The sequence below is a fragment of the Saccopteryx leptura genome, chromosome 3 (genome assembly GCF_036850995.1).
Source record: "Saccopteryx leptura isolate mSacLep1 chromosome 3, mSacLep1_pri_phased_curated, whole genome shotgun sequence".
Classification (NCBI taxonomy): domain Eukaryota; kingdom Metazoa; phylum Chordata; class Mammalia; order Chiroptera; family Emballonuridae; genus Saccopteryx; species Saccopteryx leptura.
In genome coordinates, this window is record NC_089505.1 from 117,699,389 (window position 1) to 117,832,406 (window position 133,018).

General features: G+C 52.3%; 1 protein-coding gene across 2 annotated transcripts; it reads left to right on the forward strand.

The window, feature by feature from the left end:
- The first annotated feature begins 24,201 nt into the window (after positions 1–24,201).
- Positions 24,202–112,523, forward strand: PTPRF (protein tyrosine phosphatase receptor type F). Of its 2 annotated transcripts, XM_066376071.1 has the most exons (34): positions 24,202–24,425; positions 31,477–31,552; positions 38,224–38,358; positions 47,787–47,932; positions 48,095–48,236; positions 60,364–60,552; positions 69,445–69,555; positions 79,395–79,664; positions 81,518–82,099; positions 82,352–82,488; positions 82,919–83,063; positions 87,496–87,801; positions 88,435–88,628; positions 91,810–91,836; positions 93,155–93,272; positions 93,351–93,929; positions 94,593–94,690; positions 94,875–95,128; positions 95,212–95,305; positions 95,900–96,115; positions 96,456–96,610; positions 99,199–99,314; positions 104,099–104,196; positions 106,837–106,960; positions 107,126–107,301; positions 107,978–108,097; positions 108,314–108,468; positions 108,548–108,833; positions 108,918–109,096; positions 109,307–109,433; positions 109,644–109,769; positions 110,021–110,175; positions 110,267–110,402; positions 110,806–112,523. In XM_066376071.1, the coding sequence occupies exons 3-34, from the start codon at positions 38,268–38,270 to the stop codon at positions 110,872–110,874; spliced, it is 5,721 nt and encodes a 1,906-aa protein (XP_066232168.1). In that variant the 5' UTR covers positions 24,202–24,425; positions 31,477–31,552; positions 38,224–38,267; the 3' UTR covers positions 110,875–112,523. The 2 variants fall into 2 exon arrangements, with proteins under 2 accessions (XP_066232168.1, XP_066232169.1); XM_066376072.1 differs by lacking the exon at positions 91,810–91,836.
- Positions 112,524–133,018: the final 20,495 nt, after the last annotated feature.

The following is a 133,018-nucleotide window of genomic DNA, read 5'->3' on the forward strand; positions in this document are numbered from 1 at the left end:
TGACAAGAATCTCAGGAAGATAAGTTTGGCTCAATCCCATAGCAGGGCTTTGAGGCCACTCCTCAGGATCATCTGGCCCAGGGAGCAGGGGAGCCCCTGGGTCACTAGTAAAGGCTGCCGCTGCCCGGTGTCAATTCCCAGGCCCTTGCCTGAGCTCAATCTCTGACAAAGATGGAGTGCAGGCTGTTGGGGTGAAAGCACTCAAGGAGCTGGTGTGCAAAAATGACCCAGGGGAACATGGCAGGGCACCGACAACACTGGCTACAGCCTCTCTATAATTACTTCCTAATTCAGAGTCCTAATATCTGAGACCTCCCATGCCGTCACACTTCTCTGACATGTCCTAGCCACCACTCTAAGCCATCTTGCATTCTGGGAGCAGAGAGCCTCGTTGCTCCATCACCTGTCCCCTGGTTTCTGCTCAACCAGCAGGTGAAACAATACTGGAAACCAAAATTTGGATTTGGTGAAACCAAATCATTCCAGGCATCTCTCTCAACTCCTCTCCCCTCCAGGAAAAGGTTCATCCCCCTAAGGAATTGTAAGTCTGTTGCAGCTGGAGTTTCCTTTTTTTTCCCAGAGGGGTTACAAATCCCTTCTATGTAAAGTGTAGCAAGGGCCTGGGCATACCACATGCCCCACGGAGCAGGCAGCTTCTAGATAGGCGGGGGTGTCTGTCTTGGGCAAAACCATTCTCTAATTCATCAGTGAAGTGACCGGTGGATTTCTTTGAGCCCCCTGAAACTTGCCCCTTTGCTCTAGTACCCAAGCTCTGCACCACCACCCTTCCCTTCCTGATACTCTCCTTCTCCCTTATCCTCTGCTGTCTGCAGATGACGTGTTGTGGAGAGGGCTCCCCGTATCCCCATGGAGAAAGGTGGAGTCTCACCCCCACCTGCAATCAAGGCACCAGTAGGCTCCTACTCCCAAGGTTTACCAGGTACGCCCCACCCCCATTCACCATCCTTCTTCTCACCGTCCATCTCCCACCAAGCCCTCACTAACAGAGTGCTGGCTTCTCCTTGGCCTCATTAGGAGCATTTCCTTTCAGCCAGTCATGGGGACCAGGGTCAAAGTCCTTAGACAGGTGTGTCCCCACCCCTCCACATCTATCTCCCTTGGGTGGAAGGTTGTTTGGCTTCTGGCTGCATGTTATAAACTGTCAGGTATCCTGACCAGTCCCCTATCAGATAGAAGGTTTCCTTCAGTGCTAAGTTGTCTCCTGCCTCTCCGGGGCCACCAAATCCATTGTGAAGCCTCATCTCCCACCTGCAAACCTGGCTCTGGACCTGGGTGAATCCATAAGAAACTTCTTCACTGTGTTAACAGAAACACCCACTCAAATTGCTTTAAGTAAAAGGGGAATGCACTAGTTTATTAATAAAAAAGGCACGAGGGCAGTTAGCTCAGGCTCAGACGAAAGTTCTTAAACAAAGGGCTGGTAGACTACAGTCTGTAAGCCACGCCCAGCTCACCGCCTGTTTTACTACTATTTATTGGATCACAGCCCTGCTTATTACTTGCATGTTGTCTATGGCTGCTGTCACTCTGCTGCTGCAGTGGAGTAGTAGCAACGGAGACTGTATGGCCCACAAAGCTGAGATTACTTACTCCTGACCCTTCATAGAAAAGCTTTGCCACCCCCACTATCATCAGAGATCTAACTTGATCTCATGCCTGAAGGTGGTCAGTTCCCGTCACCCCTGGTCCCTAAACTCCACAGACTGAGAGTGGCTGAGATATGGTTCCCCAAGTGAAAATTAGGGTGTGGTCACCAGAGGAAGGCGAACTGGCTTCCAAGGAGGCCCAGGAAGCAGCTGTCTGCTCGCGGGGCTCTGGTCTTGTTTTCTGTCCAGTGTTACACAGAGCCACTATGGCGTGTGTCCTTCCACTCGGTGGCATACTCAGTGAGACTGAATCTGTGAGTTCTCGTTGCCAAGCCCCAAACCAGACGAATAAGTGGCCGTGGCTCTAGTGCAGTCAACCATCACGGGAGAGAGAACACAGTCAGCAGCAGAGTTCCCGGGGTGCTGTAGGGATTAGAGCAGGGGTCCCCAAACTTTTTACACAGGGGGCCAGTTCACTGTCCCTCAGACCGTTGGAGGGCCAGACTATAAAAAAAACTATGAACAAATCCCTATGCACACTACACATATCTTATTTTAAAGTAAAAAAACAAAATGGGAACAAATACAATATTTACAATAAAGAAAAGTAAATTTTTTTTTTCATTTTACAGAGACAGAGAGTGAGTCAGAGAGAGGGATAGACAGGGACAGACAGACAGGAATGGAGAGAGATGAGAAGCATCAATCATTAGTTTTTCATTGCGCGTGCAACACCTTAGTTGTTCATTGATTGCTCTCTCATATGTGCCTTGACCGCGGGCCCTCAGCAGACTGAGTAACCCCTTGCTGGAGCCAGCGACCTTGGATTCAAGCTGATGGGCTTTTTGCTCAACCAGATGAGCCCGCGATCAAGCTGGCGACCTTGGGGTCTCGAACCTGGGCCCTCTGCATCCCAGTCCGGCGCTCTATCCACTGCGCCACTGCCTGGTCAGGCTAAAGAAAAGTAAATTTAAATCATCAAACTGACCAGTATTTCAATGGGAACTATGCTCCTCTCACTGACCACCAATGAAAGAGGTGCTCCTTCTGGAAGTGCGGCAGGGGCCAGATAAATGGCCTCAGGGGGCCGCATGTGGCCCATGGGCCATAGTTTGGGGACCCCTGGATTAGAGCATCCGCATACCGGCCAGTCCCTCGTTTTGATCCGGCTAGAGCGTTCCACGCCGGTTCACTAAAATTCTGTGAAATCCTTCAGGAAGCAGTCCTAGCCTTGCTAATTACAATTCTGCTGGTAAAACGACTCTCGAAAATCTCACAATTTCTAGATGAGCATGTGTAAAAACAGGAAACCCATAAACTGAGAACTTTTCCCACTTAACACTCCTGACACATGATGCTTCTTGATCCCTGGTGGGCTTGGTCTCAGGCCCAGGAGGAGCTGTGCCACCCATTTCTGACTGTCCAGTTTCAGAAAACAACAATTAAAACACGCCATTTCTAAGAGTGTGCCGCTCTGAGCCATCTCCAAATGGGCTGGTGGGTGAGCAGTGTTGTCCACATAGTGCAGTGGGTACAGGTGTCCCGTTTTATTTGGATGTCATCTGTTTTGGGCCAGAGGAACGATGCCCTAATTAGCCCCAGCATCTGTTCCCTCCCCAAAGCCCAAAATCATCGTGCATGGACCTCAGTGCCATGGGGCAACTTTTCTGAAACAGTACCAACTGCTTCCACAATTCGCTTTTGAAGCACACAGTCCTGGGCAATGCCCAATAATCAGTGTGATCGCTGTCGTTCACAGAGTGGGACATTTAGGCCATAAAAGGCACTGTGTGCCCTCCCTGCCGACAGGACCCCCTTCTTCCCCTTCACTAATCAACCACTGCCCACTTCCCAGAAAAGCTCTTGGCTGATTCTCCACCCCCATCTGGGGCCGGGAGGTAGATTGGGGTTATGTAATTCAAGGTTGGAAGTACAGCTTCTGAGGGTTGCCCGAGGCTGTCAGCCAAACCTCTCTTCCAGACCAATTTGCCATTGCATCCCTCATTAAAAAATGGTCTCAGTGACCTGAGGATGTGACCTTCCTAACACAGCAGCTGCACCTCAGAACAGATGATAACAATGCTGGAATTCCAGGCCACTGGCGCTTCCGTCCAGCACGTCTCCTAATAACCAATTCGGTGCTGGCCAGAGAGGCAAGTAGCAGCCCACACCTGGAAGGGTGATCCACACTTGTATTCCTTAAATACGTATTTTTTTATTTTGTTAAATTTATTGGGGTGACCTTGATGAATAAAATTATATAGGTTTCAGGTGTACAATTCTAGTATACATCATCTGTATATGGTATTCAGATGATGTATACCTTAAATGTACTCTTGATAATCTACTTCAGCCTCCTAAACTCTAGTCTGTGGATGGGGTATTAGGCTTCACTGCCAGATGGGCTTTGATGAGCATAGTCACAATTTTATTATCTCCATTGACTTAATATAAGACCACCTTCCATCCTTTGTCTTAAACTGAGGTTGTCTGTCTGGCATCTTTTCCTTTGGGGAAAGACCCTCCCTAATTCCATGTGGTTTAAGTGGCACTGATCTCCACTCGGCCCCTATTCTCCAGAGCCCGAGTGAGGGTGGGAAACAGGCTTATTAGTCCATTTTTCTAGCCATAGGGATTAATTCAGCAATGGGGACATGACCAACCTGGGCCAACCTGACTCTTCCCTGGGAGTTTTCTGTCAGACCTACCAAGAGAATGCTATCTTATTCTCTGGGATTATAAACTGGGGCTCCCTGTGGCTACTTCACTGTCCCCACAGAGGGAAAACCCGACATTAGAAGAGCAGGAGGCCAACAAGCCAACTGAATCAGAGACTGAGCAGAGATGAGAGGTGGAAAAAGAGAGAAAGACAAAGAGATAACTTCGATCACCATTGGAGCCCCTGGACTCAGCCGTTTTTCAGGAAATAAAATATTATAAGCCCCTCGATATTTTATTTCATCTGTGTTTAAATTGTAGCTGAAACTGAAGGTTTTAATAACAATAAATAAGGAAGGTTGAGAGAATGAGAAGTTATTGGCATGAAGGCTTTTGAGATGGAAAGGCATTCGGTTGGATATAATCTTTTGTGTGGCAAAGACTAGGAGTAATTTGAAAGGTACAAGAAAGAGAGAGAGAGAGTTAAAATATAGAGTTAAGATCTTATTTCAGATTTGTTCCTTTGTTTCTTATGATGATGGTATTGAGTAGTTTGTATGCAAGAAGCTCTCCTATAATATTTTACTCTAAGTACAATGGTTTATTGTTTTATAACCCTTAACCTTGAAACTGTGATGCTTGTTTAGTGTAGAAAATTGTATTTACTTATTGTAAGTTTGTTATAGGAAATTGAACTTTCCACCTAATGTTTAACCTAATGAGTATGACGTCAGTGCTCTTGTTTTATTGAAACCAACTGGCAGAATAAGAGTGGTAGAGTTTCTTGGCATTTTGAAAAAAGTATTTTAAAGATTTTCTCCTTCACAGAAGTTGCACAAGAAAATACACTTATTATAGCAGAAAACATTTAAAAACACAATGGAGAATTTAAACTTTTTCTTCTACGCCCTGACTTTTACACTTTCTCTGCCACGTGCAATGAAAAAACTCTTGACTAATAATACACCTACCGAGGTGAAGCGCTAAGAGAGGCCAAGGCCAGGTGGATCAGCCGAATCAGTACAGGAGCACGGACAGGCTCATCCCTGGGGTTCTGGATACCCTACCCTCTTTCAGAGCTTGTGGCTACCCCCCAGGCATTTTAGAGGTCCCTGGACACTGGCACTGGCCCTACATTGATTCCTAGAGCTCCAGGATGCCATTGAGACCCACTACTTAGAATGCGAGTATATGGAGTTGGGAGCGAATAGAGAGCTGAACCTGAGCCTACCTCACAGAAGGCCCAGTGGAGCCCCAGCCTTGTCCGGCGATCATTCTCCTAGTTCTGGAAGGTGTAGTGAGAACTCACAGCAGCAGCAAGCTCCTAGTCTGTCTCCCCCCCACCCCAAAGACCTAGTGTGAACTCCTGGACCCTCTCTCTCTATCTAAACAAAATAAAAAGTATACTACATCCCTGGGATACTTATATTAGTAAAAAAACAAGCATCTTGAAATATACACAATTAGTGATTCTCATCACATAGCAACTATTTCTCTAATTCTTTTGGTCATCGCCAAAGAAGGACAGGCCTGGAGAATGGTGGTGGAGCTTCCTATGTTTCTCTAGTGAAGACTGCTGGCCGCTGTTGTTCCAAATTTGGTCGGATCATGTGTCCACACAGCTCTCTGCACAAGCTGCCTCCCCTGCATGTTGCCTGTGGTGGCCTGGTTTCACCATGCGTTCTCAACAACTGCACCCTCCAGCAGCTCCAGAGCCAGATATGACAGTAGTCTTGCCCTCGTCTCCGATCTCATTCTTTCTCCTGCCGGATGCCCTTTGCTCCTCAGTGTACTTGGTTTTTTTTTAGGTTTTTTTTTTTAATTTTTAATTTTATTTATTCATTTTTAGAGAGGAGAGAGAGACAGAGAGTGAGAAGGGGGGAGGAGCTGAAAGCATCAACTCCCATATGTGCCTTGGCCAGGCAAGCCCAGGGTTTCTAACTGGCGACCTCAGCATTTCCAGGTCGACGCTTTATCCACTGCGCCACCACAGGTCAGACCCTCAGTGTACTTTTACTGCTCCTTGGATGCCACAGTGGAGCACACTGGCTCAGATCAATGGGATGGTGTGGTCTGGTCACAGCTGGCACTGGCCTTGGTCTATACTTCTGTGTGGTTTTCACTCCAATGCCACAGTCTAAACATGAAAGGAAGGGAGAAGCACAATTTACTCAAAGCAACTATATTATTAGCCAGAAAGACACACACCTAAAAGCACAGGAAAATAAACAAAGTCAACGTTGACTCCTGGCTTGAGTTTGCTTCCAACCAGTACAGAGAGTGTGCAAAGAACTGTTATTAGGGACGGCTGGACGCTAGCAGAGCCTCGGGAAGCAAGGGCCTTTCTATACAGGATTTCACTGCCTCCAGAATGACCACCCTCTGGACACTGGGAGGAAACTAACCCTCCCGAGCCTTCTCACTTTCTTTGACTTCACCCTATATTCCCTTTTCTTCCCTTCTGTGGAAGCCTGCTTCCTTGGACTCTGGTACAAGCTGCCAGCTGCTAGTTCTGTCTGATTTCACTCCAGATGAGAAGGGGTGGGAGTGGGGGTCGGGGGCACTGGTTGGTAGAATATCTACAGGAAGGACAGACTTCCGAACTGCTAATATGAACCTCCTCTGGGCATCTGGCCTGTGTGTTATTATGCAGAAAGAGCTGTTGTCTCCTCCCTTAGGTGTCACATGGCCACATGCCCCTTTTGTCATTCTGGTCTTTGTATGTCCCATGCTTCAGAAGGCATATACGGGCCCAGAGGGGACCTTGTACCACCACGGTTATCACTTCTGTCTCAGAGTGGTTTCCACAATTTTCCCCTGACTTTGAGATGGGATTCTAAATTTCATTATAGCTCAGGCCTGATCAATCTTCATTTCTTTGTGCTGTAAATTTGCACGCTAGGCAATCATAGTGAGGTTGTGCTCTGGAGTTTAAGATGAACGATTTAATCCAAGAGGCAGCCGAGTATCTCCCCTTAAGTGAAACATCCCAGACAAGATTCAGCCTTTAACCCCCACATGACGGGAAGCCACTGCTTCCGCCATCCTCTGCGAGACTGGAAGTCAGTCTCTACACATCATGAAATCCCCCCGACTTCCATCTGGCCAGAAGTTTTTTGGAGAGCTGGAAGAGAAGGTTGCACGATCTTCCGCAAGGCGGAATCCCGTCAGATCCATGCTCCTTCAGCATCTCTCTCCCGGACGGAACCCACGCCCTCCCTTTCCTCCCCCCACTCACCACACTGCAGCCTCACCTTGCCAGGCTGGCTGGGGCCCTTTCCTATTTTGTGTATCAAAATCCTGCCAGCTTGAATATACCAATCAGCAGAAGAAAAGCCAGCCAAAGGGTGCTTAAAAAAAACAACACCCAGTAATTAGCTAAGCAGCTAACTAACCAAATGTTGTACCTCAAGTGGCCCCTGGTGGACTTCAGTTTATCCCACCAGTCCATGTGCAAATGTTAGAAAAAGCCAAAACATCGTTATGTCAAACCTTATCCTTTTTTTTTTTTTTTTTTTTTTCTGAAGCTGGAAACGGGGAGAGACAGTCAGACAGACTCCCGCATGCGCCCGACCGGGATCCACCCAGCACGCCCACCATGGGGCGACGCTCTGCCCATCCTGGGCGTCGCCATATTGCGACCAGAGCCACTCTAGTGCCTGAGGCAGAGGCCACAGAGCCATCCCCAGCGCCCGGGCCATCTTTGCTCCAATGGAGCCTTGGCTGCGGGAGGGGAAGAGAGAGACAGAGAGGAAAGTGCAGCGGAGGGGTGGAGAAGCAAATGGGCGCTTCTCCTGTGTGCCCTGGCCGGGAATCGAACCCGGGTCCTCCGCACGCTAGGCCGACGCTCTACCGCTGAGCCAACCGGCCAGGGCAAACCTTATCCTTTTTTAAAAAAATTTTTGAATAAGCTTTATTTTTGCTGTATCACTTCTATTTTTTTTTAATGAAATTTCCACTCCTATCCCCAACGCTTCTTTCTGCCCTGTATTAAATGTGCAGTTATGAGAGTAGATTGAAAGTTCTGTCCTCGCCAAGGTTGGGACAGAATTACTCTTACATCAACATTCCAAACTCCAAACTTTTATTTGTTCCCACTAGACCATCCTCTAGCTTAGCATTACCCGAAAGGACTTCCTGGGAAGGGCAGTGTTCTGCCGATGCACTGTGCAATGTGGCGGCCGCTGGTCCGCGTGGCTACTGAGCACTTGGAATGTGGCTAGGGTAACTGAGGAACTAAATTTCTAAAATGATTTAATTTTAATTATTTTATTGGGTATATATATTGGACAGCACAACTCTAGCCTAATTCCACCAATGACAATGAAGAACATTATATGAAACTGTCAAAAAAAACAACCCTGGACCGTACGTAGGATTGTAAGCAGAGTGTTGACTCATTCATACGTTGTCCTCTCACTAGGAAAATTTTTTCTCAGGTCTAATGACTGAAAAAAGCAAAGTTGCTCTTAAACATGTAGTTAGTAGGAGTTGTGTACTCAATTATGTTTCTGTTTTTCCTTTGGCTACCAGGAAGCTCAGCCAAATTCAGAGCCTACTGCTCCCATGTGTACCATTGAATATCTCCTATCCTGTTGCCTTTTTTTTTTCTTTTTTTTTTTTACAGAGAGAGAGAGGGATAAATAGGGACAGACAGACAGGAACGGAGAGAAATGAGAAGCATCAATCAGTTTTTCGTTGCAACACCTTAGTTGTTCATTGATTGCTTTCTCATATGTGCCTTGACCAGGGGGCTACAGCAGACCGAGTAACCCCGTGCTCAAGCCAGCGACCTTGGGTCCAAGCTGGTGAGCTTTGCTCACACCAGATGAGCCCGCACTCAAGCTGGCAACCTCGGGGTCTCAAACCTGGGTCCTCTGCATCCCAGTTTGATGCTTTATCCACTGCACCACCGCCTGGTCAGGCTCCTGTTGCCTTTTAAAATATATATATATTGCTCAACGATTTTTAATAAATTTACAACATTGTGTGACTATCACCATAAAACATTTCCATCGGCCCAAAAAGAATCCTTGTGCTCCTTTCTAGTCACACCGCATTCCACAGGCAGCCACTACAATCTACTTTCTATTTCCGCAGATTTGCTTTTCCTGGACATTTTATATAAGTGCAATCATACAAATATGTGACCTGTGTTTGATTTCTTCACCAATTATAATGTTTTTGGAAGTTCATCTGCAGACTTTGGGTAGTTTATTACTTTTTTACTGCCAAGTAGTATTCTACTATATGAATATGCTACATTTTATTTATCTATTCACCAGGTGATAAACATTAGCGTTGTTTCTATATTTTTGGCTATTATCAAAACTTGCCATGAACTTTTACAAATAATTCCTTCTGTAGACATATGTTTTCATTTCTCTTGGGACGATACTTAGAAGTGAAATTGCTGGGTCACGTGGTAGGTTTATGCTAAGGATCTGCCAAACTGCTCTCCCAAGTGCTGCACCATTTCCCATTCCTACAAGCAATGTGTGAAGGCTCCAGTTCCTCCACATTCTCATCAACACTTGTTATTGCCTGTCTTTTTTATTACAGCCATTTCAGTGGGCGTGTAGTGGTTTTCATTAGCATTTCCCTACAGACTAATGATGAGCATCTTTCCCTGTGCTTGTTGGACATTCATATATGCCTTTGGTGAAATGTCTTTTTAATTCTTTTGCCCGTTTTTATTTTATTTTATTAGAGAGAAAGGGACAGATAGGGACAAACAGACAGAAAGAGAGAGAGATGAGAGGCATCAATTCTTTGTTGCGGCATATTAGTTAATCATTGATTGCTTTCTTATATGTGCCTTGACTAGGGGGCTCCAGCTGAGCCACTGACCCCTTGCTCAAGCCAGCAACGTTAGGTCCAGTGACCTTTGGGCTCAAGCCAGAGACCATGGGGTCATGTCTATGATCCTGTGCTCAAGCCAGCGAGCCCACGTTCAAACTGGTATTCCTGCTCTCAAACTGGATGAGCCCATGCTCAAGCCAGCAACCTTGGGGTCTTGAACATGGGCCTTCTGTATCCCAGGCCCATGATCTGTCCACTGTGCCACCACCTGGTCAGGCCTTTGCCCATCTTTAAATTGAGTTATTTATCTTACTATTGAGTTATAAGAGTTCTTTATTTATTCTGGATGCAGACAGATCCTGTTATCAAACATAAGATTTACAAATAATTTTCTCCTCATCTGTGATTTTATTTTCACTTTCTTTCTTTTTTTTTTTTTTTCTGAAGCTGGAAACGGGGAGAGACAGTCAGACAGACTCCCGCATGCACCCGACCGGGATCCACCCGGCACGCCCACCAGGGGGCGACGCTCTGCCCACCAGGGGGCGATGCTCTGCCCTTCCGGGGCGTCGCTCTGTTGCGACCAGAGCCACTCTAGCACCTGGGGCAGAGGCCAAGGAGCCATCCCCAGGTCCTGGGTCATCTCTGCTCCAATGGAGCCTCGCTGCGGGAGGGGAAGAGAGAGACAGAGAGGAAGGAGAGGGGGAGGGGTGGAGAAGCAGATGGGCGCTTCTCCTGTGTGCCCTGGCTGGGAATCGAACTCGGGACTTCTGCACGCCAGGCCGACGCTCTACCACCGAGCCAACCGGCCAGGGCCTATTTTCACTTTCTTAGTGGTGTTTGATTGAAAAGGTTTTTATTTTTTATGAAGTCCAATTTATCATTTTTCTCATACTACTTGCACTTTTGGTGTCATAGCTAAGAACTTGTCCTAACCCAGGTCATGAAGATTTACTCCTATGTTACATTTTGAGTTGGTTTTTGACTATGGCATGGAGTAAGAATCCAAATTATTATTTTTTGCATGTGGATATCCAGTTGTACCAGAACCATTTGTTGAAAAAAAACAACTATCTTTACCCCATTGAGTTGCTGTGGTACCTTTGTCAAAAATCAACTGATCATAAATGTAAGGGTTTATTTTTGGACTCTCAGTTCTGTTTCATTGATTTGTATGCCTGTCCTTATGCCATTGTCCTTGTTTTTGCTTTTTTCTCAGTTTCTTTATACACTTACCTTAAGTTTATTTAACTAGAAGAATAGGTTATCTCCTTTCTCTCTCCCAAAACTGATATTAGCTCTTGGCAAGAACGTAATTGAGGCTGCCTAAAATCAAGTCATCAAAACCTCTCTTGTGAGAATCATTGAGAAGTCATTAAAGGGACTATGACCATATTCTTATTCAAACACTTCCCAAAGGGGATCAAGGAAGAAACAGACATTCTACCCTTGCCACCATAATCGGATTTACTAATTCCCAGGGAAAAGGGAAGAATCACCACTAATTATAAGACAGTTAAGGAATTATTTCCTTTCTCAATATGGCTTTAGAATATACTAGACCTGAGAAGTAACATCTGTCTTTGAGCTATGGGTATTTGCTTAGCAGGTTCAATATATAAGGGAACCAGTGTAGATATTGAATATAGAAAAGAAAGCTCTTTTTTAATGTTTATTTTATTGATTTTAGAGAGAGAGAAAGAGAAACAGGAACATCTATCTCTTCCTGTATGTCTGACTGGGGATTGAACTAGCAACCTTTGCCCTTTGGGACAATGCTCTAACTAACCAAACGAGCAATCCAGCCAGGGTAAGAAAGCTCTTGAAGAAAAGAAACCCACCTTAAAGGATGGGTATAGAATTCCAACACCCTTTCCCACAAGAATAACCTTTGGGAGGAGATGCCAATTCAAACATTACTGATCAACCTGATGAGCCCTACATACGTGACTCATGAGATATCTTCACTGGAGGAACTGAATGGGATCCAGGGAGATACACCCCATCCTAGTGAGGAGGAAGACATTTTCTGAAACTGGGATGCCAGGGGGCATGGATAACAAACTATAGAAATGATCCCTGAAAGTATAGTCTTGGGGGGCATGGATAAAGGATGCAGTCTAGAGAGAAGCTGTATATTGGAAGATAGAAGAGTGAATTTAGCATTTGACTTGAAATACTTTTCTCCTTGGTCCCTAGGAAAACCCTAGTTATCACCCAGCTGTATTTCCTTTCTGCCTTGTAATTTCTTTTTTTAGCTGCCCTACTCTTTATTAAAGCAATTCACATATGGCAGCTCAGCCTCATAAGATGGTCTTGGGGAAGATAAAAAGGTGACATGGAGAAGGGGCAGGAGCCCTGCTCCATCCCCTACCTCTTTTCTGGTGTTCATGGGAAGAAAACCAAGTTTTCTTAAGGTATCTACATCCCCAACTCCAGGTGGAAACCAACATTATGAGATGTGATCCCCTGTAAATATTAGAACATTTAAAATAATCAACCAGCTCCCAGCTGAACAACTCGGAACTGAACCGTCTACTTCTCTGTTTATGTTCGGTGAAACCTACCTCTGAAGGGGGAATTGGAGAGAGGTGAACATCTGTGTAATATTTTTAAATGCATTCATGTATTCAAAGATACAGAGAGAATCCTACTATGTGCCAGGCATCTCACATTGCATGTTTTTTGAGTCACCTAAATCTTTTCTGAAAGTAAAGTAGAGAAAGAGAGGGAAAAGTACTCAATAAATCTTGATTGAATGAATGAATTGCAAGAGCCAGATGGTGTGAGCCTTAAATGAGCAGGATTTTTTCCATGAGGCTGAAGGAATAATGATCTGGGAGTGGTTTTTGAGAGCACAGAAGGCTCTGCCCCTCCTCCTTACTCTGTGGTTGGGAGAATGGCAGCTGCTCTGGAGACAGTTACTGGGTCCTGGGTTAGGCAGGAATTGGAGGAAGGACCTGTGAAAGGGCTGAAGGCTCCTGGAGGGCAACAGCGGCAGGCTGGGGAGGGAGCGGTGGAAAGTTGGATCAGGGGAGAGGAAGTACTGAATGTTGATAGATGGTGAGTCTGGCTCTCATTCAGACACTAGTTGAGGATTACCAGGATATGGGGCCCAGTGGGATTAGCTTTTAAATGGTCCTCTAAGCCTATTCTATTAGAAGCTTAATTATGCTAATTCTAATAATCATCAAATAGCTTCTATTTTCAAGAACCTGTGATGTGAAGCTCTGGTAAAGCTCTTTATGAACACAATTTCTTGTCATTCTTACAATGCTGCAGTAAGCAGTATCCCCTTTTTACAGAAGAGGAAACTGAGGCTTAGAGAGAGAAGTAATTTTTCCAAGAACAAACAGCTAGTAAGTGCCATGGGACTGGGGCTGTATGTCTCCAAATGCCAGGCTGCCCCACAGCTGGTCTGTCCTGACTGGGCGGTGACTTTTGTAGTATTGACAGCATAAAGGGAATCCTTGGAAACCTGGAGGTATCCATGATATATTCCCAAACAGCTCCAAGCCTTCGGCCAGAGCCTTCACAACAATGAATTCCATTGCTCACTTTGCCTGGAAGCCCCATGGACTCCACCCACCTTTTACTCAAGGCTGGGGTCCCAGAGAGATATGTGTGCATAATTACCATATATGTGGAGGAAACAGGACCCTGTGAAAATGTCTACCAAACAACCTTGATCTAGACTATAGGGAAGGCTACCCCCAAAGAAGTGACGCTGGAGCCAAAAGTGAATAATGAGCTACAAGGTGAAGTGAGTAGGGTGTGAAAGTCCTCTACAAAGAGTGTGTCCAGGCCTGGTGGTTGGTATGGGGGTGGGGCACATGTGTGTTTGAGGAATTGAAAGGAAGCTGGAGACTCATCTGGTTTGAGTAAGGCTCACCAGCTTGAGCCCAAGGTCGCTGGCTTGAGCAAGGGGTTACTTGGTCTGTTGAAGGCCCACGGTCAAGGCACATATGAGAAAGCAATCAGTGAACAACTAAGGAGCCACAATGAAGAATTGATATTTCTCATCTCTCTCCCTTCCTGTCTGTCTGTCCCTATCTGTCTCTGTCACACACCAAAAAAAAGGAAGCTGGAGAGAACTTGGGAAGGGGAGCATCACGTGATGCTAAATGATGATGGAAGGTAGGCAAGGGGAAGGCGTCTAAGGAGTTAAGGAGTTGGCCCTTTATCCCAGCAGCAATGGGAAGCCATTAGAGGTTTTAAAAAAGGGAGTGACATGATAAGACTGGAGAAGGGCAGTTAGGAGGCACTGCAGGCTTCAGATAAGAGGTAATAATAGGGGTTTGAAACATGGTGGACGGTGTGGACCAGCAACACACTACTAACGTGGCAGCAGAGCCCTGGGTCTTATCAGGTTCAGTCTAGACAAGAGAATTTCTGTGAAAATGAGAAGTGGCAGAAAGCTTTGAGGGAGATTACATGCTTATGATCAACATTTAAATATGATATTGGGAGGTGTGCAAGAAACTGTGACTAACAGAAATTGATAAAGAAACATATGAAGTGGCCCTGGCTGGTTAGCTCAGCAGTAGAGCGTCGGCCTAGCGTGCGGAGGACCCGGGTTCGATTCCGGCCAGGGCACACAGGAGAAGCACCCATTTGCTTCTCCACCCCTCCGCCGCGCTTTCCTCTCTGTCTCTCTCTTCCCCTCCCGCAGCCAAGGCTCCATTGGAGCAAAGACAGCCCGGGCGCTGGGGATGGCTCTGTGGCCTCTGCCTCAGGCGCTAGAGTGGCTCTGGTCGCAACATGACGACGCCCAGGATGGGCAGAGCATCGCCCCCTGGTGGGCAGAGCGTCGCCCCGGTGGGCGTGCCGGGTGGATCCCGGCAGGGCGCATGCGGGAGTCTGTCTGACTGTCTCTCCCTGTTTCCAGCTTCAGAAAAATGAAAAAAAAAAAAAAAAGAAAAAGAAAGAAACATATGAAGAGATATATAAATCAACAAAATAAAATATTTTGATACTCTATGTCCAGGAAGATGGTGTTGTACAATACAAATTGTCCCTTCATTGAGAGTTGGCTGAAACAAAGAATTTATTCTGCATGGAAGTTAAGAGACTTTGTATGATTGCTTACTTAAATGTAGAAGATATTCAAAAGAGAAACCTGCATAAATTTTGATACTAAGAAATGACCAAGAGCCTGACTGGTGGTAGCTCAGTAGATAGAGCACCTAGGTTTGAAATCCTGAGGTCACTGGTTTGAGCACGGGCTTGCCAGCTTGAATGCAGAATTGCCACCTTGAGCATGGGATCATTGACATGATTCCATGGTCACTGTCTTGAGCCCAAAGGTTGCTGGCTTGAGCAAACAGTCACTGACTCAGCTCGACACTCCCCCACCACGTCAAGGCACATATTAGAAACAATCAATGAACAGTGATGCAACTACAAGTTGATGTTTCTCATCTCTTTCCTTTTTTCTCTCTCTTGCTCTCTCCCTCTTCCTCACTGAGAAAAAAAAAAAAAAGAAAAAAGAAAGAAAAAGAAATTACCAAGGATTCTTTTGCTCCTGAAATGAATTGATTTGTAGATAGCTCACAAATTTTTTCTTTAAATTTTTTTTATGTATTGAATTTTAGAGAGGAAGGGAGACTGAGAGAGAGAGACAGGAACATTTATCTGTTCCTGTATGGGTCCTGACAAGGATCGAACCTGCAACCTTTATGAATCGGGATGATGCTCTAACCCAGGGGTCCCCAAACTTTTTACAGAGGAGGCCAGTTCACTGTCCCTCAGACTGTTGGAGGGCCAGACTATAAAAAAAAAATGAACAAATCCCTATGCACACTACACATATCTTATTTTAAAGTAAAAAAACAAAACGGGAACAAATACAATATTTAAAAGAAAGAACAAGTAAATTTAAATCAACAAACTGACCAGTATTTCAATGGGAACTATGCTCCTCTCACTGACCACCAATGAAAGAGGTGCCCCTTCCGGAAGTGCGGCGGGGGCCAGATAAATGACCTTAGGGGGCCGCATGTGGCCCACAGGCTGTAGTTTGGGGACCCCTGCTCTAACCAACCAAGCTACTCATCAGAGCGCAAACTTTTAAATTCAGTAGCATTTTAATTTTTCTCCAACCCTTCCAGTAATTGTGATCACCAAGATGCAGCTCTCTATTTTAGAAGTTAACTTGCTCCACTGATTTTTCTCAGACTATTTCCAACTTTTCTTTAAATTAAAGTTGATGTTTCCTTTAAATTTTTTTAAATGCCCGCCTCCCAAGGAGGTAATAATAGTTTGGACAGGCAAGGTATCAGTAGAGATGAAGAGAAGGGGTAGATTAATAAAACACTTTAGAGGTGAGATTAACAGGATTTGGTGATGGTTCCTAGGATTCTGGCTTGCCTGTTAGATGGCAAATTCACTAAGACAAAGAACACTGGAAAGGTGTCACAGAATGAGGCTGGTGAGTTAGGTCTTAGACATATTAGGGTTAAGATGCTTTTGAGACACTGAGGTAAAGATGTTTACTGGATAGTGGGCTTGGCTTCCATTGGTCAGAAGCTTAGACAGGAAGTTCTCTGGGCTGGAGACACAAAGATGTGAATCATCAGCAAATGGATTGCAATCGAAGCTATAGGCATGGATGAGATCACCAGGGAGAAAGTCTACAGTGACAGAGGGCAAAGGCCTAGGAATGTGCCTTGAGGAACCCAAGTGTTTAATGGCTGAATGGAGAAGGGTGAGCCTGCAAAGGACACTGAGAAGGAAACCAGGAATATAAGAGACCAACCAGAAGAGTATGGTGCCAAGGAGGTTAAAGAAGCTAGTGTTTTAAGAATGCAGTCATCGCCCTGGCCGGTTGGCTCAGCGGTAGAGTGTCGGCCTGGAGTGTGGAAGTCCCGGGTTTGATTCCCGGTCACGGCACACAGGAGAAGCGCCCATCTGCCTCTCTACTCTTCCCCCTTCTCCTTCCTCTCTGTCTCTCTCTTCCCCTCCTGCAGCTAAGGCTCCATTGGAGTAAAGTTGGCCCAGGTGCTGTGGACGGCTCTCTGGCCTCCACCTCAGGAGATAGAATGGCTCCAGCAGCAACGGAGCAATGCCCTAGATGGGCAAAGCATCACCCCCTGGTGGGCATGCCAGGTAGATCCATAAGGGAGTCTGTCTTCTGACTGCCTCCCGCTTCTAACTTCGAAAAAAAAAAAAAGTGCAGTAATCAAACCTAACCTGTGGTGGTGCAGTGAATAAAGTGTTGACCTGGAACACTGAAGTGCCAGTTTAAAACCCTGGGCTTGTCTGGTCAAGGCACATATGTGAGTTGATGCTTCCTGCTCCCCCCTCCCTTCTTTCTTTCTCTTTCCTCTCGCTTGAAAAATGAATAAAATCTAAAAAAAAAGAAAAGAATGCAATTATCAAATGGTCTTAAAGGTGAACACTGAAAATAAATGCCCAACCAATTTTGAGACATGGAGGTCATAGCTCTAACATCGTGTTTCAGGGGAGCTATGAAAGAGGGAGCCAAATCTGACTGAATGTTGGAGTGAACAGGGTTGTCATATGGCCAAGAGCGGAAAAGAAAGCTGGTATTAATGTTGCAGGGAGCAGGAGGATGTGAAAAATCCAATAGAGAGGGTGGGATCAAGTGTTCAGAGATGGAGGGGTTTATGGGTAGAATGAGGTGCATGAGAAGCAAGAGGAACTAGGAATTACAGATAGGCAGGAACACTGGCCTGAGATGGGGGAGGGGTGCTTTCTTTAATGCATCAGAAGATGTGTGAATGTGCTTGTGGGTAACTGAGGGAGTTCTTGGTCTGGTGGCTTTAATTGTCTCTACAAAGGAGGAGGCAAGCCTGACCAGTGGTTGCACAGTGGATAGAGCTTCGACCTGGGACACTGAAGACCCAGATTCGAAACCCAGAGATCACTGGTTTGAGCTCAGGCTTGCCAGCTTGAGTGTGAGGTTGCTGGTTTGAGTATGGGATTATAGACATGATCTCATAGTCACTGGCATAAAGCCCAAGGTCGCTGACTTGAGCAAGGGGTCACTGATTTAGCTGGAGCCACCTGGTCAAGGCACGCATGAGAAGCAATCAATGAACAACTAAAGTGACACAGCTATGAGTTAATGCTTCTCAGCTCTCTCCCTTTCTGTTTCTCCCTTCTCTTTCACAAAAAGAAAACTTTAAAATAAATAAATAAAAGACTCAAGGTCACATCTGCCAGTGAAGAAATGGTGGTTTAAAGAAAATGGGGAAGGTTGGAAATAGCCATTGCAGAGAGTGGGGCTCCAAGCTGACTGGAGAAATGTATCTGGGGCCCAACTGCAGTCAATGGCTATAATTTATGGGACTATCAATCTGACCTGTGGTGTCATTTGGCTGCTTGAGCATGGCACAAGAAGGCAGATAGGAGGGCTCATCTGGAGCTGGGGATTTGCCAGACAGATACGATCAAAAGGCAGTGAGGCAAAAGGGCTTGGGGTATTGACAAGCAAATTATTAAAATGCTGGGCTTTGGCATCTAAGCTGGACAAGAAGAAAGAGAGAAAAGGAGAGAGCTGCTACATTAGGACAACACAAAGAGGTTAATAGGGAAGAAGTCTGATGAGACCGAACTGTTGTTTTGAGGTTGAATGAGCAAGGTGGGAGCAACAAAGGTGTGGTTAGGCCTGGGGACAAGACCCAGGGTATGATGGTAAGAGTGGCCTGTAGGAAATGGCCATCGTGATGAGGAGCTCAAGGAGCTCGTCTGCCTTCTCTGGCACTGAAGTAACCCACGCAAATGACAGGAAGTAGCAGACCACTGAGAAGTTCACTAAGCTGAAAACAGAGGCACAGCCATTAGATTTGGCAGAACAAAGGTGAGTAGTCATTATGTCAAGAGCAATTTCAGTGGAGTGCTGGCCCCAAAAGCCAGCTGTAGTGGGCTGAGTGTGAGGGGAGACGGAAGAGTGGAGGCTTCATGGATAAACAGCTCTTGGATTTGTTGTAGGAAGTGGTCAGTCTCTCCCACTCGGGGTTGGGGGGAAGGGGGTCGAGAAAGCAGATTCTTTTTTAGGATAGTAAAGCATTAATAACTATGAGCATATGGGAATGATATAGCGAGGAGGATGGGAGGGGCAGGGGGAGAGAAGTGAGGTCCTGGAGGAGCTGAAGCATCCCGGGGACCAGCCCCACTACGGCAGGGAACGTCCTTCCGGGAACCAGGAGGGAGACAGAAAGGAAGGCATAGACATGGGTGGGTTTGGTATTGGAGGGATGAGAAGTCCTCCTCTGGTGGCTTCTGTTTTCACAGAGAAGACTGAGCTGAAGTCATCAGCAGAGTGTTCTACTGAAAAATTAACTCTCGTCTTGTCCCCCGACCCCCAGTGACTCATCAGGAAGGAATGAAAGGTCTTAGCTGGGCTTTCATGTTCAAAGGCTCAGGCCTTTTTTCCTCCCACCCCACACCTGAGAAAGTAAACACACCGTTTGCCTTTCTGGTGGCAGAACACCTTCTGACTGGCTTAGAGGGAGAACACCACTGTGTCTTAGGGAGTTGACCCTCTGGCATGGACATGAGGGGCAAAACAGGCACCCCTATCCCACCCTGACATTGCCCCCAGGAGATTTAGCTCTGTGTCACTACAGAAGCCAAGGACTAAGGGATGCAACCTTGCAGGTCTACAGAATCTCCCTTGAAAGAGTCTGGAATGCCTGACCTATGGTAGCGCAGTGGATAAAGCATCTACCTGGAATGCTGAGGTCGCTGGTTCGAAACCCCTGGCTTGCCTGGTCAAGGCACATATGGAAGTATATGCTTCCTGCTCCTCACCCTCCTTCCTTCTCTCCCCTCTCTAAAATGAATAAATAAAATCTTGAGGAGAAAAAAAAAAAGAAGGAAGAAAGAGCCTGGAATGAAGAGAGTGGGGAGTCCCTTCCCAAGGACCAGGCTAGACAAGTGAGATCCTACAGATGGAAGGCTCACGGCAGTGACAACTAATGTCTGCAGCAGCAGTGGTGGTCTGGAAAAGACCTCAGCCTTCGCTTACAAGGCTGTGGAGCACAGACTGACCACCTTTGGGGCTGTGTGAGCTGCTGGAGTTCTTGGACAATTGGGAAGAGGTGAAGGAAGGCTGTGAGTGAGTGATATGGAATTCTTGCTGATCCAGTTAGGATAGGGACTCCAGCTGAATTTAATTTAATTTAGACCAACTAAGAGATGTATTTGCATCATGAGTTTGAGCAGAGTGTCCAGTGGGCCCAGGACCTGGACAAAGGGTGAACAGTGACAGGGAGCTGACATCTGGCTCTCCCTTCACCCCCTGTACCCTGGGGCCGGAACACGGCAGACACAGACTACCACGTGGTACCACTCGGCCTTCACAGATGAGCACAAGGACATCCCTCCCCACCAGGCACCAGAGCAGGGCAGCGGGGCAGACCCGCATGGACCCTGTGCTCAGAGCTTGGCAGTCTGGGCAGAACCTGACCCCTCTCCTTCCATGGCTGTCATGCACTCACAGGCCCAGCCACCTGAGGTTCTTGTCTGTGTGGCCTCGAGGCCCGGACTTCTGATTTTTTACCTCAGCCTTGTGTCCAGGTCTAGGTGTTGGGCACGCTGAGACCTAGGCAGCCTGCTCGCAGGCATTCGTACACCCTGCCTCAGTGAACACCTGACCACAGGCGGTACCAAAAGATGGGTGGGTAGGGGCTAGAAACCCACGGGTTGAGATTCTGAGACCACTGTGTCCCCATAAGGGTTGAAACAAGATCCGTTCAGCACAACAGTGAGTGGGTCTGCCGACTTCGGTCACAAGAGTGTAAGGTCCCTTGCCCACTGACCTTCTAAGTATTATGTTCACAGACCAGCAGTGCTGGGCAGAGGGACCTGGGCTGCCAGAGCTGCAGACTGCTGAGAGCCCGGGCTAGCAGGCACAGAGGCAGCAAACCCAGAGCCCTCTGCAGCTCACGCCAAGCCTACAGAAACCCCAGGTGTGGGCAAGCTCTGAGGCTTGGACAGGGAGCTTTTGCCTCACCTAGATACTTCTGTCTGACCATCCCTGAGCATAGAAGGTGAGAATCTACCTGTTTATTTCTTTAGTAAGTATGTATCGAGCTGCTCTGGCTGAATAGCCCAGTTGATTAGAATGTTGTCCTGATGCACAAGGGTTGCTGGTTCAATCCTTGGTGAGGGCATAATCAGGAACAGATTGGTTTGCCAGAAAAGGTTTGCCTCTCTCTCCTTCCCTCTCTCTCTAAAATCAATCAATAAATTAAAAAGTATATATGTATTGAGCACCTATTGTGTGTCAGTTCCCCATGCTGGCCACTGGGATATGTCAGTGGACAAGGCAGCCTCGTCCCTCCTGCCCACAAGGAACCCACAGTCTGTGGGTTGGGGGACAGACACAGGTGCAGGTGGTGGTGATACCTAATGCTTAAAGCTTCAGCAGGTAAGCCCCCAACCTAGTCAGGGGTTAGGGGTGGCTTCCGGGAAGAAGTGATAGTTCTAAACAGGTACCATTGGTTCCAAGGTACTGAAATCCACCCAAGATAGAGCAAGTTTTAAGAGGTGGTTTTCTATGACTATGTGTAAGAGATTTTATGACCAACTAGTTTTTGTGTGGTCTAAAACCCAAAAGTCAGAAACTCTTTGTTTCTGTCTCTCTCTCCCCCCCTTCCCCCTCCCCTCCTCTTCCTCCTTCCCTCCTGTCCTTCCTCTGTCTTATGTGTTCCTCACAGAGCCACTCAGTCTCTAGTCTCTTTCTGACTCTGAAGGTTTACAGGACTGGTGACTGATTGGATAGGGATGCAGGAGAGAAGGTATTTCTGGCCCAGCAACTGAGAGAAAGAGGATGCCCTGTCTGAGATGGGGACTATTGAAGACCAGCAGATCTGGGTGGGAGAGTGAGAATTCAGTTCACCTGAAGGACACGCAGAGAGTAGTAGAAAGAAGGTTCTTGGTTTCATGGGTCCTGAGCTCAGAATGGAGGCCCAGGCTGAAGATAGAGATTTGGAAGTCATCAGTATATGGTTGGCGGTGGTTGACATGGTCCAGGGGAAAGGGACAGAGTGGGAGAATGGGCAGGCTAGGATAGACCCCAGGGGGAGCAGGAGATGGTATAGGAAATTGAGAAAGAGTGGCTAGTGAGAAGAGTCCAGGCCATTGAAGCCAAGGGGAAGGACTGTTTTCACAAGTCAGCAATGAATAGGAATACTTGGCTAAAAGGTATACTTCTCTAAATGGGGGGGGGGGGGGGCAAAATTAAAACCTAAACCTGGCCTAAATTCTGAAACACTGGCAAAAATGTATAAAGCTGAATAAAAATTTCAATATCTCCCCCACAGTACACCAAAATGTACTGCCCAGTGGGTAAAAAAAAAAAAAAAAGTCACTGACTGCGAATATTCATTTTTGATCTGTTTGTCATCAGGATCTAATCGTTTTCCCAGAGTCACTGGAGCCAGGTCCATTCCTTTCTCACACACCAGGGGGCGCACACGCACTGTTTCTGAATCTAAGTCCTGCGCAAAAGCAGGCAAGAATTAGGTGATAACCAGAACCTGACCCCTCAGCCTGGATTCTTAGACACCCCCTCCACCCCTGCCCTGTACAGTACACTGTGCTCTCTGAATCCAGGTGCTTCAACGATCCCAAAACTTTGCTTATTCCTCAAATAAACCCCAAACTCACAGAGGTATCAGGCCCCATAGAAAAACGGTTACTCCACAAGGGTCCTCACCTGATGTAGGGCTGTAGGGAGGGGTAGGTTCTCCATCTTTCATGAGGCGGGTGGGTTTTGAGTCACTGGTATGCCTTTGGTTTATGGTGTCATGGACTGGGAAGGTAGGTCTGAGGCTGGGGGCTTTGGTGCCAAGGTGTGACTAGCTTTGGAGCTCACCAACTCCCTGAGTTGGCACTCGGGATAAATCTTCATGTAAGTTATTGGTTTAGCCCAGAAATGTGTAGGGTCAGCATATGAGTTTGGTATCAGGAATCAAAAAGTCAGTTTATAACAAAGTTTATATCAGGTTTGGGGGGCATTCAAAACTTGATTCAGGCCTGACCTGTGGTGGCGCAGTGGATAATGCGTCGACCTGGAAATGCTGAGGTCGCCGGTTCGAAACCCTGGGCTTGCCTGGTCAAGGCACATATGGGAGTTGATGCTTCCAGCTCCTCCCCCCTTCTCTCTCTCTGTCTCTCTCTCTCTCCCTCTCTCTCTCTCCTCTCTAAAAATGAATAAAGAGGAAAAACAAAAACAAAAAAAAACCTTGATTCAGGTTCGCAGTTGAAATTTATTTAAATATTGGGGTGTTATTCAGCCTCTAGTTGAGACTGACATGGGGTCAGAGAAGTAGAGGGTATGAGGATTTGCATGGGGTTCCTGCAAAGCCAGTCTCATTAATCTCGGGTTCCAAGATTATTATTAAAGTTGGGTCAAGTTAGAGTCCTAAATGGCCCCATGGGTGGGTGGGGTTAGAGGTCAGTATTTGTGTTAGGTCCTTTTCTGGCAAACCAATCTCCACTCAGGAATTGGACATCCCAATTTAGAAAGTGTGTTGGTGTTGATCTGGGAGTGGGATTGGAGTTTTTAATGTAAGGTTTGGGGTTCATAAGAGAGAGAATATTGGTGTCCATAAAAAGTAGCTATTGGACGTTACGGTTCACATAGGGGTGGGGCTCAGTATTGATACAGGGGCCCATTTAAGAACTAGTTGGTGCTACTGTCACTATCAAGTTTAGGTAGTTAAGAGGTGATAAGGGGATTTAGAGTCAGAACTGGTATTTGGGCTCAATATGGGGCTTCAGATTTAAGTCACTACTTGAGCCAATTTCGGGGCAGATTCAAAGGTTTGAACTCAATATTGAGTTTGGGGCTCAGTCAGGGCTCAATTTTAGGTTCAGATCTGTATGGGAAGGAGATGGGGTAGCATTGGGTTCACATGAGGATTGGGAGCTACTAACAGAATCTGGACTTCTTCGTATGGGAGTTTGGGTCTGTACATGCTCATTATTGGGGTTCTGGTTTAATATTGGGAGTTCAGTCGGTTTACATTCGGGGTTGGGCTGTGGCCTCGCTGAGCCTACATGGTTCCGCGGTTCTAGGAGCGAGAGTGCACGAGGGGAGGGGCGGCGCCGGGGACGAGCACGGCAGGGGCAGGGGCGCGGGCGCGGGCGCGAACGCGAGCGGGGGCGCGCGGCTGGAGCTGGCGCGGGAGCGGCGGGAGCTGTAGCAGTGGCGGCGGCGGCAGAGGCGGCGGCTCCAGCTCCGGCTCCAGCTTTAGCTCGGGTGGCGGTGGCGGGACCTGGGGTCGTCGTCGGCGGCGGCGGCGGCGGTAGAAGAGGAGAGGGAGCAGCGGCCCCAGTGGCTTGGGGGGGGGGACATGCGGACCGACGGCCCCTGGAAAGGCGGTGAGTGACCCCCGGGTCCCCCTCCAGTCCCCTCCGCATCCGTTCCTTCCCCATTCCCCCAGCCTCCTTCCCGCGTCCACCCTGCGGAGCTGGGGGCGGTCCCGGGGGACTGGGGGCGCCTCTGAGGCCGGGCCGCGCCCCCACCTGCCGCGCCCGCAACCTCGGCTCAGCCCCCCCCCCCAAACCCGGCGGCTCCTCCCCGCGCTCACCCCACAGCAGACGCGCCCCCCACCGCCGCCGGCTGGTCGGCTCCTCACCGCCCTCCCTCGCCTCGCCCGGCCTCCCCGCCGCACCTGAGCCGCAGCCCCCCCCCCCCCCCGCAAAGTTTCCCTTTTGCATTTGTGCTCCCCCTCCTCGGCCCCGCCCCGTCCCCGCTCCACCGGCGCGGACGCACTCCGGGGGCGGTCCTCCACCTCCCACGACCACCCTAGCTTCGGGCGGGTCCAGGCCGCGCCCCCGCCCCCGCTGCACCGGCGCCCCCTCCCAGCCGGCAGCGGATCCGCATCCAGCGCGCCCGGGTCTCGCTCGCGGCTCCGGCGCACGTGCGGTCCCGGGGTGCGCTGGGCGCGAGTTTGGAACCCTCACCCCCCTCAATCATCAGTGCGGCTGGGGAGGGGCCAGGGCGGGCTGTACCCACCCCAACCCCGGTGCAAAGACCTGAAGGCCCTGGAGCGACCTGTCCCGAGAGGACGCGTCCACTCGGACCCGCTCCGGAAAGTTCACTCAGTCGCCGCCCCGCGTCCCGTCCCGTCTTGATGTGCCCCGGTCCTCATCGCGGTGCCCGTGTTTCTGTCTCAGCTTCTTATTCTCTTTCCCACTGTGTCACGGATTCTATCTATGTCCTTCAACGTCTCTGAATATGCTTCTCCCTGTGTCACTGCCTCCCAAACACCCCCGCCCCCTGCAATCTCAGGGTCTCTCTCTGCTTTCCCTCCCCGGCTCTATGTTCTTTCGCCCAGGGGTCTCTGTGCAGTTTCCCGGGTTCCTCTGTGCTCCCTCCTCAGAGCTCTTTGTGGCCCCCAGCCCCCATCTCTGGTCTCCCTTCCCGGGTCTCTCTGTCGTGTTTCTCACTGGTCTCTTGGTGTCTCTTGTCTCCCACTGACCCGAGTCTCCGCACCCCTCTGCTAGGCCCCCTCCCCATTTCTCTGGAATGCTGCCCCTCTGGTTCTTCCACCCCAGGGTGGGGGAGGGGCTGGCCTTTCTCCCCATTTCAACACCACCCCCCCAGTGCAGGGCCCCCGAGTGGGAAAATGTTGGGGGTGGGAGCCCTGTGCCTATGTGAGCTGTGAAATGGGAGGGAGGCTGCCAGTGTGAAGGGATCCTCTGGATTCCCCTGGGGCAGCGAGGCAGAGCCTGGGAGGCTGGACTGCTAAGTGTTGCTGATAAAGCCTCCACTTTGGCTCCTGAACAGACAAGGGCAGGGATCCAGAGTGACCTGGTGCGGGATCTGGCCAGAGAATCCAGGAAGTGCATTGGGGTGAGAGGCCTGTGAAAGGAGCCTGGGTGGTGCTTCTAGTGGAGTCTTTGTTGGTGAGGGATCCCCTGAGAAGGGGAAGGATCTGCTGAGAGGTCCTTTGGGAGGCTGCAGGGATCGGATGTGATCCAGAGGAGGGTTCTGACAGGAAGTCTCAGGAAATTCTATGCTTGGCTTCTTATTAACGCTTGCTTCAGGGAGCAAGAAAATCCCGTTTTTTCACTGGTTATATGAATGAGCCTAGGGCTTCAAGAAGGAGCAGGTGTAACTCCCCAAGCACAGCTTCCCCCATCCACAGCCCCAGGCACAGGGCACACACTCTCACTTCCTTCTTTCATTTCCATACTCAGCTCACCCCCTCCCCCATACATCCACTGGCCTTCCTGCGCTCACACCTGGGCCTGCATGGCAGCCAGGGATCAGAAATCTGCTGTGTTTGCTTGCCGTGCACCACTATGCACATCTAAGGAGGAGTGTGCACACTTGCAGTCTTGTGCATTCTCATGCACACTTTCTTGCACACTTTGCTTCCTCAGTGTCCCCGTGCCATTTGAAATGTTTCTGTAGTTGTGTTTTCTTTTCCACCGCTCTTTCTCTTCCCTCTTTTATTTAACAGGGGAGTTGTTTTAATATTTCTTCCCACTGTCTTTCTCCCCTCTGTAGCTCCTGACCTCCTCTCTGTGCAGCTCTGTGCACCCTGAGAGGGTGGTTGTGGTATCGGGACTTCTATGAGGGCTGGTGAAGCAGTTTGGGTGGGTGGGTGGGCTACAGTAAGAGGAGACTAGCTAAAGTTTTTCTTCAAAATTATATTGGAAATTGTATTGGTATGCAAGGAAGTGCTGGCCCTGGCAATCTGTGCTCCCCACTCTCTCCTGTCACACAGACTGGGAGTTCATTGTTGAGGGGTGGGGTCAGGGAGAGGTGGGACCCAGACCTCCTCCACAGATGCTGTGACACATAGTCTAGCCCTCCCACTGTCCAGCTTGAGACCTTGAGGAGGTCCCTTTCTCCCTGAGGCTCAGTTTTGCCCCCGGTAAACTGCGGCAGCTAATTCAACCCTGGTCAGGTACCAAGGCTGTTGTGAGAATCCAAGGGAACTGTGTGGAGGTACATCAGCAGCAGAGTCATTTGCCTCCCGTGTGACTGACGCTGCTGCGTGCTTGGATCAAGCTTGCAGCCAGGGTCTTGCCCTTGAGAAGCTCATGGTCCCTGGGGAACAGGTTGCATCATGGGAATGCAGAGCAATTCAGTAACCTCTTATTGATTGTCAACTGTGTGCCAAACTCTGGGCTAGGCACTTTCAGCCAGGCTGCCTTGCTCTCTGTGGGACTAACGGTTGTGTAAAAGAGGCAGTCCACCACCGCTCAGTAGCTACAGCTCAGCAGCTGTAATTCTGAGCTTAGGTTAGAAGGTTGGGGGTGTCCAACATGATAAGTCAAGGGGGGAGTCCAGAGGTCAAAGTGAGAGAAGTCCCAGAGGAGACCAAGAAGGGACTATCTGAACCGAGTTTTGAGAGATGAGTAGGAGTTTTCCAGTTGAAAAAAGGGTGCTCCAGGCAGAAAAAAAACAAAAACAAAAAACAAGACTCAGAGATCTTGTCACTTGTGTGGTGTATTCAGAGATACAGTAGATCATGAGAGCCTTGAATACCCTCCTACGTGGCTCTGACTACTCTGAGAACACACAAGGGAGACCCAAAAGATTAAAGTTTGGGGTGGGAGGTGTAGAGTGATGTGTTATCAGCTTTGTTTCTGGAAGAGGATTCTGTAGCTGTGGGAATTGGATGGAGGCAGGATGCTCAGTGAGGAGGAGGGTTCAGGGTCAGGTGAGAGGTGATGGTGGCTTGGACATGGCAGTAGCATGGAGCCATTTAGAAGGCACATTTATAAGGATGGGATGATTTGTTGGATATGGGGCAAGGAAGAGGAAGGGGTCTAAGTTCCTGGAAGTGACAGAGGGGGGCCTTCACAGAGCTAGGGACTTGGGAGCAGAGGTAGATTGGGGGGCAGATAGTGAGCTCATGTTTGACTTACTGCTTTTGAGATGCATTGTTTGAGGTTGGGGTGGAGGGGAGGGGGACATCCAGGAGGGGGTTGGGTGTGAGCCTCTGGAGTTGGAGAGAGAAGTCTGGGCCATAGGAAGGACAGAGAGTTATATGAGTGTGGAGCTGTGCTTATAAAAAGACAGCCTCAGTGGTTAAGGGAACAGACTCTGGTTTCTAACTGCTGGGGTTCAACTCCACTTAATGGCGGTATGACTTTGAGCAGGTTGCTTAACGTCTCTGAGTCAGTTTTCTTATTTGTCAAATGTGTGTAATAAAATTCTGTGCCTTATAGGGTAGTTGTGAGGATTAAGGTTAATATGCTTGGGACAGGGCCTGGCATCTAGTAAGCACTGTCTCAGTATTAGCAATTGTTACTGTAGTCATCCTTAACATGGGTGGAGCAAACCCACCCCCATCAGAATGGGGTGGGCTTTTAACCTTACCTTGTTAAGGTTAGGGCAGTGGTCGGCAAACTCATTAGTCAACAGAGCCAAATATCAACAGTACAACGATTGAAATTTCTTTTTTTTTTTTTTAATTTTATTTATTCATTTTAGAGAGGAGAGAGAAAGGGAAAGAGGGAGAGAGAGAGGGAGAGAGGTGAGAGAGAGAGAGAGAGAAGGGGGAGGAGTAGGAAGCATCAACTCCCATATGTGCCTTGACCAGGCAAGCCCAGGGTTTCGAACCAGCGACCTCAGCATTTCCAGGTTGAAATTTCTTTTAAGAGCCAAATTTTGTAAACTTAAACTATATAGGTAGGTACGTTCCTTATCGAGGTAGCGCCCGCATGTGGTATTTTGTGCAAGAGCCACACTCAAGGGGCCAAAGAGCCACGTGTGGCTCATGAGCCGCAGTTTGCCGACCAGGGGTTAGGGCTCATCTAAAGTAACTGCAGTTCTGAGCTTAGACTAGCAAGTTGGGGAGCTCAACAACGAGAGCACCTGACCTTCTTCCTCATCATACTTATGGATTGTGTGTGTTGCTCGGGTATTTTTGACCTTCAGGTTGGCTGGTACCAGAAGACTAGAGGAAGAAGCCCTGGGGAAGAGATCCCGTGGTTGGGGTGGGTGGACAGCATTCCGAGAAGGGGCGGACTCAGCCTGGACCCTGTTTCCCCCACCCTGCCTGGACCCTGGGTGTCTAGAGAGGTTCTTGACTCCTCTTCTGCCTCTGAGGTTCAGATGCACCAGCACTTGGTGTGTTCCCAACCTCCAGGTCTGAGAGCAATGGGCAGTGTTTTAGCAGCTGCATCTGGGGACTGTTCCCGGTGCAGCCACAGGGGCTGCCTGAGGGCTGTCCGTGCTCCTCCAGATTTCAGCTGTTCCTGGTCCCCCTGCCAGGCCAGGCTCTAGGCCTGGCAGATGACAGAGAGCCCTGCTGGGGACTGGCCCAGGGCTGGCGCCAAGGCCTTCTTACCTGATCTTAGTCCTGGCTGCCAGCCTCACCCCTTCTGAGGCCTTTCTGGGGGCCAACCAAAGATTTCTGTTTCCAGGACCGGTCAGGTCCTTTCTGAGTAGCTTTCTAGTGGGTCTTCTGGGTGTATCCAGCAGTTATGATTGTTCTGGACTTGTCCTAGGGTGAGTCCCAATGGTTCTGGTGAAGCTGCAGGGTGAGTCTGATTGCCTCTCTCGGTGTTTTGGGGGCCGGTTTGATCCTGGACTGGTGTGGTTCCAGGTGCTGTCCTAGAAGCCTGCCCTCATGCTATTCTGTGTTCTCTGGGTCTTTCCAAGTGCCTGTGTTATTTGCTCTCTGACTGCCTCCAGGCCATTTGGGGCACCGACCTCTTCTCATTTATGGCTCCTGCTCAGTTTAGGTATGGTCTCCAGACACCGAGCCCAGTGCTTCTGGTGTGGCCATGATCACAGCATTATTGCCTGCTGGCTTGGGGTACCCTCCCTGTCCTCCTTCTGGGTCGCTACCCCTCTGCCCCAGGGTCCCTGAGCAGTGGTAGAGCCAGTAGCCTCACATCTGGCATGGTGAGGCCCCGCGGGCGTCCCCAGACAAATGGGCCTTTGAGTTGGGGACATGCAAGCTGGTTTGTCTGGCCAGACCCGCCTGGCAGCCTGTGTGCTAGAAGCAGCGGCTGCAGGGAACTTTGTGAAGAAACTCAACGGACTGGGGGAGGGAAGCCATTCTGAGTGAGTCCCAGGGCTGTTGGTTCTTGGGGGGCCAGGGGATGATGGAGGCAGGAGAGGGTGAGAGCCGCAGGGTCAGTGCGGATGGTACTGGGCTGGTGAGTCTTCAGTCAGTGAGGACATTTCCCATGTTGGCACAGGTGGTCAGGCTCAAGTGAGGACGATGCCCAGGTCCAGGAGGCCGGCCTGGGCTGGTGAGGACACTCCCTGTGCCCTGCTCTGTGTGTCTGCTTGGGAGGACCTAAAGTGGCGTTGCTGCGTGGGGCAGGGGTTGGTGTGCCTGTGGGGGCGGGAGGCAGAGGAGAAGCCTGCTGGGAGGTGTCACCTATGTGTAGTGGGCACCGGTGGTGCCAAATCGCTGAGCTGTGGGGAGGTGGTGATGAGACGGAGTGTGTGTGTGTGACCCCTCCTCCCACCCAGGATGGTGCCCACACTGGTGGAGGCTCAGTAATGGTCCTAAAATGAAGGGGTCAGGCTCTGTCACTGTATGTGTGCCCGCAGAGGAGGCACCCAGGGCACACCTTCGTTTTTAAAAATTATAGAGGAGGAGAAAGTCAAAAATAAATATTCTCTGAAGCTTCTTTGAAGGCTGCCTGTGTTCTGGTGTGTTTCTTCAAAGCTGGTCTGTTTTCTGTGAACTCATTCTTGCAGTCACCCACTCATTCAGCAGACTTTGACAGAATACCTACTATGTGCCAGCTCTCTGCAGGGTGCTGGGGATACGGAGCTGAGCTGGGCATATACCCAGCTACGGGTGTGACTCAGCGACCACTCAGCAAATGTGTAAATCAGTCAGTCAGCACATTTGTGGTCACTGCTCCAAGTCCAGGTCCAGCGTGTAGTCTGGGACATCATGTAAGAAAGTACTGTTGGCTCTGAGATCTCAGGGGTAACTGGCTAGGAAAATGTGGCTAGCGCGTTCCAGGCTGTGGCATAGGCTGGAAGGCTGGAAGAAGTGGAGCACATTTGAGGATCAGAAGAGGAAGCTCTTGTAATTGGTTGGTCGGAGGGAGGGGAGCAAGGGGGGGGGGTGCTGAAGAGGTGGGCAGCGCCGACTGCTCCACAGGCTGGAGGTGAGGCTGAGTTTGGACACCGTCATTCTGCTCAGGCCAGGGACTCGTTCTGTGTGGTTCACAGCTGTGTGCTGGGTGGTTGGAAGAAAGCCTGGCACGTAGTTGGCGCTCAGGAGCACCGAATGAGTGAGTGAGTGAGTTAGTGAGTTAGTGAAAGGAAGTGAAGAAATGGGCATTTCCACTAAATGGGACTCAGCCTTCCCGAACAGTTCCATAACCTGTTTTTTATTTCCTGCATAAACAGCAAATTTTGGATGTCTTTCTGTGTCAGTACATAGTCTACTGTGATGAAGTTCCTGACGTCCTCATCTTTTCCTCTCTCCAGGAAGGAGCGGAGGCCCCGGTGCCCTCCCCTCAGTGCTGGTTGTCCAAGAGTGACTGGAGTGAGCAACAAAGACCTGGTGAGTGCCCAAAGTGTGCGGGAACAGGGGCTCAGAGGGCTCCTGTGGGCCAGGCTGAGCTGCTTGGATTTTGACACAAGCTGGTGAAGGCCATGGAAGGGGGTGTCACTAGGGGAATGACATGATCCAGTGTGCGTATGGCTGCGAGATAACAGAGGGCCGGGCCGGGGAGGCAGTGATGGAGGGGCAGAGAAGGGATTTGAGTGCTGGTTAAGGAGGGAATAGACAGGACATGGCCAAGAATTGAACGTGGGGCGTGAGGGAGGGGATGCGTCAGGGATGCTACCCAGGTTTCTGACCAGAATGGATGATGGAGGTGGGTGGGGACTGGTACACAGCTTGTCAGCTGCTGTGAGTGTGAAATAGGCTTCCGGTAACATTCTGGGATCTGTCTGCTTTTCCATTCACTGAGTTTCTATAGAGAAGACTGTTCTCATCAACTGTCGGTTATAGTGGGAGGAGTAGAGTACCCACAAGATCCGGGGCACGTCCTTCTTTGTCTCCTTGAGGTCCACTTCTCCTCTTCTCTCTGGTAGAAGCGCAAGTGGGTGGGTTGGAGTTGCAGGGAGTGAAGTTGGAGAATTAGGTGGGAGTCAGAACATCATGGGCCTTGGATGTCAGGCTAAAGACTGGACTTTTTCCTGAGGAGGCATTGAAGGCTCTTCAGCACAGAAGCAGCATCCATGCATTCCTCTATCCATTTCCCCATCCTTTTGTCTACTTAGGAAACATCATTTATGTGTCTACTGTGGAATAAAGCAGCAAACAAGGCATGCTTGAGGGACGCGATCAGATTGACATTTTTGTGAGCTAAAGAAAGGGGGCGTTGGTTTGTGTGCAGGATGGATTGAGAGTGACCAGAAGCATGAGGCCCACTTAAGAGGGAGGGCAATGACAGGGTCTTAACTAACATGGTGCTTGGCATGGGTGCAGAGCAGCTTCAAACTTACTGAGCAGCTGGGTGTGTGGGAGGAGGAAAAGGGAGAATTTGAGGAGGACTGGCTGGTTTGGGTGACCAGGTCATGTTGATGCTAACACTGAGATGGGGACCAGGAGGAGGAGCAGGGTCAGGGACGATGAGTTCTTGTTGGGCCACCCTCTGTGAGCTCCTTGAAGGCATAGTTCAGTACTCTTGTTCATCACCCTGCCTCCTCGCTCAGGGCCCAGCAGGGCTCACTGAACAGTTCTGCACAGACAGCTGAATGAGAAGGGCATGGTAGAGAAGAGTCTGGCCTGGGTGGGGGAGGGAAATGAGCAGGTATTAGGTGTCTGCTGGGGGCCCGGCCCTCTGTGTGCTGAGATGGACATTGAGGTTATTTCGAAGCTGCAGCAGGAGGGGACTTGTCACAGGTTAGAAAGGTCAGATGACGAGGGTAGGTATGGGAATACTTTGTGTCCCTTTACCTGTCCCATCTGTGATGATGGGTCTTACCTAGCTGGGAGCCCAATCGTACCAGAAAAGGAGAGCCACTTGCTGCTGGTATGTGTGAAGGGCTGGAGTGTGCTGTCAGCTTGGCTTCTAGGGGCAAGGCTGACCTGGGAGGGGGAATGCTTTGAGACTGAGGCGTGGGAACAGCAAATACAAGAGTTAAGTCAGGCTGAGGCCTTGTTGAGTATGGGCCCCAGGGTGCTCATAAAGGACTGAGGTCTGGGGCAAGGGCCGGGGCAGGCCCTGGGCTATGTTAGCAAAAGATCTTGCTGTCTGCATCAGGATTTCTCAACCCCAGTACTGTTGACATTGACCAGATAATCCTGTGTTGTGGGGGGCAGGCCTCTTGTTAAAGAGTGTCTAAAGGACGTCTGGCAGCAGTCCTTGTTTTTCCCACTAGATGCTGATAGCACCTGCCCCCACCCCTGTCCTCAGTGCTGACAAATTTCTCCAGACATTATGTAATGTCCTACCGGGATGGGGACAGAATCACCCTGGATTGATAACCACTGGGCTATATCACCTCTTGCTGCCTTTACTAATGTGTATAAATCTGGAGAACTGCGGAGGGCCAGTCAGGGAAGATTTTCAGGGATTGGCCACTTGAGCTGAGTTCCGAAGGATGAGTAGGTGGCTGGGGGCAGGAGAAGGGCATTCTTCGCAACAGAGGGTGCAGTGAGTGTGGAAGCCCAGAAGCAGCCACGTTGGTGAGCATTGCCCAAAGGGAGGCTCCACTGCCCTGGGAAAGGAGGCTGAGGGCTGGTGGCCTAGGGCTCATAGCTGTAGGAAGGCGCCCCTGCTGCTCCCCTTGGTCTGCCCCCAGAGCGAAGCTTCTGCTGGAGTTGTGCCCCCCTCCCCTCAGAGACTCTGGGACACTGTTTCTCATCGCCCTTCTGCTCTCGCTCTCGGGACGCTGAGAAGCTGAGGGCTGCGGACGGTAGAGGGCCCAGCGGTGGGAGGGCAGGCGGCTGTTCCTGGCCGCGCTCGCAGACTCTGGCCACTGGCTGAAGGGGAAGGCAGCCTGCTGTTGGCCGCCTCTCTCCCCAGGGCCGGGGTCCGGCTGAGCCAGTGATTTATTCCCATCTTAATCCGGCGGTTGGTTTGGTGAGAGTTGGAAACATGTTGGTTTTTCCCTTCCCAAGTATAACGAGCCTGTTTCCGCCTCCGTGGCTACTGCTGCAGTGCCACGTGGTGAACTGTCCAGGACGTGACAAAAGGGCTCAGTTAGCTGCCCACTGATTAGAGGAGGAAGAGCTTCCAGCTCTCCCTGCCCTCAGGCTCCTCTTGCTCAAACGCCAGCTTCTCCCCTCGGCCAGTGCTCCCCAGCGCCGTGGACACCCCGCCTTCTGCTGATGTCTATTTTGGGGCCCCAGCTTCCTGAGAACCAGGGTCCTGGCCTGGGGAGGAGGCTGGAGGAACAGGTGGTATTTGGAGATTAATTAATATTTGTGAATAATAACACGTGCCCAAGGGAAACAAATCAATCTGTGTTTGCATATTCATGAAGAGGTCGGAATGATCCCAGCTGTTCTCCATCCAGGGAAACACCCCCCCATCTCCAGTGTCACATGGTCTGTGGGGGGGCCTCTAAGGCTGACAGGGGTGTCTTAGGTTGGGCTGCATGGACATGACACAACCTCTGTGTAACATGCATTTCCATGACGATTATATTTGAATCCTGCGGCTTGGTGTAGTGCCTGCTTCTCCTCCTTTTTCCCTCAGAGCAGTGATTCCCAGGGTCTCAATTTCACAAACCAGTCCAGTTCCCAAAAGTACTTAGGGGCCAGACTTGTGGTTGGCAGGTTTTTATTTTGCCAACTAAGGACATTATTAAAAAAAAATAATAACTGCTATCTGCTATCACCATCATTTTATACAAGAAAGGACATTTTAACACCAAGGACAGATTTGAAAATAAAGGACAGTTCTTCCCAAGAAAGGGCATTTGGCAGCTTTACACTGACCTAGCAGAGGAAAAGGGTGCAGTAAAGCCGTTCTGAATGTAGGGAAATGACATTTAATTGTATTCTACAGTGTAGTACAGTATGGAGTTGTTTTTCTGCTCAAGTATGCCAGTTTGTTAGACCTCACGGTCCATAGTGCAGTTCAGAGACGTGCCCGAGAATGCAAGTGTTCAGGCCCAGTTCTCATCTCAGGCGTTAAAAGCCCAGACTCACTCAGCCATGCAGGCGGAAGTGGACGCTCTGCTCTTCACACTGTCGCGCCAGATTCAGTAGGCTCTTTGCAACCTGCTTCACTGCTCCTGTCTCACCTTTTTCCCACAGGTGACCCTGAGCACTCTGGAGTGGGGGGGGGGGGCAGTCTCTGGTATCCGGTACTCTTGAAGAGGGGGCCCAAGAGCTGGGAGCGGCCTGCACCGCCTGACACAGGACAGGCTCTGTGCCCAGAGTTTGGGGTGGGAGGGCAGCTTGCTCATACCAGGCGCTGGTGAGGGAGAGGCCCTGGCTTGGACAGCTCTGTGGTTGCCTGAGTGGTTCCCTGAGAATGTGTCCATGTTTGTGTGTTCCTGTGTTTCCCCTTCTCTCTGGGCAGCCATGTCCCTGTGTCCCTGGCCTGCTGGGAGACCTCTCTGGGGAGCAAATGTCTTTTCAGCTTCTCTATTTTTGTTTGTTCTGCTTTCTGGATCTGAACAGTGTCATGAACACTCCAGGCTCAGATACACAGGGGGTCCCTGGAGTCCCCAAGTAAGAGCCACTTGTCTTTGTCACATTGGGGTGGAGTTACCAGAGGCCCAGCTTCTCTGATACTCAATGGTCAGAATCTCATCCTAGATTGTCCCACATGATGTCTGCTCTGGAGCTGTAACCCCACGATGGCTGTATTGGGGACAAATAACCCTTTCATATCGGTCTCAGGTACTGACACTTCTCTGTCTGTATAGAGGGGGTTACACCTTTATGATAAAGTCATACACCTATGATGCCTGTCAGGCAGCTACACTCCCATGATAGGATCCGCAGTGTACACTATGTTGCTGTCTGGACCAGACAGCCACAGCTCTGTGATGTCTGCCCCTGGGTGTCACACTGCTGTATGCACCGAGGCAGCTACAGGGGATTAAATCTCTGTGATGATTGTATTGGGGAGTTCCATTCCAGGGTGACTGTGCTGTGCAGCGGTGCCTCCATAACGTCTGTTCTTTGTAGCTTCATCCCCTTTGTGCCCATACCAGGGAGATTTGCCCCCACGATGCATGTTCCTGAGGGTTAAGTCCTTGCAATGCCCACAGTGAGGGGGTTTACACCAGCTACTTACACCTGAGGTTAAACCTCTGAGTACTGTGTTGTTACTCCATGATGCCTGTCCCAGGCCCCTCTCTGCCCCTGTCCTTTGGTGCAGCACGCCACTGAGCTCTGAGCCACGGTATCTGTCCCTGGGGCCGAGGATGGTTGTGTCAGTGGACCATATCCTCACGACAGCCTGGCTGGGCATTTCGCCACCTGATGTCTGCTGGGACATTGAATTCTATTGTTGTCTTCACTGCTGCACCACAGTGCCGTGGTGTCCAGGCCCAGACAGGGCTTTGTGAGATGTGACCTCCATCCCAAACTGGCCATGCAGAGCATCACTGTGGGCTCCCTCTCCCCTGGCCTTGGCCGCCCGAGCAGAACCCCAGGTGTAATGCAGGTGGGGCTGGATGCCAAGCCCCTTCAACTTGATTGCTTTTGCTGTTCAGCTCCTGTCTCAGATTTTGGCAAGACCTGGGACAAGGGACATCTCCCACTCTTACTTCCTTTGTGTTTAGCCCCTGTTCCACTTCACGGTCCTGCCTGCTTTGTCCCAGCACCTTTGCTCACCTCCTGTCTTCTGATCTGACGACCTTTGACTGTCTTAGTTGCACCCAGGGTTCAAGTTCTAGGAAGGAGCAGAGCAGTCTTTGAACCCTGCCCCTTCCTGTTCATCAGTCCTGTCACCTCCTTGCAAATTTTCTTACTATTGTCGGTTAGCTAGGCCCTGGCTCTGCTCACAGCTCTCTCAGCAGAGGCAGTGGGCGCCACTGCAAGGCCCAAAGATATATTCACTGTCACTCCCTCTCCCTCTATGTCTTGTGGCAGTTTTAGAGCATCAATGAGGGACTTATGTGCCAGCTTCTGCTCAGAGGAAGGTATGAGCAAGCTGGTGGGTACTGGTATGAATTCATACTGGTATGAATCCCCTGAAGCCCCCTATGTAGGGGACATGGGAGGGAGACCCTCAGGGGTTCCCGTTGGGGATGGGGCCTGAAAGCAGTCAATTTGTACTGCATGGTGGCTTCAGTCAGGTTCCTGGCAGGGTGGGGAGGGAACCCCCAGAAGGAACCCAGTGAGCAAAGTCCTGGAGATGCTCAGTCCCGAATTCGGTCTTGCCCACGCAGAAGTTCCTGTCTCATCATGAGCGGTGCTTCTGAGCATGTGGCTCTGTGAAGTTCGCCCATGCCCCTGTTGGGACAAGGGCAGGGAGGTGTGGGGTTGACTCTAGGATTTAACACCCCTCACTCCTGGCCGGCAGGGCCTCCCTGTAGTTTCCCTGCGGAGTAGGAAGGTGCCGTGGAAATGGGGTAGGATGAGGGTGGCCAGGTGGGCAGCTGCAGCTTGTCAAGAACGTGTCCTGGTGAGCCTGGACTGGTTGTGGCTTTGACTTCAAGCCTGATACCTGGATCCTGTCTGCCACTGCCAAGTTTGTGCTCAGGTCTGCACTGAGCATGTGGGGTCTGGCCACCTGCCTGTTCCCTCCCTGCTGGGAAGAAGAGGGGGACAGGGTACCCTAGGGGCTCTGGAGTCCCTAGCCTGTATGGATCAGCTAACTTCTCCCTGACCTCTGTCTCTGTCTTGTTTTGTCTGGTCTCTGTGTATCTCTGATTCCTAAGGAGGTGAGCTGGAAACTCAGGATCTGGATGGAGCATCCCTGCACACCATCTGGTTGTAGTAGCCCACTGTTCCCCCTTCCCCATTCAGGTTTAGGGAATGATCTGAAGGCCTCTTGTACTCTCTCCCTGTAGTGTGACTATTGGACTATTTTGTGGGGGTCACTGGGTGATCAGTGAGGAGCCTCGGTGGTCACAGGTATGGGTGATCATTGAACAGTGCAGGGGGTCGGGGTCTGCTGAACTGGGCTCTGGATGGTCAGTGAGGATGAGCAAGAGTCTGGGTGGTGAGGAAGTCCAAGAGGTGGCATTGGGTGTTCTATAGAGACACTGGTGGATAGATACCAGCTAACCAGCTTGCCCTTCTCTCCATCACAGGTAGATTGTCTGGGCTGTGGCCGGCTGTGGTGCTAGAGCCCTGGATGGCCCCTGAACCAGCCCCAGGGAGGACGATGGTGCCCCTTGTGCCCGCACTTGTGATGCTTGGTTTGGTGGCGGGCGCCCATGGCGACAGTAAGTCTGACCCCTTACACTGTGGGATCTAACAGGTCAAAAGGTGGCATCCCTCCTAGCAGAACTCTGGGATGGAGGGCAGGACCAGCTACTAGGAAAGACAGGATGGCTGGGTACTCCTCCAGACCTTCTGCTGTCCTGGAGAGAGCCCACCACATGGAGAGCCCCCATCCAATTCGTATCCCGCCCCCATGCTGCCTGGTTGCATTCTGTGGAATGCCCGCATGTCCCTTATGGCATGGCAGGGTTAGGCATGTCTAAGCATGACCCTGTTTTATGGGCTGGGGGTGAGACATGTCTGGGATTCATGTGGTCATTGGGTGACGTGCTCAGGCATGAGCTGTGTTTGCCACTGCAGATCTGTACAGAAGGCACAGCGTGAGCCATGTCGGGGTTGGCGTGGGAATGCGGGTGGGGGTGATGCACAGGAAATGTGTATGGACATGGGAATGAAATGCCACAGGTGTCCACAGATCCAGGGAGGCTCAGAAGGTGGAGCCATTACAACTTTTCCCCTGGGCTAGAACCCGGGATCCAGATGTGGAAGCACTGAGCCCCTCCTTTCCCTCTCCTGGATCTTCAAGGAAAGGGGCGGCCGCTCTCCCAGCTGGGGGAGTCTGGGGAAGATTACACTCCACCAGACGACAGCTGAACTCCAGCACCCCTGTGTGTGTGTTGAGGGAGGTGGGATTGTCCCCTGCCCAGATCCAACTCCGAACTTTGGTCCTTTTCCTGCTGCCCTTCCCCCTGCCTGGCACTATGAGACTGGCCGCAGCCCGCCCAGTCGCCATGGTTACCACTGCTTGGTTACTGGTGGGAGGCGGGGCACAGGGCTGATTTAGCCAATCTGCGCACTGAGGGGGAGGGGTGAGGTCGGAACCAAGGTCCCTGGGGGAAGGGGCTGTTCCCAGTCTATCTAGAGCCCAGAGGTGGCCAATGGCCAACCCAGGGGTCACCCTGGGGGTCAGCAGGCCATAGGGTTTTACCACCCCCCCCCTCCAAGTCTCTAGGCAAAGCTCTCTCTCCTTGCCCCACCCAGGCCCTTTCTCCTAATGGCTCATTAATTATTCAGGACCAGATCTGGAGAGGGGTTGGACTGGAGCTCCTGCCCTTTGTCCTCCCTGGCTGGGCCCTGGTGGGGCTGGAAGGGCAAGAGGGAGGGGAGGGTATTCCTCCCAGGGTGTGGGGTGAGGGGTAACAGGAGCGGGGAGGTGCTGACAATGAGAGAGCTGGACAAGCCGCAGTAGGGCGGGGTTAGGGAGAGGGGTGGTCTCCAGGCCTGGTTAGATAGAGCTTGAGCCTGTAAGGGCAGGTTGAGGTAGAAGTTACCTGCGCTTCCCACATTGGTAGGGAGGTGAAGGCTTGTCAAGAGTCAGGTGTGATCAGTAGCCCTTGGACATTGCAGTACCATCCTGTTCCCCGAGCCCACCCCCACCCCCACCCCCACCTGCACCCCGAGGCGCCCTGGGCCTTCAGACCCAGAGCTTGAATTGAAGGCAGAGTGTGGACTGCCTCGTTGGCCTTACAGAGTCAACACATCTGGGAGAATAGTTATTCTCCTTTCCTTCCTGCTTCAGACCCGACGTGTCCCAACCTGTACCCCTCACTCTTATCCCCCCAAACCTGCTTGTCTTCCTGTGTTTTCTCTCCTGGCGAATGGCATTACCACCCACCCAGCCACCCAAGTCAGAAACATGGGCCTCCTCCCTGCCTCCTCCCTCTCATACCCCACATCTAATCCATCACCAGGTTCTGTTGCTTTTACCTTCTAAATATCTTTGGAATGTATCCACTTCTGTCTCTGCTGCCTTCACCCAAGCCACCCTCAGCTCTGGTTTGGGCTTTTATATGCAATAGCCTCCTTTATAGCCTCCTTGTCTCCAGCTTCTTTTCTCATAATCTCGTCTTCATTCCAAAGTAAGAGTCATGTTGCAAAATGAAAGCCTGATCATGTCCCCCTCAGTTTAAAACCCCTCACTCTCCTCCCTGTTGCCTCGATCAAACCTAGGAGCCTCAGCCCTTCTGCAGACCCTGTGTTGTCAACGTCTGCCAACTCCATCCTGCACTCTGACCCTCACCCCACACCCCGCCATGCTGACTTCTCTCAGTTGTTCATGGTCCCCCCAGGCCTCTGTTCTTCTTGTTTGCTCTGCTTGGAACACTCTTCCCCAACCCCTTCACCTGGCCAGTTCCCGCTCACCGGGAGCCATCACTTCCTCCAGGTCACGTGCTTCTCCTCTGCGCTCCCATCGGATTGCCTGAGTGTGACTGTCTGCTTTGGGTCTGCCTGTTCCATTGGACTTTGAGTTCTGGGGGGTCAGGCCATTGTCCAGCTCAGGTCCTGGAATGTAGTGGGTGAGTGACTGAAAGGGTGGGGTCGGGTCTGGACCCTCAGTAGGAATTGGGGCAGAGCAGAACAGTTTTTAGAGTAGAGTCCTAAAGGACTTAAGGACCAGAGCCCAAAGGCCAGGGTCTTGAATGTAGGAACCAGCTGGAGACCCTGAAATAGGTGAGTTGGCTTTGCTCCCAGGCAGAGAGCCATGGGATGGGGGCCTGGGCTGTGGTGACCTGGACCAGGAGGCAGGGTCTGCCTTCCAGGCCTGCCTTACACTTATACTGCCCACACTTCTGGATCTGTTCCCCTGCCGTGGCCAGGCTTGAGCTGGGCTTGGAAGACTGCAGGCCAGGGGCAAGCAGCAAGTGTGACAGAGCTGCCGCAAAAGGTAGGGCAGGCACCCCAGAGAATTGACGACCGGAGCAGTGAAGCGCGGAGCGGACAAATGTGTTTCTATAGGCCTCTTAACGAGACAAATGAATGGGGGCCCTGGCCTCTGAGGGGAGCAGAGGGAAGGGGGTGGAGAAGCAGCTGCCAGAGGCCCAGCATCAATGCCCAGTCAGCCCTGATGGAGACCTGGGCGCGCGGGCTCGGGCAGCTCCCCCAGCCTGGGGCTTTGTGACTTCTCACAAAGGGGAAGGCTTATGGGACCGAAGGCGGTCCTGAGCAGGAAGAGATTTCTGCTGATCTGCTGTGCTTGTCAGGTGCTAGGCGGGAAAAATCCACACAGGCCTGCCTTCAGAACTTGCAGTGTGGGGTGCTACTGAGGGTGCTGTGTTGGGACTGCACTGGCACAGGGACACTGAGCTCAGCATCTTGGGAAGAAGGTTGGGAGACTTCCTGGGGTGGGGCCGAAGGATGAGTGGGCATTTGCTAATACGGGGTATTCATGAAGAAACAGGGATGGGCCTGGGCTCCTTCATGGAGCCCATGGGAGAACCACAGTGAGAACCATTCCCCCTTTGTCCTCAGACTGTGTGGGACAGGCAGTGGTGCAGAACCAGATGACCAGGTATGAATGAGGACCCTGGTTATGGCCGAGTTACTTAGAATCTTAGGAGCTGAGAGCAGGATGCTTAATGGCTAGAGGGGTAAGTGGTGGGTGGAGATAAGGGCTCCAGTAGCTGAGGATGTGTCTGTCATACCATTCATTCCCTCTCTCTCTAGACTCTAGAGCCTGTGGAGCTGGAACATGGCAGGGCCCACGGTTCTACAGTGCCGTCCCACTTGTCCTTATGGACAGGGAAGACTTGGAGTCCCATCTAGACTGTCCTCTGTGGACCTTCCAGCAGGTTGCTCTCTCAGCCTGCTTTCTTATTGCACAATGAGGGTAATCACTTCTGCCTACAGAGGTTAACTGAGGTCACCTGTTCAAAGCATCTGGCATCTAGTATGTGCTCCCCCCATCAGAGGCCGTGACCTAGGGTTCCTTGTGTAGGGCTTCTTGGGTGTCCTGGGGAACCCAGGGTTGTCTCTGAGTGGGCTCCCTGGGGGAGAGGGGTGGAACAGTCACTGGAGCCAGCTCTAATGAGTCCCCAGCTCATTAGGTGGTTCAGGGACTGGGAGATCACCCCTCCAGGGGCTCCCTCCCCCGCCTGGTGGTCCCTTGCTATTGGGTGTCTGCGCTCTGCTTCCGGGTGCTGTTTGTGTAGTGCAGGGGTCGGGAACCTATGGTTTGTGAGCCAGATATGGCTATTTTGATGGCTGCATCTGTCTCGCAGGCAAATCTTTAATAAAAAAAAATAATAACATTAAAAATATAAAACATTCCCATGTATTACAATCCATTCATTTCCTACTGCTCATGTTCATGGTTGCGGGTGGCTGGAGCCAATCACGGCTGTCCTCTGGGACAACATCAAATTTTTGTTGGATAATGAGTAAGGTACACGGGTCGTTGTATGGCTCTCACGGAATTACATTTTAAAATATGTGGCGTTCATGGCTCTCTCTACCCCTGGTGTAGTGTGTATGGGTACTCTGTAGGGAAGACAAAATAGCAGTCTCCAGAGGAGGAGCCTTAAAAGTGGCCCAGTTTGGCTGTCCCCAGTGCTGGACCCTGTGGGGTGTGCCCACTCAGTGCCAGGCCAGCCCTCTTTTTTTTTTCTTTTTTTTTTTTCAGAGTCCATTTCCTCCTACCTTTAATGGTCACAGCAGCCTGTGCCGCCTGAGAGTGCCCCAGGGCATGCTCCTGGAAGCTTCTGCCCAAAGGGCTGGACTTCCCCTGTGGTAGGGGAGGGAGTCACATTCTGGTAGAGCAGAAAGCCCCTCCTGGCATACGGTGGGTCTCAGAAGTTACGTTCAGACCCTCTGGGTCAGCACTGGGAGCGGTCAGGTCACCTAGTTGTGTCCACCCATCTGGGAATCTGACCAGTCACCAGGACGTGTGATGACCAGGACTGAGATGGGAAGCCCATGGGCTTTGGGATGCAGAGCAGGCTCCCACAGGCTTGGGGCCGGGGGCGCCCTAGGGGCAGGGCACACACAAAGGCAAGAAGGTGCCCACGGGCCTGTCTTGGTGAGTCCACCGGGGCTGAGCTATGTTCCAGAACTGTGTGTGGCCCTTTGCAGGTGCTGTTTTTTGAAAGAGTTCAGATAGGTGAACCTGGAGAGGTTAGCAGGAGCAAGAGTGGCAAGGGGAGTGGGGAGACAAGCACAGGGTTTGGAGCTGAGGGGAGACATGGTCCGACTTCTGCTACCCAAAGGTCCGAGGGCTTGGCAGAGCTTGGGGAGGAGGATGAGCTGGAGTTTGGTTTGGTTGCTGTGCTGTGTGAGGTGCCCTCGGGTGGTGAGGGGATATGGGAGGCTTGAGGAAAGGCAGGGTGAGGCCGGACTGAGGGGAGGGACCTGCCCCTGGGCGGCACTGAGTTGGAGCTGCACTGCTAGTCTTGCCAGACTCTGGTGGGTGGGTGGCCGGGCAGGCACTGGCCCCACTCCAGACTCCAAGGGGTGTTCTGCCTCCCCCGTGGCCCCGGGCCTTGGGCCCAGTCCAGCCTCCGCAGATACTGAGGCCTTTCCCCTTCTCTCACTCTCTCCTGACCCACACCTGGCGGGGAGCCACTCCCCAGTTTCTGGTTCTTTGTTTGTTGTGGAGGCCCCGCCCCACCCCGCCCCCAGGCACACTTGCCCGGCCATTCCGGTTTAGCAGGTTCCAGCCTCTAGTTTCTGTGCAGACACGTTAAGGCAGGAGCCTAGGAGGGTTTCTACCATGGGGTTCTCTCCTTGACACAGGGGCTCCCCCCCCCCCCCCCCCGGTGTGTGAGGGGCTGCAGATTCTGTCCTCCTCAGGCCTTCTCTTGTCCCACACACCTGCATGCCAGGAACTGGGTCAGACACTGCAAGAGGGCAGAAGGCAAGGCAGGCATGGTGTTGGCCCTGCCTGGGGCTATTGTTCTAGGTGGGGAAGCAGCTATGACTCAGATACTTCCCAAAGTGTGGAAAAAGTGATCACCTCACACACGCACAGCACATAATACACCGTGAACAGATGGAGTTACCAGAGAGCTTTAAACCAGGAACTGAGCTAATGGAGGTGGGGATGACAACAGGGGGACTGAGGGATATTTCCTAAGGGATTTTTTTTTTTGCATTTTTACATTTTTGCCCTGGCTGGTGGCTCAGTAGGTAAAGCGTTGGCCCGGCGTGCGGACATCCCTGGTTCAATTCCCAGTCAGGGCACACAGGAGAAGTGACTATCTGTTTCTGTCCCTCTCCTTCTCCCCCTTCTCTCCCTCTTTCCCTCCTGCAGCCAGTGGCTCAATTGGTTCGAACATTGGCCCCAGGCGCTGAGGATAGCTCAGTTGGTCCCAGTGTCAACCTCAGGTGCTAAAAATAGTTCAGTACTCAAGCATCAGCCCCTGATGGGGTTGCCAGGAGGACATCCTGGTCAGGGTGCATTTGGGGCTCTGTCTCACTATCTCCCTTCCTCTCAAATAAATAAATATTTTTTTTATTTTTCTGAGAAATTACTTTTAAATTGAGCTAAGGAAAGTAAATAGGAGTTAGTGGATAAAGAAATAGTCTTAAGAGGGAGGTTTGTGGCAAAGGAACAGCCTAAGCAAAGGCCCTGAGGTGGCAGGCTCATTGCTTATCCAGGGGATGGGAAGCCAGGGCTCTGGGGCCAGGTAGAGTGGCTAGGGTTAGACCTGTCAGGCCTCTGTCTGTCATGATAGTTTAAGTTTTTTTGAGAGCAGCGGGAGCCTTTTGGAGAGTTTTGATCACAGGAGAGAGGCTGTTAATTCACCCTGGCTGTAGCATAAAGCATATACTGGAGGGGACAAGCCTAGAGGCTGGGAAACTACTTGTTACTTTGGTGGAAGGTCCAGTTATGGGAAGGTGGTATCTGGGCCAAGTTGGTGGCAGTGCAGCGGAGAGCAGGGGTTGCTGTCTGAAGGTCCTCAAGTGTGGGGGAGGGGTGTGCAGTGTCTAGAGATGGACAGGAGATGCTCTCTGCCCCGGTGGAGCCTGAGGAAGCAGAATCTCATTGGAGAGGACCTATCCAAAAGGGACAGGCTGTGCAGACAGCTGCGGACTGTGGGAATCCAAAACCTTCAGAGGACAGTCAGGAGAGGGGTGGGACACACAGGCTTCCTGAACCTGTGTGTTGTCTCCATGTGACTCTGATCCCCACCAGGCTTGTTTCCCGACCAAGGGCCCCTGATAACTCCTCTGAGCCAGCTGCCCTCGCCCCTGATAACTCCTTCAAGAGCAGTCAAGAGAGTCCCCGACTTTAGGATTTGGAACACCAGATCAAACCCTGGGTCTACCCCAAATCACTCTGATATGTCCATTTTTAACCTCTTGAGCCTCCACTTTAGAAATGGGGATGATAATAGACCTACCTCATGGGATTGTTTTAAAACTGATAATGCTAGTGAGAGTGATGGCTGCCCTCGCGCAAGGTCTGCCTTGTGTCGAGCCTCTGCAAGCAGTCTGCAAACATCACATTTCGTCAGTACAGACCCGTGTCACCAGCACCACTTGCAGATGAGAAAATGGAGGCTCAGAGGTGTCAAGTGATTTGCTTAATAATTACATAAAACCCCCAGAGCCCACTGGGCCTTGGGGTGCTCAGTAAGATGGGTTCCTCACTGCTCCCTACAAGGCTAAGCCCTCCCTACTGTCTGTACCCGCAGGTATCACTCTTGATCCTGGTGGTCCCCCTGAACCCTTCCCTCCTTGGAGACCCTGACCGTCTGCTGTCCCTCCTCTCTCCGCTGGATTGACACCTTCTTCTCTGCTGGCTTCTTCCCTTCAGCATTTAAACATTGTCTTTCACATTTTGGGGGGAAAAAAGAAACAGCAATGTAAAACCCTCCTCCAACACTCATCTTCTGCAGGTGCTATATTTTTTCTTTCCATCACAGCCAATCTTGTTTATTTACTTATTTGTTAGCTTATTTGTTTATTTATTTTGAGAGAGACAGACAAGACAGTCGGGAAGGGGAGAGATGAGAAGCATCAACTTGTAGTTGCAGCACTTTAGTTGTTCGTTGATTGCTTTTTCATATGTGCCTTGACGGGGTGCTCCAGCCTCGCCAGTGACCCCTTGCTCAAGCCAGTGAGTGATCTTGGGCTCAAGCCAGCGACCATGAGGTCATGTCGACGATCCCACACTCAAGCTGGCGACCCTGACCCTGCACTCAATCTGGTGAGCCTGCGCTCAAGCCAGGTGAGCTCGCGCTCAAGCCAGGAACCTCAGGGTTTTGAACCTGGGACCTCAGCATCCCAGGTCGACACTCTGTCCACTGTGCCACCACCAGTCAGACCAATCTTGTTTAGTCACTTAACTCTTCTGTTCACTTCCTCACCTCGTACTCCTAGGCCTTCTTTGGTCTTTCTCTGGCCCCCCACCACGCCACTGACTCTGCTCTTGACAAGGCCTCCAACAATACCATATGAAGTCTTGTGCCTTGTGTTTTGGAATCAAACAGGCTTGAATTCCAGTCTCTGTTGTGCTACTCATTGACTCTGTGACCTTGGACAAATGACTTGACCTCTCTGAGCCTCTAAACTGGGGATGATAATGATAAAGGACTAAGTGAGATAAAGTACCCGGTGCAGAGTGGGTGTTTAGTGAACTGTTGTCGTCATTGCACACACATGTTTCTGTGCCAGGGTCCAGGCCAAGCCTGGATGCATCAGCACTGAGCAGGTGGACTGAAAGGTCATTTCTCATGGCATTAGCTTTCCAGGAGCTGTTCATTGGCCTGATTAATAGGAAATGGATCTGCTGTCAGGATTAACGAGGTGTTGTTATGTCTTAGTGAAGGCTGGGTTTCTCTGGTCTTGTGACCCTGGGTGGTGGGATTCATAGGGACAGGTGCTCTCTAGGTGGGCTCCCGGTGATGTGAGCATGGCAGTGTGGTGTCTAAGCCCCCGCCTTTTTCCCCTCCCCCTCCCTCTGTGTGGACACTTTGGGAGACATCCAGGCCGTCAGAAGGCAATAGTGGGGGCAGGGTGGAGGGGCAGATTTACAGGCAAGCACTCACCTGGGAAAATGCCCAGAGATACTTAGGAGGTGGACTGTCTAGGCCTTTGGGACTGCTGGTGTGTGGGGTCGGAGGAGAGGCAGAGTCACGGTCTCTGGCTTGAGCCCTGGGGTCGATGATGGTACCCTCACCCAGGTGGATAGCAGGGGGGGAGTAACAAGTCTGGGGGAGATTCTGGGGCTGTTCCCAGCAGCGCTCAGCTTACCTTTGTCTTAGAGCTTGGAATTGATGGGGGGATGGGAGACAAAGATGGTAGCAGTTAAAGAATGGACTCCAGACCTAGAATGCCTGACTTCAAATCTCAGCTCTGGCACTAACCAGCTGTGTCACATTGGGCAAATCCCTTAATCTCTCTGTGCCTCAGTTTTCTTCTCTATAAGCAGAGGTAATTAGAGCACCCACCTCATAGGTCTACAGTTTTTTAAAGAGTGCCTGGCACATAGTAAGAACTGTATAAGGGTTAGTTATCTGTCACTAAGGTTAGTTACCATTATTTCTTCTATATATCTTTCTTGCCACGACCCCATCCCTGTGACTGCCACATAGTGTTGGCCATGTCTGTAGTGACTGAGCTATGTGACTTGGTGTCTCCATCTCTCCAGGCAAACCTGCATTCATTAAGGTCCCTGAGGACCAGACTGGGCTGTCAGGAGGGGTGGCCTCCTTCGTATGCCAAGCCACAGGGGAACCCAAGCCGCGTATCACATGGATGAAGAAGGGGAAGAAAGTCAGCTCCCAGCGCTTCGAGGTACGTCCTCTGTTGGGAAGGGGCAGACAGGGCTCAGGGTCTGTCTCCTCCAGAGTCTGGTCCTACATCTGCTTCCCTTGGTCTTTCTCCCCGGGGGTGTTTTGGAGATAGGAGGATGGCGGACCCAGAGCAAGTTGTAATCAATTGTCTGTCCTCTGGCAGGTAATTGAGTTTGATGATGGGGCAGGGTCCGTGCTGCGGATCCAGCCATTGCGGGTGCAGCGAGATGAAGCCATCTATGAGTGCACGGCCACCAATAGTCTGGGAGAGATCAACACTAGTGCCAAGCTCTCCGTTCTGGAAGGTACGTGCTGGGAGCGATGTGGCATGGCAGGTGGGGAGACTGATGTCTGGGGAGAACCAGCCAACCCGCCCCTGTCCCTGCCGTGGGCTGGTGTGTGTTTGGCAGAAGGGAGAACTGGCCGTTCTGGGGTTGACGAAGATCAGCAATGGACAGGATGGTCACTGGATCTGGCCTGGATTGCTTGGCTTGTGCTGAAACCAGCTCTGTGCCTGGGGTCTTTGTATTCTGCTGAGATGAGACATTGTGCTGGTGGAGTCTGGGGTCTGACTTGAGGTGTGGGCTGCAGCTGTGTACCGCTTGGGTTACACGGCTTGTGGCAGTGGATTGCATTTTCATGTGGAGCTTGCTGGTGGGCTTCAGAGAGCTGTGTTCCTATTGTAAAAAGCCTAGATCAGGGGCTAGGGCTCTGAGTGTGGGTTTTAGTGTCTTCTCTCTCTTGATGGCTCCTTCATTCACTTGCAAACACTCCTTAATGCTGCTTTGTGTCCAGAGAGGTTATCTGACCAGGCCCTTGAGACTTCAGTCTCCAATAAGTGCTGTGGCACAGCCCAGGGGGCTGGGGGAGCACAGGGGAGAAGGGAGCTGTTGTCTAAGCTGATCCTAAGGATAAGTGGGAGAAGGAACAGCATCAGCCTGTGCCAAGGTCCAGAGGCAGGAGAGATCGGGGCTTTTTTGGATGCTGTGTAGAGCTGGAAGGCCCAGAGAGAAGAGAGGAAGAACAATTCAACACTTTCCTGGGGATATAGGAAGCCATGAACAGGGTGGGGAGTGACATGATTAGACCCAGCCACAATGAATACATCAGTCTGAATATGTTTGCATGTATTTTCAAAATACAGTATTGATTATTGCTTTTTAAAGAATTGCAACAACAGTACCTGTTCACTATTGGAAGTTTGCTAACTATGAAATCGCACATAGGAAAAATAAAAATCCCCTGTTATCTTACCTCTACTATTAACATTTGATTAGTTGCTTATAGTCCCACTCCACGTTGGGTGGAATCACATTCTGCCCAATGATTTTGTAGACTGGTTTTTAAAAAAAACATATCATGAACATCTTCCTCCTCATTAAGTATTCTTCTGCATCATTATTTTTAATGGCTGTGGGTAAGTGTCACATAGAAGTACCCTAATTTAGCCATTCCCTTATTGTTGAACAGATACTTGTTCCTAGTTTTTTGCTTTTATAAATTAGGCCTTATACATGTCCTTGCAGATAAGATGTGTTCCCCTTCCTATTTCCTTACTCTAGATTCATGGAAGTGGAATTGCTGGATCAGAACAGCACATGCATTTTTAAGGTTTTCAATATATCCAGAAGATTGTGTCCGTTTACACTCCCACCAAGCAGGTCATAAGAGGGCCTCTTTTCTGCACATCCTTAGCAGAAGTAGGAATTATCATTTAAAAAAAATATCTTTGCTAAGTTAATAGACAAAAAATGGCATCTCGATTTAATTTGCATTTCTTTGATTACAAGAACAGTTGAGCATCTTTTCACATTGGCCATTTTCATGCTCTGGCTTTATGGGTCCACACACGCATCCATTCAGTAATTCCTCTGGGCTGCGTGTCTCTTAGAGACAGGGTGGGGCCATTTAGCTTCAAGGGGCAGGGGAGGACAATGGTTAAGAGTCGGGGCTCTGACCACTTACTCTGTCTGCTCGTGACCTTGGGCAAGTAACTATGCCTGGGAGCCTCATTTGCTCCATCTGTGAACAGAGATAGAATACCTACTGCCCAAGCTGGTTTGGAAGATTAAATGTGAGGTAGTTAGGCACCTCACAGGATTCCATCACGAATGATAGCTGCTGGAATGTTGGGCTAGAAGCTGCACATCCTGAGGCCCAGGCATCGGAGTGGGAGTTCCTGGCTTCTGCGCTGTCTGGCACTGTATGGTGTAGCCCTACCTTCTGCTCCCATGGGGGTACTTACCTGTGGGGTGGGGACCCAGGGGGCGGGCCCTGGGCCAGGATTACTGATTGCTGAGTGTTCTGACCTGCCGCCACTCTGACCTCAGTTTCCCCATTAGTGACTGACCTGAGGACAAGTATTTCAACCATGCCCTCCCTCCTGTTGGTATCTGCCCCAGTAGTGAGCTGTCTTCCCTGCCTTGGCATTTGGAAAGCAGAGGAAGGGCCAAACTGTGGCTTCTGCCCCAGAGGGCATCTTCTCTGGCTCTCATACAAGGGAAAGGGCTCCTTGTTAGTGTTGAAAGAGACGTCCCGTCAAAGCCCGTCGGTCCTCTGTGGACACTGCCCTGAGCAGCTTTAACTTTTAAACGATTAAAGGGGACAAAGATGGTCTTCCAGGGCCTGAGGTGAGGGGACTCAGACTTACAGGGGCTCTTTCCATCCCGAAGGGCCTTCTTGAATCACAGTTTCTTTAGCAGGGCCTGGGGTATGTTTGTGCTTCTAAGGCATGGGAGGTGTCCGATGAGTTTGAGGAGAGTGAGGGGCAGGTCCCTGTCCTACCCATGCTCCCTGTTTGGGTGGGAGTGGAGCTGTGGGTCTGAAGGAGCCCCTCCTGCTCCTGAATGAAACACGGCACTCAGAAGACAAAACGCTGACTTCCCATATTGGTTTTTATAACCTTGACCAACTCTGGCCTTGGCAGAAAGAAGTGGAGTGGGAGGCCTCAAAGGTGCCAGGGGGCGGGGCCAGAGGAAAGCATCCCAGACTGTGACTGCCCCGCTGCCCCACCCGGCCCTGGCTCTCTGAGCCTCCTGTGCTGGCCACGGATGCCTGGTGTGTGTATGTAGGAACGACCCGCTGGCACTTTGAGCTGGGGCACTCACCACAAGGTGGGCTCCTCAGGGGAGTGGCCGAGGACTTCCTAAGGCGACCTGGCTCAGGTGAGGGGTTGGTGCACCCCTAAAAGGGAGTCTAGGCTTGCACGTTTGTCCTGTGCCCCTGCCTCATACTCAGCTCCACTGGCGCCCTGGGAGTCCCCTGACCATGGCCTTGGTGCCCAGCTCTGCAGGCGGAGCCCCCCTGCCCTGTGGTGCCCAGGCGCTGCTCAGCAGCACGAGCTGGCAGGGGGTGAGCCTGTCCTGGGCTGTGAGGGACGCATTGCCTGCCGCCCAGCGTTCCTGTCTGAGTGGTAATTGAAGCCATTAGCGAGCCAGCCTCTCCCTCACTGGGTAATGGCAGGAAAAGCTCTTCTCACTCCGCACTCTTGAGGCGGCTGAATCACTCCCCCTCCAACCCGCCCGCTGCCACCACTGAGACAGGGAATCTGACATTTTCCCTCTCGAGGGAGGGGGAGCCAAGGGGGAGGGGAGGAAGGCCTTGCTTCTCGGCCTTTCCCTCCAGGAGTGGGGGGGGGGGTCTTGGAACTCAGTGTGGAGCTCACGGATTCATCTGGGCCAGTGGGCTCCAGGCCCGGCAGGACAGTGGTCAGGAAAACCCCAGAGGAGGCCAGACCGCAGAGGTGTGGCAGGGCCCTGGTAACTCAGGTAGGTTCTGGAAGGGCCAAGAAGGAGGAGGAGGAGATGGAGGGGGAAAGGCTGAGGTACAGGGATGAGCTGTTTCTCCCTCTGTCCTGGGGGGCCTGGCTCCGGGGGCTCTGGGTACAGATGACAGCGTTTGCCTTGTGGGCATGGGTACAGCAGATGATTGTGCACCCTGTGTGTGATGTGGGTGCCCTGTGTGCCGTGGGCAAGGCAGTGTGTATAAGGTGTGTGGTGCAGTGTGTATAGCACGCGTGTGCTCACAGTCTGTATATATAGCAGGGGATGTGCTGCAGACTGTGTGTGAGTGCGCATCAAGCATTATGTCGGGGGGGGGTATATACAGCAGGTGGTGCACATCATGCAGCAGGTGGTGTGCATCATGCAGTGTGTGTGCACATCAGACAGTGTGTGGGGGTGTGTGTACAGCAGATGGTATACATCATGCAGGGTATGTGTGTGCCTGCACATCAGACAATGTGTATGTGGGGTATGTATATACAGAAGGTAGTCTGCACCTTACAGACTGTGTGGATAGCAAGGGGGTTATGTAGCACGCAGTCTGAGCTGAATATGTTGTCTATCTGGTGCTGGAGGAGATCAGAGATACTGGGTCTGGGCTCATCGTTGCTGGGACCCTACGGGATTCCTGCTCAGAGATGTTCGTCAGCTGGGACAGCTGGACAGAGATGAACGGGGGACAGAGTGGTTGGTCTGACCTCTTCTCAGTGCCTGTGATGGCACCTAGCATTCTTTTGCAACCAGGCCAGGAGGGAGGGTGCACCAGACAGGAATCCTGCCCAGACCTTGGGATTCTCCTCTTCCTCTCTCTCTCCCCTCTTTTCCACCAAGCCCAGGCATCCTTTACCTGTTCCTGCCCGACCTTGGTGTCTGCCGACTGACCAAAAGCATACTGCTCATGCCACGTGGGCCCAGGCATCCAGGTGCCTGCATGGAGTACCTGGTCTTTCCGACCTCGGGGCAGGCTCTTGGGGGCCAACTTTCAAACCTCTGGGTACTGCCCTGGCCCTGACCCTGGCTGGCTTTGGGACCTGTGGGGTGATGAAGGATCTCTTGAATGCCCTTCTACCCACCTTCACACACAATCCTTTGGCAACAGCCCTTGGCGACATGAGGACTGATGAGCATCATATGCCCTTGTTTTAACCTGTCCTGGCTGTTCTGGACCCGGACCCGAGCTGGTAAGGGAGCTTTTGTTTTCCCAAGGAGCCCGCTATCCTGCCCCGGCCCAGGCCTGACTTAGGGTGAAGGGCTACCATGGGCAGAGGATGACTTCCTTTGTGGCAGAATGTGCTCCCTTCCTGTTGCCTGCCTTTGTGTCTTGGGAATGGGCTAGTTTTATAGAAACAGGACCTGTCACCTCCCAGTGTGTAGCTACAGAAGACCTAGGACCTAGGCCAGCTTTTGCCCCTCCCCTTGCAACTGAGGCGTGACATACATGCTTCTGGGTCCAGTAACTGTGGTCTCTGTGACTTGTCCTCCCCTCCCCCCCATGACCACAGTAGCATTCTTGACCCTTGCAGATGAGACTGTATCCATACATCCATTTCCTGGAGAGTTCTGTGCCCGGGGCATAGGGGTGGGAAAGATGTCAGATAGGGGCACTGCCAGGAGGCCCTTGAAAGCAGACTCTGGGTTTCTTGGTATCTGGAATCTCCCATTTTTTCTCGTGATCTGCCTTCAGGGCCCAAGTGGACTTCCTTCTTTTTTTTTTTTTTTTTTTTTAATTTATTTTTTTTTCTGAAGCTGGAAACTGGGAGAAACAGTCAGACAGACTCCCACATGCGCCCGACCGGGATCCACCCGGCACGCCCACCAGGGGCGCTGCTCTGCCCACCAGGGGGTGATGCTCTGCCCCTCCGGGGCGTCGCTCCCTGCAACCAGAGCCACTCTAGCGCCTGGGGCAGAGGCCAAGGAGCCATCCCCAGTGCCCGGGCCATCTTTGCTCCAATGGAGCCTTGGCTGCGGGAGGTGAAGAGACAGAGAGGAAAGAGGGGGGGTGGAGAAGCAAATGGGCGCTTCTCCTGTGTGCCCTGGCTGGGAATCGAACCTGGGTCCCCCGCACGCCAGGCCGACGTTCTACCGCTGAGCCAACCGGCCAGGGCCTGGACTTCCTTCTGAATGGGTTCTCCCATGGAATGGGCAGTACACCTGCCTCTATTAGCCACAGACACACCAGGCGCCTCCCCTCTGCCCAGCCGGGCCCCCCACCCCTCTAGTCAGAGGGGCTTACAAAGCCCTGCTGTGTGCATGGCCCCCATGCTTCCTCTCCTCTCCCTCAGCCTCAGGACCACAGTGGAGTGGCAGCTTTGGGAACAGGTAGCCAAGTTGGAGGTTTTAAATGAATGTGTGTGCACATTCCCCATCCTGGGGGAGGTGTCCTGTCTCTCTGGTTGCCAGGAGAAGAAGGATTTAATCAGGGGAATGACATGGTCAAATGTATGCTTCAGATTGGGGTGAAGGGAGATCAGTGAGAGGTTAGGACAGCCCTGCAGCCCAGGTGACAGGTGGCAGTGGGGCCAAACCAAGAGTGGGTAGGAGAGAAGGGGAGAGACTGGGTTACAAACAGTTTAGAAAGAGTGGGGACCTGCCTGGCTACCTGTGGGAGTGGAGAGGTGGGAGCCTCTGGGTAACTGGCTCTGCAGCCCACTAGATGGAAGTCTGTTTTCCAAGATTCAGGAATGGGCAGGTTGATGAGCCCTAGGAATCTGTTGTATGAGGCATGGGCAGACATCTAGGGGAGGTGTCAAGGAGGTCTTGTTCACATTCATCTGGCAGTCCAAGGGACAGCTGGAGATGGAGTATTGAAGGCCAAGAGATGGCAACTCTTAGGGAGTGAGAGCCAAGAGGGGAGAAAGGGGTCCTGGGTGGAGCTCCAGAAGCTAACTCTTTGTTTTGGGAGGAGAGTTGGCATAGGAATCTGGCGAGGAGGAGCCTGAGAGGCAGGAGGGAAAACGGAGCAGTGCATGGAAGTCAGAGAGGAAAGAGGACACGAAGGAGGAGGGAGTGGTTAGCAGGGCAGGCTGCTGACCAGAGGTCAGGCAAGATGACGCGGAAAGAAGTCTCCTTTGGGTTTATCTCCATGGAGTCATGGTTGACCTTGGAGAGCATGCTGGCAGGAAAGCAGTGGGGGTGGCAGCTAGGCTGCAGGGGCCTGAGGCATGAGTGGGAGGCTGTCACTGGTCTGGAGGACTGAGCCTGAAACTGATGGGGTGTGTGTGTGTAAATGAATCAAAAGAATCTTCCTGAAGTAGTATGGAGGTGGGGAACCCCAAGAGGAGAATCTAACATGGGCCAGGGCCCAGAAGCCAAAGTGTAGGAAGGGTATGTGCCAAGGGGATGGCCCCTGGGGCCACCTAGATGTGTGTGGTGGGGAAGCCTCACTAACCAGGTTGAGTAGGGCTGTGTGAGGTGCCAGGGAAACCCAAGGTTGAGAATGGGGACTGGGAGGGGGAGGCCACTGCTGCCGATGGGCCCCAAACAGCTCAGATTTGAAAACAAAACAGGCTTTTAAGATGCCAAGTTTGATGAAATCTGAGTGCTGGGAGAGGTGGGAGTTTTCTCTTGGAAAAAGCTGCAAATCGAGACTGAAAGCTGCGAAAGGAGATGGGCCCCAGGCTCGCCAGGCCCCCCTCACTTCCTGGAAGCCTGGGCGTGGGGCTGAGCTCTGGGAGAGAGCGGGAGCCTGCAGGCCTGGGGAAGCCTTTCCACTTGCTGGGGGATGTCTTGTCCTGCCCCTGCTGAGGATGGAGCTGCCTCAGAGACAGGGCCTGAGGTGGCCTGGTCCTCCTCAGAGTGTGTGAGGGCTGGGGGAGTTCCCTTCATTTGTCTCTGCACATCTTTGCATTGCTTACATCTCTGACCTTGTGTGTGTCTTCAGGTCATGTGTCTCAGTGCACATGTATCTCTGGCTCCACATGTGTGTTTGCCTGTCTGCATGCACTGCCTCGGTCTGCTTACACGAGTCAGTTGCCACAGGTGCTTGTTACTGCAGGTGCCCTCTACACGCACATGTAGTTTTCTGTTTTTGCACCTGTCTTTGTCATCGCGTATATCTCTGGCTCTGCATGTTCCTAGGCGTCTGTGTTCTGACAGTGAGGCTGGGCCCAACATTCGCACACAGGCAGGGGGTCAGGCTTACCCACAGTGCCATCCCAGGGAGCCTGTGTATGTGTGTGCCACTGCTATGCCTGCGTGTGCATGGAGACACCAAGCTGGGTACAAACAAGTGTGAGAAGGTCAAGCTGATAGAGGGTGCTGCCCACCCTGAGACCCTGCAAAGTATCTCCATCTGTTGCTTCCCTGCTGCAGCCCCTCCCTCTGGCCCAGACTCCGCCTCAGACAACTCAGGCTCAGCTCACAAAGAGACTTGTGTGTGTTTTGTAGGGGGCCTCAGCAGCCTTCTTCCCCTGGTCCTTGTAGCCAAGCCAAAGCGGATCCCCTGTCCACCCCCACTCGTCTCATCTGTCAGGACCCCAGCATTCTCCTTAGCGTTAACCAGACTCACCTGTCCCTCTCTTCCTCCCCCCCAGAAAGCTCTCCCTTGCCTCCCATGCTCAAGTGTTTCCTATTCTTACATCTCCCTCCTCCAGGAAACCACCAACAGAGCAGGTGAGCTGTGGAGTTGAACTGATCACTCCACAGTTGCTGTGGGACCTCAGCCCAGCCTCCTGCCTCTTTCTGACCCTTAGGCTCCCAACACCCCAGTGCACACACATATGCACCCTGCATCTTCCTCTGCCCAGCGGAGATAGCAGGAGAGGGGTCGGGTCTTCTCTGCAATCTCTAAAAACCAGCCCACTTAAGAGCAGGAGCCATTCATACACATGCGCACCTACCACAGAGACACACACTGTGTCTGTGTGCACCTATATGTGCATCCACAAACAGCTGTAGACTTGGGCTCCTGGTACTTCTGAAGTCCCCAAGGGCTTCTCTCTCCATCCCTTCTCGGAGGATGGAGGGACCTCGGCCCCATAGGGACAGACACTGCAGATGCCTGGCGTGGAGGCTGCAGGTGTATTGAGGACCTCCTCCGAGCTGTGCTAGGGCGGAGGCAGCCATCATATCGGTTAAGGTTGAGCAGGAAGGACGCCTAGGAGGGTGTTCCCTGGAGTTGGAAAGTGGGGGTCCTGAGAGAGGGCTCGGCGGCTCCACCCAGGTGGTGAGGGAGGGGCTGCAATTGCGCGCAGCTTGGACACAGGGCACGCGCACAGCCCTTCTACAGCGGCGCCGCGCCGTTGCTATGGTTACCGGTGGCCTGGAAGGGGGAGGGGCCCTTCCCCTCCTGCTCCGGAGGGCAGATTTTGAACGGACTCGGTGTGAAGGGTACATTCAGAGGGTGGAGCCTGAGTGCGTGGCCACTGCCCGTGGGTAGCCACATGTGGGGACAGTCGGGTTTGTTTTGCAGTACATGAAAACGCCAGGGCTTGTGTGCAGGGGGTCTGCTGTGGAGTAGCTGAGCCCTGGAAGACGGAAGAGGGCGTGGTTTGGGGGGGGGGCTGAGCCAACCTTGGGGAAGTGAGCCAGGATGATGATGGGGTGTTCACTGGGGGGCCCTCACTTCCACTGGCCCTGCCCTGGCCCAGCTCTGCCTGGCACTTAGTCACACCACCTGGTCTCATCCCAGCCCCACCTCCCATCAAACTGTGTGACCTTGGGCAGGTTTCTAGATCTAAGTCTCCGTTGTTTATATATCTCAGGGTTTTGGAAAAGATCAAATCGTTTTGTAAAGCATTTTAATTCAGTACTTGTAAGGTAGTAAATGCTTCAGTAACACGACCCTTTCTCTCTCATGTCTGGGCCTCAGTTTTCCCAGTCATTGATGGGTTTAGTGTGATCATGTAGCATCTGCAGCGGGAATTTGCCCTAGTCGTTAGCCTGAGTGGTTCTCCTGCCTGCCCCTCACCATAGGACCCAGCTCCTGTGGGCACCTGGAGGGGTAAGGTGTAGGGGATAAATGTGCCAGTTGGTAGCTGGGTCAGTTTGTAGCAGCATGCATGCCCAGTATTCAGCTTGTCCAGGCGCACAACGGGCACCAGTAACTGGCTGCTGTCCTTGGCTACATATGAATATGCTGGAGGCGCCCCAGTGAGCAAAGAAGGGAGAGACAGCAGCGGTCACTCCTGAGGGGCTGGAGCCCTCCTGTGAGGCACACTTCTCCATCCTGAGATGCAGAACTGCAGCCTTGTGAGTTCTGCCTGGAAGCCTCCTTGGCACAAGGGAACGGCTTTTGGGTCCTACTGTTTTATGAGCAGCTCTTCACACACGCCGGTTTTAGGCTCTGGCAGCAGTGCCTGAGGGATGATCTGAGCCAAGGATGGAGCCATTGAGGGCGCAATAATTGAGGGAGGAAAATTAATTGTCCTTAATTTGCCGTAAATCCCGAAGACCTTCCTTCCCTGTGTTAGGAATTCAGAGTAGATTCCCAGGACACAGGACTGCAGATGTTTGTAATACTTCTTCCCTTCTCCTTGACTAGTACCTGGCTGGTAGAGTTGGGGTCAGCTGGCTCCTGAACCCTCACTCCGGCAGGCCCTGTTCCCTCTGTCCACCTCGATTGCTCATGCGGGCTTAGGAGGCAGGATTGAGGTCTGGGAAGAACTAGAGCGGCGTCCTAGGGGGCTAGTGTGGCTCTGGCAGTCCTGAGTGCCCCCCAGTTGCTGGGGAGAGCGGGCCGTGAGGAGCCCTGGGTCTCGGGCCCTGCCTGGGCCTTCCTGGGAAAGCAAGTGGCCGCAGAACCAGAGGAAGCTGTTCGCCTCCTTGGTGCACCCCAAGGCCTGCCTCATTTCCATCCTCTCTTTTCTTGCCACTGTTTAACATTTCCCTTTTAAAAATCAGCTGAAAGTTAGGACTCTTTGGGATCAAATTTACAGCCAAAGAGACGCTTGGGTCACGCCTGGAAGTTATAGGGCTGCAGGTGGGGAGGCGTGCTATCAGCAATCTGGAGAGGCTGGGGAGATGAGGACATGCTGGGGGTCCTGCTGCTCCCCACCCTCAGACCACATCCCCTGATGGGACCCAGCCCCTTTGGGATGCCTCTGGCAGCTGCAGTGTGGCAGAGAACCCCCGGGGTCGGGCACCAGGTGGAGGGGTGTCTTGCCTCTGCCTACTGGGGCTCCTCCAGCTTCCTCTCTTGCCTGCCCCTCCCCCATCAACTTCCCTGGGTCTCAGAGTTTTCAGGCAGGACATCCCTGCCATCCTTTACTTTCTTCCCTTCTGAGCATGCCATGTGCCTGACCTCAGCAAATGTCCCCACACATCCATCCTGTGCTGGGCCTGCTAGGAGGTGCTGGGAGGGAGGCTCAGAGCCTTGCTAGTCTCCTGCTCTCCCCCACCATGGAGCCCTACTCCCCCACCAGGAGACTGACAGTGGACATGTTCCCCTTCCCACATTGGGCATGCCGGCATCCGTACTGGTGGAGAGGCTCTGGTGAGCTCACACACAGTCTGGTTTCCTCCTGGGGGAAGGACCTCTCGCCAGCCCAGGACGGGACAGGTTTCCCGGGCCCTCGTCTTGGTATCTACCCCGGTGGCTCATCTTTGCCTGTTACAGTAACGGCAGCTAATATTCACTGGGTACAGATTCCTTGTCAGACGCTCTCTAGCACCTTATCAGACGCATATTATCAGATGTCCTCACGATGGCTTTATAAGGTGGGCACTTGAATGCTGTTTTCAGATAAAGACAGAGACTTGGAAAGGGTTTATACCACACCCAGGTTATAGCAGGTTAGTGGTGAAGGTGGGAGCCCTGCTTAGTCTGCCCTACTCTGGACCCTGTGCTTCCAAGGGTGGGGCGTGGTCAGCCTTGTTCCCCTGACCCTCAGGCCTGGTGCAGGAGTCTATGAGCAGGGGTGGGGGTGTGCTCCTGAAGTTTGTTCCTGTTGGATTCATAGAAGTGATTCTATGAGCTGGAAAACAGCAGCTAGGGAGTTTTGCCTCGGCCCTCCCCTGACCCCCATCAACTTTTAGTGTCCTCAGAGCTTTTAAATTTCCTTAGCCTCCACGTGCTCAGACATGGTCCCAGGCCTGGCTCTGGCCTCAGCTCAGGGCTAAGTGAGGGAGGAGGGTCCAGGTCAAGGGTGCAATAAAGGATGGGTCAGAGTCAGGATCGGAGGGCGGGGGTGGTGGCTCAGGGGCAGGGCAGGAGGTGTTCAGAGTCAGGGCCAGAGCCCAGGCTGTGACGTGGGGCGGAGCTGAAGGCTGGGTGCAGGCAGTGGTGGCAACAAAGTGGGGTGGGAGCTGGGCAACACAGGGCGCCTTTGGGCCGAGTGTGGCTGTTGATTCCACCGAGTCAGCTGTGAGCCCCATATAGCCCAGCGTTCACGTAGCACTTTCTGCTATGGCCAGGGGGACATCAATCCTTCTTTTTCCCAGGACCCAAAGAGATAAGTACTAATGTTGTAAGTCTGAGGCTTTGCTTCTCGGACCTGGAAACCAACTCCCTGACAGGGCAGTGTGGACCCCACTGCATCCCTGGCCCTGCGAAGGGCAGCCCTGGGCGGTGGGACTCAGACTCTGCTTAGAAGTCAGGCATTGGGGAGAGAAGAATGTTGAGGATTCCAGCCAACCAGGGAGTTGGAGAAGCTCTCCATGGGGGGGTGGGGGGGTCCTAATCCTAACACACACATCTGCTCTTTGTCTGCAGAGAACCAGCTGCCCCCTGGCTTCCCCTCCATCGACATGGGTCCTCAGCTGAAGGTGGTGGAGAAAGCACGCACAGCCACCATGTTGTGTGCGGCAGGCGGAAATCCAGACCCTGAGATCTCTTGGTTCAAGGACTTCCTCCCTGTGGATCCCGCCACAAGCAACGGTCGCATCAAACAGTTGCGTTCAGGTGAGCACAGACGTGAGGAAAGATATGGGGCCAGAACCCAGCACAGCCTTCCCTCTTGGACCTGGGTGCCTGGGAGCCACAGGAGACCTCAGCCCAGGCCCGACCCTCCAGGGACTGAGCAGAGGGCACCTGGGGGGCGGGCTAGACCTTACTATAAGCCCACCTGGCCTAGGAAGAGAGCTCGGCAGTTAGGGCTAGGCATCAGCGATTCTTCACCGTCCTGGTAGTGTAGGACTCCAGACCTCGGGCCAGCTCTGCTCCTCACGGCATGCGAGCCGTGCCCCATGGGCGTTGGTCTCTGCAGAGTTGCCCTGTGGGAGTTCCTCGTCCACCTTCCCTGCAGCCCAGATGAGGGGGCCTGGATGGTGCTTCTCTTTGCCCCTCCAGACGGCAGGGAAAGAGGCCAAAGATGCCTGGTGAATCAGGCTTCAAAAGGCTGGATCTCAGCGCCTGGAGCCAGGGGCAGTTGCTGCTGTCCTCCAGCCACCAGGGCCACCTATCTTCTCTGGATGTCTCAGTGGAGCCAGCGTGGAGCCCAGGGAACAGGGATACCATCTTGACCAAGTGGGAGGTGTCGCCTCATTGATCGATCTGCCTGCGAGGCTCCCGCCTGGATAATTGATTCAGTTTTTGTGGGAACGGAGCAGACGGGAAGGGAGGCTCAGGATCAGTTTAGCTGCATTCTGCATCTGCCGCCAGCATGGCTGGACCAATAGGCCTTGGTCCAAAGTCCTTCTGCTGGCTGCGGGATGGGGGCTCCGTCAGGTGCCCAGTGCCGGCCAGAACCCCTGCTTCCCCTCAGCTGTGATGTCAGCTCTGTAAAGCATAAGACTCTACTCCTTTCAGGCTTTGCTGGCTTCAGAGGCAGTCCTGCCACTCCCTGGGGTGCCAGCCCCTCCCCACTAGCTCCTACCCGGTGGACACCACTGTGGTGCCCAGGAAGAAGCGAGAGGTGATTTGCCCAGTAGGGGCAGGATTCTGGCCCCAGCCATGGCCGCAGGAGACAGCCTACGAAGTGTTAGCTCATTTAATTTAATTAAAACTCAACAAGATGGAGGCAGCTGTAGCGCAGTTAATTAAAACAGCCATAATCAAGGCAGGAAACAGTCCGGCAGCACTTGCAGCCGCTGCCCAGCGCTGCCCAGCGGCCGGCGTGGTTCGGCTCCTCTGCCTTTCCCCGCAGTGCCCCCGGCAGGCTCCCCGAGCAGCCAGATGGCCCTCCCCGCCGGCCTGGCCTCCACCTCCACCTCCAGCGGCACGGGCTGTCCGTGGCGGCAGTTCTGGGAAGGCACGCTGTCTCGCGTGTTCATTCATCGAGTGTTCATGTAGTGCTTGCTGTGTGCCGGGCCCTGTGCCGCCCGTTCACTGCCCTGGGAGCTGGCTCCCGCCCACTGCTCCACCCTGTGCTGCTCAGGCGCAGCCTCCACGTCCTCTCAGCAGCAGTCCACATACCCCACCTTCCCAACAGGCCCCTTCCAGGTTCCCCTGGCTTTTCTCTATCTTCCCTGCAGCCCCCTCTTTCTCTGCTTGTTCCTCTAGCCGGGGAGCTCGCGAGCCCTGCCCTCGCCCCGTGGACAAAGCCTTTCCCTGAGCCTGCTCACCCATTCCAGCAGCTTCCAGATTTGTCTCTCCAACCCAAACGTCTTGCCTGTGCTCTAGACCAAAAAATGTTTATCTGTCTTCTGGGTGTCACCCTGACCATGATGAGTGATGACCTCCTTCCCAAACAGCTGCCCCCTCCACCCACTGACCTTCTCTCTGAGTGGCAGCCTCCCAACCTGAAACCCGGACTCCTCCTCCAATAAGGAACCACCAAGTCCTCTTGATTTGTCACCATCATGACTCTCAAGTTGGTTTCCTTTTCTCCTTTCGCTGGCTGCCTTGGCTGTGTCCCAGGTCCCCAAACACTGCTCTCCCTGCCTCCGGGGTCTCCCCCTCACATCACCCTCCAGCAGCCGTGAGAGCGTGCTGCTCATGTCCCTTTGTGCTTTGACACCCTCATTGCCTGCGTGGTCGGGTGCCTGCCCCTGAACAAGGCACGCAGAACCCTTCTCTCTGCCCCTGCTCACATCTCAGCTTTATCTCCTAGGGCCCCAGCTGCACCAGTTACTGGCTCTGTGGCCTCAGTTATTTAACTTTGAGTTTCAGTTTTTTCATCTAAAAAGGAGCTGCAATAAACAGAGACAGTGGCAGTCAGAGCCACTGTTTACTACTGGGCATATGGTGAGGGCTCTGGGAACGGGGTTCTTCTTACTTCTGGCCGCTCCCCACTTGTACTGAGCCACCCTGACCCCATCCTGGCCCTCTGCTTACATTCACCAGAATGTGAAGCCCTGCCTTCCTCTGCCTAAAACCTAACCCCTTGGGACTCATTCCACTTGACATTTTTACCATCCGGCTCCAGCTCTGCTCACTTGGGCTGGGCACTCCTTATAAGGAGGGCTTGGGCCTGGTTCTCCTCTGCGAGGTTCTCCCCAGTGCCTTGCACGAGCCCAGCTATAGGACGGGGATCTCTGAACCCTTGTTGATGAATTATTGTGTGAACGTGACCTTTGGACTCTGTCCGTGCAGACTGATGTCTACTCCTGCTTCCCAGGTCCACGAAAGACCTCTTTGTTAGACCTTTTCTGCCCCCTGGCAGCTGTAGCCTGATGGTTATAGGCCTAAAATCCAGCTACTGGGAGGGAACCAGGTGGTACCTGAGGGAACTCAATCATCTCACCTCCGGGTGGAGGTAACGGACAGAACTCTTCCCCCATCGCTGCCTAATCCTGTTCCCAGACCCTGGTCCCAGTAACTGCTGCCCCTGTCCTCTTACCACCTCAGAATGTGCTGGGCTGTTCCATGCACGTTTTCAGGAGCATCCCTTCATAGAGTGGAATCAGGCCCCCGAGCAGTCGGCTGTTCACACGGACTGTCACGGTTTACGCATCACCGACAGTTTACAAAGCACTTTCCTGCCTTTGGTTGCACTGGATTCTCCTACAACCCTGAGAAGTAGGACAGGCTGTGATTATCATGTCCACTTTACAGCTGATTTAAGAGAGTCACCTGGGGTCACACGTGGAGGTGCAGGGCCGGGGAGCTCCCCTGTGAGGTCCCCCAGGAGCCTTCTAATATCACATCCAGAACTTGGGGTATGGGATATGGCTGGACCCTGCTAGGGCTGCAGAGTGCCACAGTCCCATTCTGTCCAGATCTCAGACCTAACCCCCGACTGGTGCCCAGAACTTGGTCATCTTCAGGCCGAGCCACATCACATGTCACCAGGGTATTGCACTAGAGCAGTGCTGGTAGGAGGGCAGCAGGTGGCATTGCCCAGGTGTGAGCTCTGCTGTACAGGTGCAGTGCTCACTGAAGTGGTGGGAACTGCTGCACCAACACGAGCCTCTTGGAGAATTTGAACTTGAGAGCCATGTGGGCCCATGAGGAATGGGACAGGCTCAGGTAGAGTGGAAATTGAGTCAGGAGCAGACTATATCACTAGAGTGAATGGTGGCTCACTTCCCAAATGGGGCTCTGAGCCACTGCGGGGTGCTGAGAGGAACTGTTGGCCGCATGCTCTGCCAAGCCTGGACAGAGCCCCAAGGAAACCTCTCATGCTCCACTCATCCCCGTAGCCTGAGTATGTACACCACCGTCCCCATTACAGTTTACACATTGAGGACAATGTGATGCACGCATCCACCTGCTCACACACAGGGTGGTCTCCCTCCATGTGCCCTGACACCGGAGCAGAGATTACAGGGCCTCAAGCAGAGATGCCAGCATCTGGCCACCAGAGGAAGCCCGCTGACCCCAGCAGATGGGACCCAGAGGGAAGTGCAGGGCCGTCCCTAGAGTGGGTGTGAGGCCTGCAGCCCCCACTCCGCCAGGAAGAGCCTGTCCCCCCACTCTGCCCCGCCGTCCTCCAGGTCTGCCAGGAGGGCACGCTGTCGGGGCGTGGTCGTGGTGTCCCTCTGGTCGGGGCGTGGTCGCAGTGTCCCTCTGGCCTGAGCGCACTGGTGCCTCTCGCAGGCAGTGCTGACTCCCAGGCTCCCTCCAGTCTCTCGCAGCCTCCTTGGGAAATGGAAAAGCAAGTTCTTGCTTCAGTGTGATAGAGACATGGCTGTTCTGAGCTGTCCAGGCTCCTCACACAGCAGATTAGGTTTTAGAAGAGCTGAGGCTAGAAGCTCGGGGTCCTAGACCTGGACCCTTGGCACTGCCCACCCCCTGCCATGTCAAGCCCGACTGTAGGAGTAGATCAGCCGTTGTCACCTTTTTGGTTTCAGGACCTGTGATTGTAAATATCGGAGGACCTCAAAGAGCTTTTATTCATGTGGATTTTATCTGTCAATATTTACCATAGCAGATACTGAGACTGATAAGATCTTAAATATTTATTAATCTACTTTAAAATAACTTAAAATGGCCCTGGCCAGTTGGTTCAGTGGATAGAGCATCAGCCCAGCATGCAGACATCCTGGGTTTGATCCCCAGTCAGGGAACACGTGAGAAGCAACCATCTGCTTCTCTTCCCCCCTTCTTTCTTTCCTTCCCACAGCCAGTGGCCTGGTTAGTCCGACTGTTGGCCTCAGGCACTAAAAAGAGCTCAATTGATGCGAGCATGTCCACAGACGGGGGTTGCCAGGTGGATCCCAGTCAGGGCTCATGCATGAGTTTGTCTCTCTTTCTCCCCTCCTCTCACTTAAAAAAAAACAAAAAAAAAACTCCATTATGGGTTAACATAAATAACATTTTTAATGAAAAATAATCCTATTTTTATAAAACAAAACGGTTAGTGAGAAAAGAGCAGCATTGTTTCACACTTTTACAAAGCTGTTTCAATTTTGGGCTTAATAGAAGACGGCTGGACTCACTTCTGTCTCTGCATTCAGTCTGTCGTGTTAGCACACATGATGGAGGCTCTGGAGACTCCACTGCTGTGTGTTTCTGAGAGAACAAGAGTGAAAAAGATAAACAATTTCTTAGTATTACGAAAATTGTTTTGACCTTGTGAACCCTCTGGAAGGGTCTTACGGACACTAAAGGTCCCTAGACTGAGTTTAGAGGATCACTGTGTTGATGGTTCTTTCTAGGCAATTTCTCTGCACCCCTCACACACACACACACACACACCCCAGGTCCTGACAAGCTGCCTTTGCCCTCTCCAGCCTCTGTGACTGCAGGAGGCAGCCTAGTCCAGTCGGAAGGCCATGAGCCAGGTCCACTGGGTCAGTTCCCTGCCACTTCACTCAGGAGCTGCGTGACCTTGGGTTTTGGGCAGGTCACTTAGTGTTAATCAGCCTTTGTTTTCTCATTCCTACACAGAGATTAAGACTTCCTCCGGGCGGGTGATGGATGATGATTCCTCCTGGGGCAGGTGTCGTTAGGTTCGATGGAATAGTGATCAGTGTGTGTCTCTCAGCACACTCCCTCCCCTGCAAGTGGATGGAGAGGAGCAGGGCAGACACCCACGGGTCGGCCCGAGCAGCCTCGGAGGAAGCCCCGTTGAGAAGCGAGCCTGCTCACACCTCACACTCACCCTGCACCAGCACATGGCCCTCTCCGCTGCCGATGCTCAGGACAGCAGAACACTGAGCAGACCAAGGAGGGCACTGGCCTCTGGCTCTCGCCAGTCAGGCTGGGGAGAAGCTCAGTGGTCGCTCAGTTTTTAGCAGGGTTGAGGGGGTTTAAGAGGGAGACTGGCACTGGGTTGTGAGTTCAGCCTGTCTCGCAGCAGGGTGGACTGATGTGCTTGTTCAGGGAAACCTGGTCTGGTGCTCACCTCTGGTGAGCCCTCCTTTTTGCCCTTCTGTCTGCTTAAATGCCCCGATTTGTTTTGGTAAGTCCTTTGTTTTGAAATCTGCCCACCTGTGAATTTGGGTGGCCCTGCGGAGTGGGGTTGCTACCTCTTCTTCACTTCCTGCCTCCACTGGCCTCAGCCACTGGGGTTTGCAGGAGCCCCGACTCACTGTCCTGATGCCGATCACCCCCAGCCCTAACCCCTGTCCCACTCTCCCCCTCCTCAGTAGTGCCAGGGACCTGGAGGACACAGCTTCGCCCGCACTGAGCCTGGTGCTTGTGCACACATTACCTGCGTCGGCCGAACTCAGGCCTCGATTTCTCCGTGTATTTAAGGCCCTTTCTCGTGTTTTATTTTATCTGATTTGGCTTTTTGTGGCTTTCCTTCCTTTTGTACTAATGCTTCTCTCTGATCTTATTTGCATTCAAATTACCTCGCCAGGTGGTTCACCAATTAGAGGTAAGAATGCTGTCCGTGCATCTCGCCACGCCACGCCACTGCCGTCACCACCACTCCATCCCGTCCAGTCCGTCACCTCCCCCATCCCCATCCTGACCTCTCCAGCCTCATCTCCAGCTCTGGCCCCCTCAACACCACCGGCCACCACACACATCCACTCTCAGTCATTTCCTCCTGTGGACTCATCCATTGCAAGTCTGGATTGTGAAGAGACTCAGCCAAGCCCCGCCTTGGGGACGGCCAGTCCCGTTGCCCAGGCCTTCTAGGCCAGCCCCACAGAAGGAACCTGTTGGCTCCTGCAGTGAAGCCAGGCCCCGGTCCCCAAGGCTGGCCAGAGAGGGAAAGTCTTCCTATGAGGTGGGGAGCATGACTAAGCCTTGCTTTTCCTCTCAAGAACCTTCTTTGTCTTAGGGCCCTCGGTTATTACTTAACTCCCCTTTAACATCCTGGCCTTATAGTAAAATGAGGACCATTCCGTGAAATACAGTGTCCTGTGTGACTAGATCCTCTGACCTATTAACCCCTGGCTGCTTCTGTGCAGAGGCCCTGCAGCCTGAGGGTTCAAAGCCCAGACTCTGGACTCCAAGATCCAGGTTCTTCAGCCTATGACTCACCACCTGTGTCACCTTCAGAAGATCAATTTGTCTCTCAGCAGTCTGTTTCCTCCTCTGATTGGGGCCAAAGCCCCCTCACGTGGCTGAGGATTAAAGGAGAGGAGGACTGGGTGGTGGTTGGCATGGAGCAGGCACCCTGTAAAATGCTTGCTTCTGTACTGTATTTACGTCATTTCCTCTCACCTCTCAAGTGGCCTTGGGCACATCTAGACCCACAGAGTTCAGGGCCAGGGTGGTCTCCGGACAGAATTTGGGGCTGAGAAGAGCAGCTGCCACCTTACGGAGGTTGGTTCCAGATTTGGGAGTTTCTGTGTACAAATAGGCCCAGGGTCTATGTTGGGTCCCTGGCCAGCCCTGGCTCTCGGCGCTGGGAGCTCCTCTCCCAGCAGGGATCTCATCCAGGCACTACTTCCTGTTCCTGTCTGTGGCACCATCCCCCAGCTGAGCTGAGCTTAGGCAGGCTCCCAGCCAGATGTGTGACCCCACCTGTTGGAATGAACATTTTCTGTAACTGGGTCCATCCATCCCATGAACATGACCAATTGGCTGCCCGTTGGGATGCTCTCGCAGAAGAAGTGTAGTGGGCATATACCCTGGGCCCTCACACTCCCTGATGCCCTGTGAAGCGAGGACCACAGAGCAGACCGGCCCTTGTGCCTGCCTCAGGGCTGAGCCCTGAAAGCCTCTTCCTCCATCTCCCATCTCCCAAGCCCCTGGGTGTTCACAGCCCCCTCTTGTCCTGGGTCTGGGCAAAGGGATGTCAGACAGTGAAGAGGCTGCAGCTCGGACCATGGTGGTCCTCCCCTGGGGCCTGGACCGTGAGCGCATGGCTCGGAAGGCTTCCTGTGACTCCTGTCCAGACCAGTCAGGTGGGGTCCGGCAGGTTCTATCTGTATCCTTTGTAGTTATGACTGTCAGCCAGCCTGGGCCTGGGGAGGAGTGGGCTGTTAGGATCACTCTGGCTTTTCTGTGCAGGCGGTGGCTTTCTGTCAGGCTGTGTCCTGTGGGGTTATTAACTGTCCATTGGACTGTCCTGTGTGGGTGTGATCGTCTGTCAGCTTGTTCCAGGGAAGCGGTGCTACCTGTGCCTCAGGGTGTTACTGTCGCAGACAGCTTGCCCAGTGTGCTCTCACAAGCAGTTTTTCCAAGTGTTTATTGCTGGGAATGGGGGAGTGGCTAGTCATGTGGTTTCACTCCCCCCCTCCCCACCACCACCTCAACTTGTGCTCCCCCCCCCCCCCGCCTGGACCTCCCAGAACTGGCCCCAAGCCCAAGTTTCCTCCACTCTCTGTGAGGGCCCTTTTCAGTTACCCCCTAGCCCCCAATCCTGGCTCCTGTCTGTCCGTCTGTGGCCAGAGCAGCCCCTCAGGGCGCCAGCCCGCGTGGGAGCTACAGTCTCCATTAGCTTCCTGAATTATGCAGGAGACATGGTGGGTCGAAGCACTTTAGCAGGACCAAGCTGAGAAGAGCAACCGGAATGGGTGGGGCTGGCGGGATGGGGGTGGGAGGGGAGGGGATGATAGGTGCTGTGAACCGAGGCTGCTGGGCACCAGGCCCCCAGGGCAAGCCGCTTTCTTCCTGTGGGGTTCTGGTGGGTGGCAGATTCCCAGGCTTTTGCCCGATGAGGGCATTGCATGCTTACACATCCCAGGCCAGCAGGTCTACAGGCTGCTCCCACCCATGCCTGGCTCTCACGGCCTGGCACAGCCAGGGGCATTAATGGGGATGCTTGCTGGCAGACAGGCTCCAGTATTGGCTGGAGGATGGTGGACACTTAGTGGAGTTGGGGGCTGGGGTAGAGCTCCTGGCAGAGGCAACAGGCCCAACTGCATTTCGGCAGAGCAGGGCAGGGTTGTGCTCCAGATTGCAACCCTGGGTTCCAACCAAGAAGCCACTGGGCTAGTCAGGGAGGGCTTCCTGGAAGCAGTACTGACACTGGGTGTGACACCAATGTCTGCTGCACTGGTCAACACAAATACTGTCAAGATTCCTCCCTGTGTTCCAGGCCTGAACTTTGTCTTTATGTCTCTGCAGGTGCCTTGCAGATTGAGAGCAGTGAGGAGTCGGACCAAGGCAAGTACGAGTGTGTGGCGACCAACTCTGCAGGCACACGCTACTCGGCCCCCGCCAACCTGTATGTGCGAGGTAAGGACTCTGGCAGTGAGTGCAGTACCTGGCCCTGTCTCCACGGAGCTGAGCTGCCCCTGCTGGGAACGAACACATGGGGAGCTGCCATGGGCCCAGTCTCTCCTTCCCGCCTCTTTCTGCAGCGTCATAGCAGCAGCAGCTCGCACTGGGCAAGCTCCTGATGTCCACCACTGCTCTGCCTTCCTTTCCTGCAGGCCCTTTGGGAAGCATCCACTCTTGGGAGTATTTGTATCTCTCATAGGTCCTGCTGTATGGGCCCAGAGCCCCATGGAAGTCCACAGAGCCTTCTGAGTGGGTGTGTGGGTTTGTGTGTGTGAGCAGGCACTTACATTTGTGTATAAAGATGTGGATACCTGCCTTGTCTTCCTTGAATCTGTCCTGTCCTTCCCACCCCCAGCAGGGCGGGCTTTAGGCCAGGTGTGCCTGCCTTCTGCCCAGGTCTGCCTGGGGCCTTCCTGAAGGAAAAGCCAAATATATTCTGTCCAGCCAGGACCCTTTTGTAGGGAGTCGGGCTGAGGCAACGCTGCAGTGAGCATCTATTGTGTTCCAGGTGTTCCTTGCTGGGACTAAGTGGGTTGTGCATTTTCACAAGTCCAGATACCCAGCAGAGAGGTCCTAGAGGCTGGTTTGGAGTGTCCAGTCTCTGCTGTATTCACCGCCCAAGGCGCCCCAAACTGGCTGCTTTCTATGAGCATGCTGAGTCTGCTGTGTATGGTGCCCAGGAGGGGCCCTGGGAGCCCCTCCTGTCCCCTCAGCCCTCCTGCACAGATGGGCGTCATTAAGAGGGAAACCGTCTCCCTCTGGATTTGTAAAGGAAAGTGGATGCTGCTTCCATATGGTGATGCTCTCATCACACTAAGTGCTTCGTGCTGCTTCTTGAGGGGTGTCCACCTGTCCACCCAGGGCGAGGCACAGGATGGGGCGATGGCAGTGGCGTGTTCCACTCTTTGGGGTGTTTTGGTCAGATAGGGCAAAGAGAATGAGGCCATCAACTATGTACTTGAAGGGCTGCCCTTGGTCAGGGCACATGTTCCTGAGAGACTGCAGGCTGTCAGCTCACTTGGTAATGGGCGTGCCCTTGTTCAGAGACAATGGGCGATGCCTCATTGGAGTTGGGGCATGGAATGGGAGGTCCACACTATTCCCCTTGTTAGGTGTTCTGTTGCTGAAGCTCACCTGAGCTGCCCCAGGGCCCGTGGTAAGAAACAGCATCAGGGCAGGGGGCCAGGAACACGATAGCTATCTAAAAGGTCGAGGTGAGCCTGACTAGGTGGTGGCGCAGTGGATAGAGCCTCAGACTGGGATGCGGAAGGACCCAGGTTCGAGACCCCAAGGTCGCCAGCTTGAGCGCAGGCTCATCTGGTTTGAGCAAAAGCTTACCGGATTGGACCCAAGGTCACTGGCTCGAGCAAGGGGTTACTCGTTCTGCTGAAGGCCTGCGGTCAAGGCACATATGAGAAAGCAATCAATGAACAACTAAGGTGTCGCAAAGCACAACGAAAAACTAATGATTGATGCTTCTCATCTCTCCGTTCCTGTCTGTCTGTCCCTGTCTATCCCTCTCTCTGACTCTCTCTGTCTCTGTTAAAAAAATAAAAAAATAAATAAAAACCATGATCTTTAAAAAAAAAAGAATGTTTTTTAAAAAATAATAAATAAAAATAAAAGGTCGAGGTGAGTGTTGTAAATTGCACAGCCTTTCCCCCCCTCAACCCTCACTGCTCCAGGCAGAGCTTCTGACAAGCACACAGGAGCCTGACAAGTCCCCTCTGAGAGACAAGCAGCTGGAAAGACCCTTCTTTGTCAAAGGCCTGCCTTCTCCTACCCAGACCATTCCAAAGCACTTCTCCCAAAAGGCCAGAGGGATGGGAGAGTGGAGGTCCTGGACCTCAGCAAGAAAGCTCTAGTGGTACATTTCTTGGGGCAAAGCGGCAGGAGGCCTTAAAGGGGCAGGAGAAGGCCCAGACCTGAGGTTTATGGACCCTGCACTGTCATCTTTTTATATTTTTTTAAAGGTGAGAGGAGGATAGACAGTGAGGCAGACTTCCACATGCGCTCTGACTGGGATCCACCCAGCAACCCCATCTGGGGCTGATGCTCGAATGTGGAGTTATTTTTAGCACCTAAGGCTGTCACTTGGACAAACCAAGCTATCCTCAGCAACTAGAGCCATGCTTGACCCAATCGAGCCACTGGCTACAGGAAGGGAAGAGGTAGAGAAGGCAGAGCAGGAGGGGGAGAGAAGCAGATGGTCGCTTCTCCTGTGTGCCCTGACCAGGAATCAAACCTGGGATATCCATATACCAGGCCAATGCTCTATCTACTGAGCCACTGACCAGGGCCCTGCATTGTCATCTTAGCTGGGCAACTTTCTCTGAAGTCCCCATCACACTAGCCTGACAGTGGGTCTCTTTGGAGTTGACCTGACTTTGACTCCTATACCTGGCAGTTTGAGCGCTGACCAAGGAGCTCTGACTCTCCACCCCTTGAAGCCTCCCTGTCTCTGGGGCGCCCGCTATTCATACCTGATGTCTGCCATGGTCTATCCCTCACCCCCACCAGGTTTTCCTGAATTGCCTTCTTGGCCCATGCCCACAGGCCTTTGGGGCAGAGAATGTGGGAGTTTCTTTAGTTCTGGCCCCACCTGGCCTGGGACTCTAAAACAGGTTGTTTCAGTCTAGTTTCAGTTGTCTCTGCCTCTATCACACACACATTCCTGTGGGCCCTGGTATCTCAGGTCCAGTCCCAAGTCATGTCCCTAGGCCCTCCCTGAACCTGCACCACCTGCCCTGCTTTACTGGGAGTGACCTCTGCCCTCTAGCCGTAGGACAGGTCCTACCATCTGATTGTAGTAGACACCTGGAAAGCCCTGCTCCTAGGATCCTTTTCTCTGATCTCTCTCCCACCCTCATCTCAGTCCTGGCACAGCCCCTGCTTTCTGCCTCCCGCACTGCTGGGGGCCCCTCAGCCCCAGCTCCTCTAGGACAGCCTCTGCTGGGCTAGCCACCAGCTCTGTGTCCTGAACCCTGCTTGTGAGCGGGCTGCCCATAGAGAACTCCCCCAACAAGCCCCACCTTCCAGTGATGCCCTGCCTGCTGGCTGTGCCCACCGACCTCCCAGCAGAGCAGCTCCTTGTTACCCTCCCAGCTGGAAAGAGGTCCCTGCTGAGTACCAGCTCTCAGGACCTAGGCCTCAGCACCTGGATCAGTGTGGACTCTAGCCCAGGGTTTCTCAACTTCTGCACTATTGACATTTCCGTCTGGATAACTCAATTGTATGAGCCTGTTCTGTGGGTTTTAGTAGAGTGGTTAGCAGCATCCCTGGCACAGTAGATACCAGCAATACTCCCTGGTCATGACAACCCAGAATGTCTCCAGACCTTGCCCAGTATCGCCTGGGGGAATCGAGTTGAGAACTGCCCAAATAGACAGCCTCCCATGGGGAGTCATCTCCATCCATCTCTCACTCGCTTGTCCACTGAGCTCGAGGCTTGTGTCTCCTTCTCACATTTGGCTTCAGTGTCTACCTCGCATCTTGCCCCTTGTCCCTCAGGCTCTCAGGGCTTCCACAGCCTCTCTGAGGCCCTACAGTTGCTGCTTTTAATGGGACGGCGAGGGTAAAGCTGCCGGCCTGGCGCCAGGCACACAGGAAGTACTTGGCAGTCTAGCTGCTGTTGCTGTCAGGATAGCACTGTTGGGGGATGGATGCATCATCCAGTTACTCTGACTTTGCTCACATTTGGCCGCAGCTCCACCCACGGTCTAGCAGGCCCAGGCATGCCTGGTGGGCCAGCCTCTCCCTCACCATCTGACTCCCCCCCGAATGACTCACTTTCTCCTTGCTCCCACAGCGTTTCCTTCCTCCAGCTCTCCAACGAATGTATAGCTGCCAGGGGCCAGGGCAGGGCCACACCCTCTGCAGAGCCTGCCCTACCTGCCTTTGACTTTCCCCTTCTCTGCAGGAAGCTGGCCAGGAGGTCACCACTGTCTCTAAACAGGGCAATGTCTTCACAGCCTTTCTCCCCACAGGTGCCCAGACCAGCTCCTCACCCTGTGGTGCTGTGCAGCATTGGGGCTGGCTTCCTCAAGGTGGTGGGGTTCTTGTGGCTCGTGCGGCTGGTGGGTTTGTGGGCTGGATGGGCCCTGACCCCAGAGCCCAGCTCTCTGGGTCTCTCCGAGCCATCGGGTGTGTGTGAGGCATGGGGCCCTGCCTGTGCCCCGCTTCCACCCCTCCCCCTCCTCCCCTTGGCGTCCCAGCACCTGCCGAGGGGTCTCAGCCCTGTCCACCGTGTCCTCCATGAGTCCTGAGTCTTTTGTGAGCGGCGTGGTCCGCGCGCACCTGTGTGCACGTGCGTGTGCGTGGGGCACCAGAGTCTTTGTCTCGTTTCCGTGCTGTGTGGGCAGATGAAGGTTGGCCTGTTTTTACTCTCTCTGTGTTTCTCCTTGTCTTTTTTTTATTCCCTCCTCATCCTCATCGCACTCTGCCATCAACCCAAACTCTCATCTCTCAGATCAGCGAGAAGGTTGGTCCTTTTCACTTCTTATCCATCTACAGTTCGCCCGTCGATGGGATGCTCCCGTCAGTAGGGACCAGCGGGCACGGCCAGCTCCTTTGGCTCGCTCCAGCCAGGCCTGCCCGCCAGTTGGGCTCTGCTGTCTGTTGTTTTGGGCCGGCAGGCGGGCAGGACCAGGGTGGGTGGTGGGCAGGCCCCCCTGCCCCGCATGTTTCTGCTGCTTGGGCCCCTTACACACCTCATGTCTGCATGTCCCCTTAGCTGGGCTCCCCTGCAGGGTCCGGCAGGCATGGTGCATGGCACGAAGCTACACTTCACCTTTGTGCCCAGGTCAGGCCAGCTGTCTGTTCCAGGTGGAACTCGGGTGTGGTTTTGGGAGCTATAAGAGTCAGGGTGCTTTATGTATACCTGGGGGGGGGCATTTCATAGCCCCCAGTCACTTAAACGCCACATTTGCCTGAGCTTAGCTGAAACCACTGACAAGACAAAGGGGAAAAGCTCATCTAGAATGAGCTTACCCCTGAAGATCCTACAGCATAGGACAAAAGTCCTACATTGTCTGCCCTGGTCTGCCTACTGAGCATAGTGTCCACAGTACTGGGTAGGTGATATCATCATGGCTCACTGAGGATGTCTCTCCTACACACTTACCTTTTCCCTCCCGGGCCAGATCCAAATGAAAAGCTTCTCACCTGCCCCAGTTCCCCCCCCCCCCCTCTGCCTGACTCTGCCATTTTCTGAACCCCATGCTGGGTGCTGGGCATTCAGACCCAAGGAGCTCACACCTCGAACAGTCAACTATAACTTAGTGAGGCCCACTTGGGAGCTCTGAGGAGGCCCCGGCCCAGCCACAGGTTGGAAAGGGCTTCCCTGAGACTCCACTCCAGCCCATTCCAGAACATGCTTACATGGGGCTCTGTTCTCAGCCCACCCACAGGGGGCTTGCAGTTCTTTGTGTGTCCCCCTGTTCTGAGTGGTCCAAGGAGGAGGCTCACGTGTCCACAGGGCTTTGGGCTGAGCCCCAGGGAGCTGAGCTGGGCTACTCGGTCCCCTCTGTATCGTTTCTGTGGCTTGAGTTTCCTCCGTGAGGGAGAGGGAGCCAGTTGGGAGGAGGGCTGCGGCCTCAGCTCAGATATCAGCCCTGAGCATCCAGCCATATGCACTCCCGAGCTCTGGGGCATTTCGGTTACACCATTTCGCTGACCGGGCGGATCTGCCTGGGCCGTCAGAACACAGCCATCAGCAGAGACAGCCCAGCTTGCGGCTGCCTCCCCCTACACCTGCCACCCCTGGTCCCTTGCCCCTGCCCTGCCCCCGCAGGGGTCCCGCCAAAAATAAGCACACGCACAAATATTTAACGGGAAAGCAGAAATGAGTTTCTAAATATTCCGGGGGGATTTGCTGGGCTGGTAATTTGTTTGGCGCTGATAATTACATCTTACATTTTTCTAGCTTTGCTTAAAACTGTGTGCCGAGTGCGCTGGCATTTAATTACTGCTCTGCGGCAGCCACAAGGTTATTTATTAAAGAGTTATTTTATCTTGATACAGTGGATCCTGCCCCTTATCCCCTCCTTAATGTTGTGTTATTTTCATCAGAGAAATTTCCACAAGTAAATGCAGATTGCGGGGCTGCCTCCCCCTGCGATTAGTCTGTCACTCACCGAACGCTGGTGCCTGCAGGCGCCGCGCCGCCCTATTATAGGGGTTGTCAGCGCAAATAATTAGACTTAAAACTTACAGCTGAAATATAATCCAGAAATGGCAGGGCCCTGTTTTGGAAATTGTCTGTAAAATGTCAGCACTCGGGATGCACAGGGAACGGTGAGAGACTGGCATTATTGGAGCTCAAGATTAGACCCTAAGTGCATTTTTTCCCGGCTCTGGTTTTTCCTTCCCTGCTGTTGCTTCTGTCAATAGGCTGAGTCCAGGGTGAGTCTTGTTCTTTTTAGAGACCTTGTATCTGTGACAGCAGGAGGAATGACAGTGACTGTGGTGAGGCGCCAGCTTCGTGGCTGTTGGAATGGGGATGGCTGTCCGGGCAGGTCCAGGAGGCGCGGGGCCCCCAGGTGCTGTGGTCCCAGGAGGCTGTCTCTCGCCTCTCCTGCCATGCAGCTGGAGCCCAGTGTCCTTGTGAAAGCGCCACAGGTCACACACCCAGGAGTCTCTCAGGTAGAAGCCCTTGCCTGGTACTAGGGATGACCCTGAGGGTCACCTCTTATCCTTGGTCCCTGGAGTCCTCCCTTGCACCTGCCTGTTGGAGGGGGAAAATAAAAAAACTGTTCTCAGTGTTAATTTCTATAGTGCTTCCCATTGCTGACAGTGGAACAGAAGACCTTGTCCTCCAGGGAGTATTTGGGGTGAAAAGTCTAGTCAACTTTCTACACTGCTTAGGTAGGAACCCAGGGTTTATTGAGCAAAGACATACTTCCTTTTCCTGGGCTCTTTGTTCTTATGTTCAGCGACCCAACTAGACCCCAAGACTCCACCACTGACTGGGGTCAGGCTTGCAGCTGAGACCCCTCACCTGACACAGGCTCTCCACATCCCATCCATACACCACTGGGAGAGGATCTCCTGCCAGCCTTGACTAACTCAGAAACCAAGAAGCTTCTCTTTGGAGTCTCCTGGGTCTCTTTTTTTCTGCCCTATTTGCATCAGGCAGACCTACTTGTAGTACATGGATAGACTCGGGCATTTCAGTTAAAGGATCAGTCTTAAGGTACTTCACTTGTCTGTGATTAGGCGATAGCCATGGAAACCCTTAGCACTTAGTAAGTGCTCAGGAGTGGTTTCCGTTCCCTGAAATGCCATGAAGGAGCAGGAGATGGGGCAGCTGGTGGCTGAGAGCAGAGGGAATACTTGGTCAGTTAAGGCTGCTACCCTGTACCTTTGCGCTTTACCCTGGGCTGGGCTGGACCCTGGACCTTCAGCAGACCAGGGCCTGGGCTGCAGACAGACCTGCCTGCGTCTCTGCTCCGCTGGCCCACCCCTCCGGCCTAGCTCCAGAGGCCAGGGGGTGCCTACACCACCAGACTGGGCGATGCTTCTTTCTCTGCCTCCTGACCTCACCCTTGTGTCAGTTGCAGGGCGTGCTCAGACGGGGCTCTTTGTTGTGGCTTTCTCTTGCCAGCCATGATACGGGTCCACCTGTTCTCTGCCACACAGACTGCTCTACCTGTGACATGCTATTTTCATCCAGTGTAGACTCCCAGCTTTAGGACAAATGACAGAAACCCACTTATATCAGTTTAATCAAAACAAGGAAACTCTTGTCTTACTGAACTGAAAAATGTAGTAGATTTGGTGCCAGGCAGGGCTGCATCCAGATATTTAAACAGTTTGAGGAGGCATTTGTCTTTATCTCTTAGCTCTGCTCCTCTCAGTTAGTTGACTGCTTTGTCCACAAGCAGGTCCTCTCATGTTGTGAAGGGTGGTCCACAGTCCATCTAAACATAGCCGCCATAGTAGAGAGATCGCTGTTGTAATCATTGTTGCCAAAGTCTAAAGGCTGTATCTTGTTAGCCAGGTCTGGGTTACATGCCCCACTTAGCAGGAATGGGGTGGCTCCCCTAAGGGAAATGAGAATGCCAGCTCTAGAAGGTAGAATGCTACATGTGTACGAGACATGTTGAGACCCCAGTGAGCCTGGGGGACACAGAGGGAAATGGCCAGGCCCGTGACACTGGCCATGCCTGGCCCACTCAGGACTGGCCATGTTCGGTTCTACCTGGAGACCTCAGAGTGAGGTGGTGTAGATGGAATTGAAGCAGGGCCTGGAGAAGGTAGGTTCCTATAGTCTAGGCCGAGGAGTGATTGGGGGACCATGCAGGAGTTTTTTAACTGGAAAGTGTTGTGAGCAGATTTGTGCCAGCTGTTTGTGGAGGTCCAGTTATGGGAGCAGGTCTGGTGGACAAGACGGGAGGAACAGTGAGGAACCTGATGCGGCCATCCAGAGAAAGATGATGGTGGCTTAGACTTTGGTGATGCCAGTTGCCTGTGGGTTTGAAAGATATTTTAAGACAGTGCATTACCAGGACCTGGTGATTTGCTGGATGCCTGGTCTCTGGGCTGTAGCTTGACCCCTGTGCAGAGGTTAGAGGTTGGACCAGGTAGTCTCTGCATTGGCTTGCAGCTCTGACTCAGTGGTTTTAGGTTGTGCAAGCAGCAGAGCCTGCAACCCATAGGAGAGGTGCTTCTTGTGGGGCACCATGGTCTTTTGCATGCCTGGGTTCCTCGCAAGGGTCCCCTGAGACCCATACTCTCAGTGATGCCCTCTGGTCACTTAGCCTTGCTGCCTGCTCCGGCCCTGTCTGCAGGGGTGCCCATGAGAGACTCACCCCAGCCTCTGCCTACCAGCTGCATGACCCGTCTGCATGCCAAGCATGCCTGCCCATGGCTAGGTCTTGCCTGCTTTCCCTCTCTCTGCATGTTTCGAATGTCTCTGCCAAGCTTGCATCTTTTGGGGGGTGTCACTGGGCTGCACCTTGGACTGAGAAGCTCAGAACAGCTTCTGATCTGGGGAACCCAAGGCTGGAGGTTGTGGCCAGACACAGCCACCCTCCCCCTTGAGATCCTTGTTCATTGGCGTGGAAAGCCGTGTGCTCGGCGCCCTCATCATGTTACTGCCATCGTCATGCCCATCCTGCCCGTGGACCACGTCCCTGGCTCACCCCGACCTCTTGCCCCCGCCCAGTCCCTCTGAGGGCAGCCCCTTCTCTGGGGGTCCGAGGCTGTGCCTTGAGCATGGCTGAGTCCCAGCAGGTGGGCATGCTACCGCTCTCATCTCTTCCCCTTGGGCCTGGAGGCGGAGGAAGTGACTCCAGAGGAGGTGGCTGTCACTTCCAGATGGACACTCGGCTCTGCTTCAGCCATCTCCAAGGGCCCTCCACCCAGGGCGCCTGGACTTCTCTCACTAGTGCCCAACCAGCCCTTCTGGATACCCTTGTGGGGAGGGGACAGGAGGAGATAGAGGTGGGCACTGGAGGGTGACCTGGATTGTTGCCCTGAGTAGGCCTGGCCTTTGTACTGAGCCCCTGGGCGACCCTGGACAGATGGGACTTTTCTGGGCCTCGGTTTCCTAGGCTCTAAAGTGGGAGCTTTGTGATAGAATCTCTCGTGTTCCAGTCCCTGAGTATAGAGGCTCTTTCTAGCCTGAACGTGGGGTGGGAGATGGTGAGCCAGGGCCCAGGGACTCTGCCCCTCCTGTCTCTGAGGTGGCTTTGGCTCTGACAAGAGGGGCTTCCTGGATGAGGGGCCCCTGCCCTTCCGTCCTCCGGTGTCTGTGGCCCAGCCTGTGAGTGCCTCTCTCCCTCCTCCTGCAGTGCGCCGCGTGGCTCCGCGTTTCTCCATCCCTCCCACTAGCCAGGAGGTGATGCCGGGTGGCAGCGTGAACCTGACATGTGTCGCGGTGGGCGCACCCATGCCCTACGTGAAGTGGATGATGGGGGCTGAAGAACTCACCAAGGAGGACGAGATGCCGGTTGGCCGCAACGTGCTGGAGCTCAGCAACGTCATGCGTTCCGCCAACTACACCTGTGTGGCCATCTCCTCGCTGGGCATGATTGAGGCCACAGCCCAGGTCACAGTGAAAGGTGAGTGCCGTGGGCATGCCTTGTCGTGGAATGCAGCAGGAGTCCCAGCACGTATGGCTGCTTTGGGCTGGGCTGGGTCATTGTTCTCTCTTGGGTACATCAGCTCTGGGGTCCTCCTGGCCCTCTGTGGTGGAGGCAGGGATTTCTGTCATTAATAGTCTTAATAATAATAGCCGACAGGTACTGAGTCCTGGGGGAAGACGCCCTGCTGGGAAGCACAGATTACATTATTCATTCTCAGTTTCACCCTGGGAAGTAGGTACTCTCATCATCCCCCTTTTACAAGTGAAGGAACTGAGACACAGGGTCACACAGAAGTAATAATGGAGCAGGGCCTTGAACCCTGGGGGGTCTGATTCCACAGCACGCCCCTCTAACTACTACATATCACCAGGCCCTGGGGTTTCCCAGCCTCCCGCCAAGGAGGATGTGAAATAGGATAAATAGGAGCCAGGGGAATGTGGGCTCCCTAGAGCCCTGGGACAGGCACACATATATATAGCAGACTGGGGTCCCTGCTTCCACGCTGCCCGCTCTGATCTCCATCCTTCTCCATTCTGCAACTTGAGTGGTCTTTTTTTAACATGTAAAGCAGGATTGTGTCACTTCATTTAAAGAAAGGGAGAAAGCCTTCCAGTGTCTGCCAGTGGCTTTTGGGATAGGATCCTGACTGCTATGCATCCCATGCTGATGCTCCAGGCTCCTCACCTAGCTCTGGCCATTGCTGGCTTCATCTCACTCTCTGGATCTTAGCTCTGTGACACCTTCCCTGATCACCCCATCTAAAGAGATTCTCTGAATTTTTGCCCATTTGGTACCCTGCTTTCTGCTGTCCTTGCCCATACCAGAATCAATACCGATGTATTGATTACTTCTCTCTTACACTGGAAATTTTTTTCAAGTGAGAGGAGAGGAGCTAGGAAGACAGACGCTCACATGCACCTTTAACAGGATACACCTGGCAACCCCTGTCTGGGGCCAGTGCTTGAATCAACAGTGCTATTTTTAGCACCTGGGGATGATACTCAGACCAAATGAGCTATTCTCAGTGCCTGGGGCCAATGCTCCAACCAATAGAGCCACTGGCTGCAGGAAGGGAAGAGGAAGAGAAGGAAGAGGAGAAGGGGGAGAGAAGCAGATAGTCGCCTTTGCCTCTCATGTGTACCCAGGATGTCCATATGCCACACTGATGCTCTGTCTGCTGAGCAAATCATCCAGGGCCTCACCCTGGAATTTAAACTCCATGAGAACAGGAACCTGTTTGTGTGACATGTGTCCTTGGCCTAGTGCAGTGCCTGATACTCAATAATTATTTGTTGAATCTTGACTGTGGACCTGGGACTTCTCAACCTTTAATTTCAGCCACACTACTGTCTGGGTCTGTGGGGCCAGTGGTTTCATCACTTTTTCTAATATCCAGAACCGTTTCCTGGAGAAATATCTTCCCCTTACCGAGCCCCTATTACACATATGTGCCAACAAGTGAACCAAGACAAGCTGCAGAAGCAGGTCTCTACCCCCAGCCTGAGTGTCTCCCATCTGCATGGAACCTGGGCAGGCAGCGTCATGTCTGGGTCTGATTGTTAGATGAGTCACAGGGGCTGATACGAGGATTCAGGGAATCCCAGAAGTGACATGTGGATCAACACTAGATGACCCAAGGCCCCTGGGGACACTGAAAAACTCCATCCCCCACTAGGTCCCCTCAGACAGGCATCACCACAGACTTTTTGGGCCATTCTTCAAGGTGGGCTGTGGGGATCAACCATTCTCTGATTAAATGACCCCAAGGGCAGGGTTGCCTCCTGGGCTCATGACCTCAGGCACCCCTTAGCCTCCCATTTTGTCCCCAGCTTTGCCGAAGCCTCCGATTGACCTGGTGGTGACAGAGACGACTGCTACCAGTGTCACCCTGACCTGGGACTCTGGGAACTCAGAGCCTGTGTCCTACTATGGCATTCAGTACCGTGCATCGGGCACGGAGGGCCCCTTCCAGGAAGTGGATGGTGTGGCCACCACTCGCTACAGCATTGGCGGCCTCAGCCCTTTTTCAGAGTATGCCTTCCGTGTGCTGGCGGTGAACAGCATCGGGCGAGGGCCACCCAGTGAGGTGGTGCAGGCACGCACGGGGGAGCAGGCGCCTTCCAGCCCACCACGCCGCGTACAGGCCCGCATGCTGAGCGCCAGCACCATGCTGGTGCAGTGGGAGCCACCCGAGGAGCCCAATGGCTTAGTACGGGGCTACCGGGTCTACTACACTCCCGACTCCCGCCGCCCCCTGAGTGCCTGGCATAAGCACAACACGGACGCGGGACTCCTCACCACCGTGGGCAGCCTGCTGCCCGGCATCACCTACAGCCTGCGCGTGCTGGCCTTCACTGCGGTGGGCGACGGCCCCCCCAGCCCCACCATCCAGGTCAAGACACAACAAGGAGGTAGGTGCGGGCAGCGTCTGACTGGACAGCCCAAGCAGAGCTGGGGTGGGCGAGGCTGGGGCGTGCCTCCTTCCTCAGGCTGTCCACTCGGAGGTTTGGGGAGGAGGCGGGCCTGTGTTTCACACATGGGCGGTCACTTGCAGACTAAGGGGGTGGGAATAAAGATCTGCCTTCCGCTGCCCCCTTCCCCTGGGTGCACCTGCCCTGGAGGGGCTCGGTGGGGCTGACGGCACCTGGCATGGGGTGTTGCAGTGCCTGCCCAGCCCGCGGACTTCCAGGCCGAGGCGGAGTCCGACACCAGGATTCAGCTCTCGTGGCTGCTGCCCCCACAGGAGCGGATCGTCAAGTATGAGCTGGTATACTGGGCAGCAGAGGAGGAAGGCCAGCAGGTGAGTGCCCAGCAAGGACAGAAGGAGGGAGGAGGGCTGCTAGTTCCTAGGGGTCTGTGGTGGGCTTACCCAGGTCAGCCTTTCTGGATTTCTGTGGCCCCTGGGGCTCTCCTTGGGGCTCTGTTGCTCGTGCAGCCTTTATGATTCTCTTTGTCACCGTGTGCTGGGGGCAAAGTCACTAGGTCTGTCATTGAGTCTCCCAGGCTCTGTGGTTGTGGTTCATGTGACACTGGCAGAACTCTCAAGTTCTCCTGGGGTTATGTGTCCCGGGAGTTCCTGTGCCCACGTGTCCCCTGTGTGGCCATGTGGCATGGAGCCAGCCCTGAAGCCACAGTGGCTCCAGGGCGGTCAGCTGTTCCCTGTGTCAGGGAACAGCCTCTGAGCGACCTTGGAGGTCGGAGCAGTCAGTGAGTGCTCCCTGCTCTTCCAGCACAAGGTGACCTTCGATCCTACCTCCTCCTACACCCTAGAGGACTTGAAGCCCGACACGCTGTACCACTTCCAGCTGGCCGCCCGCTCTGAGCTGGGGGTGGGCGTCTTCACCCCCACCATTGAGGCCCGCACAGCACAGTCCAGTAAGTGTCTTCTGAGACTACTGCGTGCTATAGCTGGGCTGCGACACGGACACACACACACACACACACACCCCGACCCCTCGACCAGGCAGGTGGTCAGGTCTGCTGGGTCCTGGACTAGACTCTGATCTGGGCTCCAGGTCTGGACCCGTAGAGAGGGACAGGTAAGTGCCCTCTAGTCTGCGCCAGGCGGCTCCTGCACTCACTGCTCCCTGCCTGGCTTCTGTCCCCACCACACCCCCTCAACCCACCCAGGTAAGTTCTGTGTCTGACTCATCTCCTTCCTCCACCCTCCTCTGCGCTGGTCGCACTAGCTGACTAAGCCGTCCTCAGTGGTGGGACCACCACATTCGCTATCCCCAGACCTGCTCTGGCAGCCATCTCCCTGCCCATGTGCCCACATCTCATCTCCCCATCACCTGTGCTCCCTCCCTCATGCCCCCCACCATGAGTGTGTATGAGCCATTCAATCACATTAAGCCGTTTGCACACAGGGCATACCTGTGAGAACGAGACCATGTGACTGAGCATGTCTGTGTGCCCACTCCGGGACCATGTGGCCATCTGTGTGTGGGACCATATGCGGGGCCATTTGTGTGGTAACTTTGTGGTGTTGTGAATTACTGTTCTGCATGTACAAGAGTGGTGCTGTGAGCTCTGTCACCATGTCCGACCACCTGACCGAGCGGCTCCTGTGGGTGCGCGTCAGTCTCTGTGCCCCTATGATTGGGTCTATAAAGCTCTTCTTAGAGTTGGGACCCAGTGTGTGTTATCTCTGGGTACCTGACCCATGACCCTGTCTGTGGGTCTCTTGACGCTCTCCCGATGACAGACCATGAGACCCTGGCTGTCTGGTCACGTGGCCACAGCAGGCCACTGTCCTTGAGGCTCTTTGTGATAACAGTGCTATGGGAATGTGGCTGGATGGGATCGTGGCATTGAAACAGGAAGCACGTGTGATGACCTTAAAGAACAGCAGCATCTATGAGGCTGTCCGTGTCCCAGCGACTGTGTGAGTGTGCCAGGGACGTCAGGGAGCCACGTGCGACCTGATGTTCGTGAGTTCATTCCACAAGCACCTCTTGCACTCCTGCTGGGTGCCAGGCCCCATGAACAGTGGAGGGCTGGCAGCACGACCCTGGCATAGCCTCTGCCTGTGGGAATCCTAGTCTAGTGGGGCAGACAGCCGTTAAACCTGCAATTATCCAAATGAGCTTTTAATTACATTTGTCTAAAGTGCTGTGGAGGAGACAAACAGAGGAGAGATGATGGGATTGGAACCTCTTCTGGTCTGAGGAATCTCGGAGGGCTTCCTGGGGAAACAGAGGCCTCAGCCAGGGCATCAGCAGGTGCCAAGGCCCTGAAGGAGGAAGGTGCTTTGTGGTGGTCAGGGGCGAGCAGCAGGCCAGTGTGTCTGGAACAGGGACACAGGACAGGTGGGAGGACTGACTGGCCGCTGTATGCGAATGTGTGAGGCTGCCCGACAGGATGCCGGAGACCAGTGAGGAGGCTGTGCGGCAGTCTGGGCAAAAGACAGCAGCTCAGCTAAGGCGGTGGTGGTGAATGGAGAGCTGTCTGGGATGCTGACTGGCTGGGACATGGTGATGGATGATGTGTGGGGGCTGAGGGAAAAGGACACGTCAGGCGAATCCGGTGTTTCTGATGCATAGGCCTGGGAGGTGGGTGGCAGCTCTCCTGAGGGTAGGAAATAGGACAGAAGCCGGCACCCAAGCTCAAGATGCTGTTCTCCGTCCACATGGTGATGCTTGGCAGGCTGCCGGAACCCAGAGCCTGGGCTGGAGACGGGAGGAGGTCCCGGAAAGGGATGTTGGAGTTTGGAAGAAACGTTTCAAGAAGCAGAGCAGGTGTTGCTGCTGAGAGGTCAGGGCCAGAGGAACGCAGAGGGTCTGCTAGAGTCCAGACAAGGAGGAATGGGTCTGGACAAGAGTCTTGGTGTCGTGAAGGACTGAAGCTGCTTGGATTTCATGAGGCGTGATGGGAGGCAAGGAAGCAGAGATGGAAAGCTCAGATGTCGGATGTTTAGTTCGGAGGGAGGGGGTCACTGTAGCTGAGGGAACAGGGCTGAGGATGGGGTTTGTCTTTTCAGATGGGAAAATCATGAGCATATCTAACTGTTACTGGGAAGGAATGGATAAAGAGAAGTAGGAAATATGGAAAAGAAAGATACTGGGAGGCAAGGAAGAAGGGAAGGGGGCAGAGCATGAGTGATGGATGGGATGATTGGCCGTGGACAGAAGAGTATAGGTCTCCATTCTGGGGGAAGAAAGGAGAGAGTCAGTGCAAATGCAAGTCCATCGGTGGGTTTGGTAGCAAGAGATGGAGAGAGCTGCTTTGGGGAAGCTTTGACTTTCTCTGCAAAGTAGTAGACAGGGTGGTGATGGGAGCCAGAGGTTTGAGGAGGACAGAGAAAGTTGAAAGTGTTCTGTGTCACGTGGCAGAGTGAAATAGGCAGAGAACAGACTGGCAGGCAGTGTGGAGGGCCCAGGTGAGGCCGTGGGCATGTGTTCAGAGGATGCCACCCTGACTGGGCAGGCGGTGTTTTCTACCACTCCGGTGCCGCCTTAGAGAAGGTGGAGAGTTGGATTCATTCAGAGCTCAGCGTGGCCCGGGCAGCAGCGTGTGACGAAGAGGGAGGTGAGGGAGTTCAGGATATTGGTCCGATACAGGACTTCAGTGTCTAGGCCAGGCATGGCCAACAGTTTTTGCCCCTGGGCCAGATTAGAAAGAAAACTTTTTTCACGGGCCAGATGAAATATTAAAATTAAAAAATGTTAAATACAAAAACGATTCATTTAAGTAAACAAAATTTTATTATGTAATTTGTTTATGAATAAATGTAAGTAATTTAGTACAACAAATTAACAAAAAAAAATCTTTATAATGGAATTTTTTTTAAAAATAGAGAAGTATCGCAAATCCATTCGACCAGTTATTGGAAGTTAACCCTAGATTAGTCACACGTGGAATTCTTTTCCGCGTATCACTGTCTTCTTAAATATCTCGATTACCAATAATCATAGATGCTTCCGCTTCTGAGTAGCTGAGATTTTAACTTTCATTGTTGTACAATGGTTAGATATTGTAGTTTATGTATAACAATTTGAAAGTACTACTTATTTCATTTCCACAGTGCGTAGTGCAGAGAATATTAAAAATTTAATCGCGGGCCTGACCTGTGGTGGCGCAGTGGATAAAGCGTCGACCTGGAGTGCTGAGGTTGCCGGTTCAAAACCCTGGGCTTGCCTGGTCAAGGCACATATAGGAGTTGATGCTTCCTGCTCCTCCCTCCCCCTTCTCTCTCTCTCTCTCATTCTCTCTCCTCTCTAAAAATTAATAAAAGTTAAAAAAAATTAAAAAAAAAAAATTTAATCGCGGGCCACACAAACTCATCTGGCCCGCAGGCCGTATGTTGGCTGTGCCTGGTCTAGACTGAGTACTGAGGGCAGTAAGGACGGAGGTCCCCAGGGTAAAGCGCACATACCTTGCTGGGGGCCTTGAGCAACTGGACTGGGATAAGAGGCGAGGTCTGCAAGGAGATGTTGGAGGCCACGGTTTGGGGGGGGGGGTAGGGCTCTTCCTGGTAGAGTCAGTACAATATACAGGGCACAAGCACCTCAGTGTTGGCAAGAAGAAAGCCTTGGAGAGGTAGGGCTCTGGTGCCAGTGTGGTGAAGGGGCTGCTGAAGTCACCTGGGCAGCAGGTGGTGGCAGCACTTGAAATGGTGAGGAAGCCTCAGACCCTGTGAGAATAGGGTCTGGAAATGTCACAGGGAACTGGGAAGGTACAGAGCTGCCTTCTAACTCCCAAGGAACCCAGAGAGTACCTCTGTCAGGTGCTTTTTCTCCAGGCTACGCTAGGGGCCATTGGCCTCCTTCATGCCTGGCCTCTGCTCACCTGTGGCTCTGGCACAGACACCCTGTCCGGGCAGGCACAGGCCAGGGCCTCCTTGCACCAGAGGAGCCATTGGGGCCACTGTCCTCAGAAGGGAATAGCATCTGAAGAGCTTTTCTGTATGTGGTTGTGTGGGGGGGGTGCAGGTGGGGGTGACGTGGCCGGGTGTTTGTGTGTCTGAATCCATATGTGTTTTGGGCGAGATAGCATATGTGTGTAAGACACTGTGTTAGAGCCCCATATGTGTGAGAGACACCATATGTATATGTGGGAGACACTGTGTGTGTGAGTGTGTGTGTGTATATGAGTGAGAGAGAGAGAATGGGCACGCGCGTGCCTGTGGTTAGAGGTAGCCAGGCTGTCTGGCAGCAGTGGCTGTAGCCTGCATGGGGGGCCCTGGGATAGGCATTGCACACTCGGGGAATGACCTGCTTGGGTGAGTTCCCCTCCTCTGTGACTTGTTACCGTGCCTGTAATCCCTGCCTCCATCTGCCTGCTTCCCCTCATTTGTCTTCCCCAGCCCCCTCCGCCCCTCCCCAGAAGGTGACCTGTGTGAGCACGGGCTCCACCACAGTCCGGGTAAGTTGGGTCCCACCGCCGGCTGACAGCCGCAACGGCGTTATCACCCAGTACTCGGTGGCCTACGAGGCGGTGGACGGCGAGGACCGCCGGCGGCAGGTGGTGAACGGCATCAGCCGCGAGCACTCCAGCTGGGACCTGGTGGGCCTGGAGAAGTGGACGGAGTACCGGGTGTGGGTGCGGGCGCACACGGACGTGGGCCCCGGCCCCGAGAGCAGCCCGGTGCTGGTGCGCACCAACGAGGACGGTAGGCAGCGGCACCAAGGGGCAGGGCGGGGAGGGGAGGACTTCTGCCCGGACACTACCCACCTCGTAACCCAGAGCCTGTGTCTCCCACAGCCCACAGGACTCCTCTTCCTGGTACAGGCTGAATGGCCCAGACTGGGGGAATGTAGCTTATGGGATAACCTGTGCCTAAATCCCAGCCTCTGGGACTATTCCCAAGGCAGCCAGAGCCTTAAGAGGCTAAGATAGAACAAGTAACCCTCCTAAGATTTGAAAGATCAGGACTGAGAAGATTGATACAAGAGACTCAAAACAGAATCAGCGAGACGCTGCGTGGGCTGGACATGGGCATGATATGGGGCCCCAGGAGGAGATAGGACAGGTTGTGCTGACTTCTGGGTCATCAAAGGCCTCTCCCCTCCCCACCAAGTAAGGTAGCTCTGAGCCAGAGAGGGTCACAGGGTCCTGGGCTCTCCCTGCTGCAAGGCAGAGGGAGCCCTCCATGTTCCTCTCCAGAGACAGGCAGGCTAAGGAAGCTATATCAGGGCCTCTCCAGGGGCAGTGGGGTGGCAGGCAAGGCCCTGTAGTGTGCTGTGCCCACCCGAGCCAGAACCCATACCACCAGGTCTGACTTCCTTGTCTCCCTGGTCCCCAGTGCCCAGTGGGCCACCGCGGAAGGTTGAGGTGGAACCGGTGAACTCCACTGCCGTGCACGTCTCCTGGAAGCTGCCCGTCCCCAGCAAGCAGCATGGCCAGATCCGCGGCTACCAGGTCACCTACGTGCGGCTAGAGAATGGTCAGCCCCGAGGCCAACCCATCATCCAGGATGTCATGCTGGCTGAGGCCCAGGTACACCTCGAGGAGGTGGTGGAGTGGGAGGGTGGGCGAGACCAACGTGGTCACTTCCTCTTTGGAGCCCAGGTTTACTCCCTTCTCCCGCCTGCTCTCAGAGACTGTGACACCAACATGTCCTGTTGTATTGGGCATGGGAGGCACTGAGCCCAGGGGGTGAGGGCTAGGTTCCAGGAGCATTCCCTCCTCTGTCTTGGTGCTGCCCAAACTATGCCAACCCATACCCTGCCAACCCCATCTGTCCTGGTGACAGGCCCAGCCTGGCAGTCACCTCTCTGGCTTAGCCACCAGCACTGGCACTGAGGAGCTCTGTTTCCCCAGACCCGGGCCTCTATTGTCATCCCTACACAGGCTTCAGCGCTCCTAAGCCCTCCTTTGTGGTTGGCAGGAAGCACCTTCCCTGTCGCATTTGGCTGGGCTTTGGGGATGTGCTCTCCTCCTAGACAGTGCTGAGCTGGCCAGCCACTCCTCCCACAGCCGAGGGCCTGGAGAGCTCTTCTGGACAGTCTTCTCCCCCAGTCTGGCCCTTGGCCATTGCTGAGTTCTGTGAATGGTCAAGCTCGGGTGTGCTCTGTGCCTGGCCCCCAGGAGGGTGGCTCAGTCCCTGATGTTTACCCTCAAAAGCTGGGGCTGCCAGCGTAGTCTCACAGCTCCCTCCGCCCTTCTGTCTGGGGGGAATGATGATGATTCTGCCTGTGAATGTGGGGTGAAGTCCCTGGGATATCCTCAGCACTAAATTGCTATTCAGATGAAGAGCCAGGGGTCCTGGGAGGTGGTGTGAGCGGTCCAGAAGTTTCCAGTAAGTGGGCGGCTGAGCTTGGATAGGAAGTCAGGGTCTCTGGATTTCCGGGATCAGAGCCATAATTGCTTTTGCAAATTCCCTCCCGAAATATTCTGCTGAAGTGTCCTAATACCTGGTGTGGTGTGCTCTCAGGGTCTCCCATCTAGAATCAGGGCTTGGGAGATCCACAAGGGACAGCGCTGAGCCAGTCCTGAGGAAAGGAGCCCAGATCCCTTGCAGAACCACACACCCGCCCCATCCAGCCTTTCGCCCCTACCTGGGCTGGGACTGGAAATGTAAGCACTTGCCCTGTGCTGTGCTTGTGGGGAAGGGGGGGGTCTCACCCACACGGGGAGAGGGGATTTCATGCCTCCTGCTGGGCTCATCCCTCTGAACAAAATTCCTTTTTCCCCGAAGGGTGCCTTCTTCTTCCTCTCAGCCTTCTGGGTGCTGAGAGAACAAGGGAGTGGAGGAGGCGGGCATGGAAACCCGCCTGCATTCCTGGGGCAGGTTGAGGGCTCCTCCTGGAGCCTCAGCAGACACACCCACCCAGAAACATGCCGGGAATGGGCTCCCTCCAGCCCCTCCCGTGCTAGGGGCCAGCAGCGCAGCTGCAGCCAGTGGGGTTCTGGAGAAGCCGCTTCGGGTGCCCCCTTCTGGTCCGAAGTGGTTGGAAGGGAGCTGGGCTGTAGGAGGAGGGACACTGCCCTCCTGGCCTCCAGCATCTGCTGACCTGGGTAGGGGTGGGGGAGCAAACATGCTCTTAGGCTGCAGGGAGGCCGACTGAAAGTGAGGGGCCTGCCCTTGCAGCCCCCATGGGACTGGGTCATTCTGCTCGGAGCCAGTAGGAGAGCAGATGGGGCCTGCTCCCCAGCCTGGCCACAGGGCCCAGCTGTCCCCTGAGTGTTCTGTCAAGGGCACCACTGCCTGTCCTTTACCCAACAGCACCACCTGCTAGGCCCAGGGCCCCCATCCATTCTGAAAGTACTGTGGGGTACGTGCCCCTGCGAGTATGTAGCCAGACCTGTCTCCTACATCTCCAGGTTTATCTGTTTCTCATGGTCTCTGACTGTACCTCTCTGTCCTTCTGTCCCCTTCTCATAGTCTCTGTTTCTATCTCTCTCTCTCTCTGTTTTTGTCTGTCTCATTCTCTTTCCCCTTTCCTCTGAGCCCTTCCCGTTCTCTCTCTCTCTCTCTCTCTCTCTCTCTCTCTCTCCCCCTTCCCATTTTGCTCCACTCGCTTTGTGTTTCCTTTCTCCCTCACTCCGCCTCTGACTCAGGAGAGGTGCCCTGTGAGGACCTTCCTACCGGGCCTGGCTTGCACAGTGCTGGTCTCCCTCTAGGCAAGGAACCTAGAGCAGAGATGGGCCCAGCCACATGCTCAGAAGAGGCCATGGCTGGTAGGGGCCTGTCAGTGGCCTTCCCCCATCTCCTGTCCCACTCTCCTTACAAGACCTTTCCAACAGAGCTTCCCAGAACAGGAGGAACTGGGGCTGGTGGACAGAGGCCAGGTCAGCACTGTGCAGATGGTTAGGCTGGAGGACCCCGTGGTACCTGTACCTTGGAGATCTCATGGGCCATCTCTGCTGTACACCTGCCAGCCCCCAGCCCTCCAGTGACATAGGAATGTAGGACAGAGACATCACTCCCTCTACCTGTTCAGCTAGTACACCGGCATGTAGCATGACCTAAAGAAGAATGCATCAAGAAATAGTAACATTGACAACCCTAAAACATGCCTTTCTATCTTGATAAGATCTCAGGCAGCCCCCAGAAGAAACAGGGGTCTGAGTGCTTCCCCCGTGCCTGTGGGGCAGGGTCTGCTCTGAGTTTGGCATTCACACCTCGGTCATTTTGCTGTCTAGCCTGCCCCGGGCCCCCACTCCTAGCCATGGTGCAGCTCTTACTGTCCCTGGAATGCTCCTCCTGCCTAGGATGACTGTGTTATCTGTCATCCCAACTGAGATACTTTTGAAAGGATACCGCTGAGAGTGAGTAATCCCACCATGGCAACAAGAGTAGGCCAGGACTATCCCGGGCAAACCAGGTTGTACAGTCACCCTTCCTGCTCGTCCTATGGTCTCTTCCCTCCTCTCTTCCTGAGCTAGCCAGCCCACTCCTCGTGTCTGAGTGTCTGGTGGCCTGGCCCTCAAAGCCCCTTCAGGTGTTGCTCTCTGACCCTTCAGTGGCCTGGAACCCTCCTCTCCTCTGCCCTGATACACAGAATGGGGCTCATGAGGCCGAGGCTGGAGTCTTTAGATGGGGAGTGTTTGGGGGTGCAACCCTCATGGGCACTTCAGAGGCCCACATCCTCTATCTGCCTTCCCTAGGCCAGGCTCTCGCCAGGCCAGAGTCTTTCACATCCTGTCTCCCTTTCTCTCCCTCTCCTGCGGTCAGTGGCAGCCAGAGGAGTCCGAGGACTATGTAAGTAACAGGTGTGCGAGTGTGGGCAAGACCCGGGTCAGGCTGGGCTCCTGGGCCACTCCCCCTCCCCCGCCTCTCCTCCCAGCCTGAGCCACCAAGATCCACAGGGCACCAGCCACATCTGGAGAAAATAGGCGTTTAGACAGGAACACCAAGCTAAGCAACGATTGGCATTTCCTCTAATCCTTACTTCTCGCCTGTTGAGCAGCAATTTCAGGCCAATGTTCATGATTGACCAGGGCCTGGCCCTTGCTCTGGCCAGACAAGGATGGAGTTAAATCCAATCCTGATTGCTAGGCCTTATTGATCCCTGAAATGAAACATCACCTGCCCTCTGCCCAGGCTGGGAGTGGAGGCTGGGGAGCCGGGTTCCGGCGTTGGTGCATTCTGGAGCCCCAGCCCTGGGATAGACCCTCCAGCTGGGGCAGGAGGGGGCCTGTGCGGGGTTGGTAGGGGCTGCGGTAGCCCACCTGGGGCTCAGCTGGAGGGACACCAGGGCTGGTGTTGACAAGTCTGTTCCCACTGCACGGTGGTCCCTCCTTTCTTCCCACTCTCCTACTGTGTGGTGTGGTTTAGCCTCCCGTGGTTGCTCAGCATGTCCAGAAATGACTCCTTGGCTGAACACGGGCGTATGGGCAGGGCTACCAAGGCATGGGGACACTGCCTTGGCTGACTGCTCAGGCATCACCGGGCTGACGGGGAAGCGCATTCCCCAGGGTGGTTCCCTATTCTTGTCTCTCTTCCCTGTCTCTGGAGGTATTGCAGGGCATAAGGTGTTCGCAGAGCCAGTGCCTTGGTGGGGATCAGGTGGGATCCTGATTTGATCCTGCAGGGTAGCACTTGGGCCACCCCTCTCCCTTGCTCTGTGGGTGTGCATGGGTGTGCATTCGTAACTATAGGTGGCCTTCCACTCGCTTGTACAGAAAGAGCTATGGGTTACATGAATGTGCGTGGCAGAAACCATGCAAGGTGTTACATGCGTGCGAGGCCCTGTGCCCTGTGTGTCGTGTCATGAGGTATTCACAGTACAATGGGGTGAAGGAACAGTGTGGCCCTTTGTTCTTGTCTGAAAAGAGAAATGAGCTGTCTGTCTGCTCCAGGCATGGGACTCTTGGTGGGTGGGGTCCTCCTGGGCACACATCCCTCCTGCCTGACTCTGCCTCTGGTAGATGCCAGCATTATACAGCTCACCTCCTTGGACCTCTTCTGGCCCTGTGTGCCCCGGGGACTCCCCACCAGCTAGAATCCTGAGGTGGCTGGCCTGGTCTGGGCTCTCCTTGTTGTCCTGTGATGGGAATGGGCCCTCCTCCTCCCTTAGGAAACCACCATCAGCGGCCTCACCCCAGAGACCACCTACTCCATTACTGTTGCTGCCTATACCACCAAAGGAGACGGTGCCCGAAGCAAGCCCAAAGTTGTCGCTACGACGGGAGCAGGTGAGTGAGGGGTCCAGGACAGACCGAGGGAGGGGCAGTGACGAGGGCAGTGCCAGAGCCCAGTGCGTGGTTGTTCAGTCCCAGGCCGGCCCACCATGATTGTCAGCACCACAGCCATGAACACCGCCCTGCTGCAGTGGCACCCACCCAAGGAGCTGCCCGGTGAACTGCTGGGCTACCGGCTGCAGTACAACCGGGCTGACGAGACGAGGCCCAACACCATAGATTTTGGCAAGGATGACCAGCACTTTACGGTCACCGGCCTTCACAAGGGGGCCACCTACATCTTTCGGCTTGCCGCCAAGAACCAGGCCGGCCTAGGTGAGGAGTTCAAGAAGGAGATCACGACCCCCGAGGGCGCACCCAGTGGCTTCCCACAAAACCTGCGGGTGGTAGGGCTGACTACTTCTACCACGGAACTGATTTGGGATCCGCCGGTGCTGGCGGAACGGAACGGGCACATCACCGACTACACCGTGGTGTACCGCGACATCAACAGCCAGCAGGAGCTGCAGAACACCACTGCCGACACCCACCTTACTCTCTCCGGCCTCAAGCCGGACACCACGTACGACATCAAGGTCCAGGCACACACCAGCAAAGGCGCCGGCCCGCTCAGCCCCAGCATCCAGTCGCGGACCATGCCCGTGGAGCAAGGTGTGTGCCGCGGGGACGCGGCTGCGCCGGGGGAACTGCTGCTCTTGACCCACTGACTTCTGGTGGCTGACCCACCAGCCTCTGCTCTGTGACCCTCCAGTTTCTCCTGACCATGATCACTAACCTCTAGCGAATAGGTGCCACATTCTTGGTGTGTGACCCCGACCTCTGCTGTCTTGACCTACTGACCTCTGCTGTGTGACTCTCCAATCTCTGTGACTTGACCCACTGATCTCTCTTGACTGTATCACCATTCTTGGGTATGCGACACTAATTTCTTGGGGCCACAACAAACTGATCACTTAATGAACAAGTATTCTGGGGTTCAGCCACATGCTTCTCGTGACCAAATCCCACTTACCTGTGGTCACTCTAACCTGAGGCCTGACAGCGCCAGCATTGGCCCATGCACTTATGGAGATTCTGGCCGTGGAGGCTGTGGTGTCAGCTGGCTGGGCGCTCACAGTGTGGAAGTGCTGGGGCTGGGAGCTGGACTGGGAGATCTGAGGCTGGCTAGGCGGCTGGGAGCGGGGCGCCTGGTTCTCTGCAGCCATTCCTACCCTGCACCCCAACACGTGGTCTCCTCCTGGCAGGGGACCCTTCAGGCACATTTACTCCACCCAGTTACATAGCCAGCACTGACTCCCTCCTTATGTTCCACAGTGTTTGCCAAGAACTTCCGTGTGGCAGCCGCCATGAAGACATCTGTGCTGCTCAGCTGGGAAGTTCCCGACTCCTACAAGTCGGCTGTACCCTTCAAGGTGGGTGAGGGCCCCGACCAGCCCAGCCCTCGTGCGGGACTGCTGCAGCCATCGTTCCAGTCCCACCGTGGGCGTTTTTGTGCACTCGTGTTGCGGGATCCCGGCCAGGTGTGTGCATGAGCCCGGCCTGGCAAGCCCTCCGTGGGCGCCTCCCCCAGTGTGCCTTCTGCTCCATGCCCCACAGATCCTGTACAATGGGCAGAGTGTGGAGGTGGACGGGCACTCCATGCGGAAGCTGATCTCAGACCTGCAGCCGAACACAGAGTACTCGTTCGTGCTGATGAACCGGGGCAGCAGTGCCGGGGGCCTGCAACACCTCGTGTCCATCCGCACAGCCCCTGACCTCCTGCCGCACAAGCCGCTGCCGGCCTCTGCCTACATGGAGGACGGCCACTTCACCCTCTCCATGCCCTACGTGCAGGACCCCTCACTTGTCAGGTGTGCAGACGAAGCCGTGTGGAGGAGGGCAGGGCTAGTGACACGAGCACGCACAGTGACAGTTCCCTGCTCTGCCCGCCCAGGTGGTTCTACATCGTAGTGGTGCCCATCGACCGCGTGGGCGGGAGCATGCTGACATCACGGTGGAGCACACCCGAGGAGCTGGAGCTGGATGAGGTGCAGCGACAGGCCAGGCAGCACTTACAACAGCCTCGTGGCAGTGGTTGGCTGTGGCCCTCGTGGCTAACCCAAGCTGGAGTCACTCTCCGGCTGCTCTTGTTGGTAGCCAAGCCCTTCCAGGGGGAGAGGGACTCTGAAGTGGCCCCCAGGAGTTTCAGAGAGCTGGTTTACAAAAGATTCCTTGGAGGGGTTTGCCAAGGATCCCGGGGATGGGAAAAACCAAAGACATCTCTGTGGGTCTAGAGGCCACGGTGGGGCTAGAGCGGAGGCCTTAGGATGTGTAGAATCCTGTCTTCTTCTCGTAGCAGTGTGGAACCAGCCCGTTCTGGTTAGGCAGAGAGGCAGATTTCCCAGAGGGTATCTTGGGTTGGTGGGAAGGAGTGACATTGTCGTGTCTGGTGTCTAGCATTTCTCTGCAAAGAAAGTGGGGCGGCGGAAATATAAAAAGGGAGAGCTAGCTGGGCTGGGCTTGGGCCCGTTACACAGGAGGTGATGCGCCCTGATCTCAGCCCAGGCAGCTGATGTCCCAGGCCACAGGCACAGGCACACATGTTCCAAGGCCCAGTGTGACTCTGTGCTCTGCTCCGTCAGCTCCTGGAGGCCATCGAGCAGGGCGGTGGGGAGCGGCGGCGGCGGCGACAAGCGGAGCGGCTAAAGCCTTATGTGGCAGCTCAGGTGGACGTGCTCCCCGAGACCTTCACCCTGGGGGACAAGAAGAACTACCGGGGCTTCTACAACCGACCCCTGTCCCCGGACCTGAGCTACCAGTGCTTTGTTCTCGCCTCCCTGAAGGAACCTGTGGACCAGGTCTGCCTAAGCCACCTGGGCCCTCAGTACCCCAAGACCCCAGGTCTGACCCAAGACCAGGCCAGGCTCAGACACCCTAAGATCTCAGACCTGGGGGGTAACCCCTAGAGACCACAAACCTCCACAAGGGTCCTTAAGATACCAGCCCATAGGATCCAGAAAGCCAGACACAATCTATCCTAGGGACGCAGTCAGCTAACCAGGATCTTAGGTTTGGGAAACCAGGCCCAGCCAGCAGGCGTAGACCAGCCCCAGGGCCCTCTCTCTAGGTTTGGTGGGCAGACGGTGGGAGATCTCACACTGAACTTCCCGCCCGTGATGTTCCTCCCGTGGGCCACAGAAGCGCTATGCCACCAGCCCCTACTCCGATGAGATTGTGGTCCAGGTAGCACCAGCCCAGCAGCAGGAGGAGCCTGAGATGCTGTGGGTGACAGGCCCCGTCTTGGCAGTCATCCTCATCATCCTCATTGTCATCGCCATCCTCCTGTTCAAGAGGTGAGTGCTGTACCCAGGACTCCAGGGGGTGGCCACCTGCCCCTGGACTCTCAGGCCCTCCCTAGATGTGGTACATTCGGGCACAGAGCAGCCACACCAGCCTGCACCCTGGCCCAGGCTCGGTGGGAAGCCAGGATGAGCAGAAGCAGTGTGTGTGCCCATGTATGTCTGTTACCTAGGTGTGATAAGAAGCTGAGGCTTCACAGAGGGCTGGTTCACATGTTTCCGTGGGCGTCTGTCCATTTGTTTCTGTTTTGGTGAATATGGTGAGCATCTCTGTCTCAGCTTCAAAATACTGCCCTCTCTTGGTCTCCTCCCTTCAGCACTTGTTCTGCGGCCATTTCCAGGTGACTCCCCAGCCTGGCTCTCCTGCTTAGGCCTAGGGAGGTTCAGGCCCAGCTGCAGGCCTACGTGCCCACAGACATTTACTTGACAGACATTTATTGAGCGTGTTGGAGCTGCAGCATTCCCAGCTGTCCTAGACTCAGTGCATCTTGAACCTTCCTTGAAAGCCCTCCTCCCATCCCCCTAATTACCAACCAAACCTGGGTGTCACCCTCACCTCTCCTCTTCCTCTTGCTCCACTGTCTCCCGTGAGTCCTATACCGAATATCTGTGGATCTGTTCTTCCTCCCTGTCCTGGTGGACTCCCCACAGTAGAACACACGTGCAGGCAGCTGGGGACCTAGCACACACAACACCTCAGTCCTCTCGGACACACAGCCTGCCTTAGTCCTCTCTCTCGGGTACTTGCAGTCACCTGCTCTGGGAGGCCCCCTTGCTATCCATTAACCTTGTAGCCTGGAAGGTATTACTGAAGATTGAACTTTGTCGCCTCAGTTTAAATCTTTTTAGTGGCTCCCAAAATAAACCTCACCTCTGTAACTTGACAGTCAAATGCCTGGCTCTTCTGGCCCCTGCCCCCACTCCCAATATTGTCCTGCTGGACGAATACAGTTCCCCTGCCGTCTCAGACTGAGCCCTCCCCCCTCTGCAGCTGTCCACCCCCTGCCCCCCTGGCAACGGCCATCTCACCCTTCAAGACCCCGCCAGGCCCACAAGGCTCTCCCAGACCCTGCCGCTTCCCCACCCTTTCCCCGCTCTGCCCCAGCAATGCTCTGGGGCACACACATCCCTGGGCCTGCATTCCCAACCCCCAGCACAAGGCTGAACCCACAAGACATGTCAGTGAACGTGTGTCAGTGAATGCGTGTTGGTCTGTGTGTCTGAACATATTTCCACATGTGTAGTCCTGTACCTGTGCTCCATCTCTCCCCTGCCCTTGACCCCTGACTCCTGACCCGACTCCTGCCTGGACCCGGTGCCTCCTTCCTGAGGAGTTAGCTTCTTCCTTCCCAGGTGAAGAGGACAGGCTGTCCTGGTTCAGAGTGTGGAGTCCTGTGGGTGGGTGCCTGAGGAGTATCCCCCACACCCACTCATCCTCCTTCCCACTCCCGTCTGGGTCTTGGTGTCTGTCAGGAGAGGCAGCCCCCCTCCCTGTGTGTGTCATGGATAGGATCCACAGTGTCCCCATGTCACGAGAGGGCCTGAGTCCTTGGCGGAAACAGTGACCATGCCTTTCTTCTGTCCTTGCCTATCTTTCGGGACCTAGTAAACAAGAAAGGTAGGAGTCATTCTTTCTCGCCTCCCCTTTTACTTCCTACCCCCGTGTACATTTCGGGCTCAGCAGGGAGGGGCGGTGCTTTGACTGGAAGCCTCCTGGCCTGTGGCTGTTGGGTTAGCTCAGCAGGCTTTGGGACAGGCTCTGTCACTCTCTCCATGTGCACCCTGCATAAGGAACGCCCTTTCCCCAGGGCGCAGGCAGCATACAGACATACGATGCTCCGTTGTATGCACAGACTGGCTCTGAGCCCACCAGAACCTTTTACCAGGCTTCCTATTCTGAGTTATCTTAAGTGCTGCAGGAGACAGAGTCTTGCATATGTGCAAAGAGCACTGCCTGCAGGGCAGTGAGGAATTGTGTCCCGCTACACTCGCGCAAACACACACGAGTCCTTCCCCTCAAACATACCCGTTTCTCCTGAGCAGAAGCAGCCCCTGGGTACTTGTCAGCAGCTAGACCCCATATTTTGTCTCTGACCCTGTCCTTGTAGTCAGGGGAGCTGAGGCCATTGAGGGAGGACTCTGCTTGGCTAGGGTGACACCTCCTCTGTCCTGGTCCTGCTGCTCTGGACGTTTACCCTGATACACTGAGAATCAGATAGCTGCGGCCCAGCGCTCTGTGATGTCTGCTATCTTATGTGTCATTTGCATGTTCATTCCTGGTGGCTCCTGCTGTCTTCGCTGTGGCAGCCTCATGGACAGCAGCCACTGCCCAGCAGTCACCTGCCCTTCTCCCTTGCTGCACTCCCTCTGTCCACTCCCCATTCCTGCTGTCTCCCCACCCCCACCCTGTGTTCTCCATGTCGAAGCTGCTCTGCCCCTGGCTCCCCTGCGCTCAGAGACCCCAGGAGGGGGCGGGGCGGGGCCAGAACCATGAACACGGACTCGGTGGCAGCCAGCCACATCATCCATCTCTATCCTTTGCCTAGACTTCAGTTGTCACCAGCTCCCCTTCTGCTTTTCAGGAAAAGGACCCACTCCCCGTCATCCAAAGACGAGCAGTCGATTGGGCTAAAGGACTCTTTGTTGGCCCACTCCTCTGACCCTGTGGAGATGCGGAGGCTCAACTACCAGACCCCAGGTAGGGCAGCTACTCTAGCCGGCCTGCCCCAGCTCAGGCCTGCAGGGCCCCAGGGTCTCCACCGAAGGACCCCGACCTCAGACCCAATTTCCTGCTCCTCCTTTTTGCCTTTCTCCCTGTACTAACCACTTTGTTGAAAGACTGAGAGCCCCTGAATCGAACAGCTGGACAGGTCCTTCACATTCTAAGAGCCCATCAGGGGAGGCCCAGCTGCTTAGGCCCTGCCTTGTTGTCTTTGGTCTGTGCAAACATGGGCCAAGGACCTTCACAGAGCCGACATCCCAGCCTATGACGGGGCACGCTCCATCAGACATTTGTGGGATGGCATGCCCACATGAGACCCTTCCTGGAGGCTGGCCCCAGCTTTCCCATGAGAGCACAGCGACCCTGCACCGGGCTCGGCATCTGCCCTTCCTTTCCCAGCCACTTTCACACGGCTCCCTGTTCTTTCTACCTAAAGTGTCTTCCCTTCCCGTGCTTCAAACACAGCTCAGACCTTTCCCCTGGGTGACGTTTCCCAGACTGCCCAGCCTCCACACAGGCTTGCGGGAGTCTCTCCTCAGCTCCCAGAACCTCTCTGCTTCTCCCATCATGACCCCTCGTACCCTGGGCTGGAATTGCCTCAGTGACAGTCTGAGCTCTGTGGAGCCAGGAGCTGTGTCTTGTTCATTCGTCATCCCTGGTATTGTGCACACGGTGGGTTCTTGTTAAATGGCTTGTGAAACAAACACACAGCTGAATGAATGAACTAACACACACGCAGGGCCTGTGTGTGTGTGTGTGCGTGTGCACGCTAATTATTATTGCATATTAAATTACATATTAAAACGTAATGGTCTAAAACAACAATAACTACATATTCTCTCTCACAGTTTCTGTGAGTCAGAAATTCAGGCAGGAGCACAGCAGAGACCGCTTATCTCTATTCTAGACTGTCTGGGCCCTCAGCTGGAAGACTTGAAGTCTGAGAGCTAGAATCATTTAAAGCAGGGGTCAGCACACTATGGCCCACAGCCAAATACAGCCCACCACCTATTTCTACAAATAAAGTTTTATTGGAGCACAGCCATACCCATTCATTTATGTATTATCTATGACTGCTTTTATACTACAAAAGCAGAGTTAAGCAGATGTCGGTAGGTACGTTATGTCCACAAAGCCAAAAATATTTACTATCTGTCCTTTTATAGAAAAGTTCGCTGATCCCCGAATTCTGATGGCTCATTTCACTCACATGTCTGGTAGTTGATGCTGAAGTCAGCCCTGAGCCCACCTGGGACTGTCAGCTGTCACAACCACATGAAACCTCTTCATGTGGCCTGGGCTCCCTTACAACATGGTAGCTGAGTTCCAAGGGCACAGCTACTGAGAGAGAACTAGGCAGACCTAGCAGGCTGTTGCAACCTGGGTATCTGAGGAGTCAACGCTCCAGGATGCTGGAGCCCTGGAGGGCAGTGAAACCTCTGAGAGGGAATGCCAAGCCATATGGGCGTTAAGCAAAGAGGGGGTGGGAGGGAGCTGTCATCGGTGGAAGTAGCACGCACAGGAGCAGCTGAGAGGCACTGAGGGTTCTGCAGCATTGAACTGGAGATGTTGAGAGCCCAGAGACGAGACTGGAGAGTTCGGTGGAGATCTACTCACAGTGGAACCGAAGCAGTAGGCTCAGGGGTTTGGATTTCCTCTTGAGGGGCCAGGGAGGCATTATAGGTTTTCAGCAGGGGAGCGACAGGATCAGAATTGTTCTTTAGAAATAGCTCTCTGACTGCTGTATGGAAGACGGATTGTAGGGGGCGAAATTGGGGAGGGAGACTATTTGGAAGGCCACTGAGTAAGTGAAAGGTGCTGAGGACCTGGACTTCCAGAGGTGGTGGCACGGGTGGACGGAAGGGCAGACTCAGAGGAGCGTGAAGGAGGCAGGGCAGCTAAGCCTGGGCATGGTTGCGTGTGAGGATGAAAAAGCAGGGGGCATGCAAGAGCAGCTGGCTGGCAGTGGGATGGGGCGGCGGTTCCAGATGGCAGCCTAGTCTGTGTGTCTGGACCGTCGTCGTTTGCATTGACATCTGGGCTGAAACTATGGGCATGGGGAGTGCCAAGGAGCATGCAGTGGTCCAAGGCTGAGCGTAGATGGGCTCTTCCAGGGGAAGACAAGGAGAAGGGCTGCGGGAGCAGCCAGGGAACCTGGTGAAAGGCTGAGGAAGGATGCAGAGTGGTCAAGGAGGTTAAGATCGAGCATCTGGAGAGAGAGAACAGGAGGACAGTGTCCCTGAAGTCAGGACGGGGAGGGCTGTGCGGAAGGGATGAGAGGAGATCCGGAGACCGTGGGCTTTGGCAGTTGGCACCTTGGACAGAGCATGGTGGCCTGGTCCTGAGGGCAGAAGCGTTTCAGTGACTTGAGGAGCAGTGAGCAGGGAAGGAGTTAAGTGGAGAAACCCCTTTTAGACACCACGGGTGAGGACAAGGTGGGCAGGAACCCAGCCAGGGAGGAGAGAAGGGTGTGAGATCCAAAAAGGACTTTTTTTCTTTCCAACATGGCACTGTTTCCGGACAGTGGTCATTTGCGTGAGCACTTGAGATGCGGGGCCCCAGTCCTCGGTGTGGGGTATGGTTTGCCCTGGGAAAAGCGTCTGGAGCCTTGGAGCTCCAGACCAGGAGGGATGGGAGGCAGGTCAGCTGGTGTCAGGGAACACGTTGCTGCAGTGCTCAGCCCAAGCCTGTTTCCTCCAGGGCGAAGGAGGAAAGTGGTTAGAGCAGGGTCAGGAGAGAAGTCATGTCCCGGCCTGGGTATGTGCCTGCCTGGGGCGGGTTGCTGGGCAGCCTGAGAGCCCAGGGGGCAGATCCCGAATTCCTGTGGCTGCAGGGATCTGAGAGGAAAGGAGGGATAGAGAAGATGAAGACAGCAGTAGTGTTAAAGGTCAAGAGTAGGCCTGACCTGTGGTGATGCAGTGGATAAAGGCGTCGACCTGGAATGCTGAGGTCACCAGTTGGAAACCCTGGGCTTGTCTGGTCAAGACATCTGTGAGGATTGATGCTTCCTGTTCCTCTCCTCTCCCCCCTCTAAAATGAATAAATAAAATCGTAAAAATAAATAAGTAAAGGCCAAGTTCAGGAGCTGGGGTCCAGAAGGACAAGAAGCTATAGCCTGGGTCAGGCAGTGGGAAGGGGCATGGTGAACATCACCGAACATCTGGACATCAAGGAGCTGAGGCGGCTGGTAGAGAGGGTGCCCCTGTGGACGCAGCAGTGTGGAGGGGGCCAGGGACACTAGAAGAACAAGGGGCAGGGGCAGGGCAGTGGGGATGGCAGCACTCTCCCCAGTTCAGGGTTTTCTTGTTTTGTTTTGTTTTTGTCTTTATTTTAGTTCAGTAAACACTTACTTTTTTTATCCTGTTACTATTTAATTTTTATTCTGAAGATTTTTAACCCCACAGAAGAGCTGCTCCTGACCCGCCGCCATCTGCATGTTCTCGTGCAGACTGACCCTTTCATTTTTTGCCACGTGCGTCATCTCTCTGTATAAAAGGACACTTCACTTTTGCCAAATCACCCAAAAATAGCTGAGTTCTAATTTTGATACCAAAGGGGACAACGGTTGGTTTGGACCAAGAATGTGGTTATAAGAGGAGGCCTGCCCGCCCCCTGGGAGCAGGGCGCGCTCTGCTCCGGGTGGGAAGTCCACCGTGCTCCTCGGGAGGCAGAGGGGTCCTGTGCTGGGACTTGGCTCGCTGTCCCCGGGTCCTCCTCCTCTTCCTGCCTGCCCCTCCCGGCCCCTCCCGGCCCCTTCACCACCTTGCCACCCTTCCGCTGTGTCCCACCGTGATGGACCCAGAGCAGGGTAACAGGCTTTCTTCTCTTGCCCTGCTGTTGTTCTGTTTGTTTTTCTCTCTGCAGGTTCCAGTGTCCCCAGTTGCCCGAATATCTCAAGTTAGTTTTCCAAGTTCCCATGTTTGGGGCCTACTCTGGCTTCTGTGTCTGTTTCCTCTACTTTTTCTCACCCCATCACCTCGCTTCTTCCTTGACTTCTCTCTCCTTTCCTGTCTTTATTCGTCTTCTCGCTCTCATCTCTTCCCTTCTCCATCCTCCTACTCCCCCCCGAGTTGCTTCCTCCAGTGTTGTCTTCCCTCCCACCGGCCCCCTCTCTGTCTCTCCGCCTCTCTGGCCTCCAGCCTTAGTCTGACACCTTCCTGGGTGCCTCCTGTCTCCTGTCTCCCCGTCTCTGCAGCTCCCTCCTCACCTCTGCTTCTCTCCCCGTGTCCTTCAGCGTCACTCTGTCTTGTCTCTGTACTCCGTGATCACCCCATCCACATGCTCAATGCTGGGACGATGATGTCCAAGTCTCCCATAGTGACTCGCGCCAGTGAGGGGCAGGAGGGCTGTCCACAGGCAGGGCCCCTGGGGTAGGGGTGCAGGCTGAAGAGGTCCACGGCCCCATCCTGTTAGCTGCCCCCAACCTGGGCTTTATGCCCAGGCTGGGAAGGAGAAAGTCCCTCATTCCCTCTTGAGAACCTCCCAGGTGGGGCCCTGGTGCCCCCACTCAGCGCCGCGTCACACAGACATGCTCACACGTGTTCACAGCGCACACACTCCCGCTCTGTCCTCTTCCCCCACTCCAGCCACCATGTGCTCTGCCATCCCTGTCGCCGCATGTGCCGCTGTCTCCATGCCACTAGTGCCGAGTGCTCCATGGTCACACGTGTTCACATGTGCACATACATGCGTGGGGCTCTGCCCGCCACCTCGTTCAGGCCTCTTGCTAACTCAGCCTGTGTGCCCCCCCCCCGCCCTAGGTATGCGAGACCACCCGCCCATTCCCATCACTGACCTAGCAGACAACATTGAGCGCCTCCGAGCCAACGATGGCCTCAAGTTCTCACAGGAGTATGAGGTGAGACGTCCCCCTCCCATCATGTGCCTGGCCCAGGCCTGGCCCCATGCCAGCTTCTGTCCTGCCTCAGGTCCCAGCTGTGGGTCGGGTGCTCCAGGCTTCCCCAGAGCATAGATTGGAGGGGTGAGCAACGGCAAGTCAAGAGCTTGGCTACTCAGGGGCTGGGCCTGGCTGAGACCCTTCCAGCAGCCCAGGTCTGGACACTAAGACACATGCCCAGGTCCTCACAGAGGAGGCGTAAGATCACACACACACACCCGTAATAATGGCTGGCACTTATCAAAAGCTTACTGCAGGTCAGCATTGAGTTAAGCACTCTGCATGCATCATCGCATTCAGCTCTTTCCACAGCCCTGTGAAATGGGTATTGTTACTATCCCATCTCACAGGTGAGGAAGCTGAGGCTCAGAGAGGGGACATGGCTTGCCCAAGGTCAAACAGCTGATGAGTAGTGGAGCTAGGATTCACACCCAGGCCTGCCTGCCACATATAGGCACAGCCTGTGCCCTGCACATGCATGTGCACACCTGTATGTTATCAGAGCTGCACAGATCACAGAGGTGGGCAGTCAGGGGACTCAGCTCAGGCTGCACAAATTCTCCTGCTCAGGGCCCTCCATGTGCTCACTTCACTCTGGTCTTGACTTCTACCTGGAGGGGGGCTTGGGGGGGCTCAGAACACTGTTTTCTGGGCCTGGGTCTGAGGGCTTCCAAGCTGCTCAGCTGGGAGGTGCTTGGCTAGAGGAGGAGTGATAAGGAGAGCCCCGCCTCCTCTGAGGAGCAGAGAGGGAGCTGTCATCGTGGCTCAGCCCCACTGCTTCCCTGATCCTGGCACAGATCTCGCGTGGGTTAACCCTCGATCGGTGAGGGGTGAAGAGACCATGGAAGGGCTGGCTCAGCTCAGCCCAGCCTGGGAGTTTGCTCCTCTCTAGTCAGGTGTGCACCCTCAGCTGTGTATAACATCCCGGGCACTGAGATTCCCCTCCATGGGCTGGGGGCCAGGCAGGTTCCAAGGGGGTGTGGGCCAGGTTTCTGCCGAGGAAATTGAGCTTGGCGGGCAGATTGGTGAGCATGTCTGAGCACCCACCGGGGCCCTTCTTTGCATAAGGTCCTGCTTCAAGGGTGACAGATCTAGTGAGTTGGGCTCTCTGCCTTCAGAGTTGCAGCTGTCCTGGAAGGCCTTCTATGGTCTTCTGTTCATACACATTAAGTTCCAGGTCCCACAGCTGCCCTTCCTCCCAACAAGTCTCTGTGCCCCATCCAGCCTCGGGGTTCCTCCTTCCACCTTCTGCCTACTTTTTCCTCCAGTCTGAGCTTTCCTTACCAGACCCTCCTCCTCCAGGAAGCCTTCTGACTACCCTGGCCTGCTGTGGGCTTTCCCTTAGCGAGAATCCCATAGTTCCGTTACCTTTGTCAGTCAGTCTTCACTCTTTGTCAGGCACCTACCATGTGCCGTCTCTGTGCTCAGTGCTGGGGATGTGGAGACAGATAGCCTCCGGGAGCTCAGTCAGTGGGGAAATGAGTGCAGACAGATAATCAACATGAAATAAAACAATATGCCCTGGTGACAAATGTGACAGACATGTGCCGTGAAGTGGGCAGAGGGGCGGGTGCGCTGGGAGACACAGGAGCAGAGCATGCTGTCCTGTGGAGAGTAACAGGCTGGCGCCAAAACATGGGGGACATCGTGTGCTGTGCTGAGGACTGTGGGTTGTATCCATCTGTAGAAGGAGGATAATAATAGAACCTGCTTCAAGGAGGATTAGATGAGGGAATACAGACAGAGTGCTTAGAACTGTGCCAAGCACGCAGTAAGTTCTCGCCGAGATTGAGCTGTTATCATTATCGTCTGAGGTGAGGCAGTGAGGAGCCACGGAAGTCATTAAGCAGGAAATTGGTCATCAGATCTGCGTTGTGTAAGGATTGTTCGTTGTATGAGGAGGCTGCTGGCTGTTTAGACTGGAGGCTCAAGGGAGACTCGGGGCTGCAAGCTAGGTTACGTGCAGCTCCAGCACATAGTGTGAGATCCTGCGAGCAAATGAGGTCACCCAGGAAAGGTTGTAGAGGTCAAAGAGGGAACAGAAATGAACCCTGGAAGAGCACTGTGTCCTGCCTACACGGAACAGGCGAGTGAAGGAGAGGAGGCAGAAAGAAACGGCTGGAGAGGTAGGAGAGCCAGTCAAGGCTATGCACAGAGGGAGCTGTTATTGTGGATCAAAGCCCTGGGCAGTGTGGGCAGTGCACAGCTGGAGTGTGGGAAATGCACAGCTGGAGTGTGGGCAGTGCACAGCTGGCTGCCGTTGCTGCTTCTGCGCTCATTTCATTAGCTGGGTGCAGGGCCTGAAGGAATTTCCCCTGCTCCTACTTCATCCCTCGTCACTCTACCCGTAGGGGATTTGATCCTGTGGCTAGAAAAGGCTTTTGTCCTTTGCCTTCCTGACAAGTGACATGGCAGCCCCTGAACTTCATGGCTGGGGGACCTGGAGCTCACCTTTCACTGGAACCATGGACTAGAGGGGCTGACTCTGGCCAAGGAGCGAAGATAGGGTGTGGGCACCATCTGGAATGCTAGATTCACGTTGGGGGAAGTAGGTAGCCCTCCACTCTTACCCATTCCACCTGCCTCCCCCATTCTCTGCAGTCCATTGACCCTGGACAGCAGTTCACGTGGGAGAATTCAAACCTGGAGGTAAACAAGCCCAAGAACCGCTACGCAAATGTCATTGCCTACGACCACTCTCGTGTCATCCTTACCTCCATCGATGGTGAGCCAAGGGCGGGCCCCCCCCATCCCCTGCTCTTCTCCTTGCTGGCTGGGGTGACAGGTCATCCTACAGAAGAGGTCCACAAGTCCTGGGGTGCACTGAGGTGTGGTGGTTGGGGTCGGGGACCCGGGGATAATGCTCTCCCATGTCCCTTCCTATCCACAGGTGTTCCAGGCAGCGACTACATCAATGCCAACTACATTGATGGCTACCGCAAGCAGAATGCTTACATTGCCACACAGGGCCCGCTGCCCGAGACCATGGGTGATTTCTGGCGGATGGTGTGGGAACAGCGCACAGCCACTGTGGTCATGATGACGCGGCTGGAGGAGAAGTCCCGGGTAAGACTATGCGGGGCTCTGCCAGCTCTACCAGGAGGTGCGGTGGGAAATACCTCAGCCACCAGGTGACTTCAAGCACCCTTTGCTGTCCCCATGGGAAAAAAATTGTTTTCCTGGGATCTTATCATGGTCCCCAGATACTAGTAGGTTCCTAGGATGTTAATATGTTGCACCAGATGCTACATTTTCTGAGAATGTTAATATGTTCCCCGGTTGTTGGCGTGTTCCCGCGATGTTCGCATGTCCCCCAGATGCTGCAGTGTTCCTGGGGCATTAACACATCTCCTAAGTTAATTAGTGGGAAGTGCTGCTGTTATCTGCTTTTGCACTGCAAAGCATCGACTGGAACGTAAAATTTACAGAGCTTGAAAATAGCACATAAACATCATGGGTAAATTTGGCAGAAAATGTGCCTGGTGCGATCTGGTCATGAATAAATAAATTTCAATTACGGCCCTCATTCCCCCAGCTAGGATAGGAGTGGCGCTGTGGCTTGAGAGCCTGACGTGGTTTGGTGAGGGACTGGCACAGTGGATCTGAGAGTTTGGGGCTGGGAGGCCTTGTATTCAGGTCAGCTGGACTCTCCACCCTGCCCCAGGCCCCAGGGCCCCTGCCCCTCTGAGCCTTTGGAAACTTCCAAACACCCTTGCATTCTGCCCCGTTTGTGTCTTTGCAGGTGAAGTGCGATCAGTACTGGCCAGTCCGTGGCACGGAAACCTATGGCCTCATTCAGGTGACTCTGCTGGACACTGTGGAACTGGCCACATACACTGTGCGCACCTTCGCGCTCCACAAGGTATGGCCCTACCCCAGTGCTTGTCCCCCACTCAGGCCCGATAAGGACAATAGTCTGAGCCTGGTGTGCTGGGTGTGGGTGAGCAGCAACTGAGGATCAGAGGTCGGGCTTGGAGGTGTGGGAGTGCCCTGTGACAGCCCGCGCCGGCTCACTGCCCTGAGCCTGTAGCAGGCAGACTCTCCTGGTCACACCCTCTCTCCCAACCATTCTCCCCAGAGCGGCTCCAGTGAGAAGCGGGAGCTGCGCCAGTTCCAGTTCATGGCCTGGCCAGACCATGGAGTTCCCGAGTACCCAACCCCCATCCTGGCCTTCCTGCGGCGGGTCAAGGCCTGCAACCCGCTCGATGCGGGGCCCATGGTGGTACACTGCAGGTGAGGGGATACCCTCCACGAAAGGGACAGGGTGGGAGGTGGGTGGACCTCTGCCCCAAGCCACGCCCGTGTCCTGCAGCGCGGGCGTGGGCCGCACGGGCTGCTTCATCGTGATTGACGCCATGCTGGAGCGCATGAAGCACGAGAAGACTGTTGACATCTATGGCCACGTGACGTGCATGCGATCACAGCGCAACTACATGGTGCAGACGGAAGACCAGTATGTATTCATCCACGAGGCGCTGCTAGAGGCCGCCACATGTGGACACACAGAGGTGCCCGCCCGCAACCTCTATGCCCACATCCAGAAGCTGGGCCAAGTGCCTCCTGGGGAGAGTGTGACCGCCATGGAGCTTGAGTTCAAGGTGGGCTGAGGGGTGGGTTGAACTGGATCATGGGGATGAATCCCCCCAAGAAGCCAGACCTGACCAGTCCCTCCCTCTCGCTAGTTGCTGGCCAGCTCCAAGGCCCACACATCCCGCTTCATCAGCGCCAATCTGCCCTGCAACAAGTTCAAGAACCGCCTGGTGAACATCATGCCCTACGAGTTGACCCGTGTGTGTCTGCAGCCTATCCGGGGTGTGGAAGGCTCCGACTACATCAATGCCAGCTTCCTGGATGGCTATAGGTTAGCCTGCTTGTGCCTGCCCACCATACCCTGTGGGTATCTAGGCCTGTGCCTGGTTGGCTGTGGCCACAACAGAGAAGGCCAGCCCCGAAGATTAGAGTGGGCTTCCTGGAGGAGGGGTGATCTGATTGGGGCCCCGAGGTACTAGGAAGTCTTGGGGAGACTGGGAGCACAACACCTCCAGCATGTCCAGTCTTCTGTCCGCCCCAGACAGCAGAAGGCCTACATAGCCACACAGGGGCCTCTGGCAGAAAGCACCGAGGACTTCTGGCGTATGCTGTGGGAACACAACTCCACCATCATCGTCATGCTGACCCGGCTCCGGGAGATGGGCAGGGTGAGCCCACCCCCAGGGCCCTCTCACGCCTTGGAGTGCACCAGCCACCCCTCAGTCTTTTCTTGTACCCAGCTTCCCATCAGCACAGCCTCTGACCCCTTCCCCATTATCACCGTCTGAGGGATCCTGCCCCAGAATCCTCTGATACTTGGAGCCTCCCACCCCCGTTTCTCCCCTCCTGATCATGGGGCCTGGGCCCTTTGTTCACAGGAGAAATGCCACCAGTACTGGCCAGCAGAGCGCTCTGCTCGCTACCAGTACTTTGTCGTTGATCCGATGGCTGAGTACAACATGCCACAGTATATCCTGCGTGAGTTCAAGGTCACGGACGCACGGGTAAGTTTGGACAGGGGAAACGTGTGTGTTTGTGTGAAAGCATGTCTGAAACTGCTTGATCATGTGTGGGGTGGGGGCTGCCTGCTTCATGCCCTAGTTCCAGCTGCGAGAATCTGAGGCTCCAATGAGAAGAGGTGGGAGGGCCAGAGCACATCTCCCAGGGTGCTCACCTGTGTCATTGTCCTACCCCTCCTGGCCTTGTGGGGCTGCAGCGTCAGGCACTAACTCTGTTTCCTGCCTGCCTCTCCCAGGATGGGCAGTCGAGGACAATCCGGCAGTTCCAGTTCACAGACTGGCCAGAGCAGGGTGTGCCCAAGACGGGGGAGGGCTTCATTGACTTCATCGGGCAGGTGCACAAGACCAAGGAGCAGTTTGGGCAGGATGGGCCCATTACGGTGCATTGCAGGTGGGGCTGGCTCCTGGAGGACTGGGCAGGGTGGGGGTGGCCTGCAGGCCCGGTCGACCAAGACCCGTGACCCAACACTGTCCCTGAGCAGTGCCGGTGTGGGGCGCACCGGGGTGTTCATCACTCTGAGCATCGTTCTGGAGCGGATGCGCTATGAAGGCGTGGTGGACATGTTCCAGACCGTGAAGACCCTGCGCACGCAGCGCCCAGCCATGGTGCAGACAGAGGTATGTGGGCCAGTGCGTGAGCACACACCACCGACACAGACCTTGGCCAGCTCTGCCTGGGGTTCTAGGCCAGGGTGGGTGGGACGTGCTCCTCATTCAGCATCTCTGCACTGATCTCCAGTGGTATACCTGGCTTCAGCTGGGGTTGGACATAGCAGTTTTTAATGGGTGTACAGATCAGTTGGTGGATGTGGCCAGTGGGAAAGGGAGAGAGATGAGCTTTCAGAGATTCTTTCAGGCTCTCTGGACACTGCCTGGGGCAGTTGTCTGGGTCCAGCACCTGCTCCTGGCCAGCAGAGGCTAAGTAAGTCCATGGCCGACCGGCTGTAGCATGAGTGCCCTTGGCAGTGTATTGGGGTACCCACTGGCACTACCCATGCTGACCGTCCTCCTGTCCTGGCAGGACCAGTACCAGCTGTGCTACCGCGCAGCCCTGGAGTACCTCGGCAGCTTTGACCACTATGCAACGTAACTACCGCACCCTCTCCTTCGCCGCCCCTGCCTAGGGGCTCCGGAGGGGACCCAGCTCCTCTGAGCCATACCGACCATCATCCAGCCCTCCTGCACGGATGCCGTTGCTGGCAGAGCACAGCCCACTGGGATCACAGTGTTTCAGGAACATTGCCACACCAAACAGAGAGCCCAGAGCCCCTGTGGCGAGTGGGTAGGTGGGCAGGCAGGCACTGCGGCCGTCCCTGTCCACCAGGCCCACCTGGAGGCCACTCCACACTCTCTGTTCGCTGCCGCGTTTCTCATGCTTCTTCTCATGGGGTGGGGATGGGGCAGAGCCTCCTTTTTATACATTCAGTGGAGTAGACAGAGGGATTCTAGCCTCTCCCCTCTGATTTTTTCTTTTGCAAAGTCTTAACTTCAGAATGGGCTGCTGTGGGGGTTGGGGTATAGTCTATTTTCTTTTTTGAGTTCATTTGGATCCTTTTTTTTTGTACAACTTTTACTGCTGAAGAACGAACTTGCCTTCTTTGCGTGTGTGGAGCCGGGGCAGGCGGCCAGCCCGAGTGGGGCCACACCGACCCACTGTTCTCCCGGCCTTCAGACAAGATCCTGTTTCAGCCAAATGCAGGGAACAATTTTCTTTTTCAAGTTTTGTTTTGTTTTTCCTTAAGAGCCTTATTTTAGGCCCCACAGACAGTGGTGGGCGGGGAAGAGCTGGGAAAACACTCAGCCCAGTCATCTATTCCAGTGTGTGTTTAACATTCACAGCCCAGAACCACAGGCGTGTCTGGGGGAGCCTGGCAAGGCATTCCTCATCACCATCGTGTTTGCAAAGGTTAAAAAAAGCAACAACAAAAAAAAAACAATCAAAAAAAAAATCAAAAAAAGGAAAAAAAAAAGAGTCATTTCCTGGCCTCTGCTTCAAACCTGTGAGGGGGGAGTCGGCTCTGGACCTGGGGCACCCCGGGGAGTTGGCTGGCTGACCTCTGAACCCACAGAGGCTGGCTTTTGTCCCCAGCATTTTGGTGTGGCGGAGTGGTGTAGTGTTGGTAGGCTGTGGGTCTGGCCATGTGGCCGAGGCAGTTGGCACAGGTCAGGGTGTGTGCCACACCCTGCACACCTCAGGGCCAAGCAGGGGCATGGCTGGCTGGCCCTTCAGGTCCAGGCCAGTGGGCCTGGTAGCACATGTCTGTTCTCAGAGAAGGGGCCAGATGATTTTCCTCCCTGGTGTGCAGCTATTTTCAAAGCCCATGAGAATTGCTCTTTTCCACTCTTTTAAGATGCCCTCATAAACCAATGTGGCAAGACTACTGGACTTCTCTCAATGGTACTATATTCAATCCTTGTAATCTTGGCTTGCTGAGGGGCAGGGAGAGGGCCTCTTCCTCTGGGCAGCACTATCTAGATAGATAAGTGGGGGCGGGGAAGGGTGCATAGCTGTTTTAGCCAAGGGACGTGAAGCAAACATCCCAAGATCTAGCTAGGCTCGGTCAAGATCAACAATCCAGGGTTGGTAATGTTGGATGAGACATTCATTTTTACCTTGTGGATGCTAGTGCTGTAGAGTTCACTGTTGTACACAGTCTGTTTTCTATTTGTTAAGAAAACTACAGCATCATTGCATAATTCTTGATGGTAATAAATTTGAATAATCAGATTTCTTACAAACCGGGCCTCTGTCTCAGCTGTTTCTGGAACCAGAGTCTGGGCTCTGTAAGTCGACACCTAAGGGTAGTTTCTGGTGATTTCCTGCTCCTGAGGAAACAGGTATGCTGTCCTAAGTATTTGTGACAAGATGGGCTGTCAGCCTGGTGCTCAGTTCAGGTTACACACCCTGAAGACTGAGCCACCAGAGCATGTAAAAAGCAGCCCACCTGGGAGCAGCTGCGCAGCCTGGGAGCACGCGTGCCCTTTGCCTCTCCTCACCCTTAGGATATCCTAGGTCCCCCGGTTGGAGGTCCTGGGACTCCCTCTTCCAGGAGCCACACTTCCTCTCTCATTACCTCCCTCTTCTTTTCCCCACTGCCACTGTGGCAGTGGAAGCTGTGTCAGTATGGAAACTGACTAGGGAAGGTTCTTGCTCATTCTTGCAGTGTGGACACTGGGACATGGTGCGGCCATCTGGCCCCCAATATGGCTGTATCCATTCATTGAGCCCTGTGGCCTTTTCACTAGTGATCAGGCAAGTCTTACCATGTTATCAAACCATGGAGCTTCTGGGGACACAGATGAATGAAACCCAGAACAAGTGGGGAAGGGAAGTTGGCAATGACTAGCTTGTAGAGAGTCATGATGGGTTCACCTCAGAGATGCTGTGGGTGCTCTGAGGCAGTACCTGACCCTGCAGCAGGATCAAGGAAGGCTTCCTGGAGGAGGTGACATGCTGGATTCCAAGTGTTTAACAGGGTGAGTAATGGTTAGCTTGTTTTCACCACCCCAAATCCAGTCTCCTTTCATCACTGTTTATCCTTTTAACCTCTTTACCACCCTTCATCCCTCTTTCCCTCTGGTAACCACTGTACTGTTGTCTGTGCCTATGATTTTTTTTCTTAGCTTAATCCCCTTACTTCTGACAGCTGTCAGTCTGTTCTTTGTATCTATGAGTTTCTGTTTCATTTTTTGTTAGTTCATTTAGTTCATTAGATTCCATATATAAGTGAAATCATATGGTACTTGTTTTTCCCCGACTGGCTTATTTCACTTAGTACCCAGTCAGGAAAAGATGTCATCCTCACAACAAAGTACAGAGTGGATCCTATTATGCTTGTTTTGTAGATGAGAAAATTAGGTCTCATCTACTCATTCAACACATACATAATGAGCATTTGCCATGTGCTCGTCATATCAGTGAATGCAACAAAGACTTCTGCCCTTGTGGTATCTACACTTTAGTAAGAGGAAGCATGACGCCTATGAAAGATAGTAAGTTTGTTAGAAAGTGAGAAATGCCATGGGGAGAGGGGTTGGGAAGAATCAGGCACCTAGGGAAGTTTGGTTATTGGGGAGGTCAGAAAAGCCTCATTGAAAATAAGGGATTTGGCCCTAGACAATTTAGTCGGTTCGAGCATCATCCTAAAGTGAAAAGGTTGTAGGTTCAATCCCCAGTCAAGGCACACACAGGAGCAGCCAGTGGATGTACAACTAAGTGGAACAACAAATGAATGCCTCCCATCCCCCTCCACTCTCCCTTCCTCTCTCGGTCTCTCTAAAGTTCAATCAATACATTTTTAAAAGCCTGACCAGGTCATGGCACAGTGGATAGAGTGTCAGACTGGGATGTGGAGGGCCCAGGTTTGAAACTCAGAGGACACCAGCTTGAGCACAGGATCACTGACTTGAGCACAGGATCACTGACTTGAGCAAGGGGTCACTCACTCTGCTGAAGCCTCCTGGTCAAGGCACATATGAGAAAGCAATCACTGAAAAACTTAAGGAGCTGCAATGAAGAACTGATGCTTCTCATCTCTCTCCCTTTTTGTCTGTCCCTATCTGTCCCTCTCTCTGAGTCTCTGTCTCTGTCAAAAAATAAATTAAAAAATTAATTAAGATCTGGACAGAGCTGTTGGTTGGAGTGTTGTTCCGGCTGCTGGTTCAATCCCTAGTTGGCACATACAGGAACAGCTCAATGTTCCTATCTCTCTCTCTAAAAAAAGAAGAAAGAAAAGATGGGGTTTGAGGGAAGACTTGAAACTGGTGAGAGATTTTGCCTAAACATCTTCAAAATGAGCATCCAGGCAGAGGGAACAGCTGCAGCAAAGGCCCTGTCTGGGCGGGAATGTGGTGGGTTAAGGTTGGTGTAGCTGTGATGCTGCCAGCAAGGGGTGACAGTGGAGGGTGGGTGAGGTCAGAGAGGAAATGGGGACCAGCTCTGAGGACGTGGGGAAGATTTGGGCAGAAGTCCAGGTGTGAGAAGTAGCCAGATACTTGCTATATATTAGAAGTGGAACTAAGGATTTATTTACAGAGTGGATGAGAGAAAAAGGAGTCAAGGCTGACCCCACAGTTTTGGACTGAGCCACTGTGGGATGAGGTTGGCATTTATGGAGATGAGGAAAGCTGAATGTGAGGGCTCAAGACTCCTAAGCGGAATGTAGCAGAGTTGCCATGGTTTCTAGGTCTGCCTGTCTCCAGTGCTCATTCCACACTGCTACCTGCCTCTAGCTGGAAATGGAGTCAATTGTATTGAGGAAAAAAATATTTGGAAGGAAATACACATGAGTTGTTAAGTTGGGGATCTCTTGCTTCATGATTTTCTACAGTGTGTCCGTAAAGTCATGGTGCACTTTTGACCGGTCACAGGAAAGCAACAAAAGATGATAGAATGTAAAATCTGCACCAAATAAAAAGGAAAACCCTCCCAGTTTTTGTAGGATGATATGGCAGCATGTGCACATGCGCAGATGATGACGTAACACCGTGTATACAGTGGAGCAGCCCATGGCCATGCCAGTCGAGATGTGGACGGTACAGAGGAAAGTTCAGTGTGTTCTGTGGCTCGCTAAATTCAAATCCGTGACCAAAGTGCAACGTGAATATCGGCGCGTTTATAACGAAGCGCCACCACACAGGAATAACATTACTCGGTGAGATAAGCAGTTGAAGGAAACCGGCAGTTTGGTGGAGAAACCCTGTTCTGGTAGGCCATCAGTCAGTGACGAGTCTGAGGAGGCTATACGGAATAGCTACCTAAGGAGCCCTAAAAAGTCTGTGCGCGAGCCCACATCGAACTGCACTGAATAGGTATGAAACTAGGAGAGTTTTCCTTTTATTTGGTGCAGATTTCTCATTTCTGTCGTCTTTTGTTGCTTTCCTGTGACCGGTCAAAAGTGCACCATGACTTTACGGAGACACTGTATATGTCCTGTAAAGAATTAATAGCTCTGAATCATTACCAGCTAGAAGCAGCGGTCATTGGGACTTGGACATGAGCTGCAAAGTATAGAATGGTGACAACAATTCCAGTGCCATGCAGACTTTTCCTGTGGGGAACTTTCCTGGACTCCTGCTCCCTGTGACAGCTCCTAACAGACTGAACTGTGGTTGGGGTGCATTTTTCAGGGATTTGGCATGGTGATGGGGCCAACTTGGACTTGGGGAACATGTTAAGGACACTACTCTTTTATGGATTCTTGCTGTATTGGCCAAGAGTTTGCTTAAAGGCTTTTAATCACTGTAAAAAAGAAATAGAGGACTGGATGAAGAAGATGGGGCACATATACACCATGGTATATTATTCAGCTAGGAGAAATGGTGACATCGGATCACTTATAGCGGAATGGTGGAGTCTTGGTAGCGTTGTGTGGGGTGAAATAAGCGAATCAGAAAAAAACAGGAACTGCAGGATTCCATACATTGGTGGGACATAAAAGCGAGACTAAGAGGCATGAACAGGAGTGTGGTGGCTATGGGGGGTGGGGGGAGGGAAGGAGGGAGAGGGGGAGGGGGAGGGGTACAGAGAGAAATGGATGGAGGGTGGCGGAGGACGATCTCTCTTCGGGTGATGGGTATGCAACATAACTAAATGACAAGATAACCTGGAAATGTTTTCTTTGAATGTATGTACCCTGATTTATTGATGTCACCCCATTAAAATAAAAATTTATTTATTAAAAAAATAATAATATAACGTTAAAAATATAAAAAAAAAAAAAAAAAAAGAATTAATAGCTCTTGGCCTGGCTGGTGGTGGCGCAGTGACTAGAGCACTGACCTGGAACTCTGAAGTTGCTGGTTTGAAACCCTAGGCTTGCACAGTCAAGGCCCATATGACAATCAACCAATGAACAGCTAGAGTGAAGCAACTACTTCTCATTCCCTGCCCCACCCCCTCCCTGACTTCTGTAAAATCAATAAATAAAATCTTTTGTCCTGGCTGGATAGCTCAGTTGTTGAGCATCGTCCTGAAACATGAACTTTGTGGGTCTGATTCCCAGTCAGGGCACATACAGGAACAGATCAATGTTTGTCTCTCTCTCTCCTCTCCACTCTCTAGAACCAATAAAAAAATTTTAAATTAATTTATTTATTTTTTACAGAGACAGTGAGTCAGAGAGATAGACAGGGACAGACAGGAACAGAGAGAGATGAGAAGCATCAATCATTAGTTTTTCATTGCGCGTTGTGACACCTTAGTTGTTCATTGATTGCTTTCTCATATGTGCCTTGATCACGGGCCTTCAGCAGACTGAAGAACCCCTTGCTCGAGCCAGCGACCTTGGGTTCAAGCTGGTGAGCTTTTGCTCAAACCAGATGAGCCCGCGCTCAAGCTGATGACCTCGGGGTCTCGAACCTGGGTCCTCTGCATCCCAGTCCGACGCTCTATCCACTGCGCCACCGCCTGGTCAGGCGAACCAATAAATTTTTAAAAATAAAATTACACATTTTTGAAAACAAAGATCTTTCAAACAGGAGCGAAGTTGTAAAATGTTATAGTACCCATGCTCTCCCTGTCCCCCAGCTCCCTGGAGGGAGTCACAATTTAGTCTGCATCCTTCTGGGCATTTTCTATGAATATACAAATATGTTTATGAACTTTATTTTTTATACAACAAGAATAATGTTACTCATGTCTTTCTACAAATTGCCCTTTTCATTTAAGTTTATTGTGAATTTCTTCCCATGTCACCACCTCATTTTTTAGGCTGCTACATACTTTTCTGTTATAGATGTGCCATCGCTTTTTAAATGCTTATCAATATAGCTTTTTGTGTGTGTGTGTGTGTGTGTGTGTGACAGAGAGGGACAGATAGATAGGAAGGGAGAGATATGAGAAGCATCAATTCTTCGTTGCGGCTCCTTAGTTGTTCATTGGCCGCTTTCTCATATGTGCCTTGACTGGGGGGCTACAACAGAGCCAGTGACCCCTTGCTCAAGCCAACGACCTTGGGCTTCAAGCCAGTGGGCTTAAGCCAGTGACCATGGGGTCGTGTCTATGATCCTACACTCAAGATGGTGAGCCCACACTTAAGCCCGCGATGTCATGGTTTTGAACGTGGGTCCTTTGTGTCCAGTTCTGATGCTTTATCCACAGTGCCACCACTTGGTAAGGCTCAATATAGCTTTTTTATTTGAAAAAATGGATAAAAATAATTCCAATGGTCTTGAAGGGTACAAAGTAAAGGGTGAGCGCACCTTTCCCCTTGCCCGACTCCAGTGTCATTCCTCGGAGCTTCCGATTTTAGTTCTTCGGGCAGTGATCATCACATCTGCAGTAGGTAGCACCTGGTGACTCCCCAATAAAACGTGTGGGGTTTCATTAATTTATGTGCTCTCCCACGTTACCTCCTGATTTTGTTAGATATTTTAGCTCTTCTGGAACTCCGTCATGATTTTAAATAATGTATTTATCTATGTCTTGATTTATCATCTGAGGCAGTATCTATTGATTACCCTCTATGAAGAATGAGGAAATTAGCTCATGCTCCTTGGTCCCCGCCCCCCCCATCCTCCTGCCTCCAACTATTCTTTTTTATTTCACATTGTCAAGGTTTATAATACTTCCTGTTCTATTTACGTAATTAAGTCATTCTAAAAATTGAAAACCAATAAACAGCATTTTAATTGCATGTTTATGAAAAATCTTTCACGCATTAATTTCAAATAAGTCATCCAATTTCCCTTCTGGATCACACACAGCTGCCACTGTTTCTGGTGCAGCCTGTTAGTCTTTCTGTTTGCTGAAGTACTCCCTTGTGAAATTTTTTCACATAATATTATGAAGTTTCTGATTCATGTAGGTCTGAAGATCTCTTTTATACTTCCTTTCAGTTTTAATTTTCCTGATTTTTAAAAATTTTTTTGAAGCAAGCAAAGCAAGGATTTATTGGCCATGCTATAATACACTCAGAAGGGACTGAGAGGGCAAAGAAAAGGGGACCTTGGAGACAGGTCCAGGGGGCTAGCCCGGGACAATCTGCCGCTGCCCACTGCTCCCGCGGTTGGAGCTTAGGAGAAAGAGAGGCAAGGAGCACCCTGGGGACACGGGCGGGGGAAGGGAAAAGGTGCAGACTGCTCTCAGGAGGGAGGGCACCTACTTTTGCCGTCTTTACTTAGGAAAAGAAATTTCCCCCAAAAACTTAAAATATATTGTATCTGATGGTGTATTGAGTGACCCATGGTTGGAAGAGGGTTCTATGGCAGCCGTGGAGCTAGGGGGGTTCTTTATCATATTACCCTGAGGTTTGCCCTGTCACCCATTTGATTTTTTTTAAGGTCTTTTTTTTTTAATTGATTAATTTTTAGAGACAGAGGAAGGGAGAGAGAGAGAAAAGCATCATTTGTTGTTCCACTTAGTTGTGCATTCATTTCTTGTGTCCCTTAGGTGCTCTGACTGGGGGTCGAACCTGCAGCTTTGGTGTTTGGGGAGGAAACTAACCAACTGAGCTAATGGGCTTGTTTTGTTTTGTTTTGCTTTTTGTCTGTAGACTCAGCTTAAAACCTGTGCAGGCTTCTCCTGGGGAGAATGATCTTTGACTCAGGCATCTAAGGCTGCGGTTTTCTCATCTCCATTTTCTGTGATTTCTGATTCCATTGCTTACTTACTATCTTTTGGAATTCTTGTTTTTAAAAATATTTTAGTGTATGGTTAGTGTATCTTTTTTTGTTGTTGTTTTGTTGTTGTTGTTGTTGTTGAGAGAGAAAGAAAGGAACATTGAGCTACTCCTGTGTGTGCCCAGACTGGGGTCTCAAACTGGCAATCTTTGCAATCAGGGATGACACTCCAACCAAACAAGCTATCTGGCCAGGGTTTAATTTTTATTGATTTTTAGAGAGCCAGAGAGAAGAAGGGAAAGATGGGGGAAGGGAAGAATTTTTTGTTCCACTCAGTCATGCATTTTTTGGTTGCTTCCCATGTGTGCTCTGACTGGGGATCGAACCTACAACCTTGTTGTTTCGGGATGACACTTTTAACTGAGCTAAGCAGCCAGGGCTAAATTGGTTTTTATCCCCCAAAATTATTTTTTTATTTATTTTTAACTTATTATTTATTCATTCATTTTAGAGAAGAGAGAGAAAGATAGAGAAAGGGTGGAGGAGCAGGAAGCATCAACTCCCATATGTGCCTTGACCAGATTAGTGCAGGGTTTCAAACCAGCGACCTCAGCATTTCAGGTCGACGCTTTATCCACTGCGCCACCACAAGTCAGGCCCCCCCCAAATTATTTTAGATCACCCTCCTCCCTCCACTGATTTGTAATGCCTTTTTTTTTAAATCATATATGAAGTTATATTTAAGTACAAATGTTACTTCTGGGTCTTGAGTCTGTTTCATTCATTGTGTCTTGTCTAAGCCAGAACTACTCATTTAATTGTGGTTTTGTTTTATTACCTGACATAGCTAGTACCCCTATCACTATATTGTTAAAATTAGTGCTAGTTCCCTGATTTTATTCTAAGTGGACATTTGGTTAATTTTAGAAAATTTCCTTCCCTCATTTCTGGTTACAGATGTTATTGTTTTATTTTAATTTTTTGATTGATTTTAAAGAGAGAAGAAGGGAGGGGGGAGGGACATCAATTTGCTGTTCCACTTATTTATGCATTCACTGGTTAATTCTTGTATGTGCCCTGACCAGGGATCAAACCCATAACCTTGGGTATCAAGACGATGCTCTAACCAACTGAGCTACCTGGCCAGGGCCAGATGTTATTGTTTCTCATTAAAATGGGCAAAAATGGCCTGACCAGGCGGTGGCGCATTGGATAGAGCGTCGGACTGGGATGCAGAAAACCCAGGTTCGAGACCCCAAGGTTGCCAGCTTGAGCGCAGGCTCATCTGGTTTGAGCAAAGCTCACCAGCTTGGACCAAGGTCGCTGGCACGAGCAAGGGGTCACTCGGTCTGCTGTAGCCCCACGGTCAAGGCACATATGGGAGGGCAATCAATGAACAACTAAGGTGTCGCAACGAAAAACTAATGATTGATGCTTCTCATCTCTCTCTGTTCCTGTCTCTCTGTCCCTATCTATCCTTCTCTCTGACTCTCTCTGTTTCTGGGGGAAAAAAAAGGGGGAGGGAGCAAAAATGTATATGAAGGATCTGTGTCAACATAAAAGCCAGTAGGAGTCTAAAGAAAGCCTTGGGGTTGGAGTAAGCTGTGCTCATCCATCCCTGCCGGAAGGGAGGAGGCAGTCTCTGATGAGCACAGCCTTCCAGGTTTCCAGAAGGGGAGCTGTAATGTAACAAGGATGTTGGCTGCAGCCTCTGCAATGATGATAGTCTGGAGCTTCAAACTCCTCGTGCTCTTCCATGATGCTTAACCCATCTCTCCTTGAATCCTTTATCCCAGCCTTACCTAAATACTTGCCTTTTCTTAAGCACACCACCCTAAACATTTGTAAAAAGTACAGGGTTAAATCCCTAATAGAAAAATGAGCATAGCCTGACCAAGCAGTGGCACAGTGGATAGAGCGTTGGACTGGGATGCCGAGGACCCAGGTTCGAGACCCTGAGGTTGCTAGCTTGAGAGCGGGCTCATCTGGTTTGAGCAAAAGCTCACCAGCTTGGACCCAAGGTTGCTGGCTCAAGCAAGGGGTTACTCGGTCTGCTGAAGGCCCGCGGTCAAGGCACATATGAGAAAGCAATCAATGAACAACTAAGGTGTCGCAACGAAAAACTGAAGATTGATGCTTCTCATCTCTCTCCGTTCCTGTCTGTCTGTCCCTATCTATCTCTCTCTGTCTCTGTAAAAAATAAATAAAATGAGCATGGACACAAATAGGCAATTTTAAAATGGTACACTGATTCCATGAAAGTATAGAAGATGGCCCTGGCCGGTTGGCTCAGTGGTAGAGCGTCGGCCTGGCGTGCGGGGGACCCGGGTTCGATTCCCGGCCAGGGCACATAGGAGAGGCGCCCATCTGCTTCTCCACACCCCCCTTCCTCTCTCTCTCTTCCCCTCCCGCAGCCGAGGCTCCATTGGAGCAGAGATGGCCCGGGCGCTGGGGATGGCTCCTTGGCCTCTGCCCCAGGCGCTAGAGTGGCTCTGGTCGCGGCAGAGCGACGCCCCGGAGGGGCAGAACATCGCCCCCTGGTGGGCAGAGCGTCGCCCCCTGGTGGGCGTGCCGGGTGGATCCCGGTCGGGCGCATGCGGGAGTCTGTCTGACTGTCTCTCCCTGTTTCCAGCTTCAGAAAAAAAAAAAAAAGAAAGAAAGAAAGTATAGAAGATACAGAACCTCACAATGTTTCTTCCTCTTTTTTTATTTTTTCTTTTGTTTTTAAATTTTGTTGTCTTTTGTTGTTTTTTTGTTTCTACAGAACTTCACCATTACTCAAAGAAATACACACTGAAAAAAATATCAGGTACTATTGTTTATCAAATTGGCAATAGTTGCCAGACAAGAGGGTGGTGCAGTGGATAGAGCGTTGGCCTATCCACTGAGGACCCAGGTTTGAAACCCTAAGGTTGCCTGCGAGTGCAGGTTCACCAGCTTGAGTGTGGGATCATAGACATAACTACATGGTCGCTGGCTTGAGCCCAAGGTCACTGGCTTGAGCAAGGGGTCACTGTCTCAGCTGGAGCTCCCCGGTCAAGGCACATGTGAGAAAGTAATGAACAACTAAAGTGCCTCAACTATGAGTTGATGCTTCCCATCTCTCTCCCTTTCTGTCTTACTGTCCCTCTTTATCACTTAAAAAAAAAATTGTCAATAGTTATGTGTTAGCCTGACCAGGCGGTGGCGCAGTGGATAAAGCGTTGGACTGGGCTGTGGAGGACCCAGGTTTGAGACCCCGAGTTTGCCAGCTTGAGCACAGGCTCATCTGGTTTCAGCAAAAAGCTCACCATCTTGGACCCAAGGTCACTGGCTTGAGCAAGGGGTCCCTCGGTCAGCGGTAGCCCCACAGTCAAGGCACATATGAGAAATCAATCAATGAACAACTATGGAGCCGCAACGAAGAATTGATGTTTCTCATCTCTCTCCCTCCTGGTTTGTCTGTCTCTTTCTGTCCCTCTCTCTGACTCTCTTTGTCTCTGCCAAAAAAAATAAATAAATAAAAATAGTTATGTGTTAAAATTGGTATGGGGAATTGCACACTCACGTTGCTAGTGGGGATCTATCTATGTTGGTTCTTTTTGAAGGAAAAATTGCAGAATCTATCAAAAGTCTTAAAATATGCTTTACCTTTGACCCAGTGGCACCCATTTAGCAGTCTGTATACAGGGAACAATCAGACAGGCCCTAACCAGTTGGCTCAGTTGCTTGGAGCATCCTCCCAAAACACCAATGTTCCAGGTTTGATCCCAGGTCAGGGCATGTATAGGAAGCAACCAATGAACACACAACTAAGTGGAACAACAAATGAATGCTTCTTTCTCTCCCTTTCTCTCTCTAAAATCAATCAATCAAAACAAAACAAAAAAACCATAGTCCGAGCCGGATAGTTTGGTCAGTTAGAGCGTTGTCCCGAAGCACAGAAGTTGCCAGTTAAATCCTCCTTCAGGGCACACACAGGAACAGATTGATGTTCCTGTCTCTTGTCCCTTCCTCTCTCACTAAAATAAATAAATAAGCCTGACCTGTAGTGGTGTAGAAGATAAAGTGTCGACCTGGAATACTGAGGTTGCCAATTCGAAACCTCTGGGTTTTCTGGTCAAGACATATGGGAGCTGATGCTTCCCGCTCCTCTCCACTTCTCTCTCACACTCCCCCCCCCCCAAAAAAAAAATGAATAATAAGATAAATAATTTTTAAAGAATGAAAACAATAGGACAAATATTTTTTTTCTTTTTTTTTTCTTTTTTTTTTTTTGAGATTTTACTTACTCATTTTAGAGAGGGGAGAAAGAGAGAGAGAGGGAGAGAAGGGGGGAGGAGCAGGAAGCATCAACTCCCATATGTGCCTTGACCCAGCAAACCTAGGGTTTCGAACCAGTGACCTCAGCATTCCAGGTCAATGCTTAATCCACCGCGCCACCACAGGTCAGATTAGAACAAATATCTTTTAAGTCAATGGGCAAAGATTCACTGCAGCATCATTCATAATACTGAAAAGTTGTAAACAACCCAACACATATACACACATGTATCTCCTACAACCTTGCTCAAGTGAATTTGGAGACCATCAGGATCCGTATTATCTGGGAGCATGTCAGAAACAATCAGAGGCCCTACCCCAGACCTATGAAATCAAAATTTGTATTTTGACAGTTCCTTAGGGCATTTGTATGAGCATTAAAATTAGAAAAGCTCTGGCAAGGATATTCACCAAAATGTCAGCAGTGATGCTCCCTATTTTAAATGCATTTTCTAGTTTGCTACCACTGACACACTTCTTTTATAAGAATGTGTCAGTGGTCAAAAAGCATGTCATGCTATGGTTGCATATGCCTGGATACCCTTCCTGGTCCTCTGGGAATCCCATCTTGGCCCCTCCTCCCTCACACTCAGTCAGACATCCTCATATCCAGCTGCATTGTTGGTCCAGTAACCATAGCACTGCGCTGAAATTATTATTCTTGTTTCTTCAGCTGTTCACATACTAAAATGGTGGTGGTAGGGGGGAATACCAAATAAATTATCCAGGCTACAGTGTAGAAATGAAATGCAAATTAACATGATAATTATAGTTTGATTCATCTGTCTCTTCCAGTGGACTGTGAACTTCTTGAAGGCAAAGGCCATGTCTTACTTGCTTCCCAGCATAGGCTAGCCCAAAGTGGGGACTCCATAATGTTTGCCAAGTGGATCAAAGAGGAGGTGTTTGACCTGGTCCTAAAGCAAGAAGTAAATCTGGCCCTGGCCAGTTGGCTCAGTGGTAGAGTGTCAGCCTAGCATGTGGAAGTCTCGGGTTAGATTCCCAGCCAGGGCACACAGGAGAAGCGCCCATCTGCTTCTCCACCCTTATCCCTCTCCCTTCTCTCTATCTCTCTCTTCCCCTCCCACAGCCAAGGCTCCATTAGAGCAAAGTTGGCCTGGGTGCTGAGGATGGCTCCATGGCCTCCACCTCAGGCACTAGAATGGCTCGGGCTGCAGCAGAGCAAAGCCCCAGAGGGGCTGAGCATCGCCCCCTGGTGGGCATGCCCAGTGGATCTGGTCGGGCGTACAGGAGCCTGACACACACACACACACACAGACACACCCCGCTGCCCTCCTTCCTTCTCACTTTGGACAAAAAAAAAAAAAGTAAATCTGATTGTCAGAGGAATTGGAGCTGGGGCTGCCTGAATACTCATCCAGTCCTCGGCATTTCCACTCCCAGCTCCTTTAAGGAGACTCCCCTTTCGCTTCCATGCTGAGCGCACATCTTAGCTCTGGGAGGGACTTCCCATCCTCTGACCACCTCAACCAAGAAGGGACCAGCATCCACACCAAACCACCCTCTCCTTGATAAGCTGCTTTTCTCCCCATCCCCCATCAACAGTAGGAATGACTCAAATGAATAATTACCAATGACATTTCTTAAATAAGTAAGGGTCACCCAAAACCTGGACTGAACTTTGACCTGGGGGAAGATTTTTGGCTCCAGAACTGGGGTGCTCTCAATCTCCTCCCACAGACCTGTGTCCCAGACTTCCTTCTAGGTATGTTCCTTTCCAGCCTCTTGTCTGGCACATTTCAGGGCATTCTTTGCAGTTACTTCCATGTGAGCTCCTATGTGGTCCTAAAGATTTAAATCCAACATACACATGGTATACACCTGTTACATGCTATAGTAATGCCTGTTAGCATTGCTGTGCACTTAGATGAGACGTGCACTTTACCTGCATTGTTAGGATTTCATCTCCCAACAGTCCTGTATTAGCTATATTATGATTTCCTTTCGTAAAGGAAGAATGGGGCAGGATGGGGTAGAGAGTGGGCAGGGGCCTGGTAAGCCCGGGGTAGGACCTTGGGTTTCACCATGAGGGCACAGTAAGCTTTTATTTTATTTTATTTTTAATTTTTTTAATTTATTTATTCATTTTAGAGGGGAGAGGGAGAGACAGAGAGAGAGAAGGGGGGGAGGAGCTGGAAGGATCAACTCCCATATGTGCCTTGACCAGGCAAGCCCAGGGTTTCAAACCAGCGACCTCAGCATTTCCAGGTCGATGCTTTATCCACTGCGCCACCACAGGTCAGGCCCACAGTAAGCTTTTTAAAGAGTTTTCAGTAGAGCAATGAACTCAGCTTTGCTTTCAGAAAGCTCACTCTTGGCTGCTGCTGTTTGGAGAACAGGTTAGAGACAATGGATGCCGTGGTCCAGGTGAAAGGTGCTGTGACTTGAAGTGGGATGGTAGTGACAGAGGAGGTGAAGAGTAGAATTCAAGATATATTTTGGAGAGTAATGCCAATAGGCTTGGGTGTGGGCTGCAAGAGAGACTCAAGAGTGATGATGGCATGTTCTGGCCGAATAGCTCAGTTGGTTAGAACTTTGTCCTGAAGCACAGGGGTTGCCAGTACACACGTGGGTGGATCCTGGTGCCTCTGCTAAGGTGGGGAACACTGAGGCAGGGACCCATTTAGGGAAGAACCTTAGGTTGGCTTTTCTTAGTTTGAGGTGCCTGTAATTGTCCAGGGGAGGGGCAGAATTGTCTTCATTTCTGTATCCCCAGAGACAGTACAAAATAGGTGCTTAAAATCATTACATTAAAAATGTACAAATAGGTAGAATTTGAATCCAAGCTTGAAGAATGGGTGGGATTTAGCCTTGAGAGGAGGATATTTTGGTGGCTGATATAAAAAAACAAAACAAAAAACCCACAGAACAGTTGGAGGAAGCAAAGGAGAAGGATTGAATGATATAGCAATGGCCTGTGGGGTGCTGGTCAGTGGTGTGGCTCACCAAGGAATTTTGTGCCGTTGAGGTAACACTGAGCATGGGAGCATACATCAGAGCTAGAAGGAAGGACTATATTTTTGTTAAATGGCAGAATCCAGGGTGTGTGTGTATGTGTCTGCCTGTAAACATTTTTCTTTTTTGTATTTTTCTGAAGCTGGAAACAGGGAGAGACAGTCAGACAGACTCCCGCATGCGCCCGACCGGGATCCACCCGGCACGCCCACCAGGGGCGATGCTCTGCCCCTCCGGGGCGTCGCTCTGCCGCGACCAGAGCCACTCTAGCGCCTGGGGCAGAGACCAAGGAGCCATCCCCAGCGCCCGGGCCATCTTTGCTCCAATGGAGCCTTGGCTGCGGGAGGGGAAGAGAGAGATAGAGAGGAAGAGGAGGGGGGTGGAGAAGCAAATGGGCGCTTCTCCTATGTGCCCTGGCCGGGAATCGAACCCGGGTCCCCCGTACGCCAGGCTGACGCTCTACCGCTGAGCCAACCGGCCAGAGCCTGCCTGTAAACATTTTTATATTTGTATTTTTATATTTCATAGACTAGAAGGCCGGCTGCGGAAGCTCTCCCAACCCCTCCCCAGTGAACCAGGCTGAGCAGGTCAGTCTGTGTCAGTGTGTTCCTGGTGCCTAGGGATCAGGGCTTCTTTTCTGGGCAGCTCATGTGAGGTCCTTTGACCAGAGCCTCCAAAGCTCCCAGAAAAAAATGTTTCTGTTCAGCAGCTAGTGCCCCAAGGCAGGAGTTGGAATGTGATTGACCTAGAAGTGAAGGCCAAAGGCATCATTAATGTACATACACAATATTTCCTGTTTGTCAACTCATTCAGTTCATCATTCATTCATTTATTCAACAAATATCCTCAGGTCCAGTGTTCATTTCATGTTACTTAACCTCCCTGCGTCCCAGGTTCCTCAGCTATAAAATGAAGTCAGTAATGATGCCTTCTTTGCTGTAGACTTAATACTTCTTGCACAATGCTTCTAGACTGATATAGCCCCAACTGCTACCTTTCTTTCTTTTTCTTTCTTTTTTTTTAATTTTTATTTATTGAGCTTAGAGAGAGAGAGAGAGTGCGCAATGGGGAGAGGAGTGGGAAGCATCAACTCATAGTACAGTAGTTGCTTCTTGTATGTGCCTTGACTGGGAAAGCCCAGGGTTTTAAACCGGTGACCTCAGCATTGCAGGACAGTGCTTTATCCACTGTGCCACCAACTGGACCTTTCAAAGCTTGGGACAGAAAGCCATGAATTCAGTTTGGTTACTTTTCCTACTGTTAATGCCCCAAGTTTGGGTGGTAGTTCCCTGCAGGCCTGGCAGGGGCTTATGGTGGTCTGTTCTTGGCCACCAGCCACGTGGGGACCAAAGGTGTTGTTCCAAACTGGCAGATGTTCTTTCCAAAAATAAACAATGATTCCATTCAGATTCTTCTAAAAAATAAATAAAAAGTTTATTGTGAGGATGAAATTAAGGACTATCATTTGTTCACTCAACAAATATTAAGCTCATTCCAAGTACGAGTGGTGAACAAAACAGAGCCCTGGTCTCCTAGGGAAGACATTCTAGTGGGTGGAATTGAACAATAGAAAAGTAAAGCATATAGTGGTGGTCAGGGAAGGTTTCACTAAGGAGGTAACAAGTCAGCATGGCCCTGAAGGAGGTGGGGGAACAAGCCATTCAGACATGGGGGAATAGGGAGCTGGAGGAGTGGGGGGAGGGGTGATACAGGGATGGGGGTTGGAAAAGAATGTAGGCCATTATAAGGACTTGGCATCTATCCAGAATGAGATGGAAGTCATTTGGTGGTTTTAAAAGGGGTAATATGATCTGGCTTCAAGTATTAAAGAATCATTCTGCTGTGTTGACAAGACTGCTGGGCAAGGGCAGAGGTAGGGAGAATTATCCTCATCAGGCTACAGATAGTGGTGGCTTGGACCAGGGTGGTGGCAGTGGTGGTGGAGGGAAGTGCTGGATACTGGATATTTTTTGGAGGCAGAACAGAACTGTGTAAGTGTTCATGTCAGTGCATCAAATGCACAATTCATAAAAGAAAAAACTGATAAATTAGACTTTGTCAAAATTAAACACTGCACTTTAAAAGACACTATTAAAGTGAAAAGACATGCCACAAAATGAGAAAAATATTTACAAAGCCTCTATCTGATAAAAGACTTGTATCCAGAATACACAAAGGACCTCTTACAACTCAATATTAAGACAAACAACCCCCCAAAAAAAGACAAACAACCCAATTTAAAAATTGACAAAAGATTTGAATAGACACTTCATCAAAGAAGATATATGAATGGCTAATAAGCATATAAAAAGATGCTCAGCATCATTAGTCATTTGGGAAATGCAAATTAAAACCCCAATGAGCTGCCACTTTTCACCCACTAGAATGGCTATAATCAGAAAGACAGACAATAACAAATGTTGGCAAAGATGTGGAGAAATGGGAACCCTCACAGATTGTTGCTGGGAATGTAAAATGGTACAGGCACTTTGAAAAACAGTTTGGCAGTTTCTTAAAAAGATATACAAATTTACTGTGCAACACAAACTCCACTCCTAATTATCTAACCAAGAGGAGTGAAAACATACATTTACACTAAGACTTGCACATAAATGTTGATAGACGCTCTATTCATAATAGCCGAAAAGTAGCAACAACCCAAATATCCATCAATACCACGATGGGATACTATTCAACATTAAAAAAAAAATACTGATACTTGTTACAGCATGAATGAATTTCAAAAAATTACACTGAGTGAAAGAAGCCAGACACAAAAGAGCACATATTATATGGTTCTATTTATATGAAATGTCCAGAAAAGACACATCTAGGTAGACAGAAAGTTGATGAATGGTTGCCTGGGGCTGGGAGCGGGGACAGAAACTGATTGTAACTGGGCACGAGGGATCTTACCGAGGCAGATTTTATTGAGGTGAGGAAAATGTTCCAAAACTGGATGGGGGATGGTTGCACGACTTGGTAAATTTATTAAAAATCATTACATTATACCCTTAAAATGAGCAGATCTTATAGTATGAAAATTATACCTTAATAAAGTTGTTTTTATAAAAAATGTTAATGACAATGTAAACAACTTGGTGTATATGAAGTATTTAGTATAGTGTTTGGGACATAAGGGCCAAGTGAATGTAGTGAACTTTGAAAGCTAATAATATTGCCATTACTGTCACTGATGTAATGCTTACTGTGTGCTTGGCATTGTGTTGGGTGCTGGGTGAAGAGAAGCTTCAAGAACGCACCCTTGAGCTAGGAGCATGGCACAAGCTTTATGCCATAACAGCAAGAGTTTTATCTCCAAATCCTACCACCATTGTTCACGAGTCATTCTAAAAGCTGTTTTCCCCCCTCCCTTTTTTTTTTCCTTAATAGCAAGCACAACTTTTGGGATTTTCTTTCTTAAATTGAGCGCTTGTTTAATGTCTGTCTCCCTCACTAGATTGTAAATGCCATGAAAGCAAGGAAGGGACTGTTTCATTCATTCAGTAATGGTGGGCATTCAGTAACGGGGAGAGATTTTGGGAGACTTCTTGCTGTGTCTGGTAGAAAGAATAGGTGCTCCTGATATTGTCCCTTTCATCCTCATCCCCTTGAATGTAGACAAGATATCTGGAGCTCTAGCAATCATCCTATAACCATGAGGTAGGTGCATACATGAGGGCCAAACCCAGGTTGTACAATATGATGGAGAAAGATGGAAAGAGCCTATATCTTTGGTGCCTTTGTTGAATACTGAGCCAATGCCAATAAATGCCCCCCTTCAGACTTCTTACTACATGAGAAAAATAACTTTATATTTGTTTAACCCACTGTTGCTAAGGGTCTATTTCTGGCAATGAAACACATTTCTAAATGATACTACCAAGAAGACTGACATGATACTCTTGATTTTTGTCCAGTGGAGAAAGATGGACATGTAAACAAACCCATGTACTCTTTAAACTCTTACTTTGTGGAACTCTGTACAGGATGAATGAAGTAAGTAGACTTATGAAGGAATCCCTAGTTGCATACTGGTTTCTGGCTTAAGTGATTGGGTGATGCCTGCCCCACTAACTGAGATAGGAGACGTAGGAGGTGGAGTTCATTCGTGAGGTAGAGGGTAGTTCTATATTGGACATGTGAGTTTTAGGTACTTATAGGACACCAGGGTGGAGTGGGGAGGAGGAATCTAGACATAGAAGGATCTACGGATTTGACACTCAGGGAAGAAGATTGTGCTGGAATATAGAATGGGTGTCATCAGTGTGCACATACAAGTGAATGTGTATTGAGCTCTTATTTCAGATTTTTTTTTTGTATTTTTCTGAGGTTGGAAATGGGGAGGCAGTCAGACAGACTCCCGCATGCGCCCAACCAGGATCCAACAAGCATGCCCACCAGGGGGCAATGCTCTGCCCATCCGGGGCATTGCTCTGTTGCAACCAGAGCCATTCTAGCGCCTGAGGCAGAGGCCATGGAGCCATCCTTAGTGCCCGGGCCAACTTTGCTCCAATGGAGCCATGGCTGCGGGAGGGGAAGAGAGAGACAGAGAGGAAGGAGAGGGGGAGGGGTGGAGAAGCAGATGGGTGCCTCTCCTGTGTGCCCTGGCCATGAATCGAACCCAGGACTCCTGCACGCCAGGCCGACGCTCTACCACTGAGCCAACAGGCCAGGGCTCTTGTTTCAGATTTTATGCTAAGTACTTTGTATCATTACCATCGTCATCATCCTCCATCAGTGCAACTAACATTTACTAAGCACTTACTACATGCCAACTCAACATCAAAGTGCTTTACCTGCATTATTTCATTCAATTCTCACAACCAAAAAAGAGAAGTACTGTTCCTGTTTTTTGTTATTTAATAACTGAGGATTGGAGAAATTAAGTAACTTGCCCTTAGGTCATACTGCCTATGAGTTGTGAAACCAGAAACACCTAAAGAGAGTTTGTAGAATGAGAGAAGATAGCAAAGGACACAGCCATGAGAACATCAACATGATTTTCTTTTTTTTTTTTTTGAAGATTTTATTTATTCATTTTAGAGAGGAGAGAGAGAGAAGAGAGGGAGGAACAGGAAGTATCAACTCCCATGTACCTTGACCAGGCAAGCCTGGGGTTTCAAACCTGTGACCCCAGCATTCCAGGCTGATGCTGTATCCACTGTGCCACCACAGGTCAGGCCTGATTTTCTTTCTTTGAAAACAAATAAAAATAAAAATTATTAGCCTGACCAGTGGTGGTTCAGTGGATTGAGCATTGGCCCGCGATGCTGAGGGCCCCAGTTTGAAACCCGAAGGTCACCAGCTAGCATGGGTTTGCCAGCTTGAGCGTGGGATCATCAACATGATCTCAAGGTCACTGGCTTGAGGCCCAAGGTCGCTGGCTTGAGCAAAGGGTACCTGGCTCAGCTTGAGCTACCCAGTCAAGGCATGTATGAGAAGCAATCAATAAACAACTAAAGTGAAGCAATTATGAGTTGATGCTTCTCATCTCTCTCCTTCCCCTTTCTCTCCTTTCTTCTCTTTCTCACACTCTGGTTAAGATATATCAATATGTGTGTGTGTGTGTGTGTGTGTGTGTGTGTGTGTGTGTGTGTGTGTGTGTATGCATGCCTGACTGGTAGTGATGCAGTGGATGGAGCGTTGATCTGCGTTGGCTGAGGTCCCAGGTTTGAAACCTCGAGGTTGCCGCTTGAGTGTGGGTTCATCAGCTTGTGTGTGGGTCACTGGCTCGGGTGGAGGCCCCCCCCGGGGGGGTTAAGGCACATCTGTGAAGCAATCAATGAACAACTAAGGTGATGCAACTATGAACTGATGCTTCTCATCTTTCTCCCTTCTCTTTCTCTCTTTCTCTCTGTCTTGCGCACGCATGCACACACGCGCGCGTGTGCACATACACAAAAGAACAACTTATATGCTTAAAATTATTTTTACAATGTGAATACACCAGTGTAATAACCACCATCCAGATTATGAAATAGGACATTACCAACACCCCAGAAGCATTATTTATGCCTCCCTGGCTCCCCATCTCTCCATCACCTACCCAAAGGTAACCACAACTTTGACTTTTTGCTTTGAATATCAACATTTTTCTCTATCAACATTTAAGGAGTGGAAAAGGAAAGATGATCTTAAAAAGATAACTGAGATAAATTGGTCAGAGAAATGGGAGGATGTTAGGAGAACTTGATCTAGGCTCAACCTATCACATGCACACATGAATTGAAGGCTAGTGATACAAATTCAGCAGCAATATTAGAAAATCCTCTTTGGAAACAGCAGGACAATGTAACCAGATTAAATTCATGGAACAGTTGGGAGTGACAGCTCTGCTAGTAACAATATCCAGGTCCAGGACAGTGGAGTCTGTCTGAAGGGAGCTCAATCTT

Coding starts and splice junctions, on each gene's coding strand:
- PTPRF (XM_066376071.1), top strand. CDS start 38,268: ATGGCCCCTGAACCAGCCCCAGGGAGGACGATGGTGCCCCTTGTGCCC. Junction 87,802..88,434: donor GGTGCGCACCAACGAGGACG/GTAGGCAGCGGC, acceptor CCTGGTCCCCAG/TGCCCAGTGGGCCACCGCGG. Junction 106,961..107,125: donor CATCCTTACCTCCATCGATG/GTGAGCCAAGGG, acceptor TCCTATCCACAG/GTGTTCCAGGCAGCGACTAC.